This window comes from Phycodurus eques, chromosome 2, assembly GCF_024500275.1.
Source record: "Phycodurus eques isolate BA_2022a chromosome 2, UOR_Pequ_1.1, whole genome shotgun sequence".
Taxonomy (NCBI): Eukaryota; Metazoa; Chordata; class Actinopteri; order Syngnathiformes; family Syngnathidae; genus Phycodurus; species Phycodurus eques.
The window spans coordinates 16,113,398-16,257,576 of NC_084526.1; the positions used below are offsets into that span (position 1 = coordinate 16,113,398).

The 144,179-nt window shown below is 42.1% G+C and overlaps 9 protein-coding genes across 12 annotated transcripts in view; 6 read left to right on the forward strand and 3 right to left on the reverse strand.

The window, feature by feature from the left end:
- The first annotated feature begins 3,114 nt into the window (after positions 1-3,114).
- Positions 3,115-11,086, forward strand: chrnb4 (cholinergic receptor, nicotinic, beta 4 (neuronal)). Its single transcript, XM_061701727.1, has 6 exons — positions 3,115-3,161; positions 3,241-3,285; positions 3,823-3,932; positions 4,847-5,746; positions 5,816-5,900; positions 10,859-11,086. Exons 2-6 carry the CDS (start codon positions 3,259-3,261, stop codon positions 11,024-11,026), a joined length of 1,290 nt encoding a protein of 429 aa, XP_061557711.1. The 5' UTR covers positions 3,115-3,161; positions 3,241-3,258; the 3' UTR covers positions 11,027-11,086.
- An 8,064-nt stretch (positions 11,087-19,150) lies between these two features.
- On the forward strand, positions 19,151-30,249 carry chrna3 (cholinergic receptor, nicotinic, alpha 3). The gene is made up of 6 exons (XM_061701740.1): positions 19,151-19,214; positions 21,332-21,471; positions 24,582-24,626; positions 26,959-27,068; positions 28,225-29,404; positions 30,121-30,249. Exons 1-6 carry the CDS (start codon positions 19,151-19,153, stop codon positions 30,247-30,249), a joined length of 1,668 nt encoding a protein of 555 aa, XP_061557724.1.
- Positions 30,250-39,815: 9,566 nt separating this feature from the next.
- LOC133397562 (UDP-glucuronosyltransferase 2C1-like) lies at positions 39,816-43,084 on the reverse strand. Its single transcript, XM_061668590.1, has 2 exons — positions 42,995-43,084; positions 39,816-41,400 (listed from the first exon to the last, which is right to left on the reverse strand). Exon 2 carries the CDS (start codon positions 41,391-41,393, stop codon positions 39,816-39,818), a length of 1,578 nt encoding a protein of 525 aa, XP_061524574.1. The 5' UTR covers positions 41,394-41,400; positions 42,995-43,084.
- A 2-nt stretch (positions 43,085-43,086) lies between these two features.
- On the reverse strand, positions 43,087-55,387 carry chrna5 (cholinergic receptor, nicotinic, alpha 5). Of its 4 annotated transcripts, none has more exons than XM_061668624.1 (8): positions 55,327-55,387; positions 55,096-55,235; positions 52,844-52,995; positions 52,702-52,746; positions 51,178-51,287; positions 50,153-50,330; positions 48,102-48,794; positions 43,087-43,171 (listed from the first exon to the last, which is right to left on the reverse strand). In XM_061668624.1, the coding sequence occupies exons 2-8, from the start codon at positions 55,187-55,189 to the stop codon at positions 43,094-43,096; spliced, it is 1,350 nt and encodes a 449-aa protein (XP_061524608.1). In that variant the 5' UTR covers positions 55,190-55,235; positions 55,327-55,387; the 3' UTR covers positions 43,087-43,093. The 4 variants fall into 4 exon arrangements, with proteins under 4 accessions (XP_061524608.1, XP_061524629.1, XP_061524600.1 ...); XM_061668616.1 differs by lacking the exon at positions 43,087-43,171 and adding an exon at positions 44,646-44,940; XM_061668633.1 differs by lacking the exon at positions 43,087-43,171 and adding an exon at positions 44,777-44,858.
- A 1,966-nt stretch (positions 55,388-57,353) lies between these two features.
- LOC133397569 (UDP-glucuronosyltransferase 2C1-like) lies at positions 57,354-62,766 on the forward strand. The gene is made up of 2 exons (XM_061668602.1): positions 57,354-57,430; positions 60,740-62,766. Exon 2 carries the CDS (start codon positions 60,740-60,742, stop codon positions 62,321-62,323), a length of 1,584 nt encoding a protein of 527 aa, XP_061524586.1. The 5' UTR covers positions 57,354-57,430; the 3' UTR covers positions 62,324-62,766.
- Positions 62,767-72,770: 10,004 nt separating this feature from the next.
- On the forward strand, positions 72,771-74,044 carry LOC133399424 (UDP-glucuronosyltransferase 2A3-like). The gene is given in 3 exon segments (XM_061671005.1): positions 72,771-72,918; positions 72,921-73,860; positions 74,035-74,044. Coding segments are annotated over 3 exon segments (1,098 nt in total).
- Positions 74,045-77,044: 3,000 nt separating this feature from the next.
- LOC133415602 (UDP-glucuronosyltransferase 2A3-like) lies at positions 77,045-80,188 on the forward strand. Its single transcript, XM_061701754.1, has 2 exons — positions 77,045-77,066; positions 78,666-80,188. The coding sequence occupies exon 2, from the start codon at positions 78,716-78,718 to the stop codon at positions 80,186-80,188; it is 1,473 nt and encodes a 490-aa protein (XP_061557738.1). The 5' UTR covers positions 77,045-77,066; positions 78,666-78,715.
- Positions 80,189-91,653: 11,465 nt separating this feature from the next.
- Positions 91,654-140,519, forward strand: nptnb (neuroplastin b). Its single transcript, XM_061668657.1, has 9 exons — positions 91,654-92,520; positions 112,088-112,435; positions 119,860-120,034; positions 120,645-120,739; positions 126,481-126,614; positions 126,697-126,970; positions 137,527-137,548; positions 139,242-139,298; positions 139,418-140,519. The coding sequence occupies exons 1-9, from the start codon at positions 92,445-92,447 to the stop codon at positions 139,419-139,421; spliced, it is 1,185 nt and encodes a 394-aa protein (XP_061524641.1). The 5' UTR covers positions 91,654-92,444; the 3' UTR covers positions 139,422-140,519.
- rec114 (REC114 meiotic recombination protein) overlaps positions 139,994-144,179 on the reverse strand; it is a 23,094-nt gene continuing 18,908 nt past the window's right edge. The window contains exon 4 of the mRNA XM_061668669.1: positions 139,994-140,881. Coding sequence (XP_061524653.1) covers positions 140,717-140,881 — 165 coding nt within the window. The 3' untranslated portion in view covers positions 139,994-140,716. The remainder of the gene's footprint in view (positions 140,882-144,179) is intronic.

Sequence of the window (144,179 nt, forward strand, 5' to 3'; positions counted from 1 at the left end):
CTAATCTAATTAGAGAGTTTGTCAATGGGAAATGGGCTTAATTTGTGAGAAAACTGTGATGAAAACACTTATTCAACTATTTGCTATTTACGATTGCTACCCTTGGGTGAAACCTTAATTTTGACTATCAGAGCTATGCAGATCTAGCAGTGTCTCCAGATGACTACACTTCAATTGAGGTGTTGTGTCACTGTCTAGAACCGATAAATAACTAACTGGATGAGCCAACATTTTTTTAAATTAAACCATAACAAAACTGAGATAATTGTTTTTGGCAATAAAGAAGAGAATTGCTCTTAGTAAATACCTGGAGTCACTCGCTCCTTTAAAAAAATCAAAGACCAAGTCCGAAACTTGGTCTTTGATTGACTTTCAACAGTCATATAAAATCATTTACTGAAACTGCCTACTACCATCTGAAGAATATATCCAGAGTGAAGGCTTGCATGTGCCAAGCAGACCAGAGGCCTCATGTACAAAGACCTGCGTGGATTTCCGACTGAAACACAAGAAAAATATTTTTTCTGAATGTGAAGTTGCTCAATGAAGTGGAGGTGCACAAGAAAATCCTCTTTGGCACGCTGTCCTCCGGCGTTAACAACACGAAAGAGGAGCGAATGGGACAGCGTGTGTGCGGCTGTCGATGCTGTGGAGACAGAATAGCGCGCACATGCTGAACTAAAGAAGAAGATTAAGGTGGATGTGAAGCGGAGGACAGCTGCCCACTGCCAAAGTGTGGCCCAAAAAAGGCGGAAGAACCGGCGCCGAGGGCCTCACCCTGTTCGAGAAGAGAATCGCTGCGATCGCGGGTGACGCTGCTCTCTCAGGGGTGATGGGAGGACGTGGCTGACTATGATCACCTGTTGGATCTATCTCACCCAACACCTATAAAAATAGACACAAAAGGAATGAAGACGCTGGTTTCTTTTGCTCATGAGGAGGGCGTATGGGAGATTGTTCAGATTACAGCCTCTCATCACGCTCTAAACAATCTCTCCCGTCGCTCCTGTATTTATTTGAAATAGGGAGGTTTTACAAGACATAACATACTAAGCTACAAGACACAACACACTAAGGGGAGGGTTTCAAGGTGAAGACATGAGACCAACACCGGCCACGTCCCCGGCCACGTCCTTGGTCAAGGCGCCCTTCTATCGGATGATTCCTGCTGAGTCATCTTCTTAAAGTCGAGACATCTTCTTTTCTCTAAATCGTCCGTAATACTAATGCAAGCTAAGCAAATAAATGATAAGTTCTACAATATATTTAACATCACCCCACAAGGTTAATACCATGTATTTTTCAGAACTCATAACAAATGTGTTCATACAGTAACCTACACTCAGCCCTGTGAGATAAAGGTTCATGCGTAAATGTTGTAGGTGTGGTATTTGTAATCAATCTTTTGAATTCAAATAGAAGCACATCAGCATATCAAAGAGGATATCAAAAACGTTGACTCCTTTTTGATTACTCAATTTATTATTTTAAAACACAGGAGAGGACACACACACTGACAAAAAATAATGTTGTTTTTTTTTTAGGAGAAGAGTGGTAAATTATGTCAATTTAAACACATTTTAATCACGTGCAACCGATGCACATGTTCAAATCAAGTAAATTCAAAGGACTTTGTTTTTCAGTGCATGTGCTGGAGTCATGAAGCGATTGTGAGGGCAATAGGCGGCATAAATGATCGCCTCGATCAATTAATAGGTGTCCTCACAAATATCAGTGGTTCATTAAACACACTGGTTAACAAATGAATTCTGAGTCCTTGCCTCAATTGCATTGTTGAAATAAAATGTTGCCGGGCATGAATTGTTCATCAGTGCTAATTATTCATGTGTCTCTGCTTTGCAGATTTATGAGAACAGTTTCCCAGCATCACCTCTAAGTGTCGCCAAAGCACCAAAAGCTCCAGAAACGTGCATACGCCAGCCATGCAGTTGGCGTGATGCACCGCACATTTCCACGGTCTTGTGACTTTTGATACATCTGAACTTTGCCGTGAAAAAGAACGGACGCCAGGTTTTTGTGCGTACGCACTTTTTGTACATGAGGCCCCAGAACTTTGCCGTGAAAAAGAACGGACGCCACGTTTTTGTGCGTACGCACCTTTTGTACATGAGGCCCCGGGAGACACTGGTAGATATAACTGTGCCATCTGCATAGCTATGGTAGTCAAAATTAAAGTTCTGAAGTATTTGACCCAAGGGTAGCAGTAGTAAATAGCAAATAGTTGAATAAGTGTTTTTATCACAGTTTTCTCACAAATTAAGCCCATTTCGCATTAGCTATCTCACTGCCCAAACTCTCTAATTGGAGTAGAATTTCTACTGTGGCGAACTTGAGAAAGTCCTCAACTGTGACCTTTCATATAGAAAATATGGCTTGACGCCCCAATGATCACGGTGTGTTCTGCTTCCAAACTTTGGAATGGTTTTGTTGTTGTGGAGTCACACTGTCACACACATCCAGTTATTTATCTGTTTTAGACAGTGACACAACACCTCAATTGAACTGTTGTCATCTGGAGACACTGCTAGATATAACTGTATGTCATCTGCGTCACTATGATAGTCAACATTAAAGTTCTGAAGAATTTGACCGAAGGGTAGCACATACAGGCTGAACAGGAAGGGTCCAAGAACTGACCCTTGAGGGACCCCATAGGTCATTGCCATTCAGGAAGAAAAATAATTACTATTACCACTTTAGTCTTGTCGCATCTCAACTGTCTTGTAATACAGAATTATAATTTTACTGTGATTAACCATTCCAGGGTTTTGGGTTTGCCCTTCAACTCCCCTGTAACTCTGAATGAAGAAGAGCGCTATTGAAAGTGGATAAATGTTACAGGAATAAATGACTTTATTCCTGTAACTTTGTCACTTTTTTTCTCTAATTTGACTTTACCATTTCAGTGGGGTTTCTTTATAATTGTACACATCTGAGGTGCTATTTTGTTACTACCTGTATGTACAGTGTCTTTAAAGCAAACTGTTTATCCAGGCTGTGGTGGTGCTGACTCCGAGGAGCGCCTTATTAACTGGTTGCTCGGGGAACATCGCTACAATCCGCTCATCCGCCCTGCAGTCAGTCAGTCCGAGAGGGTCACCGTGAAGCTTCAAGTGTCTCTGGCACAGCTAATAAGCGTAGTACGTATTGGTTAAAATAGTCTTAACACATGGAAACTATTTACACCTTTATTGTTATTTCTTCTGTTATCATTTCAAGAATGAAAGGGAACAGTTCATGACCACCAATGTCTGGCTCACTCAGGTAAATAAAATGAACAACCTTTACTTTAATGCACAGGTGTCAAACTGGTGGCCCGGGGACCACATCCGGCCCGCCACATAATTTTATGCAAATCAAGCAAATCATGCAAAAAAAAAAAAAACAAAGCAAAGCAAATCATGTGTCAAATTCATGTTTTTTGCGAAAATATAAAAATTGCAAATTGTCTTCACTTGTAGTAATGTTTTTGTTACCAATCCCCCTTTTAAAAGAAGTTTAGTAATAGTTGAAATGTTTTTGACAAGTTTTTAGAGGCTTCTGATTTCAAAAGTAGTTATCCATCAGTTTGTTGTGTATATATGAGATGGTAATTCTTTTTTATGGGTTCATAACGGGCCTCAGAGAGAAGTCATAACTACAATGTGGCCCGTGACAAAAATGAGTTTGACACCCCTGCCTTAATGCGTGTCTATTCCTACCCTTTCAAGAGTAGCCTCCTGCTTCTACATACTATTGTTATTCACCGATAATAAGGTGTCTCAATTGGAAGATCAGACTTACTCTCCTTATCCCTTGCAGCACTGGGTGGATTACAGGTTATCGTGGGACCCTGCCAAGTACGAAGGCATCGACAAGCTGCGTATCCCCTCCAGACACGTCTGGCTGCCTGATATCGTCCTCTATAACAAGTTAGTAGCACTTGAAGGAGAATTTGTTTTCACAACTTAAAGCAATTTCTGGGTGTCTCAATAACAGAATACCTAAAGGATAAAAAAATACAGTAAACTTTACTTTTTTTTTTTTTTTAATCCTTGCTGAAATTAGGTCCTGTCTCACACAAACAAATCGCTGCTTGTCCGCCCCCTCTACAGGTAGGGGATGGGGGGGGGGGAGGAGTATGCTTACCATGACAACTGGAGTCAGTGCTATGGAGTGGCTATTTGTTGAGCCCTGAGTCTAAAAAAATGAGTGCGAACTGCAAAGCATCAGTTATATTTTCTCTTATAGAAGAAGCATTTCAACACCAAGCTGCCGAAAAGTACATTTCAGTGTGCGGATCTGTGTCTGTGGAACATACAAAGACTTCCACTCTGAGACCCATGTTCAAATAAGGTCCACTAGCCAGAGTCTGTGGTGCACTGGTTACAGAGTAGACGTGTGGCTGGATTTCAAGGCAGTTAAGACTTAATAATCATGCGGTTTCACTGAATCATAAAGAGCGGTTCATTTTGAACCAACCATAAATTCAGTAAATAGGGTCCTTGGGGCTACAAGACAAAACAGCGATGTTAAGTTTTGGGTGGCAATACAGTTAGCACTGTTTCCTCACAGAAACAAAAACTTTGGGGCCTTTCCGTAGCGTGAGAATGATCCCCAAAAACTATTCTTTACCCTTTCAGGTGACTTGGCTCAGGTAATAGAGTAGTGTTTCTTCAAACCAAAAGTTGTGGATGTTGAAGTATTCGTTAGCAAGATACAAAACACCGAATTGTTCCTGATCCCCATGAGGCCCCATGACCCCAAAACACGTAAGATTAATTTTCAGCCTTACCTAAGTCCTGACATCACATCTGAATTTGATCATTTCTTTGTCTTCCCATAGTGCCGATGGGACCTACGAGGTAACGGTCTTCACCAACGTTATTGTGCTCTCCAATGGCAGCATTAACTGGCTTCCCCCTGCCATCTATAAGAGTGCCTGCAAGATTGAGGTCAAGCATTTCCCCTTCGACCAGCAAAACTGTACACTCAAGTTCCGGTCATGGACCTACGACCACACCGAGATTGACCTGATCTTGAAAGCGGAGGGGGCCAGCATTGACGACTTCACACCCAGTGGTGAGTGGGACATCCTGGCGCTACCTGGCCGGCGAACGGTCAACCCCCTGGATCCCACCTACGTGGACCTCACATATGACTTTATCATCAAGAGGAAGCCCCTTTTCTACACCATCAACCTGATCATTCCATGTGTGCTGATTACCTCACTCGCCATTTTGGTTTTCTACCTGCCCTCAGACTGTGGCGAAAAGATGACCCTATGCATTTCCGTCCTGTTGGCCCTCACCGTTTTCCTGCTCCTGATCTCTAAGATCGTCCCCCCGACCTCCCTGGAGGTGCCGCTGATCGGCAAGTACCTGATGTTCACCATGGTGCTGGTGACCTTCTCCATCATCACCAGCGTGTGCGTGCTTAACGTTCATCACCGCTCCCCCAGCACACACAACATGCCACACTGGGTCAAGATCATCTTTCTGGTCAAACTGCCGGCCTTGCTGTTCATAAGACGCCCTCACAATAACTCTGCACGTCAGAGGATACGACAACAGCGTTGCCTCCGATCAGGGAGGACAATTCTGGGCTTGGGTTACCCCATCACATCCAAAACTAGTTTCCCCAGAATGTCTTCTGTTTTGTTGCCTTCAGACTCTGTTTTCTCCACAGAAGGACATAAAAGTACAATCCCTACTCCGGGCTTTAGCCACCCCAACAGGACGGGCGATTGGCGATCCACAGACTGCCTTCCCAGTGATTTTGCCTGCACACAGGACCGCCATCTTAGAAGCAATTCAGATTTATCTGCCGATGTCCAGGAGGCGATGAACGGCGTGCGCTTTGTCGCAGACCACATGATAGCGGATGATGACGATCAAAGTGTAAGTATAAGGCTTTCAGTGATTGCATCCTGAAATGTCCGACCTGAGCCGTTCCAAAGTTCAGCAGTGTTTTGTTGGAGTGCCAGTCATAGTGGTACACTGTGGAGAGCATAGCACATCTCAGCATAGATCATTGCAGTATAGTACATTGTAACATAGCGTAGTTAAATATGATTCAAAGATGTATTTACATGACAGGAAGCACAAGTCTGATCAGGGTCTGAAGAGTTGAATCATAGCGTGGCATTACTGTAGCATGGCGTGGCACAACGAAGGATAGTGTGGTGTGTGTGTGTATGTATATCCATCCATCCATTTTCTGAGCCGCTTTTCCTCAATAGGGTTGCGGGTGTGCTGGAGCCTATCCCAGCTATCATCGGGCAGGAGGCGGGGTACACCCTGAACTGGTTGCCAGCCAATCGCAGGGCACATACAAACAAACAACCATTCGCACTCACATTCACACCTACGGGTAATTTAGAGTCTCCAATTAATGCATGTTTTTGGGATGTGGGAGAAAACCGGAGTGCCCGGAAAAAAAACAAGCAGGCACGGGAAGAACATGCAAACTCCACACAGGCGGGGCCGGGAATTGAACCCAGGTCCTCAGAACTGTGAGGCTGACGCTCTAACCAGTCGTCCACGTGCCGCATATATATATATATATATATATATATGTGTGTGTGTGTGTGTGTGTGTGTATATATGTGTGTGTGTGTGTGTGTGTATATATATATATATATATATATATATATATATATATATATATATATATATATATATATATATATATATATATATATACATGTATACACGCACTGTAACGTACCGTGGTGTAATGAAGCATGGTGTATATATATATATATATATATATATATATATATATATATATATATATACACACACACACCATGTATGTATCTATATATATATATATACACAGCATGTATGTATATATACACCATGCATACGTCATAATATAAATATATTATAAATATATTATATATATATAATATAATTTATATATAATATAAAGATTTTCTCAATTGAGCTGTTAGCAGATCTAAACCTATCTATACGAAGAGGTGTTCGTCGGGGAGTTTTTCAGTGCTAGTTGTTTGTTCTACAGAAGAATTTGCGGCTGGATTGCTAATAATTAATGACATGCTTACTCTAACTTTCTCACTGTCCCAGCAATATGGACGGGTGTTGTCCAGAGTGTGTGTCCGTTTTTGTTTTTTCCCCCCCCCATGTTGCATTGCTTGAACGCGGCATGCTCCTCCTTGTGTACATTCTTCAGGTGCCCGATCAAATTTGTTGTGTTGAAGGATTTAGATGACGTTCCCCACGACGTACTGTATTTTCACGACCATAGGGCGCACCGTATTAAAAGGTGCAGTCTTAGTTACGGGGTCTATTTCTGTATTTATCACATACATAAGGCGCACCGCATTATTGGGCGCAGGCATGGTAAAACATACGCTAGCTTAAAACATACGGTAGCATGCATGAACGCTAAAAGAGGTGTTAGTAGGGGAGTTTTTCAGTGCTAGTTTTTTGTTCTACAGAAGAATTTGCGGCTGGATTGTGAATTGGCATGGGTGCATTGTTTATCCTTCTAAATTACACGACAGTTAAAACCCCAGAGTTATCAGAAAATGCGCTGTTGCTAACTGGATGAACTGTACAATTTGACGGAAGAACAGCAATGAAATTAACATTTTGGTTGATGCGGGGGATTAGTGTTCCATATCCTTTCGATCTTTTCCAATCCCAATCAACTGGGACCAAAACCATGTCTGCTGGTACTCTACATTCCCTGACCCCCCTTGACATAGGACCACCACTAACCTTAAGAAGTGTCTGTGACCTGCCAAATTGAAGGCAGACGCCTGGTGATTCACTGCTGACGAATCAATACGACAGGGGGAGGGAAGCTGTGAGGAAAAAGCGCTTCCAAAATTAACCAAGGACAGGATGGAAAATGGAGTGGAAGGGTAAATGGCGGGGCAGCTTTATGGAAAACATAAAACTGTGATGATCCGGTCTGTATGATATACTGTTTCCTCCTATCACACCACCAGTTTGAGATCCAATTCACAATTTAGTCGTTAAACGTTCACCCCAGTTTTACTGCATCATACACCCGTCAGTGAGGGGAGGGCAGTGTCGGGCTTGGGAGGACACTCGACCTGGTGTTCCAGCACTCCGGCCTGCTCTCTGGCCCACCATGCCTTTCCACCGCAAATCTTTAATGGACCACATACATTCGCACATCCTTTGGGGAGCTAGTTGGCCTGGGTGGGGGTGACGGTAGCAGGTCGTTATTGCCTGTGACGATCGCGCCTCATCCCAATTTTAATGTACGACACCCCACCACTCATGATCATGGTACTGGGATAATGTCAGGGGACCTGGTAACCATAGTAATAGGGTGGGTGGTGGATATTCACATTTCTCTTGGCTTAACTCCTGGGGCTTGCCCCCCCAGTCAGTCCCCGCCTTCCTCTCCCCTCTCCTGGGGCCCTCGCCTGTCATTGCTCATGGCAGGCGGTTGACATGAGCTTGCTTTTGGTGGACTGTGACCTTTTTCTGGTGGCACCTGGCTCCTACGTTAGGCCCTGTTGGTGGTTGATGCCTCCTTGCTCTCCGGGAGTGTCAAGGGTGGTGGCAGCGGTGGGGCGTATTGGGCGTTGGGGTTGGTGGTCCAGTACCCTTGCCCCTCCCTTTGGAACTGGTCGGGGCTCTTCGGTTGGGCTGGGGGTACCGCCCTGGGTCCTGGGGAGTGGGTAGCCTCTCCCTGGCTGGGTCCCCCACAGGATGGGCTCACTGGTGGGTGGAGGAGGCCGGGCCCACCCTTCCTCAACGTGCCAGCTCAGCAACTCAGTTGACTAACATGCATTTGATATGGTGTCCGTTCACTAATAATTAATGACATGCTTACTCTAACTTTCTCACTGTCCCAGCTATATGGACGGGTGTTGTCCAGAGTGTGTGTCCGTTTTTTGTTTTTTTTCCCCCCATGTTGCATTGCTTGAACGTGGCATGCTCGTCCTTGTGTACATTCTTCAGGTGCCCGATCAAATTTGCTCTGTTGAAGGATTTAGATGACGTTCCCCACGACGTACTGTATTAAAAGTGCACACCGTATTAAAAGGCGCAGTCCCAGTTACGTGGTCTGTTTCTGTATTTAACACATACATAAGGCGCACCGCATTATTGGGCGCAGGCATGGTAAAACATACTCTACCTTAAAATATACGGTAGCATGCATGAACGCTAAAACGATGTTTTTAAAAAGGCAGCAGGAGCAAAACTGAGTTCGGTTGTACTTTATTGAAATATTTAACAATGTACTCACGTTATTTTTTTATCAATCCTCATCCACAAATCCATCAAAGTCCTCATCTTCTGTATCCGAAATGAACAGCTGGGCAAGTTCTTAATCAAACACGGCAGGTTTGAGAAAGTCTCGTTGCCGTGCGAAAGCTCAAACATTAGTGCAAGCAGACACGTTAGCCAAAGCATCCACAATCCATTCACAAATTGTGGCGTAACTCGCCCGGCGGTGCCTCCTAGTCTTCGTTGCTGTGTTCGCCATCTGTCATCCATGGCTACAACGCCGCTCACTTCACTTTGAACACCCTGTTTACACGGATATCTAGCGGTTCGTCAAGCCTCCCGGAATGATGGCATGCTTATTGATCTCAGTCGAATGGTGACTGTAGAGACGCTTCTCCCGGCTGTTCGTTGCTCATTAATCCATTGGTCGAGTTGGTCTTCCAACTCGGGCCACCTCGCCTTGTTTCCGCGTTTTGATTTTCTTTTTTTTCCGCGGAAACTCAGCTTCGTCTTCTCAGATTGGCGAAGTTCGTTTTCCTGCTTCCTCCACTTGCGAACCATGGATTGCGTTGATCTTGAATTCTCTTGCGGCTGCTCGACTCCCATGTTCCTCCGCGTAACTGATGGCTTGCAGTTTAAACTGTGCTTCGTAAGCGTGTCTCTTCGTAGGTGACATTTTCGGGGGTCCTTAGCCAAACCGATGTTGTTTCGCACAATGCACACCACGGAAATTATCCTGACTGGGACTTTAAAAAAAAATAAAATAATAAACACCGCGGCGCTATATACCTACTGGGGGCGTAGCTTTAGCGTCTTACTTCACGCAACCTTCCTCTGTCCTCAGCCATGTCCGCTTTTCCTCTGTGTAAGCAGCGTGTCGGCAGGAAATGCTATAAACATAAAACAAAAATTCAAGCGGCCCGCTCATCACAACAACATTTATAGATATTGGAACTCGGTGCACACATAAGGCGCGCCGCATTATAAGGCGCCCCGTCCATTATGGAGAAAATGTAAGACTTTTAAGTGCGCCTTATGGTCGTGAAAATACGGTACTTCAGTTGTGCACAGACTGTAAATAACTTACGTGTTGTTTGTCAGAGACAACGTAAAATAGTCTCACACCAACGTGTTTTTTCACTGACAAGATTGATGAAACTTTATTGGCCGTCAGATAGTTACAGTACTACGCCACAAGACAAGGCTAAAAATAATTGCTCACTTTCACCATCCTTTCCTGCCCTGCCCTTTTCTATCCTCTCTCATCTTGTCCTATTGGTTAGTTGTTGCATGTCCCCGCCCGTCCACAAAGAAGAACACGATTTGACTTTTGTAACGTTACTTGTGGTCAAATATCTACACTCTCTAACTATTGTTCTGCTGTGGTCCGCACCCCTATTCCCCTTGTCCATTCTGTCCCTCTGTCTGTCCCATAAAACCATTTTCTGTCTGGCTGCATTTTCAATAAACATCAGAATAATTAAAGAATAAGCAAGAGAGTATTTCAAATTTTTCCAGCACACAAGTCTTACAGATCCACAATTCTGCATGGCCATGCACCTAAACAGGACAGCTTTAAAAAATAATAAATAAATAAAATTAGTTTGTGTTTTCAGGTGATTGAAGACTGGAAGTATGTGGCCATGGTGGTGGATCGCATGTTCCTGTGGATCTTCGTCATTGTGTGCATGGTGGGCACCCTGGGCCTGTTCCTCCAGCCCCTCTTCCAAAGTCAGGTGGTTCACCAACACCAGCAGCCCACCTCCGAGAAGCCTCACATTTGATCAGACAGAGTTTTTTTAGCATCTTTGGTGGGGGAAAAGGCCTTGCAAATTTTCATAAGAACAGGGGTTGATGTTTAACTCGTGTGTGATTTGCTTTTTCGACACCCCCAAAAAAGGACCAGCCTTAACAAGGGGTGTTATGAGAAGAATACAGTATGCAATGTATCACCGCATACTAGATTCACCTATTCGTTGATTTTTTTTCCCCTTATTTTTGTTTTTCTTTTTTTAGGGGAAGCAATCCCAAAAACGCTTAATGGATTAGCCCCGCTTATTCAAGCATTTTTGGGGGGTAAAAAAAAAGTTATCCACGGATTTTTGCCATTCATGGTCCGGCCTGATCACGATTTCCCGCAATTAGTGATGGTCCACTGAGCAGTACATCAGAAGGTATGTGAAGTAAGTAGACTCACATTGAGATTAACATCATTTGTTATCAAATTTATCAAAGGGAGAGTGTGTTTTCATTTTTTTCTTGTTTTTACATAAAACTGCAGTGAACTTCTTTTTACATTTGTATGACCACTAAGCATGTTAAAAAATGAAGAACGTCAAAGCCCCAGTTTGTATTTGTAGAATTTCTTATGAGAGAAATTGTTTTAAAATCTGAAGAATAATAAGTGTAGCATGTATTTTCCAATCCAACTCTGTAGGGGTCAGCATGAAACCAGAATGTGACAGTAGCTACCTCTATTCCACTCCCCCCCAAAAAGAAGAAAATGCTACATTCATTAGCATTATTTGCTCTAGGGCCAGTCTGTTTGCATTCCAACACTCACCTCTGCCTCACGATGCTACAAAATGAAACGGAATTTTCTGGACGGTAGCTAACTGGTTTAGCCTTAAATGAATCCCTTGCAAAGCGTCCTTCATAGCCTTATGGCCATTCAGTTTGGTTAAAACACTTTAAAAAGTTATTTAATACTCATTTTCTCATGCAAATTATGCTTTTCTTGAATAGTAACTTGTAAAAACACGTCAAGATCCTTGGACAAAGAAAGTGTGAATGTGAGTACGAATGGTTGTCAGTCACTATGCTCAGTCAAAGCTTACAGTCATTGTGACACTCAACAGGCTAACAAGTAGACAGAATGAATGGTTATATTACAATGTGAGTTCATGTACAATCAGAATCAGAATCATCTTTATTTCCCAACTATGTCCAAAAAACACACAAGGAATTTTTCTCCGGTAGTTGGAGCCGCTCTAGTACGACAACAGACAGTCAATTGACAGAGAACACTTATGAGACATAAAGACATTGAGAAAAACAGTCACTGAGCAATAAAGGGTTGCTAGTTATCTGGTACATTTATTATATTTTTGTTGACAATTGTGCAAAAAGATGCAGTCCTCTAGCACTTAGAGCAGTTCGAATGACTAATATTGCAATAGTCTGGTGCAATGACCATTGTGCAAAGGGCGCCGAGACTTCAAGCGAGTAGTGCGATAATTTGGGACAATGTTGATTGTGCAAATGTTGCAGATACTCCTCAATCAGTGTGCAAATGGAGCAGCTGCTTCTCTGGCATGAGTGGCCAGTATTGGTCAACAACAGATATGCAAATAGTGCTGCGTGGCGAGACTACTACAGTGAGTGCACGAGTAATGTATAATTGGCCCCACAGAAATGTAACTCAAGTAAAAAAATTGCCAGCATGTTGTAATGGAATTGTAGGTTAGGTGTTTAAGAAGTTGATTGCAAGAGGGAAGAAGCTGTTGGAACGTCTGCTAGTTCTACTTTGCATTGATCGGTAGCGCCTACCTCAGGGAAGGAGCTGGAAGAGCCGGTGACCGGGATGTGGAGGGTCCGAGAGGATTTTGCACGCTCTTGTCTTAGTTCTGGCAGCGTGCAAGTCCTCAAGGATGGGTAGGGGGGGGACAACGTGAGGGGCAGCTGTGGCGAAGGATGCCTCCTGAAGTTCACGATCATCTCTACAGTCTTGAGCGCGTTCAGCTCCAGGTTGTGTCGGCCGCACCACAGCTCCAGCCGCTCCGCTTCCTGTCGATATGCAGACTCGTCACCGTCCTTGATGAGGCCGACGACAGTGGTGTCATCTGCAAACTTCAGGAGTTTGACAGTCGGGTGCACTGAGGTGCAGTCGTTCGTGGAGAGAGAGAAGAGCAGCGGAGAGAGGACACAACCTTGGGGCACCACAGTGCTGATGCTGCGTGTGGATGAGGTGGCCTCCCCCAGCCTCACCTGCTGTGTCCTGCCCGTCAGAAAGCTGTAAATCCACTGGCAGATGGCAGGTGAGATGCTGAGCTGTAGCAGCTTGGATGAAAGGAGTTCAGGGATGATGGTGTTGAACGCTGAGCTGAAGTCCACGAACAGGATCCTCGCGTAGGTCCCTGCACTGTCGAGGTTCTCAAGGATGAAGTGCAGTCCCATGTTAACTGCATCATCCGTAGACCAGTTCACTCGGTAGGCAAACTGCAGGGGGTCCAGCAGGAGACCTGTGACGTTCTTAAGGCACGAGACGTTCAAATGACTTCATGACCACAGATGTCAAGGCGACAGGCCTGTAGTCATTTAGACCCGAGATTGTAGGTGTCTTGGGGAGTGGAATGATGGTGGAGCGTTTGAAACAGGATGGTACTTCGCACAGTTCCAGAGATCTATAGAATATCTGTGTGAAGACTGGAGCGAGCTGGTCCTCGCAGACTTTGAGGCAGGATGGGGACACATGGTCTGGGCCTGCCGCTTTGTTAATCTTTTGTTGTTTGAAGATGCGTCTCACATCCTGTTCGGGGATGGTTAACGCAGAAATCGGTGGAGTGATTGTGGTCGGTGGTGCGGCTGAGTGGGTGTGGGGTGTGAAAGTATCCTTTTCAAATCTGCAGTAGAAGGTATTTAAGTTGTTGGCTAGTGTGCTATTGTTCTCAGCTTGGGGGGATTGTCGCTTGTAATTTGTCAGCGATTGGAATGCATGCCAGACTGATTTAGTTAGCGCTAAACTGTTTTTCCAACTTTGCTGCATAGTTCCTCTTTGCAATGTTAATTTCTTTAGTCAGCTGGTTTCTAGCGCGATTATACAGGGCCCTTTCCCCCCTCTGATATGCGTCCTCTTTAGCTTGGCGAAGCTGCTTAAGTTTGGCAGTGAACCACGGCTTGTTGTTGTTGAATATGCGAAATGACTTTGTTGGTACACACACATCTTCACAGAAACTTATATCGGATGTGACAGTGTCCGTATATTCATCCAGGCTGCCAGCCGAATTTTCAAAGACACTCCAGCCTGTGCAGTCTAAACAGCTTTGAAGTTCCATCTTTGCTTCATTGGTCCACTTTTTCACTGTAGGCTTTGCGCATTTAAGTTCTTGCCTGTACGTCGGTATTAAAAAATCCTGTCCCTACAAGTTGGATAAGAAATTGTAAATAAAGTCTTAAAATGCTGTATTGTTTTGTATTTTCAGTTAGCATATTTCTTCAAATTGTGGCCTCTCAAAGAGCCCGTGGCTCAGTCATACATTTGAACCCTGGCTAACCAGAAGAGTAGCACCGACTGATTATTCTGTAAGCAAAGCCTCATCATTTTGTTTGGTGTGAACAAATACTATTTAACATATAATTTTTTATGTTTTTAATATGATTATAAAATATCGTGATTTAATTTAAATATGTGTATATATATATAAAGGCCTCTCTTAATAAAAGCCTTACCCTACGTATTGAATTATTTGTGGTATGTCTATCATATCAGTCTCATTCATCACAAATAAATGTCTACCCCCAAATATAAGCCTCCTTTTTTCCATTCACGACACTGCCTGATACCAAATAAGCTTTTAAACATTCCCTCAGCATTAACGTTAAATTTGTTATGACAGTTTACGTGTAAATAAGTGCTTCCTCTTCCTTTGCCAAAACTTTATGTAAACACCGTTGTCGAAAATCGTCCCGAGCAATAACCTAACATTAATTGATAAAATTGATTTATCGCCCTAACCCTAATCAGAAGTGATCTTTTAACACATTGCTACGCTATAGTCTAGTATTTCGAATAGAGCACACACACATTCACTGCTCTTTAAATGGTGCTGAGTGTGCTCATTAAGAGATTCTGTAGACTGTCGCCCATTTTGCCAAAGCCTCAACACAAGAGCGCGATCAGCCTCCATGTTAACTGCCCCCTTTCCCTTGTTTTTTATTTTTTGAAATGAACTTTAATTCCACATTTATTTTTTTTGCAGATCACTTTGCTGTCCTGCCTGACAGGGTGTGTCGTTAAAATCAGGGTACATGTCAGCAAGCTCTGGTGTCATTAACTACTAGGATGAGATACATTTGATGATACGCTTTATTAGATAGACTGTGACGGATAGGATAGGATGGACACAATGAACCACCATTTAGATGAGGCCTTAACAAAGACAAATGCACATAACCTCACAAAACATTTATATGGTGGAGCAATATTTTCTCAAGGGTCCGGCATCCATATGGCAGTTCCCCATTTTATCTCAGTGGACGCCTCTAAATTTTTCTAACTGACTGCTCATTCGTCTGGCTGAAGGACAACATGGAAAATCATTCTGGCAGGAGGAAAAGTGGAGCGTTTATTCGGGGAAACAAGATGGTGAAAACCACAATAACGGAGATATTTTTAAATGAATCCTCACAACTCTAATAGGGTCAATTGAAACATAGCATTGCTTCCATTGTCTTTATCTTATTAGCTGCTAAGTTTTATTGCCTATCATGTTGAAAGGTTGACATTCTTTTCAAACAACGTGGTCTTAAATCACATTTTTTTTTTTTTAGAAAACAAATCTGCACTCTCAAAACTATCCAGCCATCCATTTTCTGAGCCGCTTCTCCTCACAAGGGTCCCGGGCGTGCTGGAGCTATCATCGGGCAGGAGGCGGGGTACACCCTGAACTGGTTGCTAGCCAATCACAGGGCACATACAAACAAACAACCATTCGCACTCACAGTCACACCTACGGGCAATTTAGAGTCTCCAATTTATGCATGTTTTTGGGATGTGGGAGGAAACCTGAGTGCCCGGAGAAAACCCACGCAGACACGAGGAGAACATGCAAACTCCACACAGGCGGGGTCGGGGATTGAACCCCGTTTCTCAGAACTGTGAGGCTGACGCTCTAACCAGTCGACCACTGTGCCGCTCTCAAAACTATAAATACTCAAAATTAATGCATATCCCCAAAGAGAGGCCTTTTCCCCCTATGAGCATTTTTTTTTTTTTTTTTTTAAGGGTGTAGTTTTCATTTTTTTCTTGTGACCCACTGGTTAGCATGTCTGCTTCACAGTTCTGAGGACCCGGGTTCAACTCCGGCCTCACCTGTGTGGAGTTTGGTATGTTCTCTCCGTGCCTGTGTGGGTTTTCTCCGGGTACTCCGGTTTCCTCCCACATCCAAAAAACCTGCATGTTAGGTTAATTGAAAACTCTAAATTGCCCGTAGGTGTGAATGTGAGTGCGAATGGTTGTTTGTTGATATGTGCCCTGCGACTGACTGGCGACCAGTTCAGGGTGTGCCCCGCCTCTCGCCCAAAGTCAGCTGGGATAGGCGCCAGTATGCCCGCCACCCTAGTGAGGATAAGTGGTACAAAAAATGTATGGATGGATGGAGTTGTGCACAATACTCCTACACTCCTATATAGCCACAAGTAATCTCCTCCACTCTAATAAATGCCATGCCTCGAATAAGTACTTTTTTAAGTATATAACTATAACTCTTACAAGAAATGAACATGAGTAGAAAGTGTATTGCATGGAGTTTTATTTACAATTCGATATGGGCGCCAGCATTAGCCACCAGTTTCTCAAGCCGCCTGTGAACCGTATTAACTGATTTCACAAGGAAGTCTTGTGGGATGGAAGACATAACTTCTCATATTCGCCCTTCAAGTTCTTCCAAAGGCGTTGGTTTGGTAGAATAGACTTGGTCCTTTAATCATGGAACATACACAAAATAAATTGAGAAAAATATTACAACATGAATAAATTATTAATTATAATTTAATAAATTAAAGTATTTTAAAATAGGGAGTTACTTTTCAATCACCCTGTATATATATCCTCCAAAACAACAATCAATTTATAATAATAATTTTGTTTTTTTAAGGTTTGGTCTTAAAACTAATTGTTTAAAGAATTGTGCATTATTTTGCACAGTTTTCCTGAAATCATGGAGTGAGCTCTGACATACACCGTGCTATAGGTACCTCTGTCTACGTTTTTAAAGGGTGTGGTTTTAAAAATATTTTTATTATAATTATGTACAATAGTATTTCATTCAATAGTTAATCGATGGGGGCATTGTCGAGGCAGATGAACATCTCACCTCAAGTAGAAGCCTCCATGTTGAGCTTCCACAATGGGTGTGTAGCTGATGGCAGATAGAGGAGTCTCCCCCAAACTTTGGGCAGCCGTGGGCCAATGGTTAAGATCATCGCCTGCCACCGTGGGGGATTTAGGTTCAAGACCCTGACTGGACCACCCGCCAACATCCCCCGGACTCATGGCTGTGGGGTCCCTGCACCCTGCTCCAGTGTGTTCCACTAACATGTGTATGTGTTCACTGTGATGGGTAAAATGCAGAGAACAAATTTCATGTGCATGCATGTTCATGACAATAAAAGGTGATTCTTCTTCAAATAAACACCAATAATGAAAAAACGTTTTTGGTTGCACATTATTAAAATGTGGTAAACTGGCTTAATTTTATGGTGCGCACGAAGAAGTAGTTTGTGCGCACAAACTACTAATTTGTGTGCACGAGTAACTAATTCGTGTGCACAAAATAGTTACAGTGTGCGCACGAAGTAATTGTTTGTGTGCGTGATGTAGTTACTGCGTGCACACGAAGAAGCCGTGGCTCCGTACTGGACTGGAGGGTAACCACCCGAGAGCAACCCGGCCCACCCATGGCACCCATGGCGGTCCGCTGGCCCCACCGAGACGCCCCGACAACTGGCCACCCAGTGGGGGACGCATAGACCCAATGCCACCCCCCCAGCCAACCCCCCCACCCCACCCTCCATCCCCAGGAGAGCAACAAATGTTGGTTGGAAAGGAGGGCGGATAGGGGCACCCGACAAGGGAACGATAAGGGGAGGGAACCAAAGGAGCAGCCGCGGGCCATGAGAGGTCAGCCCCAACACCAAGCAGTCATCCAGCCCGGGGGCCCAGCTGGAGCACCCCCGTGCAAGTAAGGGAGACCCACGTCTCCAGTCGGGGACCTGGCAGTCATAATAACAGGGGGGGCCCTACCCCGTGTATCAGTGCCCCCCCGAGTGGTGTGGTGCATTAAAATCTGGAGAGCCTACATTTAGGCAGTTATTTGATTGGGTCCATGTTTGCTACTTTGTTACAGCGAGTAGAAGACTACTCTTTGTGTGTTTGTCGGAACACCAACGCTGCCTCGACTTTCAACTTCGAAAGAGGGGGCGTTCGATTTCCTTACCCTCCTGTCCAGTATGGACTTCGTGCACACCCTGTAACTATTTCGTGAGCACAAACAACTACTTCGTACATATAGAATAACTATTTTGTGCGCACAAAGTAGTTGTTCATGCGCACAATGTAGTAGTTTGTGCGCACGAAATAGTTCCCCCCCCCCTCATGTCATGTCTGGGGCTCCGTATAATTTTATCCTCTTTTCCTGTATAATAATCAAATGCTATATGTTAGTTTAACACATTTTAATCTTGCGCAACTAATGTACATATTCAAATTAAGTAAATTCAAAGGACTTTTTTTTCAGTGTACACTCTGCAGTTGATGAACAAAAATGCAAAATGAGTGAAATAAAATATCCAACTTTAAGAGTATTTTACTTTAGTGGTTGTGGTTGTAAGAGGAAGGTTTACAAGTGAAGGTTGAATTCCTTCAACGAGATTGTTTGAAGTCAATGTAAATTCATCCGTTTAAAAAGTCCCACTTATCCAGAAGAAATATGTATAATACTAGAAAATACAGTTACTCAGGCTTTGTGTCACATCAGCTTTCCATAGGTTTCCGTGGCGATCAACCTCCTGTCAGAGGCTGGCTCAGTCTGCCTCCCTCTCTCCCGCTCGCTCTCCTTCCCTCATGGCATCCTTTCACTCTTCCTCTTCTTCACTTTCTCCGAGCCTGGATCCATTGCAGCAGCAGGAAAATGAAAAGCAGTTTTTGCCTCCTTTTTGCGTGCACCTGCTCCTTCTTTCTGTTGCATCTGCAGGGTGAGTTGGATTGCTCCCATTCTGTGACTTAACATAGAGAGAATAACAGAGTTTAGTTAATTACATAGGGTGCTGCTTTTAAACAGCATGTTTTAACCGTGCAACATACAGTGGCGTAGGTTGACTTCTTTTGTTTATTTATGTATTTATTTTACGTTTGAATTTTTACCCCTAAATATAAAAAAGTATAAAGTATAAAAGTATAAACTATAATTTTAAGATTGCCTTGCAGAAATATAGTATAATAAATCCATAAAAAGGAGACCCCAGTCATTACCTACTGGAGCGATGGAGTGAATGCATGTATCAAGAAAAAGTATTTTTTTAAATATTGTATTTTTCTGTCCTTACTTTCAAATGAAAAAAACCGAAAAGTCTGTTTTTTGGACACCCCCAACCCCACAAAATTTTATGATATGCTCTCTCTCTCACTCTATACGTACATATATATATATATATACATATATATATATGTGTATGTATATATATGTATATATACATACGCGGATGAATTTACATTGACATATATATATATATATATATATATATATATACATATATATATATATATATATATATATATATACACACATATATATATACACATATATATATATATATATACACACATATATATATATATATATATATATATATATATGAGAGCCTTTGTAATTAAACTTAGCCTTTGTAATTAAACTCGATTAATCGCGTTATGATCGTATAAGAATATTAGTCCTAAAATATATTTATATATAAATAAATATATATATTAAGATGGATTTTAGTGGGCACGGTGGACGACTGGTTATCGCATCTGCCTCACAGTTCTGAGGACCCAGGTTCAAATCCGGCCCCGCATGTGTGGAGTTTTCATGTTCTCCCTGTGCCTGGGTGGGTTTTCTCCGGGCACTCCGATTTCCTCCCACATCCCAAAAGCATGTGTGGTAGGTTGATTGAAGACTCTAAATTGCCCATAGGTGTGAATGTGAGTGTGAATGGTTGTTTGTCTATATGTGTCCTGTGATTGGCTGGCGACCAGTTCACGGTGTACTCGGCCTCTCGCTCGAAGATAGTTGGGATAGGCTCCAGCACGCCCAACCCTAGTGACGATAAGCGGCATAGAAAATGGATGAATGGATGGATTTTAGTGGAGTCACTGATGGTGTAGTGCAACATTTGCCTGACTTCGGTTCAGTTCAGCATGGGTTCAGTTCCTACTAAATGATGTTGTGAATGTGAGTGCATATGGTTGTCTGTCTATGTGCCCTGTGACTGACTGGCAACCAGTTCAGGCTGTAGTCCACCTTTTGCCCGGAGTCAGCTGGGATAGGTTCAAGAGCTCTGTAAACCTGAACAGGATAAGCGATGTTGAGAATGGATGGATGGATGGATAACTATACCATAATAATTGACAAAGATGGGAATATTGTTAGCTCTGGAAAAATGCATTTCATTACAAAACAGTAGAAAAACCAGTAGACTATATCTCTGGCAGAAATTAAACAGACCTAAAGCTAAATTGCCATTTAAGGACACTTTTTTCATAACACTACAGGTCAGGTATTTGCTTTAAATGTTTTCTGCCTGGCATTTGAAAAGTTGGATCACATGTCATGGCCTCTATGTAGCAAATTGTCTAACCCTATATCTTTTACCACTAAAGGTAGTCTATAGTCCAGAGCAAGGAATGGACAATGCGAGTGAATTTGCCTCCCATCAGTCCGAACGATGCTGTTTCTTCCATTCCTCCGTTTTGGTAGTGGAGCTCTGACGTGCCCATCAGTGTAATCAGTATACCGGGAAATCGTGCATTGACAGGTTCTGCATTGTTTGAAACAACAAATAAGAAAAATTATCAAAAGTTTAAAAATGTCAAATTTACTATATGCTATTTAAAACCTCAACCTGCTTTTTTTATTTCAAATTATTGTTTTGTTTTAATTCATTCATATTTTTTGAAAATAACATTTCAAAAAGTTTTAAAGATGCATGGATTGCGTATATATATATATATATATATATATATATATATATATATATATATATATATATACACACACACATACATACATACTGACTGTCTGTCGGTCATTCTGTCTGTCCTGCAATATCAGGAGGTGCATGTTCTGAGGGCGAGCAGAAGCTCTTCTCCGTCATCTTCTCCAAGTACAACCAGTACATTCGACCGGTGCAGAACGTGTCCGACCCAGTCATTGTGCAGTTCGAGGTGTCCATGTCCCAGTTGGTCAAAGTGGTGAGTAGTTTGGCTGTCTCAACAGTACGTCTATACGTGGCCGCGATTTACAAAGCAGCTCCTTCAAACATTCATCACTCCGCTTAATGAGCATGAAGGCATGACCTGATGGTCAACCATCCAACCAAGCCGTGTGACAATTTTGGCTTTGGATTGAGTTTGTACTATTCTGAGAGGGGCAGCAGGTGACTGGAAGGGCAACATTGTGGGTGGTATGTTAGGAACCGTTAGCCTGATAGCATAATTGCCCAAGTCATTCAACTTATCCTCACAATAGCAATAATAAAAAATACCAATTGTGTTCTTTCTTTCTGTCTGTCTGTGGAGATTCTCATCCTGGCCATGGTAATCTGTAAAGGTTGAATGGACGCAAATGAACTCTTCTTGTGTGTGTGTTTTTCTCTCTCCTTGTTTTCTGCGGACATCCAAAAGCCTATTAAGCTAATGTAATGGTGTTTGAAAATTCCAATTCAGGCTCTATGAAAAAATTGCCTGTGACTGAAACTCAAAGTGAGGAAAGTTTCTTACCAATTGTGTTTATTCAGTTTATTCAAACGCTATTTTTAAGACTATACTCCTAAAGGTCCCTGCCCATCAATGTTTTTAATTATATATTTTTTGTCATGTTTGATGTCCTTTTATCAGGTTTGCAAGATAATTCGTTCCGGAAATACCCAAAATGCCCTTTTCAAGCAATTCCAGTTGGTCCTTCCGCCTGGCATTTGAGATGGGCGGATTTCTCATTAATATGCGACATGTCATGCTGATAAAAATCTATTGCAATGCGTCTCTGTTGAATTGTCTCACCCCCACAACAGTTAGGCATTTTTCCATTGCCCAAGTCTTTACATGCAAAATGGTTGAACAAGTTGTCATAATCCATCCATTCTCTAAACCAGCTGACTTCAGGTGAAAGGCAGACTACTCCCTGAACTGGTCACCAGTCAGTCGCAGGGCACACATAGAGACAGACAGCAATTCAGACTCACATTCACTGAGTACGAACTGAACCCACGCTGCCTGCACTGAAGTCATGCGAATGTTGCACTACACCATCAGTGACTCCACTGAAATCCAATGTTGTCATAATATGTCATCCATATTTCTATACATTTCCTAGACTTTTTCCCCAGGTGAATCTAGACCTTCTCCAACAAAGAGAAATGTGTGAAGGATTAGATTAAGCAATGCTCAATCAGTTTTCTGAAATAGCTCATCGCTAGAGAAGTTACTGTATCCATTTTAACGTGGATGAGAATTGGTGGCCCAACAGCCAGTAACCTCAGTAACGAACGTACAGTATATGAACGTATAGGTGTAGGAAGACTGCACGGTCATTTCTACAGCACTATTACAGGACTGTTTTTCCCAAGGAGACTGTACTATTTTCACATTTCTACTTTTGTTTTATTTCTTTTTTCTTTTCCTTTCTGTGCAATGACATGGCCCGTCGACAAATTACACTACAAACAGTCAAGCTATGGTGATAACGCTATGGTGTATTTTGACTGGAGATTTATTTTTTATTTTTTAATGATTGCATTATTGTATTATTACTTTATGTTGAACACGCTATGTAAATTACTCTAAGTTCAGTTGTGGGTTGAGTTGAGTAAAAGTGTAAATGTGAATCTTGTCCAGTCTCTTGCAATCAATCGTCCACATACACTAAGGTGTAACCTTGAATTTAGAATAATTGTATCATATTTTACGTCCGAAGATCCCTCCAGACCGTGTCCACTAAAATATTAACATGACTAAGCAATTTCACTGTTTATCCTAACACAGTGACACAATGACTTGTCCTTCAGATGGCAATGACATGTTCATTAATACAGATATTTACTTCAGAGCGATAAACTAAGGATTTTGAGCAAGAGACTGTCTTTTTCTCGTAATCCATGGTGTTTTGTGTGAATTGTTTTGAGAAATGGAGTGACTGTTTTAAAAATGTTGAGGATGATTTGAGAAATGTACCAAAACAACAGAGAAAAACTGTAATAGGAAAAAAAGCAAGCGATTATTTGGGAAGGAGCGATTATATTTTTCAAGTGGATGACACACCTACTGACTGACTGAGTTAAAAAAAATGTTGACTTCATTTAAGAGGGAAAAAAGAGACGTTTATTTGGGTAGAGGGGATTATATTTTTTTCTACTAGTGATTAACGGAGGCGCAGCATCTATTAGAATGCAGGTCAATATTTTAGGACCACAGTGTTATTAAATGTTGACCCCAAAAAAAAAAAAGCAGGCCATTATTTGGGGAGGGGTGATGATATTTTTCAAGTGACTGACTGACACACCTAGTGGTGAACTGTGGCACTATGTCTATTAGAGCAGTGGCCAATATTGGAGGGCCGTACCCTTCAAAAATGTTGACTTCTGTAAAAGGAAAAAAACCTGGCTTGTACTTGGAGCCTTGGACAACTTTTCCAAGTTGTTGAGTTGTTTTGATTTAAAAAAAAAAAAAAAAAAAAAAAAAAGAAATCAACCCTAAGTGTGCGAGTACAAACGCATGCGATTACTACTCTATAACAACCCAGGCTAAATTTAGCTCCTCCTGACATACAAATCATCCATCCATCCATTTTCTGAGCCGCTTCTCCTCACTCGGGTCGCGGGAGTGCTGGAGCCTAACCCAGCTGTCATCGGGCAGGAGGCGGGGTACAGCCTGAACTGGTTGCCAGCCAATCGCAGGGCACATACAAACAAACAACCATTCGCACTCACAGTCATGCCTACGGGCAATTTAGAGTCTCCAATTAATGCATGTTTTGGGGAAGTGGGAGGAAACCGGAGTGCCCGGAGAAAACCCACGCAGGCACGGAGAGAACATGCAAACTCCACACAGGCAGGGATGGGGATTGAACCCCCGCACCTCAGAACTGTGAGGCTGACGCTCTAACCAGTCGTCCACCGTGCCGCCGACATACAAATCATCCCGTCTAAAACAATAGCACTCTAGTTATCCGCCTGTACTGCCCGGAATGCTGGAAGCACGCGGGGATCAAGTTGGACGATGGCCCGTGACCGCAATCTAGCTGTTTTTGCTGCTAAAATATTCAAGTGTATCTTGTCCTAAAATCCTCTCTGCTGCTCTGTTGTCAGGATGAAGTCAACCAGATCATGGAGACCAACCTGTGGCTGAGACATGTAAGTTCACCACCCCAATTGGACCTTGAGGCAAAGGCGGACCTGTATGGATCCTTTCCCCTGTCTCACACAGTCCATGACTGGAGACTGGCAGCTTCAATTATTAAGAAAGATGAGGGGGTGGCTTTTAAGCACATTGATCTTTTGTAGTCCAGTTTCTTAAAACCACCTGATAAGCATCACAACATGGGCCTAGGTCCAAATAAGCAGAGGGGATCGATGGATTTGATTTGAAATTAACAGTGACGGGAGTCCTTTAAATGCATCAACCATGTCCTTACTAATTATTGGAGTTAACACGAGAAAGCTGGATAAAAACAAACTACAGTGGTACCACTGAAGTTGTAAAATTCAGAATTGGACCACAAATTTTGGGGGAAATACAATTCTGAACTCATGTGAGACCTCAGTTCAGTGAGCATCAAAGGATTAATTCTGTGCAAGTAGCTCTGTGGTTTGAGATTCTCATTTTCACCATTTCCTATGAGAAAATGTTACAAATGGGTATTGCTGCGGAATCTGCTGGTGGGTGTAGCTGCAGTGGTGCACATGGGGCAGTGGGTTGGGACGTTGGTTAGCGGGGGTGGGGGTGGGGAGGGTAGGCCACTGCATTCCCCCACGGGTGGCTGGTTCTGCCGCTTCTGTGGGGGCTGGTGGACCACCTGGGTTCCCCCGGATGGGCCTCCTGGCTTTCCCTTCCATCTTGGCTGGGTGGGGGTGGGGTCCTTACCCCTCATCAGCAACTCCAGGACACTCCTGACCTTTATTGCGCATGTGTGACAGTGTTGATTCACTTGAACATTTCAGTAGACACAAGCCGGGGACTTAGCACTGCTGCCTTCACTACCCCTGCCTTCTTCTGTTTTTGTACTGCCCCCATCCTGTCCCATCCACTCCTATTCTATGCGGTCCTGTTCCTAACTCACAGGGTGTAGCACTACTGTTCAGGAAAAATATGACTCCAATGTAACATTGTAGTGTCATATGTTTTGTCCTGTTTTTTTTTGTTTGTTTTACAGCTTGTGTTCCAACTTTTCTCTCCGTGCTCGCCTTTGTCTCTCTCTCCCCTATCAAACCTCGTTCTGACTGACTGCAATTTTTCACTAAATAGCCATCATACTACAAAACATGACACAGGAAGTTTACAAAACCCCTTTGTTGCACAGAAACTGTTCTGTTTCTCTTTTCCCCCCATGATTATGTTTTTATTTCCATTATTTCTTATGTAGAAAAAAAACCTAAATATCTTTTATTTCCATGTCCATATTCTGTTTCTTATAATTATTTTTTTGCCATTTACATTGTTTATTTTGATGATCTTTTTCAAATCATTTCTGTTTTATTATTTTTTATTTTTTTCAGAAATTATTTTCATAGATAATTTCTTATGAAACAATTGTCAAAATTATTTAAATTTCCATTATTTCCTAAAGGAATTTTCTTTTGAAAATTATTTCGATTTTGAATACTGTATTTCTTATGAGCTACATTTTGAAGGTGACTGACGGTAGACCAGAGATGCTAAGTAAATTGTGTTGGGTAATAGAGGTTCCACTGTATAGATTTATTATCTTTGTAAAAGCCAAGTTTTTGATACAGATATCATTGGATTATATAGGTGTACCTAATGAAGTGTCCTGAGTCATTGTATACACATGGATGCTGCACTGTTATCCACAGAGGTCCCATATAGTTCCTCAGGACCACCAGGTTTAAACATCACATGCAGTAGTTCACTACATTTTTTTTTTTTTTTTTAACAGACATTTGCATTTATACGTGAAAGGGGGGCGACAAGCCCCCCCACCCGACACTTAATTAAGTGCAAGTTTTACAGCAACACAAGCCGGTTCTCTATTGTCCTTTTAAGGCTCTCACGAGAACCGCCACCACAAAAAGGCCCATTAAGCACATTTTACTTCCTTCTGTGCGCACTGAATAACATTTATTGCTTCTATATGGCGTGGGGGTGAGAGGGAGCGGATGACTTTAAAATCAAAGCGTGTGAATTACTGTATACAGTATGTTGTTTCATCTTACGTTATATGGTGCGATTCATGACCTCTTTTTGTATTAATTTTTATCTTGTGCCAGGCATTAAAATCCCTATGTTTCTATCGACCACCGAGCCACCAAATGGACTTGATTTGTCACTTGCTCGGAAGGTAAATTTACATGAAAATGAGTTTGAAAGCGTGTATGCACTATAAAAAGAGTCCTCATGTTATACCCTGACATTATTATTCATGTATTTATTTTGCAGTCCTAAATGCACAAAATGTGCTATCTTTTACTGGTATTGAATGTAAGTTTTAATGATGTATTGTTTTAGATCTGGAATGACTACAAGCTCAAGTGGAACCCAAAAGATTTCGGAGGCGTCGAGTTTATTCGGGTGCCGTCCAACAGGATATGGAAGCCTGACATAGTGCTGTACAATAAGTGAGTGAATTTTATTTATTTTTTTAAGGGAATGATATTCAACAATAACAAGCTGGCCTTGATACTGTCTATATATTTTTGGGTTTTGGGGTGTTTTTTTAGGGTGTGTTTGATTGCTTTTTGTTCGCTGTTTTCCCCTCAAATTGTATGTTGTAATGAAATCCAGTAATTATTTTTGAGTAAACGTATGTCAATGTCCATATTTGCGGGTGCTCCATGAAGTCTATGAGGTGCACCATATTGTGATCCTTTATATTAAAATCCCGGTTCCAGGTCTTTTCTTAATCGGGTCTGATAAGGTCTCAAAAAAAACAAAAAAACAAATGTAATCCCAGACTTCTCTTTGGACATACTAAGCAAACCTTGAAGCGAGCTGAACTAAAACTATCATCTGAGGTCATCTCAAGTGGGGTGCGTTTTGAGTGTTTCCAAATCCTTCCAGTAATTTTCTATACTGCTTATTCTCACTAGGGTCCTGGGCTGAGCTGGAGTGTTAACTCCAGTTTAACAAGACCCTGGACGGGGTACCAGGCAATCACAGGTGTTTACAAATGTACAAAAAAAGACAAAATGCTCTAAGTTTGTTTTTTTTGGCTGATTGCTTGGCGACCAGTTCAGGGTATACCCCTCTCGCCCAAAGTCAGCATAGCTTGGCTAGCCCTCACTCGTGACTCTAAGGTCACGTGCAATAGACAGATGACTCTTTGAACTGATTCAAATTTGCCATACAAACCAAATTTAGATCTGCATCCAATCATATAATTTCATAGACCTACTGCACTAGTGAGATTTTTTTTAAATTAAGATACAGACATTATTTTTTAAGAAAATAGAACTTTATATAACACTTTAATAGCACATTAACACATTTCTAATCAAAAAAGTCATTTGCTTCTATTTTAATGTAATGAAAACAAATGTTAAAGAGAAAATGGATGGATGTTTGGAGGGCTATAAGTGCAAACAAATACATAAAACAAAACAAAGACCTTGTCAGACCTTAATTGGACCCAAGTTCCAGTTAACTCGGAATGTAAATGTGAAAGAACTGAGAACCTTTTCCATGGGGTCACTTTTTGGTTCAGTTTGTTTTAAAAGGACGAAATGTGAAAACTCAAATGTAGTTCCTCCATCCCGCCTCTGTTTCTCTCCACAGTGCAGTCGGCGACTTCCAGGTTGACGACAAGACGAAGGCTCTGCTCCGGTACAACGGCGAGATCACGTGGATCCCTCCCGCCATCTTCAAGAGCTCGTGCAAGATCGATGTCACCTACTTCCCCTTCGACTACCAGAACTGCACCATGAAGTTCGGCTCCTGGACCTATGACAAGGCCAAGATCGACCTGGTGCTGATCGGCTCCACCATCAACCTCAAAGACTTCTGGGAGAGCGGCGAGTGGATGATCATCGACGCCCCTGGCTACAAGCACGACATCAAGTACAATTGCTGCGAGGAGATCTACACGGACATCACATACTCGTTATACATCCGTCGCCTGCCGCTCTTCTACACCATCAACATGATCATTCCCTGCCTGCTCATCTCCTTCCTCACTGTGCTCGTCTTCTACCTGCCGTCCGACTGCGGCGAGAAGGTCACGCTGTGCATCTCCGTGCTGCTCTCCCTGACCGTATTCCTTCTGGTCATCACCGAGACCATCCCCTCCACCTCACTGGTCATCCCGCTCATCGGCGAGTACCTCCTTTTCACCATGATTTTCGTCACCCTTTCCATCGTCATCACCGTATTCGTGCTGAACGTCCACTACCGCACGCCTAAGACGCACACCATGCCGCAGTGGGTGCGCGGCGTCTTTCTGGGGCTGCTGCCCAAAGTCATGTTCATGACCCGACCGGAGAGGGACCCGGAGAAGACGAGGGAGACCGTTGAGATGATCCACCCGAGACAGTACGGCGGTCACGCCTCGGGCTCCCACCACAAGGCTCAGGCTCTGGCCTCCAGCGTGGTGTCCAGTCTGACCAACCGTCAGAGGCTCCCAAATAAAACGGAGCTCTCCAATCTCAACAACTTGAACACAAGCAAACTGACCAAAAGCACCGGATTGGGCTCGCTGTGCCGTGAGGGACACTGCAACAGCTGTTGGCATCAGAGGTCCGGGAAACTGCCAGCGGACTCCAGAGGCGGCGGCGGCTTCGCCAGCCTAGGGGTTCTGACTGGAGGCGGCGTGCCCGAAGCGGGGAGTCAATGCTCCAGCTCGGAGTCTCTGGATGCAGGAGTCCTTTCTCTGCTGCCATTCTCCCCTGAGGTCAGGGAGGCCATCGAGAGCGTCAAATACATCGCTGAAAATATGAGAATGCAGAATGAGACAAAGGAGGTGAGAGCTCACAAACGGGGGATTCACACGTACCAACACTGGCCCAATTTGAGCATGTTCCCTCACTTGCGATCAAAGTCTACAAAAGCCTGATTCGCAAATGCCTCCAAAAGGTTATCCTAAGCGATTAACCTGAAATGAATGGATGGTTTCCAGTTTAGTAATTGCACATGTTCAGGTTTTCACAGAAACTATAAAATTGTTTTAAATTTAGAAACCTCCAACCTCCTCACAGTTCTGAGGACCGGGGTTCAAATCCGGCCCTGTCTGTGTGGAGTTTGCATGTTCTCCACGTGCCTGCGTGGATTTTCTCTGGATAGTCCGCTTTCCTCTCCCATTCCAAAAACACGCATGGTAAGTAAACTGAACGCTAAATTGTCCCTAGGTGTGAATGTGAGTGCGGTTGTTTGCCTGTATGTGCCGTGTGATTGGCTGGTGACCAGTTCATTGTGTACCCCGCCTCTCGCTCAAAGTCAGATGAGATGGGAGCCAGCACACCCTTGAATCCAGTGAGGTTAAGTGGTTCAGAAAATGGATGGATTTAAGAACTCTCACCTTCATATTTCTGAGCTTGGTTAAGGTAATTTTGCTTAGTTTTGATGGACGAGGAATATGAGTGTTCAAAATGCCTCATTGGGAGGCAGTAGAATCTTTTCATCATCACTGTTTGTATCTTGCTTTCATTCACTTGTTTGTCATTGTCGCTCCTCTTGCAGGTTCAGGACGATTGGAAATATGTCGCCATGGTGATCGATCGCATTTTCCTGTGGGTTTTCATCCTGGTGTGCATCCTAGGAACCGCTGGCCTTTTCATTCAGCCTCTTCTACTCGGGGAAGATATATGAATGCATATTATTTTTATTTTTTTCTAACAATTCAGACTGTCAGAATCCACAGATTTTTTTTGGGACCGCTTGAAAGACATGACATCAACGTAACAACGTCAGTCATTTCACAAACCGTAGGAACTCGAAATTGGTCTGCTTAGCTCGAAACAAATTGAGTGGCAACCTGGGGGGAAAAAAACATTATGATCATGGAGCGACACCGTATGGTGATATTGTGCTACTGCAAAAATAACCCGCAACAGTGACGTTAAAAATGGACATCTCCATCCAGCTGGAGCCTATCCCAGCTGACTTTGAGTAAGAGGAGACGCTGTATACCCTGGACTGGTCACCAGCCAGTCATAGGGCACATATAGACAAGCACACTCATATACACACCTTTGGACAATTTAAGAACTTCAGTGAACCAAACATGCATTTTGGAATGTGAACCCCATACATGAGGGCCTGAGCAGAGATTTGAACCTCAGAGCGAGATCACCATTCAGCCCAAGGGACATCTTAAATGGATAAAAAATGATATAAATCCAGAAACTATGGGATTTAAAGATACCAAAAAATTATAAATAATGACTGTAAACACTTATTCCAGGCCATGTTGACTTCCTCTCTCTATTGGTGAATAAATCAGCGGTGGGATGCCTTTGGGGACAGCAAGGCTCCATTTATCACTCTGCTCCATATCATCTGAGTGCCCCCTCGGAGCAATGTGAGCTCATTGGACAATCAATAATGAGAGTCCGTGAAAAAGAGCCTTCAAGTCTCTTCATGGGAGGCTCACTTCCTGGCCTAAAAATGTATATTTTCTGCATTTTTGCATCCTGGAGTCTGCACCTAATTGGCAAAATGTGTCAAAAGCAAGGTGCAGATGAATGATTTCATTGTGGCATTTAGTGCTCATGGATGTGATATTGAGGGATATGCTGCAGTTTCTCATTTTAAAAACATACTGATACAAAGACAGATTCACACAGGTTTGTCTTTAGAAGAAAATCCAGTCTGTGTTAAATGCATGCTGCAGGGGATGATGATAGGAAATTGTATTTAACAAACTCAGAGCAAAATCTCCCAACCAGACAGCATTTGATGTACAGCAAGTCTCTATCATGTGACCTTCCATCCATCCATCCATCCAGTTTCTTCCACTTATCCGAGGTCAGGTCACTGGGGCAGCAGTTTTGGCATGTCACTGGGGCAGCAGTTTTGGCATGGAAGTCAAGACTTCCCGCTCCCCAGCCACTACCTCCAGCTCTTCCGAGGCGATCCAGAGGCATTCTCAGGCCAGCCGAGAGACGTAGTCTCTCCAGTGTGTCCTGTGTCGTCCCCGGGGTCTCCTCCTGGTGGGATGTGCCCAGAACACCTCACCAGGGAGGATTTCAGAAGGCATCCTATTCAGAGCCAAGCCACCTCCTCTGGCTCCTCTCAAATGTGGAGAAGCAGCGGCTCTACTCTGAGCCCCTCCTGGATGACCAAGCTTCTCACCCTATCTTTAAGGAAGAACCCAGACACCCTGCGGAGGAAACTCATTTCAGCCTGTTGTATCCGGGATCTTGTTCTTTCAGTCGCGACCCACAGCTCGTGACCATAGTTGAGGGTAGGACCGTAGATCGACCGGTAAATAGAGAGCTTCGCCTTTCGGTTTAGCTCCTTCTTCACCACAACGGACCGATACAACGTCCGCATCACTGCAGACGCTGCACTGACACTTGAACTCCTCCACTTAGGCAGGTTCCAATTCCCGACCTGGAGAGGGCACTCCACTCTTTTTCGACGAAGGACCATGGTCTCAGATTTGGAGGTGCTGATTGTCATCCCAGCCGCTTCGCACTCGGCTGCAAACCGCTCCAGTGAGAGTTGGAGATCATGGCTTGATGAAGCCAACAGAACCACATCATCCTCAAAAAACAAAGCTGTGATACTGAGGTCACCAAATCGGACCCTCTCTACGCCTCAGCTGCGCCTGGAAATTCTGTCCATAAAAGTTATGAACAGAATCAGTGACAAAGGGCAGCCTTGGGGAAGTCCAGCCCTCACCGGAAACGAATCAGACTTACTGCCGGCAAAGCACCCCCCCCCAGGACACCCCGAGGGACACGGTCAAATGCCTTCCACAAAACACATGTAGACTGTTTGGGCAAACTCCCATGCACCCTCAAAGACCCTGCCAATGGTGAAGAGCTGGTCCACTGTTCCACGGCCAGAACAAAAACCACACTGCTCTTCCTGAATCTGAGATTCGACTTGCCGACGGACCCTCCTCTCCAACACTCCTGAATCCACCTTACCAGGGAGGAGTGATCCCCCTGGAGTTGAAACACACCCTCCAGTTCCCGTTTTTAAAAAGGGGGACCACGACCCCAGTCTTCCAATCCAGAGGCACTATCCCCGATGTCCACGCGATGTTGCAGAGGCGTGTCAACCAGGACAGCCCCACAACATCCAGAGCCTTTAGGAACTCCGGGCGAATCTCATCTACCCCTGAGGCCTTGCCACCAAGGAGCTTTTTAACCACCTCGGTGACCTCAGCCCCAGAGATAGGAAAGCCCCCGTCAGAGACCCCAGACTCTGCTTCCTCATGGGAAGGCGTTTCGGTGGAATTGAGGAGATCTTCTAGGTATTCTCCCCACTGGCTCACAACGTCCTCAGTCGAGGTCAGCAGTTCGGGTATTGCCGCTACGACAGGCAGAGACTACAGCAACAGCTCCGGTCGACCGCCAATCACGCCCTTCCAGGTTTCATTGCCCATGTGAGCATTGAAATCCCGCAGCAGAACGAAGCAGTCCCCAGCGGGAGCGCTCTCCAGCACCCCATCCAAGGGCTCCAAAAAGGGTGGGTACTCTGAACTACTTTTTGGTGCATAGGCACAAACAACAGTCAGAACCCGTCCCCCCACCCAAAGTCGGAAGGAGGCTACCCTCTCGTCCTACGGGGTGAACGCCATTTTTTTTTTTTTTGTCCTTCGGTTTTTAGGTCAAGCAGAATGGGAAATCTGTACCCATTTTTTGCGGGAACAGTTTTACTGTGTCACAGTGGAGTTTTTAAGCTTCTGCTGTGGTTTCTCAGTATTATAATTGAGGTTTAAGAATCAGACTTGATCAGTCGAACAGAACAAAGTTTCTAGAAGTGAGAGAGAAACAAAGACAAAGGACAAAGAATTAATTGTAAACAGGATGGGAGAAGTAAATTATTACATTATCTACAACAATGAAACATTAAATATGAATGTTGCATGGGGCTGTAGTGATACACCCTGTGAGGGAAGGACAGGACAAGATAGAAAAGGACAAGGACAGGAGAAGAAGCATGCAGGACAAGGGTCGTGAACCCGGCTGTACAACTGAAGTGAGGTGTCATTAATTATGTAAATTATAAACGTCTACAGGACGAGAATATAAGTGTGTGCATACACAAGCGAAAGGAGGGCGGATAGGGACATCCGACAAGGGAACAATTAGGGGGGGGGGGGGGGCCCAAGGAGCAGCCGCGGGCCATGAGAGGTCAGCCCCAACACCAAGCAGTCATCCAGCCCACGGGGTCCGGCCTCAGGAGCACCGCCATGCAAGTAAGTGAGACCCACCTCCCCCCCTGTTACTATGACTGCCAGGTCCCCGACTGACAGTCATTGGCCCTAACCCGTGTATCAGTGCACCCCCGAGTGGTGTACTGCATTAAAATCTGGAGAGGTCAGTGAGCCTAGGGGGTGGGGGCAGGACTGCCAGGCACTACTGTCTAACTGCCACCAACAACTGCTCGGCGCCTCTCACCGTGGGCGACTTCAGAGTGGAAGAGAGTCCAACCACTCTCAAGAGGACTGGTACCAGAGCCCAAACCATGCATGGAGGGGAGAACCAACTATCTCGTCGGAACTTCTCAACCTCACACACCAGCTCGGGCTCCTTACCTGCCAGAGAGGTGACATTCCATGTCCCTAGAGCCAGTTTCTGCAGCCGGGGATTGGATCACCAAGGTCCCCGCCTTCGGCCACCGCCAAGCTCACACTACACCGGACCCCTATGGCCCTTCCCACGGGTGGTGAGCCCATGGAAAGGGGGACCCATGTTACCATTTCGGGCTGTCCCCGGATGGACCCCATGGGTGCTGGCCCGGCCACCAGGCGCTGGCCTTCGAGCCCCACCTCCAGTGATGTGACCTTATAAAACCTTATTGGGGGGGATGACGATATGAATACTGTTCTAATATATATATATATATATATATATATATATTTCCCCCCCCTATCTTGAGCATGACTAATTTGGAAACAAAATTGTGGCCAAAAAGGCCACTTGGGCACACTGTGGTATAGTATGTACTTTAACAATGTAGGCCTAGTGTATGAGCCCATTTTAAAGGGGACTGACTGTGGTAGGTGGCTCCAGAGTCATAGCATTTTTGGGGGCACAAAATATATGGAACAAAAATAAATACGGAATTAGTGGTCATATTTTTACAAACGTGGCACGGTGTACGACTGGTTAGCACATCTGTCTCACAGTTCTGAGGACTGGGGTTCAAATCCCCGCCCCGCCTGTGTGGAGATTGTATGTTCTTCCCGGTTTTCTCCGGGTACTCCGGTTTCCTCCCGCATCCCAAAAACATACACGGTAGATTGATTGAAGACTCTCAATGTCCCGTAGGTGTGAACGGGAGTACGAACAGTTGTTTATATGTGCCCTGCGATTGCTTGGCGACCAGTTCAGGGTGCCCGAAGATAGCTGGGATAGGCTCCAGCATGCTCGCAACCCTAGTAAAGATAAGCGGTATAGCAAATGGATGGATGGATGGATTTTTACAAACATCAATTTCAGAGTTGCAACAGGTACGTTGACAGTAGTCTCGCTTTCTCCTTAATTCCCTGTCCTTCATGGTGGTAGCAGTCTATGTGGTCTCCAAGGTCCAAACTGCGATATGAGGTGTGGCGATTGCTTCCTACAGCGGCGAGGTACCCCAAATTTACATAAATCGGAATGTGCTGTAGTCTATCACTAATTTACCATAATGCGGTAGTAAATTCATAATTAGGTATGGCTGTAACTGAGCATGCCGTCTTGTGCCACGTGACCCATACGTGACTACGACCGCTGCGCAAACTAGTTCATTGGGCCTCCATTCAGAAACTGCATATGTCATGACCGTCATATCGAGGACGCCCTGTAATTATTATTTTTTTTGTTTAGTTTATCAAATGCCACTCGGAATTTCCAGCAAACTGTTGAACAGTGCAAGAACAAAGGTGTCCCAAAAGCAGGCAAAGGATGGTCCGTGGGCCACTTACGGCCTGCTGTTCTTTTTTATTTATTTTATTTTTTATTTTTTTAAATTCAGCCCATTGAGAATTTACATTATCAAGTACTGTAATACTTCCTCCCTCACTGTATAAACACCAAGCACCCTTATACCATACAGTGGCCATTCGGCGTAATTGCCACTTCCTCAATCCTCTTTACTGGAAACCATTAATGGGTTAAAAAAGTAAAAGTACTTTTAGTTAGTACTTAAGTAAAATTATTTATATTTGTGCAAAAAAAAACTGGTGAAAGTGAAGTCATAGTACAAAAGTACACACTTATAAATGTACTTATAGTGGGTACGGAAGGTTTTCAGACCCCCTTAAATTTTTCACTCTTTGTTATATGGCAGCCATTTGTTAAAATAATTTAAGTTAATTGCCTCATTAATGTACACACAGCACCCCATATTGACAGAAAAAAAACCTAATTGTTGAAATTTTTGCTGATTTATTAAAAAAGAAAAACTGAAATTTCACACAGTATTCAGACCCTTTGCTGTGACACTCATATATTTAACTCGGGTGCTGTCCATTTCTTCTGATCATCCTTGAGATGGTTCTACACCTTCATTGGAGTCCAGCTGTGTTGGATTATACTGATTGGACTTTATTAGGAAAGCCACACACCTGTCTATATAAGACTTTACAGCTGACAGTGCATGTCAGAGCAAATGAGAATCATGAGGTCAAAGGAACTGCCTGAAGAGCTCAGAGACAGAATTGTGGCAAGGCACAGATCTGGCCATGGTTACAAAATAAATTCTGCTGCACTTAAGGTTCCTAAGAGCACAGTGGCCTCCATAATCCTGAAATGGAAGACGATCAGAACCTTTCCTAGAGCTGGCCATCTGGCCAAACTGAGCAATTGGGGGAGAAGAGCTTTGGTGAGAGAGGTAAAGAAGAACCAAAAGATCACTGTGGCTGAGCTCCAGTCGGGAGATGGGAGAAAATTCTAGAAAGTCAACCATCACTACAGCCCTCCACCAGTCAGGGCTTTATGGCAGAGTGGCCCGACGGAAGCATCTCCTCAGTGCAAGACACCTGAAAGCCCGCATGGAGTTTGCTTAAAAATAAATAAAAAATAAAAACACCTGAAAAAATCCAAGCTGGTGAGAAACAAGATTCTCTGGTCTGATGTGACCAAGATAGAAATTGTTGGCCTTAATTCTCAGTGGCATGTGTGGTGAAAACCAGGCACTGCTCATCACCTGTCAAATACAGTTCCAGCAGTGAAGCATGGTGGTGGTAGCATCATGCTGTGGGTGTGTTTTGCAGCTGCTGGGACAGGGAGACTGGTTGCAATCGAAGGAAAGATGAATGTGGCCAGGTTCAGGGATATCCTGGACCAAAACTTTCTCCAGAGTGCTCAGAACCTCAGACTGGGCCGAAGGTTCACCTTCCAAAAAAGACAATGACCCTAAGCACACAGCTAAAATACCGAAGGAGTGGCTTCAGAACAATTCCGTGATTGGTTTTGAATGGCCCAGCCAGAGCCCTGAGTTAAACCCAATTGAGCCTCTCTGGAAAGACCTGAAAATGGCTGCCCACCAACATTCACCATCCAACCTGGCAGAAATGGAGAGGATCTGTAAGGAGGAATGGCAGAGGATCCCCAAATCCAGGTGTTAAAAACTTGTTGCATCATTCCCAAAAAGACTCATGGCTGTATTAGCTCAAAAGGGTGCTTCTACTAAATACTGAGTAAAGGGTCTGAATACTTATGGTTGTGTAATATTTCAGTTTTTCTTTTTTAATAAATCAAAAATTTCAACAATTCCATTTTTTTTTCAATATGGGGTTCTGTGTGTACATTAATGTTGAAAAAAAGGAACTTAAATTACTTTAGCAAATGGCTGCAATATAAAAAAAAAAGTGAAAATTTTAAGGTAGTCTGAATACTTTCCCGTACCCACTGTATGTAAAAACACAACTCAACCCAATAATAAGATACATATAGTGAGATTTTTGTATCTCTCCAGATGATTGGCTTGCATTCTCTGGGGCACCAATGGACAAAACAAAAACACGTAGGCTTAAATGAAAATATGAGCATTTATTTGTTCAAAATAAAGTTATATAATGTCCAACATAAATACAAATCAAAAAGCTAGATTTGGTTCAGGCGGCACGGTGGACGACTGGTTAGAGCGTCAGCCTCACAGTTCTGAGGACCTGGGTTCAATCCCCGGCCCCACCTGTGTGGAGTTTGCATGTTCTCCCCGTGCCTGTGTGGGTTTTCTCCGGCCACTCCGGTTTCCTCCCACATCCCAAAAACATGCATTAATTGGAGACTCTAAATTGCCCGTAGGCATGACTGTGAGTGCGAATGGTTGTTTGTTTCTATGTGCCCTGCGATTGGCTGGCAACCAGTTCAGGGTGTACCCCGCCTCCTGCCCGATGACAGCTGGGATAGGCTCCAGCACGCCCGCGACCCTAGTGTGGAGAAGCGGCTCAGAAAATGGATGGATGGATAGATTTGGTTCATTTATTTGCCCACTGCCAACTGGGGAGGGAGGAGGGGCTGACTGAAACTAGTCGAAAAGAAGCAAATTATGGCTATTTTCAATTTGCTTTATTTACAATCTTTGGCATAGGGCCAATGTGTGTGAAAATTTGTTGAAAATAATATGTTAATGCTGAAATGTGACATAATTTACTGCCATCGAGATGGACTTCAACAAGCTAGCTTTCTAAAAAATTAACATGATTCACCCAAAGCAGTGGGAAAAAAAGCACAAATATTCTTACCTATGAAAGGTTATCCACAGTTCAGCGCTCCTTTGTTGTGATCGTTCGACGTGTGTGCAACTGAACGCAGCACAATGTGCAGGCATCTTTGTTATTTTGGTTTCCGACCCTGCTGTCCACAAACAAGGAACAAGCCAACACTTTGCCCCCACTAGCTTAGTTACATAAAATGCGCCAAAACCTTGCCCCCACTATGTTAGTGTCGCTGTCGTCACGCGAATGAAAGGGGAGTGTCGTATCTACGATGTCTATGATCAATGCTTCGTCGCTTACTTCCGGGTTCCGTTTTTTTTGGCGTTCTGCTTTTTACTTCGCCATCGTTGCTAACTTTAGAAGGTTTTAAAAGTTAACGAGCTAATTTTTAAAGAAAAAAAATGTAAGGAGCAGAGAGTACAAATATTTGTTTTTAAAAAGTAAAGAGTAAAGGTAAAAAGTCGCCCAAAAATATCTGTATCGGGTATAAATATCGGGTATCTGTACTTAAAATAAGTACAGATACCCGAAAAAAAATAATAATAATAATTGAAGAACTTCGTTACTTCCCACCTCTGGACAGCGGTTAGAGAAGATGCCGGACATCCGGCACAACAGAGTTCCGGCCGTCATCCTCACAGTTGCCGGCCTCGAGTTGCAGGGCGAGGAAAGGGAACAAAATTCATCCAGAGCTCCGGTGCGCGTCGCGCGTTTTTGGACGCTTATGGCGCACACTTCGACGGCCACAGAAGAACGTTACGCCGCTGAAAGCCCGTGGAAGCATGTCCAATCTCTGTCACTTCAAAAAGGAAGGCACTATTTGATTAACAGCTGAAAGGCGGGGTTTTCTTTGCATTTAGTGACGCGTCTGCAGCCTGAAAGGTTTCAATTCTTGACCAGTTTAGAGACAATACTTTGCCATTTTTAAAAATTCCATTCATCCATTGTCCAGCTTGTTAACAAGACTCTTTTCTGTGATGTGTCAAATTTGCAATATATATATATTTGTCTGTTTGGTTGCAGTTGAAATGTATTTCATGAAAGGATTGCTTAATTCAATATTTAAAACATTTAATTAATCATTGAATGATTGATTGGTTAATTGTTTGTAGTTAAATAAAAATAGAAATAATATAATTAGAAATTATATCTCATACAATTGTGGTGTAAATGTGAATGGATTATTATTGATTATTAAAACACACACATTTTCTTTCTTTCTGTCTTTCTTTCTTTATTTTTTACCATATGTACAAAAGACCTGGAATAGTGTTCCCAACATTTTTTGTGTGCCATAGATCGGTTTCACATAAAGAAATATTTTGTACTTTAAGTATAGGCCTTGGGTTGAGTAAACCCTTAAAAAGCATTCATCTGTTGGGACATGTTAATAAGACAATCAAGCTCAGACAGAAGTGTAGTATTGCAAGCAATTTTGATAGCGCTGGCTAGTCAAAGACACTTTTAGATACAATTATTTCTATCATCATCAATAATTAGGAGAGATAATTCTGAAGAGTGTGATTGCTCATAATATGGTCAAAGAAGCATTTCATTTTCTAATTGTTTTGAAGACATGCATCCTAAAGAACACAACTGGGAGCAAAATCATCACTGCCACCGTTGTACAGAAAGTAAAGACGATGTCCACAGAGTAGTAGGTGTACCAGGGAAGCTTGTAGGACTCTGTCCTCAGGTGAGCTGCGCCCTTGTGCCTCATGACAAACTCGATCCAGAAGAGGGCGTTGTCGATCGGCGCGATGGGCTGGTCTCTATGCAGCCTGGAAAGCCTCTGCATGTTGTTCCGGTAGGTTGGATTGGTAAGAACTTCCTGTAGGGCCTTCAGGAAGTTGTCGTCTTTGTCCACTGAGGCTAACGTGACTACCACAGCTGCTCCTCTCTCTGTGAGACGCCGCAGGTTGTCATGCTGGTCGAAAAACAGGGGTATTCCTACTACTGGAACTCCGTGGTAAATTGCTTCCTGGACACCATTTGTCCCTCCATGAGCCACGATGAGCTTCACCTTGGGATGTCCAAGGAGGTCTTTCTGCGGCATCCAGTCCACCACGAGAGTGTTGTTGCCCAGATTGGCAGGTTTAGCACCTTTGTAGCTCCAGATGACCTTCTGGGGGAGCTTGGCAAAAGCCGCCGCGATCTCATCACCTATATCTGTAGGGAGTTGGCTCACCATAGTCCCCAAAGTCATGATGATGACTCCATGTTCTCCAGAACTCTGCACAAACGTCTCCAGATGGTCAGGTAGAGGTCCAGCAGGCTTGCATTGGAAGCCTCCCATGTAGATTATGTTGGGCATGGTAGGGCGAGGAAACTCAAAGACAAAGTCCGCTCTCATGAGCCATAGGTCTGCTCCCTGTACAAGTTCATCATATCTCACCTCTGGGCCAAAGAACTGGTCACAAACAGCTTGATATTGGGGTACGACTAAAAACCTATACTGAAATTCCCCAATGGCGAAGTACCCAAGATTCTTGATTTTCTGAAGGAAAGTCATTTTATCAGACAGTCCGGAGCCGACAATGGGAACATAAGACAAAGGAGAAGGCGCCAGGACCAGATGCCCCTCCTTACTTGCCATCCAGCGCACATTATAGACTAAAGGGACCTGTAGGGCATGAGCCAAGATGACACCCGTGCCTAGCGCAGGGTCAGTGAGGACCAGGTCATACTGACGCTCCTTCAGACGAGCCATTAAATCGTCATCTCGTAATATCTTGCTGGCTACTTTGCACATGATCTTGGTCGTACCGGACATAGCTTTGAACATTTCAAGCTGCAGACCCACAAAGGCCATCACAGAGCTTTGCTCCCTCTCCAGAGCAAATATACCCTCCAGCAGGCGGTTGACGAAGACCGAGTCAAACACTTCGTTGACGGATACTGTGATGGCGTCGTAGTGTGGCATGCTGTCTTTGATGTACCAGCTCTTGTCGGTCCGAATCACGTCTACGGAGTGTCCGCGAGCATGGAGTGCTTTGACCAAAATTTCCATGTTCACCCAGTGGCTGCCCTCGAAGGGTACTACTAGAATCTTGCCACTGTCACAAACTCTCCATGATGACAAAAACGCAAAGGTTACTAGGAAGAGAAGTGTGTTTCCATGCTCGGGCATCTTTAACCTGAAGAAGTAAACAACACAAGCTCAGTCGAGTGTACGACACATATTTCCCTTTTGTTTTCAAGTATCAGATTGTAAACATATCTCACATATATGGAGCAACTTAGATCACACAGAGTATTGTATTTCTCAGGTGTGAATCACCGAGCAGCTTACTAACGTTCACTCTTTTTTTCCCCTCTTGCGGAATGCTGACCTGCATGGTCAGCTTTGGTGATGCGTTTCAGAACGATTCACATCTGTTTTCACTTAGCTTTTCATTGTACTTAGACCCCAAGTGATATTTGCTGTTTTCTTTAGAAGTAATTGCACTGTTCGCGGCAGAATGGTGACCTTAACCAGTAGGTTACCACGTCTGCGTCACAGTCTCGAGGGTCTGGGCTGGAATTCCGGCTCTGTGGGTTTTCCTGCGGGTACTCCAGCATCCTCCCACATGCATTGTAGGTTCATTGAAGACTCTATCTAAGTCGCGGATGTCAAACTTGTTTTCATCATTGTAAACATTATAATGATGGTTGCCCTCAGCGGGCTGCTTATAATGGGGAAACCATTTACTGTAAATGTATAATCACTAGAGTTGTAACAGGATGCCAAAAATCACTGTTCGGTACGTGCTTTGGTTTTAAGGTCACAGTTTGGATAACATTCAATACAGAAAGTGAACAAAATCATTCAAAACAAACTGCTTATCTTTTGCATAAAGAGGAAAAGATTAGATCAGCTCAGCTTCTTAAACATTGTCTTTTTTCGGAAAATACAACATCAATAGTTTGTCTTCTTATCTCATTCACTGCCATTGACAACTGTTGAAGTCAAAGATCCATGTTAACTGGGAGGGCTGGCAGTGTTAAGGTTGCTTAGATGGAAGTTGCGTTTGCATCATGCTAGTTTTTTGTTTTTTTTAATCCAACCATGACGTGACGGTGACGATGTTACCCAAATTTGCATGTTTTCACAGTTGCCACAGACACCCTGACAGTTGGTTGTCTCACAGGGGGTGGCCAAGGGTGGCCACAGCCACCATAGACAGACAGGCCGAGAAAAAAAAGTTCTGGTCGATAACCGCCTACCGCCGATCAATTTTCAAGGTGAAAAAAAAGTTTGATCAGGTCAGGGATCAGCTGGAGCCTATCCCAGCTGCCTTTGGGCGAGAGGGGGCGTACACAACGGACTGGTCGTCAGTCAGTCACAGGGCACATATCGAGACGTAACCATTCACACATATGGACAATTTAAAATATTTAATGAACATAACATGTATGATTTGGGAATGTGGAAGGAAGCTAGAGTACCCAGGAAAATCCACCCATGGACTAACTCGACACTGGGAGGCCACAGCCAAAATCCAAATCTTGAACCTATGAATTGTGAGGCAAACATGCTAACCCCGAGCTACCTTACCAGAGAACTCTTTCCAAATGTACTTCCCTTAAATTACAAGGATCAGGAAAAATCTAAAGGCCCATACAAACACTGTCCACAAATTTATAACAAACACTTATCTTGCAACCTCTTACAGTCTGCATAATGTTCTACTCTGTGTAATTCAGTATTTATTTCAATTGCTGATTAAAGTGTGGCATTCAGTACTATACCTTGGTGCTCGGATTAAAATGCACTTCCACTGACCACCTGTGTTGATGTTTATCCAGTCTCTTCACACAGGCGCTTCAGGAACATGTTCATACGGATTATCACTCAGGTCCAGGTCCGTGCGTGTACAACATGAGACAGAGCTTGTGTGCCATAGAGCAGAAGGATTCCATTGGTAGCTGAAAAAGTACAAAGTCCACCAAAACACACTTGAGTTTATGAGTTACTCTTCAATCTGAAAGGGGAGTTTGCAATTTTCAAACAAATCACTTTTTGTCAAAGCAGTCAGTATAAACCTGAAGGTGGAATATTAGTAAAATGATCTGTAAAAAAAAAAAAAAAAATTGCTCTCTCTGGACCCATCTTGTACCTCTAATATGATTTTAAAGAAACCACCGTGGCCGGGGAAAACAACCACACAGAGACAGAAGGCGTGACTGACGAGGTGTCAATCCTTTGTCATGCGTTTGACACTCATAGTGTGGCTTTGTCAAATCGGGCCCACTCCCGCAGCCTCGTGCTGACCTGTTACCTTGTGCTTCAGGAGCTTTGTTGCAAAATATGGTGGAATACAGTATACACATCCGGAAAATGAATACATACATAAATAATTGCGCATTTCTAGCTTGCTAACAACTGGGTATAAGACTAGAAAACAGAAGCAGAGCGAAGGGATCTCAGTGAGAAAAAAATGAACAATATTTCTCATTTAATTAGGGACTGTACAATGAGTTTCTCATTCTGGGAAATGTAGGGGAATTACATTCTTTTATTTAATTTCTACAGTACATTGTTTTCCATTTTTAAAAATATACAGTTTATTTGTCGACGAGATACAGGTTACAAAGTGTCATCAAATCTGGACGTTAGCCGCCGATGTCTCCCCTCCATGTCATCTAGCCTTCAGAGGGTACCGCCAATATGTTTGGGGACAATAATGCTGGCCCATTTGTAGATAACCGGGATGAAGAGGAGAGCTGAGCCCAGGACGGACACCAGCAGGAACGCCCAGAGAAACATTCGATCAAGAACCTGGGCAACAAACTTCCAGTCCTGTACCACCTAGTGGCCCAAAAAAAAAAAAAGAAAGATGAAAAGACAATTAACAGTTTTGTTGTGTCGTTTGCGTGGGTTTTCCCCAGGTACTCCGACTTCTTCCTACATTCTAAAAACATGCATGAAGATACTAAATTGTCTATTTATGTGAATGTGAGCTTGAATGGTTGTTTATCGACTGAATATATGATCTGTGGTTGACTGGCGGCCAGTGCATGGTGTAGACTGACTCTCGCCCAGCTCACCCCAATGAAAAGTGCTTCAGAAAATGGATGGGTGCTGCTCTAGTAATTTTGCATATCCACGTTATCATAGAAACCACCGCATTTATCCATCTTCTAGCCTGGTTATCCTCACTAAGTGTTGTAGGTGTACTGGAGCCTATCCAAGCTGACTTTGGGTGAGAGGCGCGGTACACCTTGGCCTTCCAAACATGAGTTCACTCCTAAGCACAGTATTCTGATTAAAATACAATTATTGTACGGTATTTATTTAATAGAGAAGATAGATAGATAGATAGATAGATAGATAGATAGATAGATAGATAGATAGATAGATAGATAGATAGATAGATAGATAGATAGATAGATAGATAGATTCATACAAACCCCAATTCCAGTTAAGTTGGGACGATGCATAAAATGTAAATGAAAACACAATATCCTGGTTATGCAATCATGTTTTCCCTTTTCCTGGGGCCCATGAAACAGGCACCACAGATTCTTCTTGTCTTCGCTACTCCTCCTCTCATTCATTTGCTTAGTTTCTTGCAGGACTCCTTTAGTGCATGCTGGTCGAACAGCCATAACTCTGGAGGCAGATTGTGTGTAGTGGCAGGCAACCAGTTCAGGGAGAGAAAACTTTTCTCAGAAAAAGAAAATTCCTGTGCCTTCTGCAGATAAAACAAGAATGTCAAATCTGAAATGACTGACAACAACAAAGTCTCTCGGTGTCCATGCCACAAAATCACAGTATTTGGAGTCTGGCAGAAATATCTGTGTCTGGACGTGTTTGGAGTAGAAACAGAAGTCTCCATCACAAACCTCCTTGATTCTTTGATTTTGTGCTTTGGGGTGCACTTTATGTGCAAGCTGCCTTTGCCACAGCAGGTACATTGGAGTAGTCCATCAGTTGAAGCTCTAACTTGTGGAAAGTTGGGGTCGATAATCACGCCACACGGCTCATTTTTAAAGTCATTGTGTTGTGGTGCTTATTTGGCTTGTTAAAACACTCCTTGCTGCCTCCTTATGCTCTCAATCCCCAGTCCCATGTCTGGTGTTGTCAACAGAGCTGCTGGGGAGCACACCTTCCTCACTGTGGTCAAAGCTGACCTCCCAATGCTGGTAGCAAAACCAGCATGCATACAGTATTTGATGCAGTTAGTTACTCTCCCTGCCCGTATTATGTACCAAGCAGATGATTTATGCTGCTGCTTTGTTTGTGCCTTCACTGATAGTGCTTTTGTTATGTTGTCATTAGCAATGTCTTTCACTCTTTCACAGTGTTGAAGGCAAACTGATGGTTGAGCTCCATCAAAGTGTGGGTCACGCAGATGTTCTTGAAGGTGTTTTGATATTTAGGTTTGTCGGAAAGTGTCTGAATACAAATGACAGTAGGCATCCACTGTTCACATACAAACTTATACACTTATGCCAGACATGTGGCTCTGACCACTAATGACTCTAGCGTGCAGCAGAATAAAAGTCTATTTTGTATCTGACATTTTCACGTGGATCTTATTAATGGCAGATGGCATTTGGCATTAAGATAGCAAATCTGTCACTGTCTTTGTTCTACATATTCGGACTGTTGCCTCAACATTAAACAGCGTAGCGCTGACCTGTGCACATGACTCTGCTATGCCGGCTATGCACAATGTGTGCATTGCACATGGCCATCATGGCAATGACTAACCATGGTTTCAGAATGATGCGCTGAGAGTGCAAGACCTTAGATTCCTGGACAATCCATAAATTTAAATACCGTATATTACACATTGCATTTCTAGCTTACACACGAAATAAAACCAAATAATCAGAGAAGGATCATGACATGGATAGCATTATCAAATGGAGTATTAATTACATGCAACAGGCATGAGACGCTTCATGATCTTATGTGAGAGCTGCCTTTATGTAAATTTATAGATCTGAATCATATAATTTTTTTTCTGAATTATATGAATAATATCTGTGAATGTTAGTTTGATATATGTCAATGTTAGTTTAACATAAAAAAAGACTGTTAAAGTGCAAAGAAATATGCTTCTAGGTTTAGCTCCAAGTACCCTAATTTAATGACACTGTTGCCAGTGTTTGCCAGCTTCATCTTCTGAAGGTCTTGCACACACACTTTGGTAAACTGTGCATGAGGCCATGCATGCATGCATGTATTTTCTGAGCCGCTTCTCCTCACTAGGGTCGCGGGCATGCTGGAGCCTATCCCAGCTGTCATCGGGCAGGAGGCGGGGTACACCCTGAACTGGTTGCCAGCCAATCGCAGGGCACATACAAACAAACAACCATTCGCACTCACAGTCACACCTACGGGCAATTTAGAGTCTCCAATTAATGCATGTTTTTTGGGATGTGGAAGGAAACCGGAGTGCCCGGAGAAAACCCACGCAGGCACGGGGAGAACATGCAAACTCCACACAGGCGGGGCCGGCGATTGAACCCCGCTCCTCAGAACTGTGAGGCTGACGCTCTAACCAGTCGGCCACCGTGCCGCCTGCATGAGGCTAATGAGTTGAACATTTTTAAATTAAATTTGTAATTGTTTTTTAAAAAATTTTTTGCTTCGAAGTGTAGCCACTCACAACACAGATAAGATTAGTGAAAATATCTACCGTACACAATGGAGTTAGTAGGTCCAGATCACTGTTCCACTCTGTATTTGTATTTTTTTATGGACCCAAACCATTTATACGGTACTAATGATTAATGATTAATTATTTTTCTCAGCTGTCGGTCTCTGGCTTAATGGTCTTCCTGAACGTAAAGTCCCTTCTCTGTCTTGCATTTGAATGCATTTCACTTCAGGACTACACTGTTGCTGCAAAGCCTTTGTTACGTTCTCAAACGCTCACTTCAAAGATGGGTGCCACATCCCACAACGCAACGCTGTCCACAAACCTTATTCATTCCCCCCGTGTAACCTATGCTCAGTTATTGGCTTTAAAAAATCACTTATTCACGTTTTTGTGCTTTCTGTAACACCCTAAGATACCACAAGATGACAACAAATCCCAGGTTAATAGGAAAGTACAATTTGGTGTCAATGAAGTATGTTGATACATCTTGACTCGGAGACTAAAGTCTCAATTTAAAGGAGGATTTAGCCTGGGTTGTTAACAGAGGTTATGGGGAGTCTTCATCGCATGTGTATGTTTTTGCTCGACTACACCCGCACTTCCAGACCTTTTTTTTTTTTTTTTTTTAAATTAAATCATCTGTAAAAAGTGGCGGCACGGTGGACGACTGCTTAGAGCGTCAGCCTCACAGCGCTGAGGACCCGGGTTCAATCCCCGGCCCCGCCTGTGTGGAGTTTGCATGTTCTCCCCGTGCCCGCGTGGGTTTTCTCCGGGCACTCCGGTTTCCTCCCACATTCCAAAAACATGCATTTATTGAAGACTCTAAATTGCCCATAGGTGTGAATCTGAGTGTGACTGGTTGTTTGTTTGTATGTGCCCTGCGATTGGCTGGCAACCAGTTCAGGGTGTACCCCGCCTCCTGCCCGATGATAGCTGGGATTGGCTCCAGCACGCCCGCGACCCTAGTGAGGAGAAGCGGCTCAGAAAATGGATGGATGTGAAAAGTTTTAGTGGGGGCGTCAATTACTTTACTTTTTTACGCTATTACGCAATAGGGCTCATGCAACACCTATCCCCTGTGACTAGTGGGGATATACTCTGCACCGCACAAAACAAGAGTAGTAAGAACACCGTGATTTTTTTTCCTCGACGTGTAGGATCTCTCACATTTTAAAAATCTGTATGTGCATACCGTGCTTTAGCGAGATATAAAATGGAAGTAAATCAATTGAAAGACTTACCTCTCTGACCTCATTTTCTTTCACCACATGCATGGTTATGTAGCGGATAGAATCCAGCGCAGCTTGGATGTTATGTCTGGTGTGCGAGAGGCCGAGCTCAACCGTAGAGTCCTTTATCATTCCCAATCCCAGCACCCGTCCTGAGTGCACCGCTCCCGCCGTGCCGTAGCGGTCCACGTGGCTACGCATGCACAGTAGTTTGGGCAGCCGATACAGGAAGATCCTGCGCACCCACGGTGCCATGCCGTGATGCATCGAGGACGAGCGGTGGTGGACGTTGATGGCGAAGACGGTGATGACGATGGAGAGTGTGACGAAGATCATGGTGAAGACCAGGTACTCGCCGATGAGCGGGATGGCCTTAGACGAGGATGGGATGATCTCCTCGATGACCAGCAGGAAAACAGTTAGCGACACCAGCACTGAGGTGCAGAGGGAGATCTTCTCGCCGCAATTAGAGGGCAGGTAGAAGACGAGGATGGTGAGGAAGGACAGGCCAATACAGGGGATGATAAGGAAGAGTGTGTAGAAGAGAGGCATCCGGCGGATGATGAAGAAGTAGGTGATGGTGGGATATGAAGCGCCGCCATCCAATCTCAGACCACGACTGCCTGTGGCCTTCACAATTTCCCACTCGCCGTTGTCGAAATAGTCCTTCCTGTCCACATGGAATTCCTCCAGAATGATATCAACCTGCCAAAGAAAGACCACTTGGCTGTCATGCAACTGGCACCTTCGTTTTTAAGAAAGAATGAACCATTCACAAATTCATCTATTTATATATTTTGCTGTGGATCCTATCCTCAACTTTTTGCTGAAAACTTAGCTAAAGTGTGAGGAAAAAGTATGTGAACCCTTTGGAATTTCTCATACTTCTGCATAAATTGGTCCTAACATTTAGTTTGATTTTCATCAAAAGCATAAGAAAAAACTGAGTCTGCTTACACTAATACCACACAAGTATATGTTTTTACATTTGTATTGAAACTAAGACGTATACATTCACAGGACAGGGAGGAAAAAGCAAGTGAACCTTGAGGTTAAGGATTTTCCAAGAGCAAATCAGGGTCAGATTTTGAGCCAACCTGGAGTCCAATCAATGAGACAAGCTTGGACTCAGAATCAGAAAAAGATTCTTCTTTATTTGCCAGCTATGTCAAAAACACACAAGGAATTTGTCTTTGGTAGTTAAAGCCGCTCTAGCACATGCAGCCATTTCAACAAAATATACTTTTGAGACGTAAAAACACACTACAGAGAGTCACTGAGCAATGTAAGGTTGCCGGTAATGTGGTAATGCTGATACGATATTAATTGTGCAAATGATGCAGAGCCCTTTAGCAATTTAGAGCAGTTTGAAATTACTAATAGAGCAATAATGTGGTACAGTGACAATTGTGCAAATGGTGCACATCTGATCTGCAACTACAGGAAACGTTTGGTTTAGATCATTGCTGACAAAGGAGGGTCAACCAGTTATTGAGTCCAGGGGTTCACTAAGTTTTTCATCCCTGTCCTGTGAATGTTTATGTTATGCTCTATAAACATATGAAAACACACTGTATATTTATTCGTGTGGTATTAGTTTAAGCAAGGAAGTTTGTTAGTATCTCAACTGAGAGACTAAGATCTTTGTATGTTGACAAGGAGCTAAATTTAGTTTGGGTTGTTAGCATAAATTACAGAGAGTCTTCGCCGCAAGTGTACTGTATGTTATTGCTCTGCAGTGGCGATTAAAAAGCTTAAGCTAACAAACGACGAAGGTCTTGTTATTGATTGACAGTTGCTATTTTTACAGGCTATAAAATGGCGACGTACAAGCCAGCCTCCATGCACTTGCGATGGATTTTTTTTTCAAAATCAAATAATCTGTATGATATTTATTTTTTTAAGGGTAATGCTGTAAGATTAGTTTGAAATGATATTCATGTCTTTTGGGATGGAATATTTCAGGATTGAAGTATTAATATTGGCAATTACAAACATTTTTTGGAGGGGTGTCAATTGTGTTTTTCACCATTCAAAAGCAGAGCTAAGTCAACTTCAACCACCTGGGAGCCATCGTAGGTCCACGAGCCAAATTTCATGGAGCAGTTCTGCAGGTCAAACGGGAAGAAGGTGACGTCGATGGCGCAGGCGGACTTGTAGTTGGCAGGCGGTGTCCAAGATATGGTTCCGTCGTATTTGACCACCGCCTTGGTGACAGTGCCTTCGAAACGACCATCTGAACTGTTGAGGAAAATGCAAAGTGATAATTTGCAAAACATTTGCATTTATTGTTTTTTCCTGATGTGCACAATAGCATATCATTCATGAGGATCAGAAGACTGGAAGGTGTCAGAACTATATCCCTCTTCTTTTCTTCCATTCCACCGTGTAGGACATGGACCATAGAACCTATCCTAATACTTTTAGTCCACACACAGTGCATCCTGAAAGTGTTCACAGCACTTCACTTTTGCCACATTTTACACCCTTATTCCAAAATGGATTCCATTTTTTTTCTCCTCAAAATTCGACACACAACGCTCTGTAATAACAATGTGAGTCTCCAATTAAGAGGCAGACAGATCCCAAGGATGATCAGTTAAAGCAGGATGCACCTGAGTTCAATTTTGAGCTTGATGGCAAAGGCTGTGAATTCTTATGTAAGTGATTTCTTTCGGGGTTTTTTATGGTGTGATTTTGTGATTTTGGGTGTAGAGTTTTGAATTAAATAATTTTTCTATTCAATAAGCTTGTAACCTAACAAAACAACAAAAAAAGTACTGCGCTGTGAGAACTTTCCAGGCGCACTGTATCAGGACTGGACTGGGACAAAAAAAATCAGCCCTGGAATTTTGGGCTTAAACCGGCCCATTCTAATTAGTGGAGTACGAGTGCCTAGTAATTTATTTACGTGTTCAGTCGAAGCCCCTCTAAATTGTGAGTCGGTCTCTTTCAATAATAAGGTGTGAAAAACAACCAAAAAAAAGCAGCATCACAAAATTAGTCCCAAAGGACTGCCGGCCCACTGGGTCCAGTATGCCTGATTGCCAGTCCACCCTTGCACTGTGTCATTGATCATGTTGCATACTTATCATACAGCACTACATCTGGGAGCCACAGCCTGTCGGATGGCACTCGCACAGTCGTGATGCCCAGGTAGTCATCAGGGTCCCATCTTAGCTTCATGTCAGTCCACTCCTGCATGACAGACATTAGTTCAGCTGAATTTGGAAGGTTAAAAAAAACAAAGCATCAGTCCTTGGCTGGTACTATTTCAGATTATTTGACTATGGCTTGACTATTAAAGGGGACATTATATGGAAAATTAACTTTTTAAATGTTTGTGTACATATAGTTGGGTCTTTGGAGTGCCTGCACGCCCATCAAGTGTGAAATTAAACAGCCAAGTTAGCCAAGGGATGTTAGCTGGCTCATTTGAATGAGATAGGGCCGGCCCCTTTAGAAAGACAAGAAATCGGGTGTAAAGTATCCCCTGTAATTCTTTATCCCTTGGGTATTTGAGGAAAGCATGTCACAGACTTGTTAGTAAAAACACCTTGGAACTGCAATAAAATTGAACAAATGATAGGACAATGCTATGTTAGATAAATTGTCATCATACATAAACACGCTGCGGAACATTTGCCAAAGGCAGGCAATTGATGTTAGGCCAATAACCCAGCACAACACAAATATGGGAAAAACAGCTTGTAAAACAGATATGATTATCCATCTCCCCTGGAGGACGAGGCAATTCATCACATTGGAGGGGGCATCTGTTCACGTCTGTGGCGATTGTTTATATGATGCGTGACACAGAAGACCAATGAATGAATCCAATAGGAGCAGAGTAGGAACGAGGACGAGGCTTGTGGGGGCAGAAGTTGGCAAAGTGCCAAGAGGACTCCATACTGATCGGAACCATCAGAACGATCCCACCAGTCATGATGAGGGATGCATGGTTGGCGACAGATGTACAGTATGTCATGGGAAGTTCAACAAGAGGCGGGTGGGGAGGGGGGGGGGGGGGGAGATCACTTACAAAAGATGGGTAATGTAATGATTGACATGTGGACTAACCAATGTCTGCTTAAAGTGGGAGTGGCATGGTGACCAATCACTGGCATCCATCCATTTTCTGTACCGCTTATTCTCACTAGGGTTGCGGGCGTGCTGGAGCCTATCGCAGCTGACTCTGGGCGAGAGGCGGGGTAAAACCTGAACTGGTCGCCAGCCAATCGCAGGGCACACAAAGACAAACAACCATTCGCACTCACATTCACACCTGCGGGTAATTGAAAGTCTTCAATTAACCTAACATGGATGTTTTTGGGGATGTGGGAGGAAACCCAGAGAAAACCTAAGCAGGCACAGGGAGAGCATGCAAACTCCACACGGAAGGCGGATTTGAATCCAGGTCCTCAGAACTGTGAGGCAGATGTGCTAACCAGGCGTCCACTCTGCAGTCCCAATCAGTGGCATTATGTGCAAAATGAAGACTGAGGTAATAAAATTCTGGAAGATTTTGAAAATTGCCAACAGACATTTTTTTGTTAAAGAATGCCAGGGGGAAAAGAGGACATCAGGTCACCCGCCATGTTGTTTCACTTGCCTGTTTCATCCACACATTGGTGGTCATCAGCTGGTTCTTCTCATCCTGGGTAGTGAAAACACAGCAGACGCTTCATTCTTAATACCATCGATGCTGAATTTTAAGACATTAAGATTAAAAACAAATGCATGTTGAACCGCACCACGTCAACTAGCTGGGAGATGGCCAGTCCAAACTTGACGCATATGGTCTGGTTCAGATATTCAACCGGGCGGACCCATTTCTGGTAGTTCCCAAAGAGGTATTTGAACAGCTTGTCTTCGGCTTTTGCATAGGAGGAAAGTTTAGGAACACCTGAGAATGATGAGAGCAATAAACAGCATTGAATTTGTCAGTAATTATCTGTCCATCCATTTTCAATAGCGCTTGTCCTCATTAGGGTCATGGGTGGGCTGGAGCCTATCCCCGCTGACTTTGGGCAAGAGGTGAGTACACACTGGACTGGTTGCCGGGCAATCACAGGGCACATATAGAAAATCACGAATTCACAGTCACAAAATCTAGGTTCTTCCATTGAAGGTAGCGTATGCAGTTTTCAAAATGCTAGAGATATTTGAATGTTGACTCACTTCAATCCCCGCCCCCGCCTCCTCGCTTGTCCGCCCAAAGAAACGCCCCGAGATCATTAATGTGCGTGCACGGCAGCTACAGGTACATGGCTGTTTCAAGATGGCGTATTGTCAAACACAAAATGTTACCGGTTTCAAGTTATATTTTTGGGAATGTACAATCAATTAAATATATGTATAAGAAAGGTGATCAACTTTCCTGATGACCCAGTAAGAACAGTGACATGACGTATGCGGTGGTTTACCAAGACCACTCATATACATCCGTCCGGGTATAGGACACCACCGTTATATACTGTAGGTTTACCCTTAACTCGTCTTCAGGGCTGTCCAGTTCCTTCTATTTAACTTTTGTTGTTAACTGGAGTTCAATAATCCGCCAGCGAAAACTATCAGCACAAGACTGCTGTTTGGCAGTCTGCGGCAGACTTAGTACGCGTGTACATAGCATGCACGAAAAAATGAATGACTATTCGGTCATCCCTCCTGTCTCTATATTCTCTGACTGGCTATTCTTGTCACGCCGTGGTCAGTTGTAAATTAATAATTAAAACTAAATTAGAGGCATAAAATGGGGCCAGAGAGGGCTGATTTTTCAAAAGATCATTTTAATAATATTCGACTGTGGACCCCCACTATTTGTGGGGGATAGTACGGTGGCAAACAATATAACAAATTGTGAAACAATTTAACATTTCAGAAAACACAAAAACAAAACACGAAACACTTTAACATTTCAGGAAACACAAAAACAAAAGCAGAAACATTTTTGGGATCGACATCACGTTCCATCTGTGTAGCCTACCCTTGCCGCGATGCAGGAGCCAATCATGTTGAAGCAGGGAGGGTCTTGCCAAGAAAAGCTGTGGGATTTCCAAGAAGGTCTGTGAAATGGGCCCCTCCCTTTCCGGGTGTCAGTAATTGTAATTTGGTTGTTTCTCCTTTTGTTTTTGTGTTTTCTGAAATGTTAAAGTATTTCGTGTTTTGTTTTTGTGTTTTCTGAAATGTTAAATTGTTTTGTGTTTTGTTTTTGTGGTTCCTGAAATGTTAGTGTTTCGTGTTTTTGTTTTTTCTGAAATGTAAAAGTGTTTCTGCTTTTGTTTTTGTGGTTCCTGAAATGTTAAAGTGTTTTGTTTTGTTTTTGTGTTTTCTGAAATGTAAACTTTTTTCTGCTTTTGTTTTAGTATTTTCTGAAATGTTAGTGTTTTGTGTTTTTTTTTTTTTTTTTTTTTTTTATCTACAAGATAAATTTGGTTTTAGACGATTGCACTGCAGACCCTTTCCAAAAAAAATTAATATCATCAGTTTATTTATTTCCATAATTCCATTTAAAAAGTTTAACTGTCATAGATTATAGATTCAGGCAGGGCCCACAATTTAAACAATTTCTAGTTTTTATTTGTTTATTTATACATAATTTGGGCTTCTAGCTGATAAAACCCCGAAAATGAGGAATTCAACAAATTTGCATACTGCATGCACATGTACATATGCTTCAGGTCCATTATTTTTCAAAATCCAATCATCTGAAAGACATTTATTTCTAAGTGTAATGTAAGCTGTTGAAAATTATATTAAAGTGTTTCGGGATCATAGTTTGTGGTATATTTATGATCATTATAGGCAATTACATACATTTTAAGGGGTGTGGGCGTCATTTACTCGCCATTTTTAGCATATTCATGGCAGGGCGCTGTCATTGTCACCCGCGAATTGCGTGGAGTTACTGTCGCATTGCTTAGTTGTTGCTCTCTGTGCCCTGATACTGTTCAGCCCTGTAATTGAAGAGTATTTATGAGAGCTGCAGCGTCGGCGGGCAACTTACGCAGCGAGTGGCACAGGTGGCAACAGCGCAGCAGCAGCAGCAACAACAGCAGCAGTGTGAGAGAGGAGGCGGTCGCCTCCCCTGCTCTCGGCATTGTCTCAGAGGCTGCGCTCGGGCATCTCTGTCGTGGATGACGCAAGCTGCATTAAAGGGCAAGATGAGCGTAAATAAAAAATAAACAACAACATAAAAACAGCTGCATGGCACAATGAAAGCAGCGTGGATGCATACCTGTCTCCGAGTGGCGTCAGGGAACAGAGAAGCAAGCAATGTTCACTGCCTCGCTCTTCTTCCTCCCTCCTCTCCTTGCCTGTAGGAAGCACCACCCCTATAACCCCCCCACACACACACACCCCCATCCCCCTTATATTCAGCTCCTTGCAGTTCTTGAGGTCACTTAATCTTTTGTCGCAACCCAATCGGACTCCTCCCAGCAGCGTCACAAGAGAACAAGGGCAATAACAAGTTGACCCCCATTTATAAAGCACCCAGACTGTGGCCATATTTCCACAAATAAATCAATAATTGTGTAAATGCTAAAGAGCATTCACACATACGTATACATTATTCTGTACCAAGTGCTTTATTTGTATTATTATGCCTACTTTTTTTTTTTTTTTTTACATAGCAAACCTGCTTTGTGGTGAATTAGAGATATACCAAAGAGGCCAAAAAAATTGTCACACCACAGAGAAGAGTGTTTTTCAAAATCCTGCCAAGTTTGAAATTAAAAAAATAAAATAAATAATAATATTTAAAAAAAAAAAAAAAACGGCATGTGTGGAAAGGCTCGGAAATCATCAAAAATCCTTCACCTGCCAATCAAGTATGTTCGCTCGTACGCTATGTGTTGAAGCTACTGGCTGAATAACGTGTGCCGCTGTGGTTATGGTTAATAAACGGTTAACTTTCCTATGTCTCTGTTATGCGGGGAGACCCACACAAAACAACTCAGAGCGAACACTGACATTTTGGACGACCCAGCCTCGATCAAGCAAGCTCCTTAGCTCCTTAGTTAGCAGGCTAGCAAACATAATAAACAGTTAACTTTCCCTTAAGTGTCTCTGTTGTGTGGATCTATGTACAGAGCATGGAGCAAGGCTATGGAGCATTGGACGGGGCCAACACTGGTCCGGCGCCGGTCCGCGAGACCACTAGCGGCTAATAAGCACTAGCTAGTAGGAAGCCACTTAGCAGTGGAGTCGTTCAACTCGCCGTTGGCTCGTTGCCTGAGCTGCGAGCGAGTCACCACAACAGAGACAACACAACACAAAACACTTTAGGGAAGATGCATTTTTTTTGGGTTGTAGGCACAACCTAATGGCTAACTGCATGATCGAGTGGTGGTAGAAATAGGCCAAGCGATTATTACTAACTCGCAATTCTGGCAAATAGCCATTCACGATGCTCGTTACGTACAGTATATAGTTGGGGGGAGGGCCAACTCATGCTGTTCCCTTATAACGTCAGCGCATCTACATTTTAGCCCCCACCCCCAAAAAATCCAGAAAATGTATACGGTGAAAAAGAGTTTTAGGCTATATCGCAGCATGTTTTAAGTCTTTGCACACGTTTTCATTTCACTCTCACGTACCCTCAAACATCCACCCATCCATTTTCTGTAGCGTTTTATGGTGACAAGGGTCACGGGCGTGCTGGATATATCATCGGGCAGGAGGTGGGGTACACCCTGAACTGGTCGCCAGCCAATCGCAGGGCACTTGTAAACAAACAACCATTCGTGCACACATTCACACCAAAGGGCAATTTAGAGTCTTCAATCAACCTACCATGCATGTTTGTGGGAGGAAACCGGAGTGCCCGGAGAAAACCCACAAACTCCACACAGGCGGGGCCACGATTTGAACCCCGGTCCTCAGAACTGTGAGGCAGACGCTCTAACCAGTCGAATACCGTGTCTCCACTTACGTAATGTGTACAATACATTTTGAGTGGTGCGTGTGCAAGCATGCAAAGACGGAAAAGAGCCAAAGTTCAACATAATTAAAAATATATAGGAAGAAGGGAGGGTTAGACGTCTTTCTACATAATTGAGTTTGAAGACAGTCGAAAAATGAAAGGCAAAGAAAGGCAAATGGATGGGAAAAAAAGAAGAATTGGCCACTTAGTGGAAGTAATCGCAAAGAACTGGACGTGTAAATGTCACGCACGCGCTTCACCTCCGATGTTCGCTCACGCAGATTAGTGAAGTGCGTCCTCTCCCACCCTGCTGCATCGCCTGTGAACGCCACACTCGATGGGCTCGAAGGGAATCGAAAACAACAACTCGACGTTGTCCGCCCTATGTGAAGGATAAATACGACTGGATTTCACCGTAAGTATGCAACACATATGTACGCTTTGCAATGTGTTAATATGGTGCATGTCCACACGGGTTAGTTTTGGTGTGCAGTGGTCGCGGAAAGTTAAAAAAAAAAATCAAACGCGTTGTTAAATCTGCAAGAAACAGAAATCCACTGCTGGTCAGGACAAATAGCCTCAGTAAAGTTATTATGATATCATGAAACATTCATTTCTTGACAATCTGCGACCCAATAAAAAAATGTCACGACCCGCAATCTGTAAAGTATACTTTGGATTCATAGTGGATTAACTCTGCGTAATTACTGACATAGAGCATATATGGGTGTTTATTTGATTTCGGGCACTTTTAAGTTTCGTTTTTCTCAAAAATAAAATGTCACAAAAACTATATCTACCTACCTTACCTTAAGTGTCCTCTTTCTGTGACTCAGAGTCTGTTAATGTCAATGTATATTGATTTAAGATTTTTACATTTTTTTTATTTGGTCTTTTTGACAGATACCCTCTAGAAAAGTCATTACCGCCACAATGGCATACTGATAAAATATTGATGAATCTTGTGATGGTAATGGCACGTGATAGTAATGACTTTTCGAAGTTTCTAGCTAACTGTGCTATGCTGGTAGAGTTATTTTCAATTTTTCTTTTAGCTCGCTCGTCCTGCACAACATTTTATATGATTATCAAGTTTTTACATGAAAATCATATTAACACTACAAGTCGTTTGGTAATGACATGCAATAAAAATATTATGTGATTTAAGGGTACAAATGAGGGGAAAAAAACTTAATCTTCTAGTTATAAAAATGTCTGACTTCTCTCTGCCCTAACATGTACTTGAGTGACAAAATGACACAGGGAATTAAAGAATCAGATTTTCAATAAATGTTTTCTTTAAATTTTACATCAAGGTCACAAAAAGGCCCGTAATCAAATAAACACCCATATGCGCTATATATAGACCTTTGGCCAATTTTTTAATGGAGCAGTCAGGAGTTAAAAGCGAAAAGGTCAAAAATATATTAACATCCATCCATCCATTCTCTGAGCCGCTTCTCCTCACTAGGGTCGCGGGCGTGCTGGAGCCTTTCCCAGCTGTCATCGGGCAGGAGGCGGGGTACACCCTGAACTGGTTGCCAGCCAATCACAGGGCACATACAAACAAAAAACCATTCACACTCACATTCACACCTACGGGCAATTTAGAGTTGTCAATTAACCTACCATGCATGTTTTTGGGATGTGGGAGGAAACCGGAGTGCCCGGAGAAAACCCACGCAGGCACGGGGAGAACATGCAAACTCCACACAGGCGGGGCCGGGATTTGAACCCAGGTCACCAGAACTGTGAAGCAGATGCTCTAACCAGTCTCCACCATGCTGTATATTAACATGAAATGTATTAAACATTTTTAATATCAGCAATTTGTTTGTTTGCGCCACAGTGCAAAATTTTAATTTTGAGATCTACAAAAGAAATTTTCTTAAAATTACACACGATCTTTGCTTTTTTTTAGTTCATTTTAATTTTTTTTGTTTAGCATTTTGGCAAAGCCAAGGGACTATATAACGGTTAGATTATAACCCATTCAGAAATACTTGCATTAAAAAAATGTCTAAACGTATGTTTGTATCACGATATAAACCGTTACAAGCCATTCAGTTTTTTCCATCATAGGAATTTTTGGCCATATCGCCTAGCCCTAGGCACCACTCTCTCATACTGTAAAACAAATGGAAATATCAGACAAAGATAACCCAAGTAAACAAAATAATTTTTCAAAATTATGATTTTATTTGTTATGGAAAACAACTATTCATAGCTACCTGTATGAAAATGTAATTGCCTCCTAAACCTAATAACTGGTTGGGCCACCCTCAGCAGAAACAACAGAAATCAAACGTTTTCTAAAACTGGCACGGAGCCTTTCACATCTCTGTGAAGATATTTTGGCCCACTCTTTTTTTGCAGAATTGTTTGAATTTAGCAACACTGTAGGGTTTTCGAACAGGAACACCCTTTTTCAGGTCATGCCATAGCATTGCAATTGGATTCAAGACCAAACTTTGACTAGGCCACTCCAAAACCTTCATTTTGTTTTTTAAGCCATTCAGAAGATGACTTGCTGGTGTGTTTTGGATCATTGTCCTGCTCCAGAACCCAAGTGTGCTTCAGCTTGAGGTCACAAACTGATGGCCGAACATTCTCCTTAAAGATTTTCTGGTAAAGAGATGCTGTGTTGCATAAATGCCAGATGTAACAAAACACACACCTTCCAAAAAGTTAAACTTTCATCTCATCAGTTCCATGAAATATTCTTCCAAAGGTCTTAGGAATCATCCAGATTTTTATTTTTATTTCTTCTTCTTTCGTCATGAAGACAAACCTTTATGTTATTTTTGGTCAGCATTGGGTTTTGCCTTGGAAATCTGCAAAGAATAAAATTTTTGCCAGGTCACTGCCTTATTGTTGAGTCATCAACAACGACCTGAACTGAAACAAGGGAGACCTGCAGTTCTTTAGATGTTGCCCTGAGTTCCTTTGCAACCTCTTAGATGAGTTGTCGCTGTGCTCTTGTGATAATCTTTGTAGGCCAGCCACTCCTGGGAAGATTCATCACTCTTCCATGTTTTCTCCATTTGTGGATAATGGCTCTCATTGTGCTATGATGGACTTCTAAAGCTTTAGAAATTGATTTATAACCCTTTCCAGACAGATATATGCCAATTACTTTATTTCTCATCTTTTCTTGAATTTATTTCGATTGTGGCATTTTGTTGCAGCTTTTTGAAACCTTTTGGCCAACTTCATTTTGTCAAACAGATTCTATTTAAGTGATTAATTGATTGAAGAACTCTGGAGGGAATCAGGCTTTGGCGTCATCAGTGAAAATGAACTCAACTTTTCCAAAGAATGTGATAAACCACAGTTAATTATGAATAATGATTTTAGAATTACTTTTTAAAACGGTGCCAGGTAGCTATGGATATTTGTTTTTTGCTTACTAAATAAAATCACTATTTAAAAACTGCATTTCATGTTCACTTGGGTTATGTTTTATATCTACATTTGTTTGATCTTAAAAATTAAAGCAGGGAAACTGCAAAACAATCTGAATTTGGGAAGAGGGCAAATACCTTTTCACAACATTGTAGATTGGCCAATGTCAGCTTGAAGTGGGAGTTGCATGATCACCAGTTCCTGGCAAAACGCAAATTGACTCACGATTGATTGTCTGATTGATTGATTGACACGTAAGTATGCCCAGAACGTAATGATCTGGGATTCACTCTTGGGTTGTTTCACTGTTTGATTTCAGATGAGGCTGTCATGTTGCTCCATTGCCTTGCTGCTCTTCATCTTCCTTCCCCGAGTCTGTCAGGGAGGGAACATCCTGGTTTTTCCAGCCGAGGGCAGCCACTGGGTGAACATGGACATCCTCATGCGAGGTTTGCACTCGCAGGGGCACAACCTGACGATCGTACGCCCCAGCAAGACGTGGTACGTCAAGGACGACGCCTCCTACTACAACACCATCAGCGTGCCCGTGGAAAGGAGCTTGGACAAAGACTTTATCACCGGCCTGATTGATGAGGTCATGGAGTATGAAAGGGGCTCACTGCCCCTGGTGTCGTTTCTCTACATGAGTGTGGGAATGATCGGGACATTCTTGGAAGCTCACAAGACTGTGGGTGAATTCACCACGGCAATTCTCGACAACCAAGACTTGATGAGGAGACTGAACGACAGCAAGTTCGACCTGATGCTCACTGACCCCTGCTGGGGTGGTGGCATCATTGTGGCCAAATATTTGAACCTCCCTCTAGTGTACAACGTCCGCTGGATCATCGCCATTGAGGGCCACATGACCATCGCGCCAACGCCGCTTTCTTACATTCCCATCACAGGAACTGGTAATAGCAACAAGATGACATTTTTTCAAAGAGTCAAAAACATGATTGTGTTTCTAATCGGCTATGTGCAACATAACCTGGTCGTCAAGAAGATATACCAGAAAATATGCGACAAATATCTCGGTCCTGATAGCGACATGCATCATCTACTTCTTTCCGCTGACCTTTGGCTCATGAGGGTGGACTTTGTCTTTGAGTTTCCTCGCCCCACCATGCCCAACATCATCTACATGGGAGGCTTCCAATGTAAACCTGCCAAGCCTCTACCCAGCCACCTGCAGGATTTTGTCCAGAGTTCTGGAGAGTACGGAGTCATCCTCATGTCTCTAGGAACATTTGTGAGCGAACTCCCCACTGACTTGGCCGACATGATTGCGGCAGCTTTCGCTAAGCTCCCCCAGAAGGTCATTTGGAGGTATAACGGTGCTAGACCTTCCACACTGGGCAACAACACTCTCCTGCTGAACTGGATGCCGCAGAACGACCTGCTCGGGCATCCCAAGATGAAACTCTTCGTGGCTCACGGTGGGACAAACGGCGTTCAGGAAGCTATTTACCATGGAGTTCCTGTGGTGGGAATACCCATGTTTTTCGATCAGCATGACAACCTGCTGCGTCTCACAGAGAGAGGGGCGGCTGTGGTGGTAACCTTGGCCTTGCTGGACAAAGATGACAACTTCCTAAAGGCCATAAAAGAAGTTCTTGCCAATCCCGCCTACAGAAACAACATGCAGAAGTTGTCCAGGCTGCACAGAGATCAGCCCATCCCGCCTCTTGACAACGCCCTCTTCTGGATTGAGTTTGTCATACGGCACAAAGGCGCGGCACACCTGAAGACTGAGTCCTACAAGATGCCCTGGTATGCCTACTACTCTGTGGACGTGTATCTGTTCCTGGCTGGAGCTTTGCTGGCTCTGATTTTAATAGTTTTTGTCGTTATCAGATGTTTGTGCTCTGCTTTATGTCGGATTAAAGTCAAGCGTGAGTAGATAAATCACGTTGTTTTAAACATATGCATAGGGAACCGTTGCCTATTCGCAAGTCACTATTCACAAACTCACTCCTTCTATGGCACCATGTTAGCTAGTGTTGGCCACCAGCTGATACTCGGCCAACTGGGAAGCGAAAAGCAGCGTGATGACAGATTAAATTAGACGTCTGAAAGGCAGGCTAGGCTCCATGTGGTTGTGGGGTGGTAAACTTCTCAAGATAATACAGAGAACGGTCCGGATTGCTATTGGCAGTAGGGGAAATTAACAGAAGATCAGCTGGTAACACCTAGCCACTCAACAGTACACTAAATATTGTACTGTAGGGCCAAACTAAAGATATTTTGCGACATGTAATGATAATAATAATAATAGGGTGGAAGGGTGGATGACTGGTTAGCACGTCTGCCTCAGAGTTCTGAAGACCCGGGTTCAAATCTGTTCTCCCCTATGTGGAGTTTGCATGTTCTCCCCGTGCCTGTGGGTTTTCTCCGTGTACTCCGGTTCCCTCCCACATTCCCAAAACATGCATGGTAGGTTAATTGAAGACTCTAGATTGCCCGAAGGTGTTAATGTGAGTGCGAATGGTTGTTTGGCTATATGTGCCCTGCGACTGGGCGGCAACCAGTTCAGAGTCAACTGAGATAGGCGCCAGCACGCCCGCGACCCTAGCATAAGCAGTACAGAAAACGGATGGATGGATAATATGAATCCATCGATCCATTTTCTTTAACCACTTCTCCACACTAGGGCATGCTGGAGCTTATCCCATCTTTCTTCGGGCAAGAGGCGGGGTACACCCTGAACTGGTCGCCAGCCAGGCGACCAGTTCAGGGCACATATAAACAACCGTGCTGTCGATAATATTAATAATAATAATAATTAATGTCCTCTGTCATGTTGTTCTATTGGTTCGTTTTTGCATGTCCTCTTCGGGTGTACCTCCCATCCACAAATAAGAACATGATTTGACTGTTGTAACATTACTTCTGCTCAAATATCTTAGACTAACTATTGTTCTGCTGTGGTTCACACCCCTATTCCCCTTGTCCGTTCTGTCCCTCTGTCTGTCCCCTAAAATGCAGCTAATTTATGTTTAGCTGCATTTTTAATAAACATCGGCATAATTAAAAAAAATTAAAAAGTAAGCAGAGGGATTATTTCCAACTCCCCTGTTGCACAGCGAAACTGTTCCAGCACAAAAGACAGATCCAGCATTCTGCATGGCCATGCAGCAGAATAGGACAGGTTTTCATAATCCATCCATCCATTTTCTGAACCGCTTCTCCTCATTAGGGTCGCGGGCGTGCTGGAGCCTATGCCAGCTATCATCGGGCAGGAGGCGGGGTACACCCTGAACAGGTTGCCAGCCAATCGCAGGGCACATAGAAACAAACAACCATTCGCACTCACATTAACACCTACGGGCAATTTAGAGTTGTCAATTAACCTACCATGCATGTTTTGGGGATGTGGGAGGAAACCGGAGTGCCCGGAGAAAACCCACGCAGGCACGGGGAGAACATGCAAACTCCACACAGGCGGGGCCGGGGATTGAACCCCGGTCCTCAGAACTGTGAGGCAGACGCTCTAACCAGTCGACCACCGTGCCACGGTTTTCATAATAATAATAATAATAATAATAACAATAATAATAGTAATAATTAATTGCATTTATAGTACACTTTACATCAAACAAATGATCTCAAAGTGGAGTACATCTATGAGTAGGTAGGCAACATTAAAACTAGACTTTACACCGATCTGTTCGGCCTGATCGGTATCAGCCAAGACAAATTTGGTGTTTCACGATTGCACTATGTCAGACTACTGCAATAAAATCTTGTATTCCGATACCACCGCATCCCGTCTTTCACAATCACTGGGCTTTATCTTGTCAACTCAAACCCGACCGGATACACTTGTTAACATGGCGATGACAACAATAATGGATCACATCCTGTGTATTATAAGAACAATATGGGGGAAAACGTGTGGTGGTGGTCACCGGTGCTTGGGAGATTACGTTCATTTAATGCTTGCTTGAGGTATGTTCACGTACTTTTAATATGATTTGGCTCGCAAGCAGGCAACAAAACGTTATGTAGCCTAGCAAGCTAGTGCTAGCACTAACGGTTGTACCGGCGTTATGTCGAATCAGGCTCTGAAGTTTCAGCGTGTGTGAAGCTTTTTTCTTAGAATAAAGTAATTCAACTTCAGTACATCAGTTGTAATGTTGGTTTGACCTAACTGATTAGCATACATGACCTGACAAGAGCAGTGATTTCCAACCTTTATGGAGCGAAGGCAACAAGTTCAGTGTGTACCCCGCCTCCTGCCCGAAGATAGCTGGGATAGGCTCCAGCACTCCCGCGCTCCCGCGACCCTTGTGAGGATAAGCGGCTCAGAAAATGGATGGATGGATGTTTTGTGGTAATAGCTTGTGGCTTATTTCGGGTTTAAACTATTATAATCAAAAATTGTGGGGGGGAGGGTTGCACATTTTTGCTAGTCATGTCGTGGCTTTGTTCCTAACACTCATGTATAGGATAAGTTTACTGTACTGTAAAAATACTGTTTCCTCAAATAGTGTCTGCCTCTCTAAAATTAGACGCTGTGCCTGTACCCCAATTAGTCGCCAGGTGCTTAATTCGCTTAATGCACATAAATGCCTCCCTTAAAGAGAGGCCTCCTTATTGCTCATACATGGACATGAAGAACTGAGCCCATTTGAACATCATCACTTAACAAAAGAACAACACCTCCCGAGGCTCGTAAACAGTCTCTCAGATTAATTTGAGTGCGGACACTTACTGCATGTTGTAAACGGTTTTCCTGCACAGTATTAAAGATGATCTTACCTTATGTGGCGATGTTGTCAATTAACGTTTCCATAGATCGCGACGTGGTTGCTCCACATTGTTGTGCACATCCATGTTTGTCCACCCTGTCTGCCTTGGTTATTTCTGTATATTCCTCCATATGAATAGTCCTTTGTCTCAAAGTACACTTTTGCTTGACATGAATTGTAACGTACCAGTAAAGTTGTTTACTATTGTTTTTGGGAAACTCATTTCGGAACCTCTTAAATGCCTCTGCCCACTCCTGCAGCTAAGGAAATAAATGCAATTAGCCACTATTTGCGGAAATAAGTATTTGATTTTGACTTTCTTGTTAGCATTCTGACCACTAATCTGCTTGCAGGAGAACACTGTACAAATCAAACCACTAAATAGATGTGAGATGCAATTCATTGTATGTTTGTCTGGTTTGCACATTGTGGTTAAGAAAGTGGATAGTTAATTGATTAATTAAATACACAGCCTCTGAGTTATTCAAATTTAAAATCCCTCAGGAAATAATGTAAATGAATTAATACGAGTCAAACTGTTGACATACTGATAAAATGTGGTTAGTCACAATTGTAAGTATTAACTGTACAATGCTTTAAGTCAAATTTTAACATTTGCAACTGTCATACAAGTATAAAAAGTTAACTTTTAATAAAATAAAATGTGCAAATAAATTGTGTGTTCACTTCACTTTGAGCGGCTCGGTCCAAAGTCGTTAACGCATCCGCCCCACAGTTCTGAGGGTGGGGGTTTGAATCCGGGCTCTGGCCTGTTTAGAGATTGCATGTTCTCCCTGTACTTGTGTGGGTTTTCTCTGGGAACGCCAGTTTCCTCAAACATTCCAAAACCATTCATGTCTTGGAATTGACTGGCTACCAGTCCAGGGTGTACAGTGCCTTTCACTCAAAGTTAGCTGGGATACGCACACCCGCGACCTTAGTGAAGCGAAGAAGTCCGTCGGTCATAAGGAACTTGTTTGGGAGGTGAGTCCCTTCCCTGTGCACCTGTGGTTCTTTTATTATTTATGTCAACTGTGATGTCAGAGAGTCCCCAGTGGGGGTTTTAAGTTTAGGACCGGTGGTGACTTCTTCCCGACTTGTCCTTGCGTGGTGGAGAGTAAGTGAAATGCTGCGATTCTCTTTTTAGCCTCCTCCAATCGGCAGATTTATTGTGCATCCACATCAACGCTCACGCTCTTTGATTTAGCGAGGTGACATCGTCACATCACGAACGGCAACAGGACATCTTGTACCGTAATAGATGAAGTAAGGGTACACTCATATACTGTATTAGTACTTAACAGGGGGTAACCCGTCTCCCGCTCCGCAAAAAAATAAAAACATTAGAATTAAAACTATCTGTGTGGCCCGGTACCATGACTTTGAACTTTTACCCTGTATTGCATTGTTTTAAAATTTGTCGAAAAAAAACATTTAAAAAAACAATTTGTCTGTCTTTGTTAGCTGTTTGTGAAATGTTGTGCTCGCATGCTACATTCGCTCAAATCCTGTGCATCTCCAAGGGGCTAAGCACCTTTTTTGGGAATCTTTTTGGGAATGATGCAATAAGTTTTTCACACCTGGATTTGGGGATCATCTGCCATTCCTCCTTGCAAAGGAGGAATGGCAGAAAAAATGTCAACAATTCCATTTTTTTCCTATCAATATGGTTCAATTACAGCATGGTGGAGACTGGTTAGCACCTCTGCCTCACAGTTCTGAGGAGCGGGGTTCAAATCCCGGCCCCGCCTGTATGGAGTTTCCAATGTTCTCCCCATGCTTGCGTGGGGTTTCTCTGGGCTCTCCTGTTTCCTCCCAAATCCCAAAAACATGCATTAATTGAGGACTCTAAATTGCCTCTAGGTGTGAATGTGAGTGGGAATGGTTGTTTGTTTCTATGTGCCCTGCAATTGGCTGGCGACCAGTTCAATGTGTACCCCGCCACTCGCCCGAAGAAAGCTGGGATACGATCCAGCGCGCCCGTGACCCTAGTGAGGATACGCGGTGAAATAAAATGGATGGATGGATGGATTCTATTTTTTGGAAAGGGTCTGTATGTCAAAAACAGACGAGGAATTTGTCGCTGGTAGTTGGAGCCGCTCTAGTATGACAACAGACAGTCAATTGACAGAGAATACTTTTGAGACATAAAAACATAAAAACACAGTCACTGAGTCATAAAAGGTTACCAGTAATGTGGTAATGCCAATAAAAAAATTTTGACAAGTCACGGCGAGGGCCATTTTCCAATCACCTCTGTCGTATGTGCCTTTGAGGGACCAGGGGCCTCATGGACAAAGACTTGCGTGGATTTCCCACTGCAACATGACGTATGCTCAAATCCAGAAAACGTCGTTCGCACAAAAATATCCAGATGTATGAATCTGTGCGTACGCATGAATCCAAGCACATTTCCTTCGTACATCGCAATCAATGTAGAATTGATAGCTGAATTAGTAGCTGACTCCTCCCTGTCCACGCCCACAATTAAAATATGCAAATCAGAAAAAAGGAAATTGAGCAATGTTGTGAAGAAAAATATTTGTTCTGAATGTGAAGTTGCTCAATGAAGTGGAGGTGCGCAAGAAAATCCTCTTTGGCACGCTGTCCTCCGGTTTTAACAACAAGCAAAAGAGGAGCGAATGGGACAGCGTGTGTGCGGCTGTCGATGATGTGGAGTCAGAACAGCGCACACACGCTGAACTAAAAAAGAAGATTAAGGTGGATGTGAAGCGGAGGATAGTGTGGCCAAAACAGCCGGAAGAACCGGCGCAGAAGGCCTCACTCCGTTCGAGGAGAGAATCGCTGCAATCATGGGTGACGCTGCTCTCTCAGGGGTGGTGGGAGAGCGTGTTTGACTGATCATGCCACAAGGTTAATACCATGTATTTTTATAACTCACAACAAATGTGTTCATACAGTAACCTACACTCAGCCCTGTGAGATAAAGGTGCATGTGTAAATGTTGTATGTATGGTATTTGTAATCAATCTTTTGAATTCAAATAGAACCACATCAGCATATCAAAGAGGATATCAAAAACTTTGAGTCCTTTTTGATGACTCAATTTATTATTTTAATACACAGGAGAGGACACGCACACTGAAAATAAAAATTTTTTTTTTTTTTAGGAGAAGATTACCCCTCTTCTCATTATGTCATTTTCAACACATTTTAATCATGTGAAACCGATGTACATGTTCAAATTAAGTAAATTCAAAGGACGTTTTTTCAGTGCATGTGCTGGAGTCACAAGAAGCGATTGCGAGGGCAATAGGTGGCATAAATGATCGCCTTGATCAATTAATAGGAGTCCTCACAAATATCAATATTTATTAAATACATTGGTGAACAAATGTCCTTGCCTCAATTGCATTGTTGAAATCAAATGTTGCCGGGCATGAATCGTTCATCAGTGCTAATTGTTCATGTGTCTCCGATGTGCAGATTTACGGGAACAGTTTCCCAGTTTCCCAGCATCACCTCGAAGTGTCGCCAAAGCACCAACAGCTGCGGAAACATGCGTACGCCAGCCATGCAGTTGGCGTGAGGCACCGCACATTTCCACGGTCATGTCACTCTTGATACATCTGAACTTTGCCGTGAAAAAGAACGTACGCCACGTTTTTGTGCGTGCGCACCTTTTGTACATGAGTCCCCAGAACTTTATGATAAGATGAGCTTTTCTGAAAGAGTTCTAAATGTTTTGGCATATGTCTTTCTGAAATATCAAGTGCCAACGTATGTAATACCGAAATTTAAAAGCATAATCAAAAGGTATTTAGGCCATTATGAAGACAATTATGTTCTATTACTAGCAGCCGAGCTGTAGCTCATGAGGGTGGACTTTCAGTGTAAACCTGCCAAGCCTCTAACTGAGCACCTGGAGGAAATAAATAAAATAATCCATGCGTTCCAGATGTTCTTCTGCCGAGAGGCCTAAAATCAGGTCATTCAAATTTCTCGATCTTATCTACATCACTAGCGAAGATCTCCACCTTCCCTTTCCCCTCTCGGGCCAGTGCTGTCAACATAACAAACATGTGCTCTCACAAGTGGGTCTTCTACATGGAGGCAACCATCCATCCATCCATCCATTTTCTGAGCCGCTTCTCCTCACTAGGGTCGCGGGCGTGCTGGAGCCTATCCCAGCTGTCATCGGGCAGGAGGCGGGGTACACCCTGAACTGGTTGCCAGCCAATCGCAGGGCACATAGAAACAAACAACCATTCGCACTCACGGTCATGCCTACGGGCAATTGAGAGTCTCCAATTAATGCATGTTTTTGGGATGTGGGAGGAAACCGGAGTGCCCGGAGAAAACCCACGCAGGCACGGGGAGAACATGCAAACTCCACATAGGCGGGGCCGGGGATTGAACCCAGGTCCTCAGAACTGTGAGGCTGACACTCTAACCAGTCGGTCACTGTGCCGCCGGAGGCAACCAATCAGAGAAAAATATACTGTATGGACAAAGCAAATACAAAACTGGGTCAAACAGAAGTAGCTGTCAGAGGGGCCTTTCCCGGACACTCGTATGACAAAACCAATGTGTTTTTTTAAATGAAGATGACACTTTTATACCGAGTCATTGTTCAAGAGTCACTATGGAGGTCTAAATAGCCAAAATATGGGACATTTAATGGACTTGCTTCGCCATGCTTCCAATGACATCAATAAATAGACAACGGCTGTGGTGAACGGGGCTTAAGTTAAGCTTCTGCAGGGCATATATACACACGGCTGGTTGCTGTCTGACTAAAATACCTAAACCACATCTTAGCTGCTATATGAAATTCCTACCAGCAGAGGCTGATAACAGACAATAACATGGTCCATGATAATGATTTACAATGGCCTAAATGTGGACATTACAACCGGCACCCATAAATCGATGTCTCGTTGTTATAACTGTTATTACTTCTGTTCATAGGTAAATTCATGCATTATATACATTGATTTCAACTGCTGAGTCAATTTGAACACTGCTAACCAAAACAGCAGCACCTACCAAGGCCAGTAAACAGTCTCTCAGATTAATTAAAGTGAGGAAATGTATTGCTTGTACAGAAGCAAAAGGATCTCATTGTTCAAAGGTATGTCAGGAGAAATGTACAAAATGGAACACAGTGAAGAGAGTCATCATCAAGTGGAGAAAATATGGTTCAACAAAATTTATGAAAATATGAAACAAAACGGGCCTGGAGGCTGTCAAGAGGCCGACAGCAAAATTGAAGGCCGGGCAGGAATTTCTTGTAAGTGCTGGCTGTTTATTACAAGTACAATCAAGTCCAAGACTTCTTCATAAGTCTGTGCTATTGGGTAAGGCCAGAGCAGATATTTGAACTTGAGACCTCTCAACAATGAGGAAGATGTGCTGAACACTTGTCCACCATGCTGCCCTACATACAGTGAAAGCTCCAAAAAGTTAGTAGTCGAACCGAAACTTAATTCAAAGCATCATCGAGTGACATCGTCAAATCTTGAAAATTTAGCTCATTATCTATTGGACTGAGTCTGTATATTTTGCTTTTTCTTTGACTTTTGTGTGTCTCTTGTTGTTGTGATGCCACCACAGGAATGTAGCATTAACGATCATTGTGCTGCATGTTTGATATACAACTCTGGAAAAAGAATTCATAGACTGTACAATTGTTAGCTCCTCTGGTTGCTATTTATAGGTATATTTTTGAGTAAAATTTAATGTTTTGTTTTATTCCAGGCGACACGGTAAACAACTGGTTAGCATGGTTCTGCCTCACAGTTCTGAGGTTCAAATCCGTGCCTACGTGGGTTTTCTCCTGGTACTCCGGTTTCCTCCCACATCCCAGAAACATGCGTAGTAGGTTGATTGAAGACCCTAAATTGCCCGTATGTGTGAATGTGAGTGTGAATGGTTATTTGTTTTTATTTGCACTGCATGACTATATCCATCCATCCATCCATTTTCTCCACCGCTTATCCTCACTAGGGTCGCAGGCGTGCTGGCGCCTATCCCAGCTATCTTCGGGCGAGAGACGGGGTACACCCTGAACCGGTTGCCAGCCAATCGCAGTGCATGACTATAAACGTCTTGAATTCTTAGGTGTCATCCTGGTCTCACAATGTCAAAATGTGACCATGATGAAGATGACTGTTTAAATACTAATTCTCATTAAACCAGGACATGTATTGGTCGATTCATGCATCGAACACTTGTTGTGAACATTTTAAATTGTTCTTTAAAATTGTGGACGTCGTGTCCTCCGGGCCAAAGAGCAAAAGAAGCATCCGGACTGTATGGATGCAAAGTTCAAAAGCCAGCATCTGTGATGGTATGGGGCTGTGTTAGTGCCAATGGCATGGATAAGTTACACATCTGTGAAGTCACCATTAATGCTGAAAGGTACATACAGGTTTTGCAGAAACATATGCTGCCATCCAAGCAATGTCTTTTTTATGCTGCTTATTACAGCAAGACAATGCCAAACCACATTCTGCACGTGTTACAACAGCGTGGCTTCGTAGTAAAAGAGTGTGGGTACTAGAGTGGCCTGCCTGCAGTCCAGACCTGTCTCCCATTAAAAATGTGTGGCGCATTATGAAGCGTAAAATACGAGAACGGAGACCCCGGACTGTTGAACAGCTGAAGCTGTACATCAAGCAAGAATGGAAAAGAATTCCACCTACAAAGCTTCAACAATTAGTCTCCTCAGTTCCCAAACTGTTATTGAATGTTGTTAAAAGAAAAGGTGATATAACACAGCGGTAAACATGACCCAGTCCCAGCTTTTTTGGAACGTGTGGCAGCAATAAAATTCTAAGTTAATGATTATTTCCTAAAAGCAATAAGGTTTATCAGATTGAACATTAAACATCTTGTCTTTGTAGTGTATTCAATTAAATGTAGGTTGAACATGATTTGCAAATCATTGTATTCTGTTTTTATTTTTGTTTAACACAACGTCCCAACTTCATTGAAATTGGGGTTGTACTATAAAGCAATCTTTTTCATGTCATCACTGTACGTGATACATTTGACATTACAAAATGTTTACACGAACTTCAGTAAGTGTAAAATAGGCTGGGTGATTAATCAACTTGTTGTTATTTAGCACAACGTCCCAACTTCATTGGAATTGGGGTTGTATATTATATAGTTAAACATCCCCTTTGAACTGTCATTATCAGCACCTGCGCATGATAGGCATAAAAGTTCAAAGTCCTTTTTGGGCTCGAACCGCAAAGATGAACACTTTTCCTCTTTAGTTGAAGTGGAAGTGGTAATATATATATATATTTTTAATCTCTTGCCTCCTGAATCAAGACTGACTAAATGTACAACTGTACTGTGTGTGTATTGCTAGATGTTATCTTGATATATACAGCCTATGCTCCCCTACTGGTGACTATGCATTCAGTTGTACATGTAACATTGGATATAGTTGTGAAGACAGCCAGTTATATAAAGTAATAATAAGGTAAATTAATTAGGGTGAAATTATTGTCATGTAGTTGATTGAATTTACATTCTTAACAGTGGTAGAAGTGAAAAAATAAGTTGTAACCACTATGGTGAAACTAACAAGAAATGGTGGACTCACCGTTAACTTTGATGATGGGTCTCACAGACCCTGTAACGCCAGCTGGTGTTATTCTCGCCCATTACCTGAAGCTACCTCTTGTTTATAATGTGAGATGGACCAGTCACGGTGAGGGACATTTTGCAATCGCACCATCCCCTCTGTCATACGTGACCTTGACGGAAAGGAACTTTCTCATAACATGAGATTTTTTGAAAGAGTTCTTAACGTTTTGGTGCATGTCTTTAAGGAATATCAAATTGCAGTTCACATAAAACCGCATTATGAAGACTTGATTAAAACGTATTTAGGCCCTGAAGAAGACTATTGTGCATTGTTCAATGCAGCAGACCTGTGGCTCATGAGATTGGAATTTGTCTTTGAGTTTCCTCGCCCTACCATCCCCGTCATCTACATGGGGGGCTTCCAGTGTAAACCTGCCAAGCCTCTACCGGACCACCTGGAGGAGTTTGTTCAGCGTTCTGAAGCGCATGGAGTCATCATCATGTCTCTGGGGACTCTAATCGGAACACTTCCTAGCGACTTAGCCAACGAGATCGCAGCTGCTTTTGCCAAGCTTCCCCAGAAAGTCATTTGGCGGTATAAAGGTGCTAAACCATCCACTCTGGGTAACCACACTCTCCTGGTGGACTGGATGCCGCAGAACGACTTGCTCGGACATCCCAAGATTAAACTATTCATGGCTCACGGTGGGACAAATGGTGTCCAGGAAGCGATTTACCACGGAGTTCCAATCCTTGGGCTACCGCTTATTTTCTATCAACGAGATAATCTGTTAAGAATGGAAGTGAGAGGAGGAAGGAAAAACATGCATATCTTCACCATGCATCAAAATATATTCTTCCAGGGCATAGAGGAAGTCCTGACGGATCCCTCTTATAAGAACAACATGCTGAGGCTGTCCAGGCTGCACAGAGATCAGCACATCCAACCGCTCGACAACTGCCTCTTCTGGATCGAGTTTGTCATGAGGCACAAAGGTGCAGCCCACCTGAGGACCGAGTCCTACAAGCTGCCTTGGTATGCTTACTACTCCGTAGACTTGTATCTGTTTCTGGCTGGAACCGTGCTGGCTTCACTTTTCATACTTTTTATCACAATCAGGTGTTTGTGCTCTGCTTTGTCGAAGAGGAAAGCCACCTTGGTGCCGCCTTTATTTGCTCTTTGCTCCCAAGTACTTGTGAAAAGGAAAAGTAAATGTGATAAGTTATCTAATAGTTACAAACCATAAACTTTATTTCACTCATGAATCTGATGCCTGGCCTTTCCTTTTAACAGCACTCAGTAAGTGTTTCGGAACTGAGCTGAAGTGCTGTCTGTTCTTCCAAATTCTTGATGTACGACTTTAGCAGTCCGAGGTCTCCTATATTGTATGTATATATATATATATTGCTTAATATTGTTCTATACGTGAACTAGTGGTTAGCACGTCTGACTCTAAGTCGAGTGGCTCCAGGATCAAATTTTTTTCCGGCTTCTCCAGCTTCCTCCCACATTCCTAAAACATGCATGTTAGGGTTATTCATTCATTCATTTTCCATACTGCTTATCCTCACTTGGGATGTGCTGGAGTCTATCCCAGCTATCTTTGGGCGAGAGGCCAGAAAAACCCTGAACTGGTTGCCAGCCAATTGCAGGGCCATGTTTGTCTAAAGTGTCCATAGGTGTGGATGTAAGTGTGAGGGTTATGGTTAGGAATTCCAGGTTCATACCATTGAGATTGAAAATCATGCTTGTAAATGATTACAATCAGGATCAGAAACAGAATCATCTTTATTTGCCAAGTACTGTATGTAAAAAACACACATAGAATTTGTCTCTGGTAATTGGAGCGGCTTTAGTACAACAACAGACAGCCATTTGACAGAAAATACCTTTGAGACATAAAAATATAAAAACAGAGTACAGAGAGTCACTAAACAATGAAAGGTTACCAGTAATGTGGTAATGCAGATACTTTTTTTGTTTCTGTTTTGACAATTGTGCAAATGACGCAGAGTCCTCTAGCAATTTAGAGCAGTTTGAAATGACTAATAGAGCAATAGTCTGGTACAGTGACCATTGTGCAAATGGCGCAGAGCCTTCAACACATTTAAGCAGTTTAAAGTGACTATAGCAGTGTGATAATCTGCAACAATGTCAATTGTGCAAAAAGTGCAGATACTTCTCAAGCACACAAGTGGCCAGTATTGGTCAACAATAATGTATAATTGACCCGACAGAGATGTGACAACAATTTCAAGACAGAATTGGCAGCATGTTACAAAGGAATATTTAGTTAACTGTTTCAGAAGTTAATGTCAAGAGGGAAGAAGCTGTTGGAATATCTGGTAGTTTTAGTTTGCATTGTTCGATAGCGCCTACCTGAGGGAAGGAGCTGGAAGAGGTGGTGACCAGGATGTGGAGGGTCCACGTGGATTTTGCATGCTCTTGTCTTAATTCTGGCATCGTGCAAGTTCTCAAGGGTGGGTAGGGGGGGACCGACAATCTTTTCCTCAGTTTTGATTGTCCGTTGCAGTCGGAGTTTGTCCTTTTTTGTCGTAGCACCAAACAAGACTATGATGGAAGAACACAGGACTGATTGGATGATTGCTGTGGAGAACTGCCTCTGCAGCTCCCGAGGCAGGCTGTGCCTCCTCAGAAGGAAGTAGCAGGAAGTAAATCCTCTGCTGGGCTTTTTTGAGGACGGAGTTGATGTTGATCGCCCACTTCAGGTCCTGAGAGACTCTAATTCCCAGGAACTTGAAGGTCTCGATGGTCGACACAGGGCAGTTGGACAGCGTGAGGGGCAGCTGTGGCGAAGGATGCCTCTTGAAGTCCACGATCATCTCTACAGTCTTGAGCGTGTTCAGCTCCAAGTTGTGTCGGCCGCACCACAGCTCCACCCGCTCCGCTTCCTGTCGATACGCAGACTCGTCACCGTCTTTGATGAGGCCGATGACTCTGGTGTCGTCTGTAAACTTCAGGAGTTTGACAGACAATCCAAATGCTCAACAAAAATGTATGGGCTAGTCCTTATACAGTGTGCCAAACCTCTACAAAGTTTAGTTTTTCCCTAATTCAGCTAATGGAATATGTCCGATTGACCAACAACTATCAATCAACAGTACAAACTCCATCCATCCAAATATAAAGAAGTTGAATGTACTGCAGTATGGTGGAAATCTTTTCGCCACCATTTGATTTGTTGTTTTAACAATGCTATAATGACCTAATAATTAGTATGTTCATCAATATAGGCCGTAGTAAAATAGTATCTGTAGGCTGTATGTGTGCAGAGAATAGTGATTTCTAACAATGCTGCTTCACCATGTGCAGAATAACAACACATGACAAAGGTATTTTGACCATTTTTCATTAAAAAACAAAAAACCCAAAAAAACATGAAGGTAGTCTCTCCTTTTTTTCCACCACTTCCGCTGCGAATAGCGAACTGTCCTTGTGACTTTGCTGGTCAGTGCTGCCCCCAAGTGTCCATTTTACAAAATAACATCATAAAACGGTCCATCCATCCATCCATCCATCTATTCTCTTAACAATTTATAAGTGGTCACTAGGGTCGCGAGTGTGCTGGCGCCTATCCCAGCTGACTCTAGGCGGCGTACACCCTGAAATGGTCGCCAACCAATCTCAGGGTTTATGTAAACAAACAACAATTTGCAGTCACATTCACATGTACGGACAATTTTGAGTCTTCCATTAACCTACCATGCATGTTTTTGGGATGTGGGAGGAAACCGGAGCACCCGGAGAAAACCCACCCAGGCACGGGGAGAACGTGCAAACTCCACACAGGCGAGGCCGGATTTGAACCCGGTCCTCAGAACTGTGAGGCAGACGTACTAACCAGTCGTTCACCGTGCTGTCCATAATGCGATTTGTTAATTTAAATTATACAGAATGGAATAAAACAATTACAATCAACCAAAAAGGGACTCTTCGATGGAAGGAAACAAAATAAATACTAGCTCAGCAAAACACGTGTTTTGTGAGTATCACATTAACACAGCTGAAATGGTTAAAAAAAAAAAGAAAAAGAAAAAAAAAGGAAGTGAGGTGGACACAAATAGCCAGCTTATAGCGCATGGGGTTAAAATGGTAAAAATCGGAATGTGTATGTATGTCACTTAAAATCGCTTATAATGCTATGCAGAGACCTCAGCTTATAGCATCCTTCACGTCCCATTCGGATAGCTTTTCTAGCAACATACAATACCTAATCAGTTCCACCCCCGATACGGAATATGCAGTAGTTCAACTTTACAAGCAACCTTTCCCCTTTGCGCTTTCCTTATCGCCACCTGAGTGTGTAAAACCATGAAACTACAATGTCAAAGTCCTGCCTGGGCTGGAGGTGCAATGACAAACACGTGTTCTCTTTAGTTGAAGGGGATCTCTTGACGAACAAACTACTCTGGATGTTAAATGAGGTAATATTGACTTTTTGTATCAGCTGCATCCTGAAGTGGTGCACATGCAGGTTGGATATGTGTGTGTGTGTGTGTGTGTGTGTGCGTGTAACACTCAATGTTATGTTGGTGTTACTCTCATGGTCTTGATGCATTCAATTGTACATTGTGTACCAAATGATTATGCATGTAGGATTTAAGTGGAAAATTTCACTTCATTGGTCCGAAAATTATAATATAGTTACTACAAATAATGTATACTCAGTCATCTATCTACAGTATGCCAGCAACAGATAGTGACGGGCAAACTTATTAAAAGATCTTCCTCTAGATTACAGAAGGTAGAATTAACCTGTGCATCTACCTGTTGTCATGAATTCATGAAATAATAGCTTTGTGTTCGATTAAAGAGGCCTACATTTCACACTGAGTTAGTAAATTTATGACTAAATTGAGATGAACAAGATCATCCTTATTTCAGTATAAAGTACAGTTTATACACGTTTTATGTTATTTTTGTTTGTTGGTGTGCTGTGAGATCTTTCCAAGACCCCTATCTCACTAGTCTGGAGACTAGTGGGTGACCTGATAGTGACTCGAGTCTCCTGGAGACTTAGCTGCGGCGCCAGGGAGTCGCGATGAAATCGAACTTGTTTCTTTTCTTATAATGTTTTTATGATTGTGAGAAGCCAAAACTGAAATCACTATTAAAATTTGATGAGTTGCCAAGCCCATACGTTAAAAGTCTGAACTGTTTGTCTGAATTGCGAGTTGTTATTAAGCCTGTACGTCTGCATTAATAAATTACATGTGGACACCTACTGGTATGTCTTGCTCTCTGTTGGCTTTCCAGCTCCGTGTTTATGTTTTTTTTTAAACAATATACAATATATATACATTATATAGGCCTATATCAGAAACTTCCAGGTAAATTGGTCTTCACCTTGTCTGAAGATGTCCCCAACACATCGTCCTGGTGAGAGCACAAGCAATATTTTGGTCTCCCGGCGACTGATCACCCTCGGCAGTCTTGGCGACGTCTCCGCAAGTAAGATAGGGGTCTAATGTAAAATATGCGCCTGGGCTCAATAAAGGTTGGGGAAACACTGGTTTAGATCACTGCTATCAATCTCAATGAAGTTTAATAATTAGCTGAGCTAAGCACAGTGAATTTGAAACTGCTTACATTGTTCCGCATTATCAAGATGTACGTTGTTACTCATTATTAAGTCACAGTTTTTATGTAGCCCTGGGGATAAAAGGATCTGTCTGCTGACAAAGAGCGTGCAAATGTCCAATACTTTGCGAAAGGAATGACGACATAACATATTTCTTAGGTGAGGTCATCTGTTGAAACAACGTATGTGATTCCAATACCAAACAGGTTTATTCAGATGAGGGCATTTTTAAAGGAAAGTCTCTGTCTTCCTGATTGTAGAGTGAAGATGCTTTGGTCCTGGGTCTGCCTCGTGTTTTCCACTCTCTGTGTGACTGTGACGTATGGCGGCAAGGTGCTTGTTTTTCCATTGGATGGGAGCCACTGGGTGAACATGAAAGTTATTATTGAGGGACTACACTCCAGAGGCCACCAGGTTGATGTTATACGAACGGACGACAGTTGGTACATTAAGGAAAAGTCCCCACTCTACACCTCCATCACACTCGACGTGGAGTCGGGCTTCAACAAAGATTTCATTGGGATGTTTGTGCAGCAATTACTGAAAATCCAACGGGAAGGGAACTTCGCCTGGACTCGTTTTAAACTGGAAATGGAGCAAGGTGAAAAAGCCTCGATGATGCATGAAAAAACTGGCAAATTGCTGGAGTGGATTTTTGAGAATAAAACCTTGGTGGAGTCTCTGCAAAGCGCCAAGTACGACCTTGTTCTGACAGACCCAGGCATGCCAGCCGGTGTTATTTTTGCCCATTACTTGAAGTTACCTCTCGTTTTCAACGTGAGATGGACCAGTCACGGCGAGGGCCATTTAGCAATCGCGCCATCCCCTCTGTCATATGTGCCCATGACAGGAACAAAACTTTCTCATAACATGAGATTTTTTGAAAGAGTTCTGAATGTTTTGGTGTTTATCTTTGGGGAATATCAAATCTCAAAGTATGTAAAACCACATTATGAAGGCATAATCAAAAAGTATTTAGGCCCTAATGAAGACTATTGTGCACTGTTCCAAGCAGCAGACCTGTGGCTCATGAGAGTGGACTTTGTCTTTGAGTTTCCTCGCCCCACCATGCCCAACGTCATCTACATGGGGGGCTTCCAGTGTAAACCTGCCAAGCCTTTACCGGACCACCTGGAGGAGTTTATTCAGAGTTCTGGAGAGCACGGAGTCATCATCATGTCTCTGGGGACTCTAATCGGAGAACTTCCCGCCGACTTAGCTGATGACATCGCGGGCGCTTTTGCCAAGCTCCCCCAGAAGGTCATCTGGCGGTATAAAGGTGCTAAACCTTCCACTCTGGGCAACAACACTCTCCTGGTGGACTGGATGCCGCAGAACGACTTGCTGGGACATCCCAAGATGAAACTCTTCGTGGCTCACGGTGGGACAAATGGTGTCCAGGAAGCGATTTACCACGGAGTTCCAATCCTCGGGCTACCGCTCATTTTTGATCAGCGAGATAATCTGTTCCGGATAGAAGTGAGAGGAGCAGGGAAAGTCGTGGATATATTCACCATGGATCAACATATTTTCTTCCAGAGCATACAGGAAGTCCTGACTGATCCGTCCTACAAGAACAACATGGAGAGGCTGTCCAGGCTGCACAGAGATCAGCCCATCCCGCCGCTCGACAACGCCCTCTTCTGGATTGAGTTGGTCATGAGGCACAAGGGTGCAGCTCACCTGAGGACAGAGTCATACAAGCTGCCCTGGTACACTTACTATTCTCTGGACGTGCTCCTCTGCTTAGCTGCTGTGGTACTGCTTATTCTCAGTGCTCTGAGCACCTTTATTTGCTGTCTTTGCTCCAAAGTGTGCTTGAAAAGAAAACATAAACATGATTGAAGTAATCTAAAAGTCACTTGAAATGTGAGATGCAGAAGATACAGGCGAATGACTACCAATTAACTTCACAAGTTCGACCTTATCATAAGACAAAATGTTCTGTGTGACGAATCGACAGTGTTGCAGAAATCCTTTTTGTACTTTTGGTGTAATCCAGCTAACGGTATCTGGGCTACGATTTGCACAGGAAGAAGGACTAAAGACCATAGGTGGGAAAACCGCACTTTCACGACCATAGGGCGCACCATATTAAAAGGCGCACTCTCAGTTACGGGGTCTATTTCTGTATTTAACACATACATAAGGCGCACCGTATTATTGGGCGCAGGCATGGTAAAACATACGCTAGCTTAAAACATACCGTAGCATGCATGCACGCTAAAACAATGTTTTTAAAAAGGCAGCGGGAGCAAAACTGAGTTCGGTTGTACTCTATTTAACCATGTACTCAGGTTATTTTTTGATCAATCCTCATCCACAAATCCATCAAAGTCCTCATGTTTTGCATCCGAAATGAACAGCTGGGTAAATTCTCCAACAAACGCGCCGGGTTCCCTCTCGTACTCGTCGGAGTCAGTCTCGTTGCTGTGCGGCTCCTCAGAAATGATGCCGGCTTTCGCGAAAAGCTCGGAGAACAGTCAAAGCAGACACCTTTGCCCAAGCATCCACAATCCATTCACATATGGTGGCGTAACTCGCCCGGCATTGCCACCCTGTCTTACTAAAGCTGTGTTCGCCGTCGGTCATCCATGGCTCCCATGCCGCTTGCAACTTCATTTTGAACGCCGTTTACACGGATGTCCAGCGGTTTGTCAAGCCTCCCGGAATGATGGCAAGCTCCAAGTTATTGCACTCAGTGGAATGGTGACTGTAGAGACGCTTCTCCCGGCTGTTCTTTGCTCATTAATCCATTGGCCACCTCGCTTGTTTCCACGTTTAGTTTTTCTTTTTTTTCCGCGGAAACTCATCTTCTTGACTTGGCGAAGCTCGTTTTCCTGCTTCCTCCACTTGTGAACCATGGTTTCGTTCATCTTGAATTCTCTCGCGGCTGCTCGATACCCATGTTCCGCCGCGTAACTGATAGCTTGCAGTTTAAACTGTGCTTCGTAAGCGTGTCTCTTCGTAGGTGACATTTTCGGGGGTCCTTAGCCAAACCGATGTTGTTTTGTACAATGCACACCCCGGAAATGCTCCCAGTCCGTCAAGTGGTAAAAAAAATGAAAATTAAATAAAAAAAACGCTACATACCTACTGGGGGCGTGGCTTTAGCGTCCTACTTCACGCACCCTTCCCCTGTCCTCAGCCATGTCTGCTTTTCCTCTTTGTAAGCAGCGTGTCGGCAGGAAATGCTAGAAATTTTTTTTTATAATTTTTATTTTTTTAAAGTCAAGCGGAGCGCTCATCACCCAACAATATCTATAGCCGTTGGAACTCGGTGCACACATAAGGCGCGCCGCATTACAAGGCGCCCCGTCCAGTTTGGAGAAAATTTAAGACTTTTAAGTGCGCCTTATGGTCGTGAAAATACGGTAAGTCACTGTATGTGCAAGTCATTAATAAATATCAAGTCTTAATCTTCAAGTTTCATATCAGTCCTAAATTACTGTAACAAAAATGAAACAAGTTGAGTCAAATCATCACTTTAAGTAAGTCAGAAGTGCACATTGGGCACTTTTGTGCTCATTGTCTGTACTGTACGTAACACATTCACAATCACATAATTTTTTTAATGGTCCAAACCAGTCTCCTTACGGTCTATTACTTGATTGTCCTCTCAGTTAAATGTGTAACCAACATAAAATGTAGGTAATATTTGGCCATCCATTCTTGGATATAAAATTCAAGTCACTTATTTGTCTTTGCGAGTTGTACAGTGACGATGATGTTTTAGTTGTTGTGTCTCGTAGTTGTAAACCTTTTCGATTTTATCAAAAGCATAATCCTTGAATCCAAATTGAATTATCTTCAGCGCTTTCCTCATGATACTTGTTTCATGTGGTAGCCACTGCATGCCGCATTGCAACATAATGGTGGGGTCCCAGATTTGTGTGGACTCCACAAAAAAACAAAAAACATTAAAAAAAAAAGACCTATTTGCAAATTCTGATTTTCAAATGTAAACAAGTAAGTAAGTGTCAAGTCATGGAGTACAAGTCTAGTTTTAGGCACAAGTCCGAAAATTGGCGACATTAGTCTGTCACATGACTTGACTGGAGTTCCCACCTTATGCCAATGACGACCAAGGAATTGCAGGTTACGTCCATCCAAGTACTGTCTAAAGAAAGTCAATAAACTACAGGAAGGTGCAAAAGTCTTATGTTGCCATTAAACTTAACATAACACAATAACAATGTAATGCATTACAAACTAATCAGTAGAGACCTCTGCCAAGGCCAAACTGTCAAAATGCTGTGGGGAGGTGGATGCTTTCACTGATGTCTGAGCTGATTCATACATTTATTTAATTGCTAACATTGACAGGCACATATTTAATATATATCTTAATTGATATTTTCATTACGTAGTTGTTAGTAAGCTAATATGTGTCTGTTCACACAATATTCAGATAGTGTGCAGTAGTTCAAATGCCTTTTAACATTGCCTCTTTATAATGTGCAAAATAAATGTAATAAAATGGCATATAAAACCATGAATGTAGTTGATACTTTTCTTTCTTCTTTGTGCTGTTGTATTATAATATACTTTTTGTATGATGTAATGAGTGTGAGTGTGTCATTGTGTCCAAGGAAAATCAATGAATGGTTCAAATATCATCCAATTTTATAGAGATTAGATCTTCCGTCTGTCCACTACATACAGTATTCTTCTTAAATAATTTCCTTGATTAAATTTAGTACAATACAATGTTAATAATTAAATTCTACAAAACATCATGTTGTCATGATGACAAAAATAGTATAAGGGACTTTTACCTCCCAAAGGGAGCGCTATATGATTAAGTCTTGTTTTGGAGTTCACTGAAGGGCAAAAAAATGTTTTTTATTGTTAATTTGCATTTCCCTGGTGTTGAGGGCCATTGTAAAAAATGGCAGGAATACTGACTGGGTGATTTACAGTAATTTTTTCTGCATTACTATTTATGTGTTTTTCCCTGGTGTAAAATTCAAACTGAAATGGGAGATGGAGTACTGCAGCACAATAAAAAATAAATACATCAACAAATAAACAAACAAATAAACAGCCTCGACTGGTTGGCAAAAATTGCCCAAGGTCAGCTGGGATAGGGTACAATTCCCCTCCAACCCTTATGAGGCTAAGCGGTGTAGAATATGGGTGGATTAGTAAATAAATAAATACAGTCATCAATCTCTCTCTCTCTATATATATATATATATATATATATATATAAACACAATTAAATTTGTATTTCCCCAGTGAAGCGTAAATTTCAAAGACGAGAGAGCGCACTCGAGTGCAAAAAAACCTCTATAAATAAATGCGCCTTTGTCACCACAGTATTAAGTGATATTTCCCTTAAGCAAACAGTGGAGGAAGTATTCATTAGTATTCTCCCTGTGTAAAGGTCAATTTTAAACAGTAGGGGGAGTACTAGCAAATATATAAAAAACAAAATAGCTGCTGCTATTAGGTCAGACAACACTGACCTAATAGCCCCTCTTATGAATTTAAATTACTATTTTTGTGTGAGAAATTTTAAAATTGCCACACTGATGCTATACACTATAAGCACAAAATCCCTGATGGTTGTGTATTACAAAAATAACTTCTTTTATTACAAAACAATCAGAAAAAAAAACATTGAAATTCTTTAACAGAATATATCCCTGTGGTTAGTGACATTTATAATTCATCAGGTACAGGACTTGTTTTTCTTTTCTTTTTTTTTTTTTACATCATCCGAGGAAGGAGAATTCAGATAAAAAAATGTTGCTCATATTTTCTCCTAAATAGTTCCTTTTTCTTCATCATTTTAACATTGGTCCATGTTTTTGGTCCATGTAGTGTTCGTATTAGATGCTTTAAAACACACCGCAGCACAGTTCCCTTGCAAGGGAACTAAGGCTTGCTTCTTCAAGCGGTCTGAGTCCGCTGAATGTGGCCACAGTATTTTAGTATGGTTGGGTTCCTGGGGAAAGCGTCTCAAGATGTCCTGGTCCGCAAAGAGCTCATTCTCAGGACGGTGAGCTCGGCGACGTCGGCATCCTGCAGCTCCTCCACTTCCTGTTGGCAACTTTGTCTGATCACGTACACGACGAGACCCACGCAGATGACAATGAGCAGGACGATTCCTAGAACCTGCAACACAAGAGGATAGAGTGGCTCGGGAGTCACAGTATTACTTGCAACAAAGAGGAGAGATTGTACAGAGCAAACACACAGGGAATGGAGGAGTTCTTCTGACTAACAGGGCAGCGACTCATACACTTATGCTAAACATAAACCATCTGGTAAACACAAAAGAATAATTGTTGATCGTTACTTAGAACAGGGCATGCAGAACAACCGGGTAATGAACCACATGATGCTGTACCAAGTCAAAACCAATGTTGTGCGATCACATGTAGAAGTCTATCCTGCTGAAATTCACTAAATAATTTGTCAGAGGGTTGATGAATATGTTATCCAACTCCAATGAAGTTGGGCCCTTGTGTAAAATAAAAACAAAACAAAAATCATTTCAAAAACTTTTTTTAACCAATATTTCATTGAATATCCTACAAAGAGAAGATATTTCATGTTTAAACCGATAAATTGTATTGTTGTTGTTTTTGCATATATTCATTCATTTTGAATTTGATCCCTGCAACACGTTCCAAAAAAGCTGAGACAGATGCATGTGTACCACTGTGTTTCATCACCTTTCCTTTTAATAACACTCAATAAGCGTTTGGGAACTGAGGACACTAATTGTCGAAGCTTTGTAGGTGGAATTCGTTCCCATTCTTACTTGATGTACAACTTTTATTGGTCAACGGTCCGGGGTCTCCGTTGTCGTATTTTGCCCTTTATAATGTGCCACACATTTTTAATGGGAGACAGGGTCTGGATTGTCGGCAGGCCAGTCTAATACTCACACTCTTCCACTACAAAGCCATGCTATTTTAACACATGCAGAATGTGGCTTGGCATTGTCTTGCAGAAATAAGCAGGGACGTCCCTGAAAAAGACATCGCTTGGATGGCAGCATATGCTGCTCCAACACCTGTTTGTACCTTTCAGCATTATTGATGCCCTCACAGATGTGTAAGTTATCCATGCCATGGGCACTAACACATCCCCAAACATTCACAGATGCTGGCTTTTGAACTTTACACTGATAACAATCCAGATGGTCCTTTTGCTATTTGGCCCAGAGGACACATGATTTCCAAAAACAATTGAGCCTTTCAGGGATGCTCCTTATATTCCCAGTCATGACATTCCCCTGTATCCGAATTTACCTGCTAACCTGTGGAATGTTCCAAACAGGTGTTTTTTGAGCATTGCCTCTGTTTCAACTTTTTGAGAACGTGTTGCAGGCATCAAATTTAAAATGAGAATATTTGCAAAACAACCAATAATGTTCAACAATTTGAACTTTAAATATCCTGTCTTTGTAGTGTATTCAGTTGAATTTTTTTTCAGTTGAGTTTGTCAATTATTGTATTCTTTTTTTATTTTTTTATTTTACAAAACATTCCCGCTTCTTTTGATTGGGGGTTTGTATATTACCGTAATAAACATTGAGTTAATTCCTTACAAGAGGAGAGATTTCTCAGAGCAAACACGCACGGAACGCAGTATACAAGGTCTGCGGACGAACAGGGCAGTGATTTATACACTTAAACTAAACAGAGTTGCCTGGGGGTCACAAATGTATAATTCTTGATTGTTACTTAGAACAGGGTGTGCAAAATAACCGTGGGTCAAATCTAAAGACTCACCTGTTCTTGTAAATGTCTAACCTAGTTCACTTAATCTAGTGAAAGGAGTTTAGGAGGTCCACTTACCTGAGAGAAAACAAAGAGCTGCTGCGAGCGTAGCATGAGCTCTTGCTGGGGGACAACTCCGTCACTTATTGGTTCGCACCACTTCTGCGGAGCCGCCCTGTCCACCAGCACAAACCTACCCTCCCAGTCTGTCATAGCGCAGGCGAAGTACTGTCCGTCCAGGAAGAGCAAAATGAGCCAGACGACGGCGGGCACCACGCTGGAGAGCGACACGCTCCGGTGGCACCACGCGTCGCAGCGGCACCCCTGGATGATGAGCATCAAGGTGAAGGCCATGACGGCCGGGATGATGAAGAAGGCGGACGAAAACACGCCGTTCCACGTTGGGTTGCACGGACACTCGAACTCCAGCTCCACCAGCTTCTCCAGTCCCATGAGAATGAAGCCGAACGCCACGTTGGAAACCAGCGGACTGTTGCTAAGTTCGTCTTTCAGCCTGGTAAGCCATTGTTGTCGACTTTCCATACTAGACGGGCTCAAGAAATGAGGAGAGTCGCCGTGAAAAGCCCCAAAGAGGGTCCCGCGTCGTGAACACATTGGCAACGGCTAAGTGATGCGTGATTAACGCAGGCAGCCCTAAGTTCTCCCCCTCGGGCAACATGCCGCACTTCCACTCTGATTGGTTTCGAACAAAGGAGGCGCTGACATCTCCGCAGCTCATTGGCCGGGCCCAGGTTTCAGGTGGGGTTACTTTTTAAACAAACTGGAGGGAGGGCTACAGAGCGGAGCACAAAGACAACGAGGATAGGGGGGTGGGGGGGCGGGGGGGGGGGGGGGTCGCATGTCGGAGTATCGCGCTAAGTCTCTTCAAGTAAGGAAGATTGCAGTTGACTCACCATCGGCTTGAAAATTTTAATTACAGTGATCCATTCTAGCCCCAGACCACATTATTAGGGTCGGATCAGCGACCGCTGTTGCTCAACTGGTCTTATTTCCAGGAGAAAATAAACAAAACAGCAACAATAGATATCTTTGTTTTATTTGGGCTCTCTCATCTATTTCCATCGTAACCTGCAAGAGTACCATAAAACAGTCAGCGGGTGTTTGAAAATAACCTTTAACAGCTACATGGTAACGTTTTAAATGTCTCTGGCCACTGAGAACTTAATAAACATTATTTGTCACCTCCCATTACCAACGCTAATTCAATGTTCAAAGCTCATTGTGACAAGAGCAGTTATTAAAGCACACCGGGGATGAGAAGCCCAGTGAAAGTTTAAACCATCATGGAGCTACTGGGTAGTGGTTACTGAGGTTGGGCATCGAGAATTGAGAACCGATTGGACCCCGGACTAACATTCCGGCTCTCCCGTAATCGTTCAAATTAAAAGGTTTTGGTTCCCAGTTTCGATACCTCCAGTCCACCGACCCCGTGGCCAACGGCGGCGGTGAAGAAAAGTGTGTCTTAACTTTGTTAAAATAAATGACCAGTCGCCTCACTGTAACACTTGGAATAAGATTATATTGTGCAAAGGAGGCTTTCGCGATGTGTAGAAGTTTGACGTGCTCCCTCCCACTCCGAGCCTCAGCCTACTTCATTGAAGTCAACTGGGTGAGTTTGAAACAATAAAATACATCTAAGCCAACACTGAGGCAACTAACAAGTTAAACGGTGGGTTGCACTCTTGCACTGATGGTGTTTAGCGTTCATCTTGGTCTTCGAACCAACGTAAGAGCTGATGACAGACACAAAAATAAAATATAAATTAATTTAACATACTGCAAATAACATAGTCGCATTACAATCTGAACATTGAGCTAAAACTTCACCAAAGGTCAAACTGGCAACTTCACATCAAAATGAAAATTCACATAAAATTTGTCTCACAGTATCACAAACAGTAACCTTGCCCCATCGATGGGTAGGTAAAGGAATCAAGGTTTTACAGAGCATTTGGTTCCATTCATGACTCTTTTTCATGCCGTCTCGTTTTGCTTTCGTTTTCACCGGTGTCAGGTTAGCTTTGGTGCCAAAATGCTGAGTAAGCACCCTTCAAAATAAAATGCTACATGCTTAAAACAGGAAGTCATGTTAAAACTTGCACATATAAACCATTTGACGTGACAAAACAGTCACAAATAACTATTTTAACAATGCTAAATGTTACTTTTAGCTGGAAGATTAATTAATGAATATTAAGTCAATTGGGTTACTTACACACACACTAGTTATCAAAAACCCTGAGTCAAATGTTCATTTTAGTCTGTGCTGCGGGCTGCTAAGAAAATGGATGTTCATAATTTAGACACCCCTTATTTGAACCATGCAAACTTTTTTGATCCAGCCCCCTAAAAGAATCAGAATCGAGAATCGTTTGGGACCTCAATCGAAATGAATCGCTCAAATTCAAACGATGCCCAACCCTAGTGGTTACGCAGTGTTAATCTATTGAAGGGGAGCAACCTGAGTCTTTTTTTCCCTCTTCAATGTTCCTTCTTTCTAATTGGCAGCGTCAATCTGACAATATCATTGGCTTTATTATGTTACTTCATCCTAGCACTGCTAATTAAACATATGCCTGGGTGTCATGTTCCCCTATCCCCATCTAAAGAGAAATCATCTTCTTAAATGCTTCTATGATGTAATGGACAGGGTTCCAAAAAATGTAGTTTGAATGGTGAATTGTTTTTTGGATGCTTACATTATTACTAAGAAAATATCCACGACAAATGCCAAATTATTAAATCACAGCGTTATGTCAGTACATGAAGTCAAAAGCCGGATTAGTTACACTTGCACACACAGACACCCTGGGTCATTTCAGTACTACAGCTTTGTTACGGCAGTGTGAAAGGTCACCAAGACAGACTTACCAGACTAACATCTTTTTTCCAAATTGTTCCCGCAAAAAAACACAGTGCCCAAGTTTTTACATTATTGCCTGACTGCAATGAAAAAACACCAAAGTAAATAGAGAGGGAAATCACAACTGTCAAGAACTTTGCAGTTTGTGACCGTGCACGACTGACCAATGGTCAAGCAGACTAACGGAGACGTGCCCTTCCTTGACAATTCACTTTATTGACGACGGGGATTTTCAAATGAAAAGTCGGTGGCAACTGGCAGCCTAGATGAATACCCGGACAGTGTCACATCCTATATCAGTTTCTGAGAAGGTGTGCGAGTACCAACAAAGACATTTCGCACGTTCAACAACAAGCCGTGGTTCACTGCCAAACTTAAGCAACTTCGCCAGGCTAAAGAGGACGCATATCGAAGTGGGGATGGGGCCCTGTATAATCGCGCTAGAAACCAGCCGATGAAAGAAATTAACATTGCAAAGAGAAATTATGCAGAAAAGGAGGAAAAACAGTTTACTGCGAACGACTCTAAATCAGTCTGACGTGGATTCAAATCGCGAACCAACTACAAGTGACCATCCCCCCAAGCAGAGAACAATAAAGGACTAGCTGACGACTTGCCTACCGAGCAAACATCTCTGTGATGACGCAGTCAACATGCGACTGCGCTTGATCCTAGAACACCTACACGGTGCGGGGACCTACGCGAGGATCCTGTTCGTGGACTTCAGCTCTGCGTTCAACACCATCAGCCCTGAACTCCTCTCTGCCAAGCTTCTCAACATTCGCCACAGCTTCCCCTCACGCTGTCCAACTGCCTTGTGTCAACCGTCGAGACCTCTTGGACTCTCCACATCCTGGTCATCAGCTTTTGTTCTCAGGTAGGCGCTATGGAACAATGCAAACTAAAACCAGCAGACATTCCAACAGCTTCTTTCCTCTTGCCATTAACTTCTTCAACAGTTAACTTACAAGTTCATTGTAACATGCTGCCAATTTTGTCTTAAGATTGTTGTCACATCTCTGTCAGGCCAATTATAATTTTTTTTGTGCACTCACTGTAGTACTCTCGCCACTCTTCACTATTTGCATATCTGTTGTTGACCAATACTGGCCACTCATGTTCTTGAGTAGTATCTGTACCATTTGCACAATTGACACTGTTCCCGACTATTGCACTACTAGTCACTTTAAACTGCTTAAAGTTCTTTGTGCCATTTTGTGCCATTTGCACAATGGTCAATGTAACAGATTATCACTCAAACAGTCATTTAAACTGCTCTAAATTTCTAGAGGACTATGCATCATTTCCACAATTGTCAAAAAAAAAATTCTATCAGCATTACCACATTACTGGTAACCTTCCATTGCTCAGTGACTCTCCGTACGGTGTTTTCTTTTTCTTTTCTTTTTCATTTTTATGTCTCTTAAGTATTTCTGTCACATGGCTGTCTGTTGCCGTACTGGAGCGGCGCCAACTACCGGAGACAAATTCCTTGTGTGTTTTTGACATACAGGTACTTGGCAAATAAAGATGATTCTGATTTTGTCTTATTTAAAGAATATTTTCCCTTACATGAGGAATTTTTCCCTTACATGAGGAATAATAGTGTTTACAATATTGATCAAAATAACCGTGATTATTATTTTGGCCATAATCGTGCAGCACTACTTGGTGCCATACCCTAAACTCAATAGGAAGTTGACCATTTTTCATTCATTTTCAAATTCCTACCTATTTTTCCCCTTTACAACCTTCATATTTGTACAAATTTGATCCGATCGACTTCAAAACTTTGGCTGTCTCATCTAAACATATTGAAGATGAAAAGTTATAAAAAGCTTTTCATACTGTCTCATGCTGTTGCCGTGGCGACATGCTGTTCGCCGCGTTGTTGTGCTGCGCTGCACATAGTTGCGAAGTGGAATGAAACGGATATACGGTTTTACGCGACTATAATCTGAAAAGTGTGGTGCGTATTTCTATTCAAATGAATCCGGAATGTTCGTACCTCAGCTTACTCATATAGTGTATAGCCTCACTAACACTAAGCAAGCTTTTTCATTTATCCACACAATACTTTTCCTACCTCTTCTATAATTCGAGGCCTTTAATTCATTAAACAGTCACTCCTTCAGCCACACGAGCAGCCTTTATTGTCCATTTGTTTTTGACAACAGTACGGACGGTAGATTACACCAAACTAAACTGCGTGGCGAGATCAGAAACACAAACACCATTCTCATGTTTTACTTGAGCTATTATTTGATTCTTTTTTTCCCTCTCAGCAGTATTACAATTTGGATTCCCAGTAGCACTATCACTTGCACTGTTCACTTTCTTGAGAGCCATACAGAGGGCTAATTTCCTTTTTTTTTTTTTTTTTTTGCTTTCGAGAGCATGGATGCTGTGACATATTAGCAAACCGAAGCATGGTTCCTGAACTAAAGCAATGTTTTCCCCCTACCTACAGTTACTGTATCTATTTTATCTGAAGTCAGGCAGTACCTTCATGCACAGTCCCAAATCCCAGCTTTCCTCCAGCAGACTTGAGCGACGTCCTTTCTGTGGCCACTTCACCAAATGGTCCGCATGAGGTCGCACTTGCAGCAGCGCAAATTGAACAAGGGCAAGACGAGAGGGGATTAAACAGGGGGGAGGCCATGTTTAACTTTTCAAGGGGATATGCTTGCACGCGCAGCCATGAAAGAAGACCTTTAGCGATGGCATGAATATATGAATTCATATGTATTTTTTAAAAATAACCTCGCGTTTCCATCTCATAGAATTATTATTTTTATTCAGGCAGCATATTGGGAAGGGAGCGAGCGCCTCATCATCTCTGTCGACAGAAGTGCAGCATTAAAATTGCACGAGACAGAATGGAGCTATAAGTAGAGGAAGTCACGTGGCCGCGAGCGCGCACTTCCTCCCAAATATAACATGAAGATGATGGAGGAGGAGGAAAATACACCACGTACTTGGTATCGGAATCGTCGTAACCGTACGTAATTAGGCGCCGCTTTCAAGGCCTCAGGACTGGCCAGAGACCAATGCGCATCAGCGTGCGCATCTTTGAATCTTCCTAACTACGCTGTGTGCAAGCTCTGTGTCACCCTCCCTCCCTCTGTTCATCCTCCTCTGCAATCCAACGAGGCTTCTCCGCCGCCGAGAGCCGCCGGCCGCTTCCACACCATCCATCGCCCCCTTTTTTCCCCTCCAAGGGAACCACCCATCGGCTGTTTTATTTTATTCCCCCCCCCCCCCCCCCCTCTTTCCTTCGACATCAAATCGAGGAATCTGCTGCCATGCTGCGCGCGTCTCTTCACCTGCACCACCACCATCATTATTATTATTATTATCATTAGTCGAGCTTGTGATCGACACAAGATCATCATCCGTTTCCCTGACCCGTCCCCTTTGCATATATTTTAGTTTATTATTATTATTTTTGTTTTTGTCGGAGTGAGACTACGACGGGATGCGTCCTGGTGCAGTGATGCTGGTCCTGGTCCTTCTGGGCAACTTGATGCCGCCCTTAGTGACTGCTCAAAACGGTAAGTAGAAGAAGAAGGGAAAAAAAAAAAAAAAAAAGCAGATGTGACCGGTGGCGTGATTGATGCAAACACACTAGAATAATAGCGGGGACAAAGTGACTTTAAGAGGATTTGTACTCCACTCCACTGCACTTACACCCTAAGATGCAGAGCAGGCTTCAATTGAGTCGATGCTGAGAAATGACTTTTCTGACTTATATGCAGGGGCTCTCAAAGCATTTGGTGGCTTTACGAAACGGTCTTTATCTAAATCCGAAGACCACATCAGTTTGTCTTTCGTATTTGTTGGGCTTTTACAAATAGTTCCCACTGAGGTTCGTTTTGACACCCAACCCACCCTGACTACCCTCAAGACTCGCCCAGTTTGTTGCTGCACTTGAAATACCGCCGGGCCCTCGTTTCAGACCCGACCGAGCAGCTACAAACATTTCCTTTATGCCCGACTTCTTTTGTGTTGAGTTGAAGTTATTAATAGTGATGCCTTGATTTAGGAGTTTCATTCGCTCAGTGACCAAGCTCGTAACTCATTTTACCCGTACGGCGAATAAATCTTCCAAATTGAAATGAATTGAAATGATCCATTGATCCATTAATGTGTTCCAGCACTCCACAAATCACCACAATTTATTTTTTGTTACATGCTGAAAATAAAGGAAATATCACTGTATTGTTAAATATCAACATTAAACATCGTGAAAAATAGAAGGGAATGTAATGACATAAATTTGTTTTAGAAAGTCAAGTGAACTCCCACATATTTGCGGATCAGCATTTGTGAATTCGCCTATTTGCAGATTCTTATTTTTTTCAACCTATCCTGCGTTATTTGCTGAAAAACTCACCTATTTGCTGTTTTTCTACTCATACAAAAGCAATAAAAGTATTACTTTGGCACTATCTTGTGAAATATTGTTGTTGTTGTTGTTAGGTTAAATAAATAAGGGTGTTTTTCATCTGTTTGAGATGCCCTGTTTTGTTGGTAGTCCTGGAATGGACCTTGTGCAAAGTCACGGTGAAAGTGAAAGCAATATTTAGCTTCTCTCACGATGAATGTACCTAACCAGTGTACTCTACTTTGCCAACATTTATTATTGTGTGCAAATGCCAAAAGGGGAATTTAATTACTTATATCGTTTGTGCAAAGGACTCGGGCACATATTTGTTTGCCCATGTGTGACATCCTGTTAGTTTGAAGTAGTATGTTATCTAGGCTAATTTTCATGAACCTTGTGTAAAAGTGGTTTGTTTGTGTCGAATATTTTAACTTCTTAATACACTTGTTTATGTACCGTGGATTCATGATTGTCTACATGCTAGGTGCATGGTGTTGATGCTTTGCTGATTATTCTTTGTGTCGTGACAGATCACTGTAAATACAGTAACTCAATCCAAATGTAATACCAGTCTTCGTTTTAATTGCTTTGCCACCATCTTGTGACATCTATTGGCAATTACAAACCCCTTTAGTGGGGCGTCAATTATTCATGGATTTTCGCTCTTTGCGGATCGTCTCTTCCCTATCGTATCACACTATAGTACATATGTGTGTTGATGTGTGCCTTTAAGGGGCGTGGACTAGCCAGTGACGTCCGGACCCGCAGTCAGTGTTAGCATCTGCGCCATGATCCTTGTGTGTGTTCTCATTTCGTATTTGTTTGTCCCATTCAGCAATATTCTGAAAGTGCATCTGCATTGTTTTTTCACTAAAGCTGCAGCGTATCTGAAGCTCACTCCTAACCAGGGGTTTCAAGGACGAGTTGACTTTACCACCCGGTTGTAGCTTGAAGTCGATTTAGCCAATCACGTGTTTTGGCATTAACAAGACAAACCTCTTGCTGAAATAAACAGGTGGCCGGTCAGTGCGGAACACTAGCAGTGCTAGCAAGTATGTGGAAATATTTTTATACGAATTATATCAGTAGCAAGCGGCACGGTAATCGACTGGTTAGAGCGTCTGCGTCAGTTCTTAGGACCCGGGTTCAATCCCCGGCCCCGCCAGTGTGTGGTTTGCATGTTCTCACTGTGCCTGTGTGGGTTTTCTCCGGGCACTCTGGTTTTACTCCCACATCCCAAAAACATGCATTAATTGGAGACTCTAAATTGCCCGTAGGTGTGAATGTGGTTGTTTGTTTATGAGTGCCCTCCGATTGGCTGGCAACCGGGTGTACCCCGCCTCCCGCCCGATGATAGCTGGGATAGGCTCCAGCACGCCTGCGACCCTTGTGAGGAGAAGCGCCTCAGAAAATGGATGGATGGATGGATATTGGTAGCATTTATTATATCATAAAATATAATGAACGGACACCCATCTGAAAAGGCACTTGCTAAAACTAGCTGACGAACAACCTTAAATCCTCACGTCAGCTATCAGCAAATTCACCAAACATTCTCCTGTGACAATGAAAACAGAGACAACATCACCTTAACGTTGACTAAGAAAACTCTGAAGTCCTTCAACCTCCACTCATAACAAACATTTTGGCTTGGAACACAAAGCAAAAAAAAAAAAAAAGAAAGAAAAAAACAAAACAAGAATCAACCAAACAACAGGTTGTATCTAAAAAAAAACTCGGAAGTTGGGCCACTTGTAAGTCAAGGCACCATACAGTATAAATATTTATTAAGCGGGCTAACGCGATTCGCTGACCGTATGCCAAAAAATGTGGTTTAGGTGTATCTTGATACAATATTGGGTACGTTTGCTACAAGGTTAAAAAAAACAAAACACAATACTTGTTGTCAAAGTCTCTAATGTGGCTATGCTGGACACAAGCAAAGAAGTACCACTGCAACGCTGAGAGCCATTTTGTTTAATTTTGTGCATAGGCTGCAAAAACCACTGTTGGCTGAGAACAGGAACTGAAGTTTATGTTTTTTTTTTTATGACTAACTTCGACTTTGAGACACGTTTTCGAATGTTTACTTTTTAGTCTTCAAAAAGCAGTGTTGGAAACCGTAACTTTATTGTTTTGTTTCGTCATTCCTAACTTAGACTCTGAGACCTGTTTTCAAATGTTCGGGTTTAGATTTTGCAAAATTGCAGTTGTCCGAGAACTGTAACGCTATTTTTTTTGTTTCATTTTTTTACTCAATCTGACTTTGAGAAAAATATACAAATGTTTCCCGCTTTAGGCAACAAAGAGATTGTTGTCATGTCAACAAAATGTACAGTAATGTTGTCGTTTTGCGCTAATTTCCGCACTGTAACTAATTTTCAAATATTTTACACTTTTAGTCAACAAAACCACTGTTGTGGTGTTCACAAAACGGGAATTTTTAACAATATTATTTTGTTTAACTATTGCTGACATTGACTCTGAGTCACATTTCCAGATGTTTGCCATTTTAAGGGAACAAAAACACTGTTGTGATGCAAACAAAACAAGAACGGTAATGTTACGTTTGCTCTCCCTGCAAATTTGTGACTCATTTTCAAATGTTCGTCTTAAAGTCCGAAAATGGCGTTGTCTGGGTAACAAAATGAGAACAGCAGCTCTATTTTGCTACAACATTGAGAAACATCGGCGGCACGGTGGACGACTGGTTAGCACATCTGCCTTATAGTTCTGACGACCCCGGTTTAAATCCGGCCTCACGTGTGTGGGGTTTGCATGTTCTCCCCGTGCCGGAGTGGGTTTTCTCCGGGTACTCCGGTTTCCTCCCACATCCCAAAAACATGCACGGTAGGCTAATTCAAAACACTAAATTGTCCATAGGTGCGAATGGTTGTTTGTTTATCTGTGCCCTGCAATTGGCTGGTCACCAGTTCAGGGTGTACCCTGCCTCACGCCCAGAGTCAGCTGGGATAGGCTCCAGCACGCCCGCGACCCAAGTGAGGATAAGCGGTACGGAAGAGAGAATGAATGAATTAACTGATTTTCCTTTTTAGGCTCCAGAAACTTGTTGTGGAAACGTCACTAACTTCAACCGTGAGACCAGTTTTCGAATGTTTCAAATTTAAACACAAATGAGAAGGCTAACTTTATTGATTTGCTTTATCGCTAATTTACACTTCGAGACCCATTTCAAATATTTTAGGCTCCAAAAACACTGTTATAAGAGAATCCTGTTTCTTTATGGCAAATTGCCACTTTGAGACGGATCTTGTGTAAATAGCCCCTCATTTCTTGCGTAGCTCTAACTTTTTGGCCCCTAAATGATAACTCATTTATTTACATCTGAGTGATGAGGAAGAAGTAATCCTCATGGAAAAAAAACAAAACAAAAAACAAGCGCAGGGAAGAGAATTACTGTGCATACTTAAATATAATGCTTAATACCCCACATCTTCTTTTCTGTGGGTTAATATATGGTCCAACTTGAGGGTGAGATGAGAAGGATGGTTGCAAACCTGCACTGTCCTAGTGTAAAGGCGTTTTAATTTGACCCATTTAAAAAAAAAAAAAAAGCATTATAGAAAATAGTATGATAACGTTAAACGTGTATACGAGTGGATTATGGAACAGCTGTTCTGTTCTTTGCTCTTTTTTCGGGGTCTGTGTGGTGCTTGGAGAGTGACGTGAGGCCTTTTCTGATCTTGGCTATCTGGAAAATCTTATATCCCATAATCCTGTTTATTGTTGGTCAGGACATACTGTATCTGACGAGAGGGTTGTCCAATGGTTGAGATAGTGGCCAAAGAAATATGTGTGCGTGTGTGTGTATGTGTGGGGATGGGGAGTGTGGGGGGCATGTTATTTTAGGGAAATTCACTCAATGATACAGTACAGGTCAGCTGTTTTTTTCGTGTGTGCATCCAAAAGCAGTTAAATTCTCTGACACGGTCCAGATTAGGGACCAAACTTGTATGGGTTCTTATGTAATATTACATTTTCCTGTGATATTACTGCCTTCAGGTTGTGACGCACGGAGACTAATAATTATAAGTGCATCAGAGGAGCGGGGGGAGTGGAGCGCAAGGGGAATCCGTGGCTCTTTTCCTCCTCACGTTCATCTGGGGAAAAGTAGGCGGCCGAGTTCCTACGACAGATATGAGTGCAAATAGTGTTCCCCCCGTGCCCTCCACCCGGCCTTTCTGCCCTGTTTCTATTTTTACCGCCACGACATGGCAGCGTAGGTTTAAGGTCCTTTTGTGAAAGTGAATCCATTAACGCTTAATGGATGGCCTCCTTGTGCACAGCTGCAGCCGCCTCGCCAAGACATGTGATGCCACTACCAGCAACGAAGGCCGGGAAAACAATGCTATACAGAGAACAAAAAAAATAAATACTAAGAGAGTGACCATATAGGTTGCTGCTAATGCTAAGTTCTACATGTAATAAAGTAAACGTAAAAGATAGGGACCGAGCCCTTCCTCGGGAAAAAGTGAAATGCATGAGTAATTGACACCACCCCTAAAAATGTTTATACATGTAAGTGGCCATATATTAATAAAGTGGTGCCTTGAGATATGTGTTTAATTCATTCCGTGACCATTTCCCCATTGAAAGGAATGGACAGGCTATTAATGTGTCCCAGCCTCCCACCCAAAAAGAATGTTTGTGTGTGTTTTTAAATGAAGAAAACTATCACACTATAATATTGTACTTTATAAAAACATAAGAGTAGTCTAACAGTAAAGAATTAAGCAGTTGGTGCATAATGTTTTGATGCTGCGATACAATTCATTGTGCTGTTTGTTTTGGTGATCCCACCTTGTCCACTGGGAGGAAGTACAATACTGAACAATCATGCCGACACAAAAGAAGAATAGACTTGTACTACTAGTGTAAGTTACAGAGTAAGATAGTGTAATATTAGTCATTTTTCATAGGCGATAAAGAATATATGCCTGTAAGTATTATTATATTATTTGTCTAAATCTGTTGCGCCACCGTTTAGGTTTAAATATGCGTTGCTTCTAAAGCCGCAAGTATCGATGCTAATCGTTGGCATGTCAATGGTGTTTTAGCATTGTTTGTTAGCATTAACCTAAGCATACTTCCCACGAGGAAAGTTCTTTTTAAAGAAAAATAAAAAATACACAACGAGTAATTCTCTTTCTTTTATGTTTTGTGTGAAGGTAAACTTCAACTGGGAGTTGCATTAAACAGCTTGAAGGCTCTTTTTTTGATTACGGTAATTGTTCAATATTTGCCAAACTGTTGTTATTGTAAAGTGAGTCGAATTGAGTTCACTGCCACCAGACAGTGCTCATATCTCAAGTTTGTACTTGCAAGTCAAAGCAAAGAAAACAAAACAGAAAAAAATAATAATAATCGCCCGAATGACCGTCCATAACTCGGAAAACTCTGGTCGGGTCTCACGTATCTCAAGGCACCACTGTTGTTTGAACTGTAACTATACCGCAAACTATGATCACTTTAATATCATTTCAAAATCAACCTACAGTATAAAATGGCTTTAAGATGATTTGATTTTAAAAAATGTGTCAGAAAAGCCGTGTACATGCACATACGGGGAAGAAGTTCGGAAAACCCAGTCTAAACTTAGCTCCTCCCCGGCATACAAAGATCTTAGAACAGAAGGGAACAAACAAACGTGAATACGTGTTTTTCACTGAAATGCTGTGGACAGTAGTTGAGATTCAATCAACAGTATACTCCATATTGCCACAATTGCTTGAAGACATGATTCATAAACAGTCAATTCCACACAATCGATCAAATTTGTAACGATTAACTAAACAGCTATTATGCCCATCACTTATGTTAACAGCAGTTAACTTCTTTTCACACTTGTGTGACAGTTACGATTGTTAAAATGTTACTTAAAAGACCGACTATACGATTAATAAAGGTATAATAAATGTAATTTGTAACTATTTCCAATTGAAAAAAATTGTCTTGAGCATTTGGTTTTCATCCTTGAAGGGTCCATTGTACAAATCTTTAGAGCAGCTACTAGAGCAGCCAAGTTTGGTTCTTGATATTGTTGCATGAAGACATAAACAAGAAGGCTGCAGCCACAAGCACTGCACCTTAAAGCACTGGAGTATAATAAGTAGTATTTTGCCAATAAGTGGCCCCTTTTGTTCCTCTTTATTTCCGCCAAGCATTGCAATCAAGTGAGGCGAGGTTTGCCTTTTTAAGAATAGCATTATAAGGCTACATCCCATCCAATCAATAGAGCTGAGTTGAAGGAGCAGCTTGTCCATTATCGTGTTTCCTGTCCGTGCTCTGGACAAAAGACTCATTTGTGAATCTGGAAAATATGCTGCGGGCCTCGAGCCAGCGCTTTGACCGAGTCGCTCTTGCTCAGTGTGAAATCTGATATGGACCTGCAATGAGCGCAAAAACACAAAACAGGCAGACCCGGACACACAACTGTGTAAAACGAGCAATGATTTTAAAAAAATATAGACATATATATATATATATATATATATATATATATATATATATATATATATATATATATATATATATATAGTACATAGATATGCAGTGATACCTTAAGTTTCATTTGTTCGGATGTTTCACCATCATAAAACCTTGATTCATACTTTATACTTATAAGCGGAAGTGAACCAGTCAGTTTCAATTAAAGGTGCCATATTTTACCAAACCAAATATTTGGGATGTAATATTGGCTCTACGGTGCCTCAGTAAACGTGAAATATGAATTAAAATCATCCATGCATTCCTGAGTTCCAGACGTTTTTCTGCTGAGAGACCTGAAAACTGGCCAGTCAAATTTCTTGCACTTATCTACGTCACGAGTGAAGATCCCTGCCTACATCTCTGCTGCAGAGCCAGCGCTGTCAATGTAACAAACAAGTGTCCTCTCACAAGTGGGCTTCTACACAGAGGCAACAAATAAGAGGAAAGGGGGCAGTCTTTGCCAAATATGGAAAACACGGATACAAAAGTGGGTCAAACAGAAGTAGCTGCCAGAGGGACCTTTTCTGGACACTCATGACACATGACAAAACCAAGGTGTTTTTTTATTTTTTATTAAATTGACACTTTTATACTTACTACATGTTAGGGGGTCACTCTATGGAGGTCTAAATCACCAAAATATTGGACCTTTAATCCATTAAAAAAAAAGAAAGAATAACCCTTTCAACATTAACTGAAAGGTAATGCATGCACCTCACCTCAAAATGCAATCAACTACTAATATGATGTAAAATGCTAAAAGGTAACACACGCGTTAAACTGGCGTCAACCCCACATGAAGCCTCCCCTGCCTCTCGAACCGCTACTGGACTCCATCACACTTCTTTGTGTTCGCTGTCAAGCCGGCCAACTATCAGGTGATGACCCACGCTAGCTATTCCTCCGCTAGCATGGCGCCTAAGAAGGAGAAGGTTGTTTGTCCGGCATCTTAGGGTGTTACAGAAAGAGAATACAAATATGCGGATAGGTTATGAATACAGTTGGTGTGTTTTTCAATGAATAGCTTGAGTTAGATTCTACAGAAAAATGTGCGAGTAGGGGAGTTTGCGTATGGCGATTTGCGATTCGACGTATTGGTCAACTTTTGGAGAACAAAGGTATTATTTGTCTATTGGGTAACATTTCTGTTGCACTTTCTTTTCATGAAATTCTGACTGTGGGTTGTGTGCGATGTAGTCATTTCCCGGTCAGTTCCACGGTATCATAAGTGAGGCTAAGCTACGTACTGTACGTATTACCTGGCGACGTAGGTTGGGTATCGTGTTGGCGTGTGTTTCCTTGCGTTTGCTCAACTTGGCTTTCTTCTTCTGCAAGCCAGGTGAGCCCCATTTTCTTGATGTGACTGATCAGCACCACAATGAACAAAGTTTGGTATAAAAAGGCTACACTGCAGGGCGTAGTAACCCATTCAGCAGAGCATTGCGGGAGCACTTGGCCGGTGTGGCAAAAGACAACGTGGTTAAATACATAGAATATGAGCTTGTGACAACCGCTGGCAAATTAAATATGCCCGTGGATCGAACGAATATGCTCGTTCGATCTTCTTAGCAGATGATGACAGCGGCTAGGGAGCCACCAGGCTAAGTAGCAGCAGGCTAGCTCCAAAGGCGGCAGGATTTCTGGCACCGGCAAGCGCAAAACAGACCTGGGATTCCGCCTGTGGCCGAGTTATGGTGAGAGATCCTGGTTAAAATAAAGCAAATTTAAACTAAAAAAGAAAAACGGAGACGCGGCACCTAAATAATCTCAGTCAAAACGTGCCATTGTACTCTCTTACCGGTTGAATATATACTGCAGATTTCAAATAATCAAATTGGATTTTTCATTTGTTGGGCTATTATTTTGGAATAGTACAAGGAGTAACAAATCATTTGTCTTTTGCTAGTCATTCATTGCTGTCAACAAAAATAGCGAATGGGGTTTTAGGGTGCGAGTCCGACCACAATAATAATGATGATAATAATAACTCAACAAACTGATTTTCGACAATGACTAAAAGGTTTGGATGCCCACTGTTGAAATAAATCTGTCATCCTTAGGGATGGGAATTGATAAGATTTTTCCGATTCCATCCAGGGGGACATTCTTCTTCTTTTCCTTTCAGCTTGTCCCCTTAGCGTCATCCTTTTCCATGTAAGCCTATCTCCTGCATCCTCCTCTCTAACCCCAAATGCCCTCATGTCTTCCCTCACTACATCCATCAACCTCCAGTGAGCATCCACCACAGATGGGTTTCCAACAATGGCGACAAATGTGATGACGACTATTTAAGTAGTAGTTACCTATTCCGACAGTGGGGTATAGCGAGAAAAAAGATCAGACACACCGGTTCTAGCTGCTCAGTACAATATGGCCAAGTCGACAATAATAAGAGGAAAAAAGCTTATACTAATCAATACACCTTTTTTATGAGAAGGGGTAGGGGTAGTATCATGACAAAAATGATATCCTCTCCTAGCTGTCCAGTACATTATTATGACATACAATATTACCTGAGACAGTGGCGAACACTGACGAGATAAGCTGAAAGTCAAACACACTCCTCGATAGACCTTTATTTGACAAGAAACGATGAAATATATAGAAATATTCATGTTAAAAGGTTAAAAAATGGCTATTTATGAATATATGCTCTTATTTGAGCTTCCATGAAATGAGCAGATGCTCAGTTGTGCTGAATATAAAAGGGAACAATTGACTCTCATGTAACTTGTAACTAATGAGCCACTCCATTGGGCACTTTGAACTGTACTCGTGTCATGACCCACTTGTGTGAGGCATGCTATAAACTTGACACTGCAAAAACATGAGCTACGACCAAGCTATACTACGCTAAAAGTAGATCACGGTGGTTTCAAAGTGAGGCTGAGTGAGCTGTAACCGATTCATCCTGTTGTGTAACAGCTGTCAGGGTGATGCAAGTTGCAACAATTTTGTCATACCATGGTACCTTATACACAATCCGCTCGTTCAGACAATTTCTCCCAAAGGAAACCATTGCATTGTTAATGGTCATGTCAAGTGTAAAAACATGCTGATCGCTGGATAATTCAATGTAAAAGTGGTTAAAAATAAACAAAAACGCCGAAGATGCTGTGATGAACAGGTAGCGGGAGATAACCATGTGCGCCTGGGAGGTGGCACACAATATAATATATTAACTGTATTAAAGTCAGATATGCAAACCACCACATTGAAGAGGTTCTGTTTTGCCACACTTGAAACAAGAACTTAACCGGACGCTAGTTCATCAATACATGATTATGAATCTGGAAAATATGTGTGCATATGTGTGCAAACGTTGCGTGAAAGTGAGCTGTGTAGACCACTACACATTATATCAACGCAACAATTGTTAAACAGTTAGGGTTAGGACATGTTGCACTCTGAAGTGGTTAATCAACACTTATGTGACTCTGGACACTGAGTGGGAAGCGACCTGTACATACGTTGAATAAAAGTCAGCTATGTGAAACGTTACACTGAAAATTTACCATCACAAATAAACAGGTCGGGCAAAATAAGGCATGTGCCACCCTGAACTAGTCGCCAATAGGTGACCATGAATGGCACAATCAAGCCCGCACTAATTGGATGAAAGTGAGCTGATGGAAGCACTCCTTTAAAATGCTTTATTTTGCCACAATTTAAAACGGTTAGTTAGAGCACATTGCATCCTGGACTTGACACCTGACATCATTACCCTTAAATGGAAATAAAGCCTGCACAGGTTGCATGAAATTCTGCTATGTGAACAACTATGTTGAAAATGCTCTATTTTGCAACCAGGACTGGTTGCCGGTCAATCACAGGATGAATGAATTAGGACTGCACGATGCATTGTTTCAGCATCATCATTGCGATATGCGCATATGCAATAGTCATATCGCAAGATCCTGCGATGTTGGAGGCAAAAGAACTCGGGTACCCGACATGCACTGCATACATAATTCAACCAATCACAATCCAACTGTGAATAGTGTGACACAGATCGCAAACATTCTCCAAATAAGAGGCAAAACGTTCTTGCTTCAAGTTGTTTACTTGTCACTACCAGCTGTAGTTTACTTGAAAACTGTCACATAAAACAAATGATTAAACAATGAATGTCTGCTACGTAAGTGCTAGCATACAGTGAAGTAAGAAGCTTGACATAATCGTAAGATTAGCGCCGATGTTACGGTAAATTATAATCCTTCAAACTACACACGGGGCAGCCCTGAGTGTTATATAGTTTTCTTGTATGATAACTATTGTTGAGAACACGGTAAACAATTTCACACCTGCATTTAATGTAGTTTTGCTCTTCAGAATGCCATGAAATGAATGAATACAATACAACGCAACAGATTACACTTGAGGGGTAGGGATGGAGCGCTCCAGCTACACTGAAGGGACAAACTTAAGGTGCACAGTACACACTATAACGTATGTTGTTTAAAGTAATGCACTCAAATATGAATGCATATCATGTTTTTTATATGTGTCAAATAACAGATTGATTAAAATCAGGAATTGTGTTCGGAATGTGCTAATGATTATATGGGATCGCTAACTAGGCATGAAAAGAAATGATTTTAACTTCATTTCTGGCTGCACTCGTACCTGCTCAATACTACAGTGCATTTAAATAGAGGTAGACTTCATAGTACACAAATGACGCAGTATACTTGTGTGCTCTGTTGAGCATGGTTATTTTATTTATTATAGTTTATTATTTTCTATTACATTCATATCACAATATATATATCACAGGGTGATATATATATATTAAAAAAAATCACAGTGTAATCTTTCTCCCCAATATCATGCAGCCCGACTCTGAATGGAAGCAATGAGAGGGAATCGAGCCTGCACAAAGCACCATGAAAGTTAGCTATACTATGTAAACCATGACACTACAAACAACTTAGTATATTAAAATCACATTGCTGCCTGGTAAAATTATTGTTGGCATAGTACCTGGATAATATTGTTTCAGTAAAATACTGTATACGGCAGGGGTGTCAAACTGATTCTTGGAACGTGACAAGAATCAGTCACATTGCAGTTATGGTTTCCCCTCAGAGGGCCGTTATGACTGTGAAACCATCCATCCATCCATTTTCTGTACTGCTTATCCTCGCTGGGGTCGCGGGCGTGCTTGGAGCCTATCCCAGCTATCTTCAGGCGAGAGGCACCCTGTGTGTGGTGAACTGGTCGCCAGCCAATCGCAGGGCACATATAAACAAACAACCATTGACTCTCACATTCACACCTACCTACAGAGAGTCTTCAATCAACCTACCACGCATGTTTTTGGGATGTGGGAGGACACCGGAGTACCCGGAGAAAACCCACGCAGGCACGGAGAGAACATGCAAACTCCACACAGGCGGAGCTGGGATTTGAACACCCGGTCCTCAGAACTGTGAGGCGGATGTGCGAACCAGTCGTCCACCGTGCCGACTGTGAAACCACATACAGTGAATGTTTCATCACCTCATCATAGTATTATATAAACACAACAAATTGACAGATAACTCGTTTTGGAATCAGAAGTCAAAGATTATAGTTTGCTCAACTACTGTTTAAGCCACTGTTTGGTAACCAAAAATGCTTGCAATATCTCAGAATTATGATTTATTACATATGATGATTTGACATTTTGTTATAGAGTGGCAGGCTGGATGTGGTCCCCGGGCCTTGAGTTTGACACCTGTAGTATACATTATATAATATCACGTTACTGCTGCATGATGAGCAAAAAAATGTTCCAAAATCAAATCAGTCAGAAGAGCTGCAGCTCTTGTTTCTAGTAAAAATGCCAAATCTGCCATAGCACAATGCAGGTCCAATGCAGATTCAGCCACTACCAATCCACCACACGCGCAGGCACACGCGCGCACACATGCTGCCTTTTTGCGTGTGACCAGTTCAGCAGTCCTTGGGGGGGTTTTCCTACTCACTGCTCTCTCTGTCTGCCTTGTGGGAGTGCAGATGGGGATCCAGGTTGTAGGCAGGCAGCTGACTCACTCTCAGGCTGCACGGCACTTGTGTGCGGCTTGATCTTGCCTCTCAGGGGAGCTCTCTTTTATACCGACATCAGTGGAGTAACGCTTTAACGCTGAAAAAACTTTTTTAAAAAATTTGCGCTGCTACCGCTCCCGAACAATCAGCCTCTTTCTCATTGCATTACCCTGCATAAAGTCCCATAAGCTATCTGAGTTTAACTAAGGAAAACCTTATGATATACAAACAACTAAGTGATAGTCCTAAAATGCAAATGGAGATTCAGCATATACCACCCTGGACCAGTTGCCAGTCAATCAAGAGTTGACCTTTTATTCAGTGGGAATGAAGCTGGGCAACCTTCATAAAAGTCAGCTTTGTTGACTCACTGGACTGCCAATTCCTCCATTTTTAAAGACAATTACGGTTTGGCAATATTGTACCCTCGACTGGTCACAGATCAATAGAGGGTGACTGTGTATGGGACATTGAGTGGTAATCTAGCCCTGAACACCATGAATGGAAGTCTGCAGTGTGGACCACCTCAGTGAAAATGGTCTATTTTGTCACACTTGTAAAACAATTAGGTTTAGGGTACTATATGTTGCACGCTGGACTGGTCACCAGTCAATTGCAGGGGGGCCTCTTTGAATGGGTAATAGAGTGTGATCACACTCACATGTTTATAAAAGTCAGCTATGTGAACAACTATATTGAAAAGGCTCTCTTTTGCTGGAGTTGATAAACAATTACAATTGGGGCACCGAGTGGGAATAGAGCCCGCACAAACAAGAAAGTCAGCTACTTGAAGTCATGGAGGCATTGAGTGGGAATCGAGCGCGCACGAGCTGCATGAAAGTTAGTCTGTGAACCACTATACCACAATACAAATAGTATATTACATTAATTAAAGATGCATCAATTCATGGATGTAAGACCAGTTTTTGTCAAATCTAAAATAAAATGTTTTTTGTCTGACAAAATAGTGATTAAAAAATCTTGAGTTATAGTTTATTTTTTAAATTGTATGTATTACATTTAAATAATCCAGAAAATGATGTTAAATTCATGCCGCTATTTGGCATACAATTAAAAACTATTCATATGATTTATTTTACTGAATCTCGCCAAAAGCGATATCCATATATATATATACAGTAAATAGAAGATACACCATATTAGTTTCAGATTGTAGCTTCTTTTGTGTTTGCCCAAATTATTTGTGAGGAACTAATGGAGTCGCAGAGAACATTAGTTCGCAATGGCTAGCTGCATTCTTCTTCCAGTGTTATTTGGAAATGAATGAGCACCAGCTGCTCTGTGTCAGCACCTTGTTGGAACCGCGCAGCAATTGCACTTGCTCATTTGTTGAGCGTTGTCTGTAGTTTGTTCTGTGTGTTAATTCTCCTCTGCTGAATACAAATTACGCTCTGCTATTTTCTTCTTAGGGCCATCACCTTGAAATGCATTTAAGTGGCCTTTTATGCATTATTTTTATTATTATGCTCTCTAAGCGTCGATGGCTACCTTTGCCACAAATCGAGTTGCTCAACGCCTCTCACGCATATAATCGTAGTAAAGAATGTCACAGTAAATGTGTCAAATTGAAATTCTGCTTGCATGAGTGTAGGCGTATTAGACTCAGTTTCACCCTCTGGAATTATGGTGTGAGCTTGATGGAGGCAGATGTTTGCAGAGAAAAGAAACAAATGCTAATTACTCCGCATAACTGGAGGCATCACACATAAAAACTCACATTGTAAGCGCCGAATATCCTCTGACATTTAGTTTTCTTTTTTATTCCCACTAAATTTTCCTCAAAATTCCTGCCTCCCTTCTCTCCAATTCCTTTCCATGTGGCTGTGAGTCCCGAGCTCGTTTTTGACAACAGAACTGTTACTATGGTTAGCAAGTAAAAAATTCATGTATTGTTAAGTATGTGATTTTTTTTTTTTTTTTTTTTTTGGCAGGAGTTTTGACATTCTGTTCGAGTCAACTAGCCAGAAGACAGTGATCACAAGTTTGGGGAAGAATGCATTTTCAAATCGACCGGAGCCAAATGACAGTAAAAATAAATAAATAAATGAAATATCAAACTCAAAGCCAGGCAGCACAGTAGACTAGTTGTTAGCATGTCTACCTCAGGTTGAAGTACATAAATGGGAGTGTCGGGAGGGGTTATTGCCTCTTTTCCTTCATGTGAGGAGGAGGTACGCCTGTGAGTCTCTTAAGGGTGGGAACTTCATCACACACCACGTTTGGTCAAAGTCTGACCTCGTGGAGTTGAGTTATTAGGGTTCTGTGTTTTACGGTCGCTCATCAAGTTTCGCCACCACGGTACACCAACATGCAATGACAAAAACTCAAATTCTGCCCAATTTACCATTGCCAATCTGTCTAGTATTTATTGTTCAAATTTGATAACAATCGGACAACATCTATAGGATAGGTTTGTCTTAATGGGACCTCTGGAAATGGCCAAAATGACCCTAAAATGGCTCCTTGTATCTTCTTGGACATGGATTTTGGAGACTCTTGAGGTACAAGGTCATTTCAATGGTAGCCACCTAACACATGTCAAGTTGCTAAGTGAAATTGACTTTTGGGACTGAATTAAAAAAAAAAAAAAAAATCTGACCCTTATCCTTAACGTAATTTTCACAATGGAGAATAGGCCTGTAAAAAGTTTTTGATCATAAGAAAAAGCTAAAAAATGGCACTGTCTGGCCTCATAAAATTGATGAAGAATCAAAGCAATTTTATAAAGCATTAATAAATTGCTTTATTGAGATGACTAATCCAGTTTACTCCCTTCTCAAATCCGGGGGAGAAAAACAGCAGTTTAAAAGCATCTTTGTTCCAATTTCCTTTACCGATCGAGGACAAAGTTAAGGTCATTTTCTTATTTTCTTTCTTTTGTTTACAGATGGCTGGAACGGTGTTTGACTGGTTAGCACATCTGCCTCACAGTTCTGGAGACTGGGGTTCAAATCCCGGCCCCGCCTGTGTGGAGTTTGCATGTTCTCCCCGTGCCTGAGTGGGTTTTCTCCGGGCACTCCAGTTCCCTCCCACATCCCAAAAACATGCGTGGTAGGTTGATTGAGGACTCTAAATTGCCCGTAGGTGTGAATGTGAGTGCGAATGGTTGTTTGTTTCTATGTGCCTTGCGATTGGCTGGCGACCGATTCAGGGTGTACCCCGCCTCCCGCCCGAAGATAGCTGGGATAGGCTCCAGCAGCCTGCGACCCTACTGAGGAGAAGCAGTAAAGAAAATGGATGGATGGATGGATGGATGTTTCCAGCTGACAGGCTTCAGGGAATGTTGAGAAGAGTATCTGTGGTCCAGGTGATTTGTCATTAGCTGAGGTTCATTAGGGCTGTCAGTGTGTTGTAGGGCTGACTTCCGATGTGGAACTAGAGCATGAAGGAAGCCCAGACACACACTAGTATACGTGCAGCACACGCAATAATACCGATGGGATCCCACTTTATTCACGATAACGCAGTGTTTCCGTTAGACAGGGAGGCGGCTCCCAGTGGAATACTATGAGCTGATGGTATTCCAATGTGTCTGTTATTCATTGGTATATTGGGAAGGTGGTCGTTTGAGTTTTCTTCCAATGGATTTACAACTAAAAAAAAACATGCCCAGCTCATCCATATTGAAGGTTGGTTGACCTCGTTTCTGCTGTCACAGCAATATCTGCTCAGGATTAAAGGAGATTAATTTTATTCCATTCCCCCACAACCATTTTCTGTGAAGTGCTGTTAATAGGCGCTTGATTTGTAATTTAACTGGGCAGGCTGGCTTATGTATTTACATACCTTTAATGTCCCACTGGAATACATTTTCTCCCTACAATGTAGATAGCAGAGAAATACCTGTTTAACAGCAGAGACTGTCGATTCAGTCTCAACTAATTTGCTGTCTATAAAAGACAACATGACATCCACCATACTACCAAAGCACTTCGCTATGGCACAACTCCTCCAGGAAGCAATCATTCTGTTCAGTATAACACTAGCATTGAAACAGGAGTTCAAGAAATTCTGAGATCTCCCCATCCATCCATTTCCTATCGCGTTTATCGTCATTAGGATAGCAGGTAAATTGCAGCCAATCCCAGCTGACTTTGGCCGAGAGGCGGCGTAAACCCTGGTCACCAGGGCACATTTGGACAAACATCCATTCACCCTCATATTCAAACCTATTTAAGAGTCTTCAGTTAACCCGTGAATGTTTTTGGACTGTGGGAGTAAGTGAGACTACCAGGAGAAAACGCATGCAACCATGGGGAGAACATGTAAACTCCACACGAGAAGGTTGGCGGCTGGATTCGAACCCGAACTGTGAGGCAGACGTGCTAACCGCTCAGTCACTATGCTGCCCAGAGATTTGACCATTGTATTAAATTAATATTGACAAATAATAATCACCAAGATCAACAAAATGTAATTGAATCTTCATCCCTAGTTATTTCCCCACTGTCCAACTCTTAAAGCATGTTTAGAAATACTGTACGTCTAAGAACCTATATAAATGTTGTTCACTCCCAGCACCAACAAAGTTAACTTTCCAGAAGTTTTCCTTTTTTCGAGGTCAAGTGAAAGTGGTGCCACTGATTGCTGCGGCAACGTGCCAGAGTCAGGTTGATTGTTGACAAGTGTACGTCTACTCGACAAGGGCCTCTGATGAACAGTCTTCAGGGAACCTGACGAGACTGATTAAACTCAGATGTGTTCCTTTTTTTCATCCAGCATATATTTACAGTGAACAGTTTTAAAGTGACGTGTGCTTCACCTGCACGACAGTTGGTGTATTGTGACTATGTAGACTATCGGTTCACAACTGGTCTCACCCTGGGACCCATATTTTCAGAATCAGAATCAGAATCAGAATCATCTTTATTTGCCAAGTATGTACAAAACACACAAGGAATTTTTCCCGCTGTTATTTAGTTGCAACTAAAGTCAAACGAAGCAAATTGCTCCATTCAATTTCTATAGCACTTGTCCTGATTAGGGTCGTGTTTGAGTTGGAGCCCAGCTGACTTTGGATGAGAGACAAGGTACACCATGGACTGGTCGCCAACCAATCACAAGGCACATATACAAACAAGCATTCACACCTTTTTTTGAGTTTTTAATGAACCTAAAATGCATGTTTCTGGAATGTGGGAGGAATCCCTTGCAAGGGTGTGGAGAACATGCAAAGTCCACACCGAAGACTGGACCCTAGATTAAAATCCAACTGTGTGCAGATGTTCAAACCACTACCCGCCATGTCGTCACAAGAAAAATATACCTAAAATAAAGAAATAAAGAACTAAATCTTTGAAAATGTGTGCCATCTTTTACAACTGTAAAAACATTTATACACAATGTAGTCCATTTGTCTTGGGCTGTAATACCAGACCCCTGAAAGCAGTTCTAAGAAACAGTGGTGAAACAACTAAATATTAGTTCAGTAATTTACGGTAAGAAAAACAGTACGTCTGAGTTTGTAAAATGAAGACATTGACTTTTTGTGGAACAGGCTAATATTCATTTTATTCACCTTCTGTGAAGGTTCTTTTTTCTTCTTTTTTGATCTGCAATAGAATGTCTAGTGGCCCCAATGCATTTTGTGTGTATGGAAATAAAAGGCCCTGCGATAGCAAATAGCTGTATACCAGTCTAGGGTGTACCCCGCCTCTTGCCCAAAGTCAACTGGGTTACAATCCAGTTCCCCGCAACACTAATGAAGACAAACACGATACAAAAATGGATGGAGCGATCGATGGAAATACAGTAAAAGCAAGAATGAGGATTTGGAGCTTTACCCCCTTGTTTTTGTAAACACATTATTATTCTCAACTGTACCACACACTAAGGTTTATGTGTCGTCGTTGTACAAAAGTTTAATTTTAAAAGTCCCAAGTCATATTTACGCTTTACAATTTGCCTCCGAACATCAGCACAAATTTTTAGTAAAGATTCTAGGATAGATTCTGGGATAGACTCATGGGAGAGGGACTGAAGAATTGGGTGACAGTTCTATGGGTATTTTGATTTCTCTCAAGACTTTTGAATGATTTGGGTTTCTTTTATACTTTTGCCTGAGACCTTGTTTTTACAAGCTGTACTCGAATCACATTGAATTTCCTTCTCCATCACTTGGCATTTAGTCACCTTTCCTACTGCTCTAACCTTCATCAACCCTTTCTTTCCAGCTGGGTTCGTGAAGTCGCCGATGTCTGAGACTAAGCTTACGGGAGACACCTTTGAGCTGTACTGCGATGTACTCGGTAATCCCACCCCGGAGATCCAGTGGTGGTATTCCGAGATCAACCGAGCAGACTCCTTCAAGCAGCTGTGGGACGGAGCCCGCAAGCGCAGAGTGTCCATCAACACAGCGTACGGGGCCAATGGTGTCAGTGTGTTGGGTATCACACGCCTCACACTGGAAGACTCTGGGACCTACGAGTGCCGGGCAAGCAACGACCCCAGGCGAAATGACCTGCGACAAAACCCTGCTATCACCTGGATTCGGGCCCAGGCCACCATTTCGGTGCTACAGAGTGAGTAGTGTATGTCCTTTAGTTGATGAATGATCCTGTAATCTCCTCGCCTAACCACTCCATCCTGTAAACCCTGTCCGGGATTCCTCTTAAGACAGCGGCCACTGGCTACACAAAATTAAACAAATACTACCCACATTATTCATTCAGTTTTTTTTAACATTGCTTTTTGATGACAAACTCATTGGTCTACTTCACAACTAGACATTTTCTGTGTTGTCCTTCATGTCCTGTTAAAAGTGTGTCGTTAAAAGAACCAATGAAAATGTGTTATTACATTGTTTTCGTGAACCTCTCTGTTTGTGGACAGAATGGTACTTCAAATACACACATCCTCCCATTTGGCTGTTTTCTCATGAATCAACACAGTGACAGAACCAATTCCACTTACTCTGTTTTAATAAACTAATTGCCGACAAACTTGGCCGCCATAAATGTTCTTCTGAAAAAATAATTCCACTTCAGACCACACCTTCCCATTCACGTTGTTTTAAACACTCTCAACACCACTGAGACACAAATCAATCACTACCGACAACCTCCATTGGCTGCCAGTACTGTCCTTCAAACATGTACAGCCTCCACAATCCACATCTCCCCATTGGCTTTGTTAGGAAGATTCGAACGCCGCCAAGAAAAGAGTCGATTGCCCTTACTTTATTTTAGTAAACCAACTACTGACAACCTCCATTGGCCATCACAATTGTCCTTAAAACACATTTATCTTCCTTAGACCATACCTCCCCCATTCACTTTGTTTTGAAAATTGTCAAGATGATTATTAATCGCTGTTACTTTGTTTTTACAACTATCATATCAATTAAAAACAACTAATAAAATGAGTAGATAACCTTTAATGATGAACGATGCAGATGGGTGACAATAAAAGTGTATTGATTTATGGATACAGGTCAAAATAAGCTGATGTTTCCATTAAACTATCCATTATGACGATTCCCATGTCAAATATCAATACAATACTTCCACTGGGAGCTTTGTGGAAGCATGAAGTTTTACCTTGCTACTCGGGGTGTAACGATGCAACAATTAGATTCGTATCACGATTCATGGTAGCCGATTCAATTCAAGGACAACATTGGTTCATTAAGAATGATACAATCCAAAACGATTCAGTGACTGGAAATTGATTAAGTAACTTTTTAGCCCCAAAAAACTGTGACTGTTAAATAAATACCTGCATATTCGACAGTGCAGGTGAAATTTCTTAGATTCTTGGTGTTTATTTTAAGGAAATTTGATAAAAACTAATTATGGCCATTAGATTTTCCTGATGTACTTTCCGTTTGTGTCTTATTGTGTAGAAAACACATCCAGTACATATTTTCTAATGGGCTATGAGTCTGCCTCATAAAAGATTGATTTATTGTACTGCTTTGCACAAAAAAACAAAAGAGAAAAAGGAAACAAATTGTTATTTATATTATTTCAGCTATGGTTTTACTTGTTGGGCCAATTTTCTCAAGAAAATCTATTTTTAATTGGTGTTTTATGAGGGGGGTGGGTCCTTGGAAAAATGTTTCCGCTTTAAGGAGTCCCGAGCTGGACCCAACGTTTGAGAATCCCTGGACTCAACAGTCAAATACTTATGGCTAAAAATGAAGCATTTTGAGGTTTTCACAAGGAACATCTTTTAGGACTAGTGTTAATAATATCCATCTATCCATCCATTTTCTGAGCCGCTTCTCCTCACTAGGGTCGCAGGCATGCTGGAGCCTATCCCAGCTGTCATCGGGCAGGAGGCGGGGTACACCCTGAACTGGTTGCCAGCCAATCGCAGGGCACATACAAACAAACAACCATTCGCACTCACATTCACACCTACGGGCAATTTCGAGTCTCCAATTAATGCATGTTTTTGGGATGTGGGAGGAAACCGGAGTGCCTGGAGAAAACCCACACAGGCGCGGGGAGAACATGCAAACTCCACACGGGCGGGACCGGGGATTGAACCCGGGTCCTCAGAACTGTGAGGCTGACGCTCTAACCAGTCGTCCACCGTGCCGCGTGTTAATAATATATATATAGAGCTAAATAAATGAACAAACCTGCTCTTTGTAGGACAAACGTAAGCCTGAAACATTCTCGCTCGCCTCCTCCTCTTCTGCCAACTAGCAGACCAACGTCTTAAAGGTCAAAAGTGCTTAAAAAACAATACAGACACATACTGTGGTGTCTAAGTCCAACCACTAGGGGCACTACGGAAATGAGTGACTAGATGTGGGGCGAAGAAAGGGAAACGAAGAAAAGAGACTACGAAGAAAGTAACCTTGAACTGCAGTGTGCTAACTGAAAAATCAAGCAAAGTAAAAGGAATTACAAGCATCGTCTTGGAAATACAGCACATACACACCTCCATGTACAGCCTGCTGTGCTTAAATACAGTGTGTTATCTTCTAGTATCGATATAATCGATTGATTACCTTTTAAAATGATTAAAATCGATATAGCTGTATTTACGTCCGGAAGGCTAATTGCCGAGCACAGATCGATCCAGTTGGATCGTAGGAATATAAATTGATACATCGATATAATGAATGAATCGTTACACCACTATTTGCTACCTATCAATACTAGCTGAGAGGAACGAGTTGTAAGGATATGTATGGATTTGTCCTCATTCGGATAGGACATTGCGGTCAAACATTTCAAAATATTAAACGTACGACAGACAGTTTTAGCAATGAAAATATTTACATTTATCCTGCTAAACCTGTCCAATCAAATCCATGTTTAATTAAAATACTATGCTGTAAAATTTGTTTGTCATGCTCGGAATGGACAGACGGATGTCATAGAACAGCAATGATATAAAATATCTCCTCTAAAATACTTATACGAGCATTTCATTATTAGTTTGTCTCTCCATTAATCCTTTAAATACCACAAACACAGAAACATTATTGCTATCCTTTTTTTTTTTAACCTTTTCTACCCTTTTCTGTCTGACGTCATTTTGCCTAATCGCTGGCTTCTCTTCTGAAAGCTAATTTAATTCTTTCACTGTTTGTGATCGTAACTGTGCTGTTACTTTGGTTGCTTCTCTTGCATTGCTTGTATTGTATTTACTTGAAAGGCACTGCCTGCTAAATGCATGCTAACCTAAGCGTTCTTAAGTATTTTTTCATTTGTCCTGCAGCCTTTTCACTCAAGTGTAAATGGGAATGTAAGAAGACACAAATGTTCAGTCTCGAGAAAAATTCTATATTTTTGCTCTCTAATTTGGTGGTGATCCAATAAAAGGATCAGACCCCATCAGGTGTCTCATTTTCCCTTCGGATGAGACATTTTATTTCCATGATGCAGTCTCCCTGGACTTGTCTGAGCATAGTGTAACCTTCTCAGCCAATAAGTGTGTGACTGCGAATGAGTAATGACATTATAGGCCCTTAAACCCTCTGCTCTGTGCACACAAACAGTCAAACAAACGGAATGGTGAGTGGATCTTTCTAATCTGTGCATACTCGGCTGCTCGGTTTACTGAAGCACAGAGAGACGTGGAATGTTGTTAGTCGTTTTGAGCTTTTCCCAGAGAGGCTGCAGGTGTCAGATCCTTGCCGCCCCTTCTGACAAATGTGGATGTCTGTATGAGCATCACATGATTTAGGGGAAGTTGATCATTTTTAGCATACCACCGTCTGAAAATTTACGCATATTCTCTTGTTACTTAAGAATTGTTCTGCACATTTACAGTTTAATCCAAGGTGCAAAATGGAGGGCTGTTAATTAGAGCTGAGACAGATTACCAATATCACACTGTAATACACTAACATTAGATATTGATGCTGAACTGACCCTGTTCACAAATCTGCAGCTGCACAATCAGTGATCTACAGTAAATATTATTTCCGAAAATACTGATCAGGATGTTATTTAAACTTGAGTCCATTTGGTACAAGGCCGCGTAATAAAATAGCTTACCCCCTAGCATCTTTTTTTCCTCTCTGTTTTCGTCACGGTGGCCGGACACAGCGCCGTACTGGCTGATAATTCAACATTTTACAACCATCCAATCTTGCAACAAAGAAACACCCTGTCTCCCTCACTTTTGTTCCACCTAAATACTACAATGGTACTTCTAAATTCCCAAATAATCTGTTCCATGATGCTGGCTGACCTCCAGTTTGTTTCGGTTTAAAGGTCCTCTTCTGTCATTTTTTTCCCATTTCTTTATCTTTTATGTACGTTCATCAAGTTTGCATGATAATTTTGTTGGGAAATGCCCAAAATGCCCCTTTTCAAGCTATTCTAGTTGGTCTTTTCTGCCTGGCATTTGAGACAGTCGGATTTCTCCTTATCACGTCACATATAAATGAGCTTTGCTCTTATTGGATCGCTCATCTTCCCAATTTAAATATGGAAAACAGCTTGGCTCTGCTTGGTCCATATCACGACATTTGTTAGCATTTAGAAGACAGCGTGGGGCACCCCTCTGCCCCGCCAACCTTGTGTCCACAGCCGCCCGCACGATGACCGTCCCCCATGACTATCATTGTGAAGCACAATTCATCAAGTGTTGGATTGTTGGCCCATTTGAATTGAACCGGCTGCTAAGCTTGGGACAGCAAAGCGTCATAGCGACGTCGCATCCTTTGATGTCTTACTTTTTTTTTTTTCCCCCTCCGCCCCCGCGATCTTTGCGGGCGGCGACCATCCCTGCCGTTACTATCATTGTGAAGAACAATTCATCAAGTGCTGGATTGTTTGTCCACTAATAGGGAACGCCATCTGCAAGGGGACATGGTTAATAATAAAAAGGGAGGGGGATATTTTGAGGTTATACACGTCATCAACTCCCATTCATTTGACTTGGACCAGCCAAGATGATCATTAATCTTCTGTACCGCTTAGCCTCACTAGGGTCGCGGGCGTGCTGGAGCCTATCTGATCATCACTGGTGAAAATGAATGCAAGCTTCGCTATTTCATCCACCACTGTTCACTGTTACACATCAGGCAAGGGGTCCTGGTTAAAGTAAGCCATTTCAAACCAAAAAGAAGCGTTTTTGCATACTATTTTTACGATTAGTTCATGGTGTACTCCGCCTCTTGCCCGAAGATAGCTGGGATAGGCTCCAGCACATCCACGATCCTAGTGAGGATAAGTGGTACAGAAAATGGATGGATGGATATATACGTTGCTTATATATAGAAACAGTATATCATATGTCTGCTGGAAAATGTCTGTGAGGAGTTTGCGTGTTCTCCCCATAATTATATGGGTTTTCTAAATTGCCCTTAGGTGTGAAGGTGAATGTGAATTTTTGCTTGTCTACATATGCCCTGCAATTGGCTATAGACCAGTCCAGGGTGTACCCCGCCTCTCTTCCACTCAGCTGGGATAGGCTCCAGCTCACCAGCAATCCTAATAAGGACAAGCACTTGAGAGAATGTATTATTTTGATTTTGTTTTATGCAGAAAATAGTGTTACATGGGGGGACAGGAGGGAATCTGTTATCCCTGTCTATTTAGACCTCCATTTTATATTGAGTTTCACGCAGATATAAAGTCTTCAGCATTTGAGATTGACAGGCCGTCCTTATAACAACCTTCTGTGTGAATTGCCTGTGGACCATTCTGCCGAGTTAGCTAAATGTTAATTTATGTACCTCATGTTGTGTCTGTATGCATGTCTTGAACATGCTATTAATAGAACACGTTTAGTGGGGGAAGCACTGAAGGGGGAAGGGGACTGATTTCCCTGTAGCTAGTGCGCATACAGCAGTGCAGGAAGAATGCTAATAGAAGTCACTAGCTGGTCATCTTTTGCCTGCTGGCTCATGGCCTTGCAGGAGCCAGTAGCGCTCATGATGCTCAGGCCCTCTGCTCCTTCCACTTTAGGGGTTCCATGGCCGTTGAGGTTAGTCTGCCCTGGAAGCGAGCCTCCCACTCAAGTCAGGGTAGAGGACACTCTGCCCTCAACGTCCTTGAGAAATGAATCATCTTGTGATCAGCGAGCTCTGTCATTTAGAGGGCAAAGTCGTGCAGCACAGCAGTAATGTAAGAATGTCAAGTGATGTGTTTGTGGTTACATCTAGTCTAGGGCTGATTTTCCACTGAAAAATTGGCAAAACAATTTTAACTTACAGCACCATACAATATATAACTACTATTCCACTAAGTAATGCGTAATGCAGAGCTGGTAATAAAACATACGTCTTTGTCCAAGGCATTGGCATTATAAATGCATTATAGGTGGTACTCAGTTCATGACGGTATTCCGTTCCTTCAATAGTTTTCCATCTCAAGAACAACTACATGACATCGACTACGGGAAGTTGAGACACATTCATCTACAATATATTCGACATTCATTATGGCTTATCCTCGGGACAGTGCGACACTGAAACATACATTTTAATCACGTTTATTAGGTCTTTAGAATAATCAAAGAGTCTCTCATTTGATTAAAAATGAAATATAATTAAAATAACAATAAATGAATTGGTCATTGGCGACACGGTGCACGACTGGTTAGAGCGTCTGCCTCACAGTTCTGAGGTCCGAGGTTTAATCCCCAGCCCCGCCTATTTGGAGTTTGCCTGTTTTCCCTGTGCCTGCGTGGGTTTTCTCCGGGCACTCCGGTTTCCTCCCACATCCCAGAAACATGCGCGTTAGGTTAATTGACAACTCTAAATTGCCCGTAGGTATGAATGTGAGTGCAAATGGTTGTTTGTTTGTATGTGCCCTGCGATTGGCTGGCAACCAGTTCAGGGTGTACCCCGCCTCCTGCCCGATGACAGCTGGGATAGGCCCCAGCACGCCCGCGACCCTAGTGAGGAGAGGCAGCTCAGAAAATGGATGGATGGATGGAATTGGTCGTTAATGTTCCACATAGTGGATCAAGTAAAAGTATTCGTTCATCATAGTTTGTCCATATGGTCATTAAATAGCAGCTTCAGTTAGTTAGCTTCAAGTTCAAAGAAGATGACAAACAGACAGGCAATTGCCATTATGTCATGTTGATTGTTCGGTTCTGTTGATGCCATTGTGACTCAATCGGTTACAGTACAATACATCGTGTTCTTCCTTGGCCCAACATCCCCTATTTGTCCAACCATTTGATGTTTTACCAATGACCAAAAGACTGCCGTTAAAAAAGAAAGTCATCTAAATAGCAAGGAGTTGACTAACACTGTTTCACAGTACAGTACTGTATATAATATTCCACAGTGATAGTGTATCAAGATTTTTTTTTCATCCTTTCTAAATGAATGACTGAAATCTTTCTGCTCTTAAACTAGTTATTATGAGGTATAGTGGCCGTTTCTCAAATTCGTTTGATATGTGGACTTGTACCGCAGCAGGCCGTCCACAGATATCTCATTCTACCAGCATACAGCCTTTAATGGAGCTGCTGAATATTGAAGAAGTACAAGAAGTACACTGACGCCTTTGTCTTGCAGAACCAAAGATCAATGCCTCTGATCAGGTTATCCTGCCGGCGGACTCCCCTGGTGTACCAGTAACTCTACATTGCAACCTCACCACTGCCCACACCCCGCACACGGAGAGCTTCTGGGTGAAGAATGGAAGGGAGATTGCCAACACGCGGACCGAGCAGAGGAGCACAGCGTACAGGTAAGGCTTTGAGGACGGCAGTGCAGAAAATACTGAAGTGAATTAAAGGTTCAAAATATATCTGACCTTGTCAAGACTAAGGCAGCATACTGATTGGCTTTCTGGCAGTAGGCCTACTGATTTGAAAGGCCTGTCTGAATCTTTCCCACTGAAAATGGTGATAATTGGCTTGTATGTACAAGCAAAACATTAAGTCTGATATAGAACTTAATTTATACTAAAAGTGATCAACTCTGGCCTTCAGTATTAACTCGTAACTTTGCACTGTCACAAAGGATCATCAGTGGAGCACAGAGCCACTGTCGCCCTTGTAGACATACTACAGATTCCCTAGCCACAAGATAAGACCAATTGGTCACTTCCTTGTCACATTACATCTGTGATACTCCGAAGATTACGGCTAATATGCCCATGGTTCCCTTCACTGCAGAATCCTGAGCTGCTGCTCTGTAATATCCCAGCGTCATGCCAACACTTTGTTTGCTACAGGCTCTCCGTTCCTCCGGGTTCTAGCTGCTGTAGTCCGCACAAATCAGGAGTATTTTACTTCATATGTTTGAGTGACTAGTCGGTTTAACATAAGGGACTAAAGTATTCTGTCTTGTTGCAGAATTGGTAAACCACGGGCAGATGATTCTGGGGAATACATGTGTGTATACACATTTGAAATGGCTCCAAATGCAAATGCCACAATTGAAGTAAAAGGTAAGATTCTTGTGTTGTGTAGTTGAACCTTTGTGATGTCAATGACACAAATGTCTCTCAGTCCCCTCGCCTGTACAACTGTGTCGCTGTTGTGTATAAATGGGACTGACGTTTTCTGGCTTCGTAGGTAGTAATGGAGTAGCAGTCGGGACGCCACCTTTTATGTTTCTGTATTGCTCAATGCCAGGGCCGGCAGCAAAGAGCCTTCGGTCAAATACCACCAAAATGGGAATCACAGAGTATCTCACGATGGTATTAACACAATATTTCACTAGCAAGAATTATAGTACCATGAAACAGCGATTGAGGATAATGTATTTGAAGAAAACCATCAAATCTCAATACATCACGACATCTAGGCAACTAAAGCAGATACAACTTACAGAAAGTCTTCATGAACAAGTTAATTTAATATAGAAATAGTACCAGGAACAGAGCAAAGAGGAGCCAATCGTTTAAAACACAAGGTAAAAAATTATTTGTCATTTAGAAAATGTCAACATTATGTCATTTAGACATAATGTTGACGGTTACATGGATGGAAAGTGCGCCACTCTATGTACTTTGACATCGAAAGAAGACAATACAAGCGATTCACGGCTTGCAACGGCAGTGACATAACCAGAATTTGTTCGTAAGTCAGAAACTTCCGTCTATCACAAACCTACGCTAATGCAGTGGTGATAATTATCATGAGTTTGTATCAATCAAATGAAAAACACTGATTATGGTGGTAAATGGGCTTGCCTTCTTGTGCCTCATGATGATGTATTCTTACAACATTCAATCTAGTTTATTGCGCATCGTTCATAACCTTGAAACCATGTACAGTATGTAGGGACCTTTTGTGTATTTATATTGTACTGCAAGAGATACAATACAACAATATGATACATTGTTATATCGATATTCTCTCCCAACCCTACAAGCCACTCTCTCTCTGCGACCTATTGAACAACAGACAAATTTCCTGGTGGGGGATTTTGACATGCCCTCACTGCCATGTGATTGACTGGCGACCAGTCCAGGGTATACACCACCTCTTGCCTAAAGTCCACACTAATGAGGACAAGCGGTATTGCACATTGGATGATTGGATGGATAGACAGACCGTCGCTGGTTTCTTACTGACCAATGGCGAAATAAAGATGCCCTACAAATGTTTACAACCCACGGCTGTGTGAAGTGACTCCTTGTTGACAAAGATGTTTGAACTCATCCTGTGCAATGGTTATGACAGGAAGCCCTCCCGAGGCTGTTGTCACTCTTGGCTTTCGCTCAGATGATGGTCTTAACAAAATGGACAGGCGACTGCAAATGTTCAGAGCACATGCAAACACAGAGCTGTTCTGCAGGGTATTTCCAGTGTCACGTGTCAAAACGGAAACTCTCTTGTGATTTTGTGTTTAAAAAAAATAGGTTCACGAAGGACTGATTAACAGTATATGTAAACAGCATTAATAATGGCTAGAAAAGCAAACCAACCGAGCGAACTCGTGTGCTATTCCACACAAGCGAACAGCCAAGAATAAGGAATCAATCTTCCCTGAAAAAAGAGGCAAGTGAAGACCCTGTTCAAGAGAATCTGCGTGTGTTACATACCCTGTATAAGCCAATTTGCTGTGGCATGGCTAGGCTGCATACTGAGCATGCCCTGCCTCTTATTCCACAGTTGTCTCAGAGCCCCGCCTGATTGCGTAACACGGGTGATGAGCATGTGTGTGTATTTTTTTTTTCCTGGCTCGAGAGCTGACGGGACTCGTGTGCATTCAAAGTGAAGTGTCGTGGCCGTCGTCACGGCCGCAGGCCTGTGGCTGAGACTTGCTATATGTGTGTGCGTGTGTGTGTGTGTGTGTGTGTGTGTGTCCAGGGAGCAAGTCAGCCTTTTAACTGGACACAGAGTGCATGAGTTTGTCCTTCGACAAGCAGTAGTCAGAAAGAGCTACCGCTAAATCGATAACATTTATTTCACTTTCCCAAAATGTTGTTTTTAATTTTATTGAGGAATTTGCAATCTTTTGTGACCTAGGTAGCGAGCCCACTGTTATCCTAGCCAGCTTTGCACTGCGCTTCTTGGCAGCCAATTGCTGAGATCCCTCGCCTGCAATGTCCTTGGCACACTCATTCTTGCAGGACTCAGCTCTAGAGGCAACAGATGGAGGCTTCTGTGATGTTGTAGGATTAAGGCTGTGAATCCTATCCCAGCCATCCCTGTGGCAGCACAGGAGTTTATTGTCTGTGATACTAAGCTCACCGCTGCTACACATTTGGTACCTCAAAAAGCCCGAACCTGCTCAATTTATTCATGAAACATTACAGCGTTGATAAATTCAGACTACATAAAACATTGAAATACTGTACTATGCTAAAGTCATAGTTGTTGTGTTAGCAATGCTATACGAAGAAAATACAGGAATGTTAAAAACACAGACCTCCAATAAATCAACTGTCAACAAATGTAAAAAAAAAACTTTGTGTTTGTCTACCAACGCTAACAGCCAGCAAGATAACAACCTGCGTCGCCTCCTATTGGCCCATGTTAATTTTTTAATATCACGTGCCTACATGGACAGGTGTTAAAGTCTACCGAGATGGGTAAAATCACAGATATGAAGAGACTAGATATGCCAGCAAGCTGTACCTCCCCGGCTTAGCGACATGCCTATGTCGCGGCCACATTGGCAGGGGCAACATTCCCATCAAAGCCAATTGATAGACATTGAAAATAAGTCATAACTGGCTCATTTCTTGACCGATTTTCATGTAATTTACAGTTTTGTCAATGTCAAATCATGTGCTATTAACACAGAACATTTGAAGAAAAGAGCCCAAAAATATTTTTACCTTTCAAATGTTATTCCCAGTTGCCTTGTTGTAATTGTAAGGCATTGTGTTTGTATGCAACTGAATGCAGTTTAATGTGCAGGCATCCTTGTTTTTTGTTTACTAGCTCTCCACACATATGGAATGCATTGACACTTGGCACCCACTAGCTTTGCGTCACCGTAAGCACACAGCTCAAAAATGATGCGTTGGTCCTATCCTATCGTTCATATCTATGGGTAAAATACTAATACATGGTAATATAACAAGAAAGCAAAGTGCTACAGTAGTTCAAGGCTTGACATCATTCCTTGGAGTCAATATTTCAGGGGGCTAATGAGACTAGATGAAATGCTAAAATGCTTACATATGGTATGCGAACATGTACCCAGATTAACATGTACTGTAATCTTTCGTTTGTTGGTCCATCTGGTTCGTTACTTAGTAGGCTACATTCTAGTTCATGAAGTAATATGAACAGACAGACTGCACCATTGGTGGCCGACCGGTTCGCACATCTGCCTCAGAGTTCTAAGGACCCGGGTTCAAATCTGGCCTTGCCTGTGTGGAGTTGGCATGTTCTCCCCGTGCCTGTGTGGGTTTTTTTCCAGATACTCTGGTTTCCTCCCACATAACAAAAACATGCATAGTAGGTAAATTGAAGACTTTGAAATTGAAATTGCCTGTAGGTGTGAATGTGAGTGTGAATGGTTACTTGTTTATATGTGCCCTGCGATTGGCTGGCAACCAGTTCAGGGTGTACCCCGCCTCTCGCACAAAGATAGCTGGGATAGGCTCCAGCACGCCCACAACCAAAGTGAGGATAAACGGTACGTAAAATGGATGGAGAGTGCACCATTATAATCCAGGCGTCTGGATAATTCCAGTAATAGCACTTGTGGATTTTCTGGCAAAACGAGGCTAACTATGGACGCTTATGGGATAAGGTGTCCCTCAATGGACAGGTCCTGATCAGGTCCTGATCTCTACAATGGACACAATTCTAAGAAGCTAACATTTGGTATGCTAACATACAGTATAGCAAGATAGCAACCTGAGTACAAAAACACGCTAACGTCAATCAAGAATATTCATTCCTTGGAGTGAGGCACAAAACTAATGAGACCGGATGAAATGCTAAAATGCTAACATGGTGTTCTAACATGTACCCAGATATCAAACTAACCATATATATTTTATTCATTAAGTAGGCCACTTCCTGGTTCATGGAGGAAGACAAACAGTCACTAAAGATGCCGTTATGATTCAGGGAGATAAACAATTCCAATAATACCATAAAAGCCCTAAACAGAAATAGAAGAAATCGTTTTATACTAACTGTCTGCTGTGATCAAGGTCATTGACAAAAATAAAGCTAGTGCTGGCCTAAGACTTTTGGCCAGTCCTGCCAATCATCACAAGCAAATCAGATTGAAAGCTGCCAACTGAGGATTTAATTTAACTGTCTCTCAGTCATCCAATGACATCCTCATGCGCATCCTCTTCTCTGACAGCTATGACCTCGGCCCTCCTCAAACGTCCACGCTCTTTATGACCGCCTGGCACAAACAGTTTAATAATCACAAGAGTGTGAAATTGAGGTTTCTGCTGGTTTGGCGCCACTTCGAACAGTTGTCCCTGCACCGTCACTCGTTGGCATAATACAGGGCAGGGATAAGGCGCAAATGAGCTTGGCCACTCCTCCGCTCAGGGCAGCACGTGGGCTCCATAATTAGAGTGGGGGTGATGTCACCAAAGAGCTTAGACCCCCCTCTTGCTCCATTATCCATGTGCAACTGAAAAAAATGGTCACTCAGGGTCTTATCCCGCTTAATTGCATGGAAGGAATTATTGTAATTTTGGTGGATTAGCAGCAGAGTAGTTCTCCTCTCACCGAGAAAAAAGTCAAATGAAGAGTCTCACCTCTTCTATTGGCAGATTGTTGTGACTTGGCGCTTGATCTCAGTGCTTTTTCTAACCCCGGTTTTGAATTGACATTATCCCAAAGGCTTTATTTCAAAGGCTTTCCATCTTTCTGATGAAAATAAAAAGGGTAACTAAGTATAAAATAGTGTTAAACCGTCCTGCGATTCGCTGGTGAACCATTGCCGGGCGTTACCTGCCTCTTGCCTGTCAACTGGAATAGGCTCCAGCTCACCCACAACACTAACAAGGACAAGTGCTGTTAAACATCATTTGGGGTCTATCGAGACACCTTTTTTTTTTTTTTTTTTTTTGCTAAGACATTATAGAGTTGAAATACACTGGAGCCCCCAAAGTCGAACACAGTCTGTTCTGTGACGCTAGTTGCTTTACAAATAAATATTTAAAAATCCATAGCATAAAATACATTAATTTGTTCCAGAGTCAAACTGTCACAATAATGAAGCCTACATGAACTCTGCCAGTGATTTTCAATACAATACTTTTCCTATTCTGTCATACACAATGTAAAATAAAACTAAAATGAAATGAAATCTAGTCACGCTTTGAACGCGTAGTTGAGAGGAAATAGGAAGGTGTAGGAAGGTGTTAGCAGAATGATATTGCCACCTCGTGGCCCTTCATCGGTATTGCAGGAATGAACTAGCTTGAGTTTTGTGTTTCCTTCATCGGTCTATGCCTTGGTCGTTAACATGGGTGGTTGAGAATTAGGAAAAGTGTAGTACAAATTCTAGTACAAAAGGGTTCTCCTGTCATTTGCATGCTAGTCATTAGCCGTTATGGTATTAGCTATTTGCTATTTATGTTAGCATATGCTTGGTAAAAGCTTGCACGAAATCTACAATGTATTTTTAAACTTTTTGTATTACCAGGACACTTATCCACACACTGTATTATACCTTGCTCTTCTTCTTCTGTCACATGTTGCCTTCAGTTTAGCTCCGTTAACAATCTATTTCTATGTGTTATCGTAGCAAAACCTGTTATCACCGGCCATAAACGAAGTGAAAATAAAAATGAGGGGGAAAATGCTATGCTTTACTGCAAGTCAGTCGGGTATCCACATCCCACCTGGACATGGCGTAAACTGGAAGGGACCTCCGCCACAGTAAGATAATTGGATTGATATTAACAAATAAACTTAAATATAATGTATTTTTGACATGAATTAAGACCTTTAACCATTTCAGGACATTGACAACTCCACTGGACGCTTCTTCATAACCAGTCGAGACAACTACACAGAGATGAACATCATAAACTTGGATATAAATACAGATCCTGGGAAGTACGAGTGCAATGCGACCAACGTTATCGGGACCACCGCAGAAATCACCATTCTGCGGGTGAGAAGCCATCTCGCACCGCTCTGGCCGTTCCTGGGAGTGCTCGCAGAAATCATCATCCTCGTAGTAATCATCGTCGTATATGAGAAACGCAAGAGGCCAGATGACATTATTGACGGTAGGAGAATCTAAACTGTTTCTGACTGTCAGATGTATATGTTTATTGTATTTATTTGCCATGTTTGTGTGTTTGCAATAAGAAAGACAAATGTAAAAGCAATGCCCTGTACAACATAGGAGTGGGAATCAAGGAGTAACATGTGATCTAATGTGATAACGTCACAATACTGCGATTATGTGATAAGCGATGTATTACGATTACAAAATATAAGAAGAGCTCTTTTCCAACGTAAAATAAGCCAAATTCAAAAATGATTGATCTTGCTCTGCCATTCATGTACAGATTATTAACTTTCATTGAACATGTTCAAACTAAGGCCAATTAATTGTTTTAACAGGTCAAAATTCAGGTTTGTCAGATTTGTAAATAAATGTCCTATTTGTCACAATAATGAAAATGGATAAGTGGTACAGAAAATGGATGGATGGATTTCTAGCATTTTGGAAAATGCAAATAACTGACTAAAGAGTGGAAAATGTATTTTAAAAGAGGTCTTTATTTGCAGGTATAGGAAAACATTTTACGAAAATACATTTCCATTTTCCATAATAATAGGACGATGAAACGATGACATATCCAATTAATGTCTTTTTTCTTCATAGAGACCCTTTCCAAAAAAAATTTATATCCTGGAAAAGGATTTATTTCCATAATTCCATTCAAAAAATTAAACATTCATAGATTATAGATTCAGGGCCCACAATTTAAACAAATTCAAGTATTTATTAGTTTATTTTTACATAATTTGGGCTTCCAGCTCATAAAAACCACAAAATCAGGAATTCAGAAAATTTGAAAACTATGAAGAAATTAACATTTACATCTGTTTTTGTAAAAAAAAAAAAAAAAAAAAAAAAAAAAAAAAAAAAGAAATTAGGCTCGCATTAGATCAATAAAAACATGGGACTTTCGAAATGATTTGTTAATCCTCAATACTTGGTTGGGAATCCCTTTGCGCCGTGGCATTGAGCCAATTAGCCTGTGGCATTGCCCAGGAGTTATGGAAGCCCAGATTTGCTTGATGCTTGCTTTCAGTTCTTCTTTGTTTGCGGGTCTGGTGTCCCTCATTTTCCTCTTGACAATACCCCATATATTTTCAATGGGCTTGAGATCCGGCACGTTGGCTGGCCAGTCAAGAACTGTGATGGCATGGGTATCAAAGCAGGTTTTGGTGCTTCTGGCGGTATGGGCAAGGGCCAGGTCCTGCTGGAAGATGAAATCTGCATCTCCAGACAGATCCTCAGCAGAAGGAATCATGAAGTCCTCTCAAACATGCTGGTAGACTGTTGCGGTGACCTTGGATTTAAGAACGCAGAGTTTACCAACACCTACACTGGACATTGCACCGCAAATCATGACTGACTATGGATAGTTCAGACTGGACTTCAAGCAGCAGGGTTCTGTTCTTCACCCGCTTCCTCCAAACCCTTGGACTTTGATTCCCAAATGAAAGGCAGACTTTACATCAGAAAAGAGGACCTTGGACTACCGTCCAACAGTCCAGTCCTTCTTCTCCTTGGCCCAGTTGAGATGCTTTCTCCATTGGCTAAGGCTCAGAAGTGGCTTGACCCGAGGAACCCGACAGTTGTAGCCTATCTCCCAGATGGGTCTGAATGTGGTGGTTTTTGAAGCTGTGACTCCCACCTCATTCCACTCTTTCTGAGTGCTAGATTCTTGAATCTTTTGTTGGATAATCGGTCATCTCTTTTGCTGGTGCATCTTCTCCTGCCACATTTTGTCCTTCCGCTAGACTTTCCATTGATATGCTTGGACACAACACTCTGTGAACAGCCAGCCTCCTTAGCTATGAGGTTTTGTGGCTTGCCCATCCTATAGAGGGTAACAATGATGATCTTCTGGCGAGTTGTCAAGTCTGCAGTCTTCCCCATATTGAACCCAACTGAGACAATTAAACCAAACTGAAGCAATTTAATTACATCTGGGGAAACCTGTGCAGGTGCTTTGAGGTTATTAGATAATTAGTGTGTGACACTTAGTTTAAAACATTTATGGCCTGCAAAATTTGGGCTGATTTCTTCACAGTGTTCCAATTTTTTGAATGCCAGACTTTGTGGGATGTATGAGCTGGAAACCCAAATTATGTAAAAATAATCAAATAAATACTTGAAATTGTTTAAATTGTGGGCCCTGAATCTATAAAAGTTTAACGTTTTGAATGGAATTATGGAAATAAACTTTTCCATGATATGTATTTTTTTTGGAAAGGGCATGTATTAAATAAAAACACACAAGTGACAGTGATTAGATTTAGCATCAGACGCACTGTAAGCTTATCTGTTTACTGGTATGTTTGTATTTAATGCATTTGATGTTTTTAAATGTTTACGGTTTATGAAAATTCAGAAAGCAAAGTTTTTCTCGACTTTAACTGATAGAAAGCGTAGTTCGACAAGGTAATAAAGTTAGCAGTGACTTACTGCTTTTTTTACATTGAATTCTGCAGGGTTAAAACATTCAGTTTTACAAGAACAATTGCGGAAAAAAAAGAAAAAAAAAAAAAAAAGAAATGACACCAGTTAGCCAATCGGCTTTATTCTTGCTGGTGTTAATTTTCTTAGGTAGTTGACAAAACATAGTGAACAGAGCTGCTAGAAACGTAATTTAAAACAGCATACTTAAATAGTTTCATTGTTCACTTAGGTACACAATATTGAAAGATCAACAGAGCCAAATCAAAATTCAAACTTGTCTTTGTGGGTGCAGCTGCAAACACAGTGAATTGATCATGTACATTGTGTGATATCGATGCAGAATTGCATCATATTTCATCATTCCCCAAATATGAATATGAGAAGGGTACACACATACTGATTTTGAACATCTTAACCGATTTTTTAAAAGGTGAGCAATTCATATTGATTGTACACATAACGATTTGCCATTGTTAACACATTTAGTATTTACGATTGTTGGCCCAGACTGTTTACCAAGCAGATTGGGGAGGACACATTATTATTTTTTTCCTTCACTCTTAACACACCCCACCCCACACAATAGTTCCTCAGGACACAATCTTGAGGAGGCATTCGAAAAGTGAGCCTTTGCTGATTTAAATCGTAAGGGGGAAAATGCTCAAATTTGTACCGATTGTCGGTATGTGTGTACCCCACTTAAGTATCCGTTGTGATCAGCTGACTGTGTCGAAAGGGAACAGGAAGTGTATTGCCTCACGTAATCCCCATGATAGACGCATGTAAATATGACCTTTATGAATTCACATTAGGTAAACAATAGGAGAACTAACCTTCTGAGGAGCAGCTGTTCCTTTGACTGACAGCAGTTGTAACAATGGTGTTGATAATATGATGTGTAACTGAATTGGTTTCTATACTGAATTGGTTACTATTCTTCCCTCCTCCTTCTTTCCAAACGGCGCCATAATCTAAATGGGTGGTAAGTGAGATATTCTGCATGATAAAGATGTCTTTTATCAGTTATTTTAACAAGCCTACTGTCCATTGCTCCAAAAACTCAAGTGTGAATTTGGCACTGTAGCGTAGTGTTCGTTAAATATGTGAGCTATTGCCAGAGATTCAATACTCCTCAAACGATGTAATATTAGGTTATGTGAGTGCTTCGGCGGACAAACAAAAACATGCTTTGCATGCACCCCCTCGCGATAATTTTTTGAGCCTTCTGCGGAGCCACATCGCACAAACTCGGTATCGAGCGTGGGTGGACACACTGTAAACAAGCAGGTAAACAACGCCTGCGAAAACAACTTTGTATGAACATGCTCTTCACTGCAGCAAAAAGCTACAGGCAACCATTTTATAGGGTGAGACCGAACACTATGTCTTATTTATCTAAATGAAATGTGATTTTTAAAAAAATACCAAGGGAAGCTGAAGAAAAAAAAAATTGAGAACTGATTTGAAATTCAAATAATCTTTCTCAATGTATTAAACCACATTGTGCCTATACAACTGTCTTATGCTTGTGGTGGAGCCCAAATCCCGAGGAAGACATGAGCGCTCGAAAATGTCTTGAAACCCCAAAGGCATCCCCGAGTCAACAAAGGTTACATCTAACCTTTACGACTGCAATTTTATCATCTTCAAAATACAACATACAATGACGGCCCCACTTATGTACTAAATCAGAACTGCGACAGGCCCTGCTGTCATTATAGATCAGAGCGGGGCAACCAAACACTCATACAGCCCAAACAAAGCTTCAGGGTACATCTTGCTTTTGTTGTTATAAAGCAAACATAGAAGATTTACTCAGGCAAATGTGTAAGGAATATTAAACAGCTATATTTTGGTTAGACTTAGGGTGTTTCTCTTTTCTTATTGCAATAAATACACCAAACCAAACCGGTTGGAGTTTGCTGTAAAACTAAACACACAAGAAAAATAATTTGTGTTCCCTTGTTATACTGCGGTTCACCTATTGCGAATTCAGTGCATTTTTTTTCATATTCATTCATTTTACTCTCCGTACCGCTTATCCTCACTAGGGTCGTGGGCGTGCTGGAGCCTATCCCAGCTATCTGCGGGTGAGAGGCGGGGTACGCCCTGAACTGGTTGCCAGCCAATTGCAGAGCACTTACCTGTATAATCAAACAACCGTTCGCCCTCACATTCACACCTACGGGCAATTTAGAGTCTTCAATTCACCTACCATGCATGCTTTTGGATGTGGGAGGAAACCGGAGTACCTGGAGAAAACCCACGGAGGCGCAGAGAGAACATGCAAACTCCACACAGGCGAGGCTGGAACTGTGAGGCAGATGTGCTAACCAGTCGGTCACCGTGCCGCCCTTTCATATTCATATGGCCCATAATTCATATTTCACAGGAATTGGAGTGGATGCTGTATTTTTTTTGTGGTAAGATAAGCACTTCCTAACCTAAAACATTAAAACTGTCAAAAATAAAATAATAATAAATCAAAACTAAAGGAAAAAAATCATTAAAACAGATATTAAAAGGAATAAAATGTACATTGTGTACAGCACTAAGGTGCATTTAAGAGTTTAAAAGGTGTTTCAGGTATATGGAAAGTGTTTATAAGAGTATGGTGGAGGTTAATAGGATTTTGAGGAAGATTTTTAAGAGTCTGAGGAGGTTCATTGAAGCTTTAAAATATGCAGAAATAATACCCCCAAAATTTGTGGTGGCTACTTCACAGATTTCATCTATTGCGGGGGTGGTCCAGAACCCCCACTTCCCCACAATAAATGAGGAATTACTGTACACATATTGGATATTTAAACATGAGACATAGTTCATTTTCGAAGCATCACCACCTCAATGCTATCGGTCAATGGAAAACCATATCGAATGGCTGGCAAAAAAATTCCATTTGATCAATTTACCTTCAAATAACGAATATTCACACACAAACGCTGTAGTAACACATACAGACAGGTAATATAACAATACTCACAGGCTTACTGTATATTCTTCCTAATATAGGAAAACGAAGTTAAAGTTAGATCCAGACATTCTTCTTGTATTCTTTTTATCTTAATGTAAATGCGTATCTCCGTGTGCACTGCACTGCCCCTAAGAGGCAAAGGAGCACACAGCAGGAACAGCAGGTATTTATTTTTATTTAGCTTTTTTATTGCAATTTTGTTAAATATATAATTGTTCTACTTGTTACTTATTTATTTTCTGGTTGTTCTATTAAGTTATATTTAAAGTTGTGCTTTTGAAATCAATGAATAATCGTGTTTATTAATCATGCTTTAAATACCAATCAAAATAAACGTGATTATTATTTGTTCCATAATCTCCCAGTCCTACGGTGCGGTTTGACTCTCAAACAGAAAACATTTCTATTATTTATTATCGGAAACATTTTGAAATCTAAACAAAATAGAGGTCCACCCCAGCTTCCAAAAACAGATTGTCTGGCCTCAGAAGTTCCACTGTATTAGACCAGATAATGCTTAATGTGTACAATGTGGATTTACTTAGATGAATGCACATTATTTGGTGTTAAGTATAGTGCAAATTGAATCATCACTGCATCTAGATTTTATAGAAAAGAAAATATTTTAAACAAGACACTTTGACTTTTTGATATTCAAGTGGTGGCCTTAAAATCTTCCAAATCTTTCAGGCAAAGAAACTCGCTTTACGAGTATAAAACATGTTACAGCTACTCTATTCACTTGACAACAGCCAATAATAGCCACCCAATCAATAGCTTACAAATAAAATGCTATTTATCTATGATCTATTTTTAAGTAGTATTTTCTTCTCTGAAAATAACACGAGTGTTGCAGTCCACCACCTTCTGCTATCATCTTGGGACAAACAACAAAGTAATAATAAAACTCTTTAGTAAAGTAAAACATCTCGTGTATCAGTGCATACACAGCTCAAGTGTGTGCATGGCCTCCAGTTGGTTTCATCCACTGGAAAAATGAAGCGATTAAGGTGGATTATATTTGCTATGTCTATTCCATTCAAATCAAAGGTGAGGACTCTCAACTCACGAGGCACAGCCTCACTAAAATCTCCTTTTAGCATCCCAGATTCCTGCCGGTTTTGGCCCCCCGTCTCCGTGCATTATGACTTGCTGTAAACACTTTTCATGCTCCATAGTTGAGGGCTCTGAGGCAGAGGCTCCCATATCTACTCTGTGTTTCAAATTTAGTTGCTTGAGATTTTTACTGTGTGATCATTTTTGCCCCCCACCCAAAAAAAAAAGCATTCTTAGTGAGATAACATGCAATTCAAACAAAAGTGATTATGTTGTTCTCACTGTCACACAGTAAAAATCTATTATTTGTCATGTGCTTGCAGAGGCAGTATAGTAAACACAGCTTGTGTGGGTTATGCATAGGAGGTGAGAAAATGGTGGCATATGCAGAAAGACGTCCTGCCGCAATCGATCGCAGCGCCATGTCTGATGACTAACAATATGACTGATGTCCTATTCTGCTTCATATTAATGCCATGGAATGCTGCTATAACGCTGGTGATCTGCGACTTTGTAACTGCATGTGGCTGCTTAGTTGACACATTTGCATCTGTATGCCAAACACCAACCAGCTCTTCAAGGGCACCAAATGAAACGATACCCACTTAAGCCTTGTTTCCACCAAGTTATACGGTTCAATTCGGTACAAATTTGACAAAATTTGCTCAATTGGCTTGGCACAATAAACGATCAATTAAACAATGGGAATTGAGGAGTAGCTCAATACGATACGATAACATCGCAATGCAGCGACTGTGAGCTAAACAAAGTATTACAAAGTAATCTACGATATTATTTATAGTTATTATAATTCAGTAACCTATATTAGTAGTTTAAACTGTAAATACTGTGCTGTGAAAAAGTATTTGCCCCCTTCTCAAATTATATTTTTGCAGTTTCCCCACTTTAATGTTTAAGATCAAGCAAATGTAAATATCAGAGAACGATAACACAAATAAACATACAATGCTGTTTTTAAATGATGGTTTTATTTATTAAGAAAAAAAGAATATTCAATGCTACTTAGCCCCCCAAACACAGTTTTTAGTTCATTTTCACTGAATACACCCAAGCCTGATTACCTGAGGTCCAGACCTGTTCAATCAAGAAATCACTTGAACCTGTTTGACAAAATGAAGTCACAATAAAATGCCTGGATCCAAAGAAGTTCAAGAACAGACGAGAAATTAACTGACACAATTTCTAAAGCTTTGGGATTCCAGCGAACTACGGTGAGAGCCAAGGGTTACAAATCTATTTCTAAAGCTTTAGGATACCAGCGAACTACAGTGAGAGCCATTATGCACAAATTGAGAAAGCATGGAAGAGTGGTGAGCCTTCCCAGGAATGACACAAATTCATAATTACCCCAAGAGCACAGCGAAGACTCATCCAGGAGTTCAACAAAATAATCGATGACAAGTTCTAAAAAACTGCAGGGCTCCCTTGCCTCAGTTAAGGTTGGTGTTTATGACCCAACAATAAGGAAAAAACTAAAAAAAAAAATTACATTCATGGCAGAGTTCAAAGGCGAAAACCATTGTTAACCAAAAATAACAATAAAGGGTCATCTTCATTTTGTCACCCAAAAAAAAAAAAAAAACATCTGACTGATCCCCAAGACTTTTTGGAGACTATTCTATGGACTAACGAGACAAAAGTTGAACTTTTTAGAAGGTGTGTTTCTCGATACATCTGGAGTAAGTGCAACACAGAATTTCAGAAAAAGAACATTACACCAACAGTCAAATGTGGTGGTAGTGTGATGGTCTAAGGCTGCTTTGCTCCTTCAGGACCTGGACGACTTGCTGTGATTAATTAATTCCATTAATTCTGCTCTTTACCAGACAATCCTGAAGGAGAATGTTCAGCCGTCATTTCGTGACCTCAATCTGAAGTGCATTTCGTTTCTGCGGCAGGAAAATCCTCCAAAACACACCAGCAAGTCGTTTGAATGGCTTTTTTTTTTTTTAAAAAGAAGGTTTTGGAGTGGCCTCGTCAAAGTCTGGACTTGAATACGACTGAAATGCTGTGGCATGACCTTAAAAAGGGCAGTTTATGCTTTATCTCCACAGAGATGTGAAAGACTCGTTCCCAGTTACAGAAAACGCTTGATTTCAGTTGTAGCTGCTGAGGGTGGCTCAACCAGTTATTAGGTTCTGGAGTCCTTTACTTTTTCACACAGGGCCAGGTAATTTTGAATCTTGTTTTTTCCCCCGTAATGAATCAAATCACCATTTAAAAACTGCATTTTATGTTTACTTGGGTTATCTTTGATATTTACATTTGTTTGCTGGTGTTAAACATTAAAAAATAAATAAATAGAATTTGAGAAAGGGGCCAATACTTTTGCACAGCACTGTATACCACAAAGTATGATCCCAAAACACTTTAATATGATTTCAAACTCTAACAAACTTACACTTAAAAATAAATGGATTACAAATGATATTTTGTAGAATAAAACACACGTATATCACCTTCCAAAATAATTTTTAAGCAATAACTAGACTTCTGTTGTTTGCTAGCTTGAACTTTCTTAATAGCCACTTGCCATAGTAAATACATACACGTGGAAAAGACTCTCCATAACTTACCTAACAACCTAGGCTAAACCTAGCTCCTCCCCGACATCTTGATCTGTCGAGCTGTATAACTCCCTAGACATTAACTACGATTTTCCTAGTAGCCAAGGCTTTAGTGGCATCTTGTGAAATTTTAGGGGTTACAATAACTCCAGAAAAAAAAACTCATTGTTATGAATAGGTGAGTTTTTTTAGCGATTAGTTAAGGATAGGTTCTGCAAAAAAAAAAAAAAAAAAAACCAAGGCAAATATGTGAATAGTGAACGAGTAGATGAGGGTTCACTGTATTCTTTTGTTGCGGTATCATCCGCAGTGGTACGTTTCAGTAAACAGGATTCTGTTCGTTGACTGGTTGACAGAGAAATGGCAGCTTTCTTTCATGTTACAATGAAATTAACAGAATGGGAAGAAAACAAAAACTCTAATAAAAAATGCTGCGGATTATGAAGTCCTATTTATTGTTTCCAGGTAAGCTTCACTGCACCACGCCGTTTATTGTCTTAACTCAATTATTGTCTTGGTGGAATGCCATGATGTCATAATATTTGAGTAGCCTACGCAGCTTTCGCCATTGCTAGCTGAAAAACACAAGCCTGATTCGGTTTTACCGATCTGAATTGTACCATTGGTGGAAATGTGGCTTTTTGTATCAGTTCTCTTTTCTACGATGTTTCTCAATGTAATGTTGACATTCCGGCGTTTAAAAAAAAAAAAATTATAATAATAATAATGCACTGCTCATTGAATGAATGTATGACTATTCTCATTTAAATTATTTATTATTATGAATGAATAACAAATCAGCAGTAAATGCAGAGATTCTCACTATGTCGTGCTTTAGGGAAATAATAAAATGACTATGATGCTACGGAAAGCACAAAAAAGATTCATGCTATCATGCCAAATCGATCACAATGGGTCATCTGTGTATTGTTTTATTAGGGCCTTTTCAAAAAAAATCACTGTGATATTGCTGGGTGTAATTAAAAGGCGGTTTCAAATGAGCCATTTGTAAGCCTCCTACACGTATGCTCTGTCTGACAATGAATAGAAACTAAAAAAAAAAAAAAAATTTGATTTGTGGTAGCTTTTGTGGAGCCAACGCAGTGTTGTCAAATTCCACTATTCAAATGATATGTCACTCCTGGCTGTTTTACCACGCTAATATAGTCCTGCAGCTTTCCAAGAAGCCTCATTTTCAAATGTATCCTATGAATTTGACACAGTCTACGCATAAAACGCCGCTGACTTATCACGAGTGCAGGGTTGTGTCACACCACCATTCAAAGCAATCTGTTCTCTCAGCAAACGTTCAGCTTGAATGATTCGGTGACCTATATTGAGGAACTTTGGAGGGTCTCTAACTCTATTTTTTTTTCTTTTTTTATGCCTCAGTGAAATAGCTACCTGTGCAAAGTTGCTGTGCTAGATTTGACATCTTTGATTACCCTTATCTCACGTTTGTCTCCTGTGTTTGTTTTTCATCGCCCGTTCTCCACTTCGTAGATGATGAGCCAGTTGGACCAATGTAAGTTAGCAGATCTACACACATACAGTATTTCCTCAAACAGTGGCCATCCCTCAAATAAATGCCATGGCCCAATTAGCCTGATGCGTCACACACAAGACAAGTAAATGCCTTCCTCAGAATGAAGCCTTCCTTTTCCCCATCCAGAAGAAAAAATATTAGTAACTGAAATTAAATATGGTTTACATGTGGACAACTGCTGAGCCCACTTGAACTCTGTTGCTAACCAAAACCACTGCTCCAAAGCCTCTCTCGGATGAGTTTTAGTGTGGATTCTTATTGCAAAAAAAAAAAAAAAAAAAAATTTCCCTGTGCAGTATTAAAGATGATCTTACTTAAGATCCGACGTGGTCACGTTGCAAAGTTGTGCACGTCCATGTTTACATTCCAGGGGCTGCCTAATCTGCTTTATTTGCTGCCACGTTGCTGCATTTCTTTGAATTTTGTTTTAAAATCCACTTTCAAAGAAACCCCCCTTTCGCATCAAGAAGACATTAACTAATAAATATAATTGACTCGGTTCATAGACACTATGGTTCACATGGGGACAAAAAGTTACCTGCCGAGCCCATTTGAACTCTCTTGCTAACCAAAACAGCAGAACCAAAACACATAAACAGTCTCTCGGATTACTTAAAGTGTGGCATTTTATCCCACGTTCTAAACAAGTTCAATGACTAGTATTAAACGTGATCTGTGAACCTGGGGCCTTAGCCGATGATATTTTACCTAACGTGGTCGCTCGGCAATGTGTGCGTCATGTTCATGTTTCGGAGCCTGGCCATTCTGCCTTGCTTCTTGACACTTTCCAGCATTTCTCCATAATAGTCCTTTTTATTTTACTTTAAACTCCATCTTCATATAGACGCCTCCCTTCCTCTGTTGCAGATGTAAACACAAACACATGTAAACAGTCACTCAGATGAATTAGTGTGGAGTCCACACTGAGCCACATGTTCAAAACAAGTTCCCTACTCAGTATTAAAGAGTGGAGAGGGCATCTTAGCTAATTGGATATAACCTAACATGTTCGGACTACAATATTTTTGTTCCAGGGCGCTGCCCAGTCTGCCTTGCTACTTGTGTCTTCGCTGCATTTCTCCATAAGTGTTTTATACTTTATGTATTTTGCTCAACTTTCAGATAGACACCTCCTTTTTTCCAACAGGAAGGAAAACTTATCGTATTCGTAATTAACTCAATTCATAGACAGTTTACACATAGAAAAGGTTAACTGACGCCCACGTGAACACTATTACTAGTCCAAACAGTATCACTGAAGCACATAAAGACTCTCAGTATGGAATCTCAATGCATTCTGTCAACGAGTGCCCTGCTAATTATTAAAGCTGATCTTTCATTAAGTGGTGACAGCGTCGCTGCTACAGTAAGTGCTCGGTTCGCAATGTTGTGTCCAAGGGGGCTGCCCTTTCCGCCTCAGTTCTTGCCCTTTTTTCTGCAGTTCTCTGCCTTTATATTTTTGCTTTAAAGACCACTTTATCTTGACGTACATTCAAATAAACCTTTAGCATTGTTTAAACTCATTTTAAAAAATGCTAAAAAAATGTCCCTCTATCGATGCCTCCCCCATGTGCAACCCTGGGCCATTATTTGTGGAAAGACAGTAATTCAAATTGTGATTTCACCTACTTTTACCTTCATATTTTCTAAACCCCACCTCCTTCTTTCATAGGAAAACCATTTCTACAAACAACCACAAAGACAAAAACGTCCGCCAAAGGAACACGAAGTAAGTAATCGACTCAAGTAAGACACTGTGGAGAGACACTGTGATGGCGGGTGCTAAATATAGAACGCGCTGCCAAGGATTATCCGTGGTCATGCCTTCTCTTTATTTTCTCTTCACAGATAAGATGGTAAAACTGCAGTTTTTTGGCTACACAGTGGCATCTGAGTTGCAGGCTATCTTGAGGGAGAAAAAAATGAATAAAAGCATATCTTGTCTCTTTTTACAAGAAACAATATCAGCATAACACTGGCAACAAAGAGCAAGCGGAGGTGGGAGTCTTAAAGCATGCCTTGTCGCTTGGAGAGGTCAGGATGACGAATAGTGACGACATATCACCTAAGAGGTGTACACATTTTTTTTTTTCCTGATGTGATGTTGATGTCTCCTGAAATGATTTCAATCATGGCCCTGAGATGAGCTGACCCCCACTTTCCTTTTGTATGACATATCATGTAAATGCATGCAAAATAATTACGCAATAGGGTACTCAGAATAGACATCTTCTGTTGTTATCCCTCGTGTGGCTTTTGTTTTGCATCCCAAAAGGTTTTTTATAGTCATCCTGAGATATATAAATATATATTCCTCTTGAACATTTGTACAGCATATCATGGTCATTTGATGTTTGATTTTGTGACGACAAGTCCATTTTTAATTGAACTTTTATTGTGAAGCAAGGGCTTCAGTGACTGGCAGTATTCAAAATGTAATGGCGAGTGAAAACAGATAATGAATAATGTGTGTTTAACTAACTAAATATCAATGGTATATGTATTACTTTAATTTCCTTTTGAGAGTAACTTAGATTGTCTTGTATATGTTGCAGTATGAGTGTTCAAATGATAGGAAATCTGTAAAAAAAAAAAGATATTTTTTTTAACATTTCCTAATTTAATTAATAATTTTTATCTTGTATTTTTTTTGAATGTATAGCATGGCTATAATCCTATGCAAAATGTATTCTTGAATAGATTAAATGGAGGGCAGTTTGTTTTAATCAGTCAAGCTTTAATATCATGGGATCCCTTGGAAGCTGGCATAGCGACATTTACTGCTGTAGCTGCATGACTCCTCCTTTCAATACAATGTACCGATGATGTGTGTTGCGGTGGAAAACGGACCTGCGTTGATGTGAGAACAGAGGGACCAGAGTATATAGCCACGATCAAACATATGAATAAGACCAATATTTTTTTCTGAATAAAAAATTTCAAAAATTAACTTAAGTTTTGTTAAAGCTGTGTTTATCAACAATCTGAAATGTCGTAAGTGCTAATGCACGACCACAACACTGTTGATATTGGCAGCGCTAAGCAAGTGCACGCCTACGTAGCGAACGGCGTGGGAAAAACAGCAAACAAACACAAAAGCGCAGCGCTGGCTTGACCTCTTCTCTGCCTTCAGTTGTCAATGATGATTCATTCTTCAAGTATTTTCCTCAGCTCGCCCTCCACCTGCTCCACCAAAGCAGGAAAGCTGGGATCCAGCAGACAAATGCGTACGAAGGCGTCCAGGTCTCCAGGTTCTGAAGACCCGTGACGGTACAGCCCAGGCAGCATCAGAGGCTTTTCTCCCAAGAGGTTCTGTTGAAATGCAATACCTTATATCAATCAGTACAACAGGTCCTCAAAGCCCCATTTTTGAGGAGAATCCTCCAAATGTTCATCAAAGTTTGACACCATGCTTTGCCTGGTGGCGTAGGCAAAAGAAGTGTCACAATTTAGTGTAGACCATCTGGCAAGGATACCTTCTTCTGACTGGGACTCATTTGGGGGAATTCTCGAGATGGAGTTAGTACGAGCCTTGGAACTGGTTGATTGGCCGACATCCTGTTCAATTTCGAAACATGACTTTTTTGTGTGTCCTGTTATGACAGACATGTCGACCGAATTTCATGTGTGTGAGTTGTGTTTAGGACCCTTAAAATACATACATTTTCAATCAGTGCTCAGGCGTTAAATACTGCATATCTCAGTCGGTTAGTAATTCACACTTTACCAAGAATTTCATGTAAATGCTGAGTGATGCTTTTAAGATGCCACTGAAAGACAAATGATAAGTATAATCTCTCAACATAGCATCCCAATGAATTGCCAATAGATTGACTATGGGGAAAATTAATCAAGTAATTTTGAAAAGCACACCACCGACAACTGTTTTTCGACTGTGCTGTCACTGTACGTTTACTAAGTATTGCAGTGACATTTTTGCCATTAAAATCATCATAACTCATAGTTTAACAGTTATTTTAGCAACTTGATTTTGACCTGTTGGCATCAACAGCAGACAAGCAGCCATACTTTGTTTTTCATTGGCTTGTTTTATATTTATGGCCTAGAAATGTGTTTCTTACGATTATTTACTGTAAATGACTATTACTGCGTTAGCATAGGTTAGTGATGGGCTCATTTTTTTAGATCACAAAAACCTGCCATTTGGAAAAGAGGTATGAAGACTTATTATATTCACTGTACATACAAATTGGGTTATATCACTGTTGTTGGAATTGAAACCTGTACTAAACAGAGGACACTGTAATCAAAATGGATTATTAGTGTTTTGGAAAGTAGCTCCTCATATCTATCTGAAGAATGGAGAGCTTGCAGGTCTTCTTGTGCAATTACTGTACACACGTTGAAAGATTCAATCATTTAATACGATTCTATTTTACAGAACAATAGTATGATGAAATGCTGACATGACAAATTTACGTTCCCCCCCCGTTTTACATCAAAACACCACACAAACTACATAAACTTTTGCATCAGAGATGTAGAGCGTGAGCCTCACAGTTCTGAGGACCCGGGTTCAATCCCCGGCCCCGCCTGTGTGGAGTTTGCATGTTCTCCCCGTGCCTGCGTGGGTTTTCTCCGGGCACTCCAGTTTCCTCCCACATCCCAAAAACATGCATTAATTGGAGATTCTGAATTGCCCGTAGGTGTGAATGTGAGTGCGGATGGTTGTTTGTTTCTATGTGCCCTGCGATTGGCTGGCAACTGGTTCAGAGTGTATGGAGTTAGTACGCCTCCTGCCCGATGACAGCTGGGATAGGCTCCAGCATGCCCGCGACCCGAGTGAGGAGAAGCGGCTCAGAAAATGGATGGATGGATGTACAACCCCAATTCCAATGAAGTTGGGACGTTGTGTTAAACATAAATAAAAACAGAATACAATGATTTGCAAATCATGTTCAACCTATATTTAATTGAATACACTACAAAGAGAAGATATTTAATGTTCAAAAAGATAAACTTTGTTGTTTTTAGCAAATAATCATGAACTAAGAATTTTATGGCTGCAACATGTTCCAAAAAAGCTGGGACAGGTGGCAAAAAAGACTGAGAAAGTTGAGAAATGCTCATCAAACACCTGTTTGGAACATCCCACAGGTGAGCAGGCTAATTGGAAACAGGTGGGTGCCATGATTGGGTATAAAAGGAGCTTCCCCGAATTGCTCAGTCATTCACAAGCAAAGACGGGGCAAGGTTCACCTCTTTGTGAACAAGTGCGTGAGAAAATAGTCGTAACAGTTTAAGGACAATGTTCCTCAACGTACAATTGATAGGAATTTAGGGATTTCATCATCTACGGTCCATAATATTTTCAAAAGGTTCAAAGAATCTGGAGAAATCGCTGCATGTAAGCGGCAAGGCCGAAAACCAACGTTGAATGCCTGTGACCTTCAATCCCTCAGGCAGGACTGCATCAAAAACTAACATCAATGTGTAAAGGATAACACCACATGGGCTCAGGAACGCTTCAGAAAACCAATGGCAGTAAATACAATTCAGCGCTACATCCGTAAGTGCAAATTGAAACTCTACTAGGCAAAGCAAAAGCCATTTATCAACAACACCCAGAAACGCCGCCGGCTTCTCTGGGCCCGAGCTCATCTAAGATGGACTGATGCAAAGTGGAAAAGTGTTCTATAGTCAGACGAGTCCACATTTCAAATTGTTTTTGGAAATTGCGGACGTCGTGTCCTCTGGGCCAAAGAGGAAAAGAACCATCCGGACTGTTATGGACACAAAGTTCAAAAGCCAGCATCTGTGATGGTATGGGGCTGTGTTAGTGCCAATTGCATGGGTAACTTACACATCTGTGACGGTACCATTAATGCTGAAAGGCACATACAGGTTTTGGAGAAACATATGCTGCCATTCAAGCAACGTCTTTTTCATGGACGCTGTGCTTATTTCAGCAAGACAATGCCCAACCATATTCTGCACGTGTTACAACAGCGTGGCTTCGTAGTAAAAGAGTGCGGGTACGAGACCGGCCTGCCTGCAGTCCAGACCTGTCTCCCATTGAAAATGTGTGGTGCATTATGAAGCGTAAAATAATGCAGCCCTATGGGGGGCACAAGTCAGTGCAAACTGTAGGCCGGTCCCAAGCCCGGATAAATGCAGAGGGTTGCGTCAGGAAGGGCATCCGGCTTAAAACCTTGCCAAACAAATATGAGCGTTCATCCAAAGAATTCCATATCGGATCGGTCGTGGCCCGGGTTAACAACGTCCGCCACCGGCGCCGTCAACCTGCGGGTCACCGTTGGAAATTCAGCAACTGTGGGTCGAAGTCAAAGAAGAAGAAGAGGTGGAAAGCGGGTTCTTCGGCAGAAAGAGAAGAGGGAAACACAGAGCCTAGAACTGAATGTGGGGACTTTGAATGTTGGGACTATGACAGGAAAATCTCGGGAGTTGGTTGACATGATGATTAAGAGAAAGGTTGCAATATTGTGTGTCCAGGAGACCAGGTGGAAAGGCAGTAAGGCTAGAAGTTTAGGGGCAGGGTTTAAATTATTTTACCATGGTGTAGATCGGAAGAGAAATGGAGTCGGGGTTATTTTAAAAGAAGAGTTGGCTAAGAATGTCTTGGAGGTGA

Coding starts and splice junctions, on each gene's coding strand:
- chrnb4 (XM_061701727.1), top strand. CDS start 3,259: ATGACCACCAATGTCTGGCTCACTCAG. Junction 3,286..3,822: donor CCAATGTCTGGCTCACTCAG/GTAAATAAAATG, acceptor TATCCCTTGCAG/CACTGGGTGGATTACAGGTT. Junction 5,747..5,815: donor CACCCCAACAGGACGGGCGA/TTGGCGATCCAC, acceptor TAGAAGCAATTC/AGATTTATCTGCCGATGTCC.
- chrna3 (XM_061701740.1), top strand. CDS start 19,151: ATGAAAAGCAGTTTTTGCCTCCTTTTTGCGTGCACCTGCTCCTTCTTT. Junction 21,472..24,581: donor TGTCCCAGTTGGTCAAAGTG/GTGAGTAGTTTG, acceptor CTCTGTTGTCAG/GATGAAGTCAACCAGATCAT. Junction 27,069..28,224: donor GACATAGTGCTGTACAATAA/GTGAGTGAATTT, acceptor TTCTCTCCACAG/TGCAGTCGGCGACTTCCAGG.
- LOC133397562 (XM_061668590.1), bottom strand. CDS start 41,393: ATGCCCGAGCATGGAAACACACTTCTCTTCCTAGTAACCTTTGCGTTT.
- chrna5 (XM_061668645.1), bottom strand. CDS start 55,189: ATGCCGAGAGCAGGGGAGGCGACCGCCTCCTCTCTCACACTGCTGCTG. Junction 52,747..52,843: donor TCTCCCAGCTAGTTGACGTG/GTGCGGTTCAAC, acceptor TTCACTACCCAG/GATGAGAAGAACCAGCTGAT. Junction 44,055..48,101: donor AAGAAAATGAGGTCAGAGAG/GTAAGTCTTTCA, acceptor TTGGGCCACTAG/GTGGTACAGGACTGGAAGTT.
- LOC133397569 (XM_061668602.1), top strand. CDS start 60,740: ATGAGGCTGTCATGTTGCTCCATTGCCTTGCTGCTCTTCATCTTCCTT.
- LOC133415602 (XM_061701754.1), top strand. CDS start 78,716: ATGAAAGTTATTATTGAGGGACTACACTCCAGAGGCCACCAGGTTGAT.
- nptnb (XM_061668657.1), top strand. CDS start 92,445: ATGCGTCCTGGTGCAGTGATGCTGGTCCTGGTCCTTCTGGGCAACTTG. Junction 112,436..119,859: donor CACCATTTCGGTGCTACAGA/GTGAGTAGTGTA, acceptor TTTGTCTTGCAG/AACCAAAGATCAATGCCTCT. Junction 120,740..126,480: donor TGCCACAATTGAAGTAAAAG/GTAAGATTCTTG, acceptor GTGTTATCGTAG/CAAAACCTGTTATCACCGGC.